The 144,179-nt window shown below is 44.8% G+C and overlaps 1 protein-coding gene across 3 annotated transcripts; it reads left to right on the top strand.

The window, feature by feature from the left end:
- The first annotated feature begins 73,522 nt into the window (after positions 1 to 73,522).
- Positions 73,523 to 133,722, top strand: LOC101743222 (fat-like cadherin-related tumor suppressor homolog). 3 transcript variants are annotated; one of them, XM_038015024.2, is made up of 35 exons: positions 73,523 to 74,157; positions 98,556 to 98,640; positions 99,574 to 102,591; positions 102,671 to 102,950; positions 103,058 to 103,164; positions 103,269 to 103,485; positions 103,572 to 103,777; positions 103,873 to 104,004; positions 104,592 to 104,753; positions 104,828 to 105,035; positions 105,115 to 105,254; positions 105,569 to 105,825; positions 106,026 to 106,457; positions 106,591 to 106,813; positions 106,884 to 107,201; positions 107,628 to 108,152; positions 108,660 to 108,947; positions 109,378 to 109,510; positions 109,979 to 110,203; positions 110,281 to 110,304; positions 110,559 to 110,795; positions 110,875 to 111,078; positions 114,198 to 114,592; positions 114,686 to 115,142; positions 115,245 to 115,565; positions 117,090 to 117,248; positions 117,407 to 117,684; positions 117,770 to 118,198; positions 118,324 to 118,545; positions 123,426 to 125,882; positions 126,416 to 127,019; positions 127,095 to 127,589; positions 128,931 to 129,167; positions 129,237 to 129,353; positions 129,431 to 133,722. In XM_038015024.2, exons 3-35 carry the CDS (start codon positions 99,580 to 99,582, stop codon positions 129,595 to 129,597), a joined length of 13,668 nt encoding a protein of 4,555 aa, XP_037870952.1. In that variant the 5' UTR covers positions 73,523 to 74,157; positions 98,556 to 98,640; positions 99,574 to 99,579; the 3' UTR covers positions 129,598 to 133,722. The 3 variants fall into 3 exon arrangements, with proteins under 3 accessions (XP_037870952.1, XP_037870950.1, XP_037870954.1); XM_038015022.2 differs by having other exon boundaries at positions 99,571 to 102,591; XM_038015026.2 differs by lacking the exon at positions 110,281 to 110,304 and having other exon boundaries at positions 99,571 to 102,591.
- The last annotated feature ends 10,457 nt before the right edge of the window (positions 133,723 to 144,179 follow it).

Here is a 144,179-nt window from a genome sequence, read left to right as displayed (position 1 = left end):
AGATACATTTGATCGTGTATTCATAACGTGGTTTATAGACGAGAGCAGGACAGACAGCGGTTACATTTACATATCAAAGAGCGACGTGCCGACGGTCTACCCGCACTATTAACTATTGCAACCCTCCAATAAACCTTGCTTACACAGATCGGTTACTATAGATCTGCCTAAAATAATTCTTCGAATGCTATGAGGGAGACTGAAGGAGCTCTCGTGGTCACCTAACAGACGAGGCGGCCGCTGTACTCGTCTCGAGCGATGCGACTATGTCGAATTTCAAATGCAACAAATTTTTAAGCAGACACACACCTCACATATGTACGAATCAATATGTACACGATGAGTTTTATAATGGAGAATCAACATCATGTTTAAAAAAAATCAAAACGCACAAAAGATATAAATCCACAGATTCGGTACGTAAGAGGTAATTAATGTGCGTCTGCGCAGTTAGCTACCAGCATCCTACATGTTGCTCAAGCGAAGTTCAAAACAGTATTTTCCATCCTTGATGCGACCTGTAATAGTTCTGGACGTTCCCTGTACCCACTGTACTGTAAGGCGATTTGCCACCAGAGTGGCAATAAAATTATATTTCCGCATTACTAAAATGAAATTTAGATTTGAAAGTGTTCAAAGACAAAAACAGCAAGGCCACTGGATTTTATACTAAAGTATGAACCTGGCTCCAGTGGCGTGGAGAATGCGGTATATGTTTACCTTAAATTCCTACGGTGCTGGTACTTATCCGCACGGGTAAGTACACATAATTTCTGAACACAAACAGCATCTTGTGAATTGTGTATTTTCGGTGGCAACGGAATGGAGTCCATATTGATGTCCATGGGCTCCGGCGGCTACTCAACACCCTTCTACCCAGTAAATAAATAACAAATTATAACATTAATGAAATTTTGAAGACGTCCGGTGCATTCCTAACTAGCGGTGCACCAGTGTTCGACTCCCGCAGGCGGGTACCAATTTTTCTAATGAAATACGTACTTACCAAACGTTCACGATTTACCTCCACGGTGAAGGAGTGACATCGTGTAATAAAAATCAAACCCGCGAAATTATAATTTGCGTAATTACTGGTGGTAGAACGTCTTGTGAATCCGCACGGGTAGGAACCAGAACCCTGCCTATTTCTGCCGTGAAGCAATAATGCGTTTCGTTTTGAAGGGTGGGGCAGCCGTTGTAAGTATACTGGATCCTTAGAACTCATATATATATCTCAAGGTGGGCGGCGGCATTGACGTTGTAGATGTCTATGGGCTCCGGCAATCACTTAACACCAGGTGGGTTGTGAGCTAGTCACAAAATTATGTAACAAACAAAAAAAAAGAAAATTAATTGAATATAATATGATGATATCTACAAATTACTAGTGTAATACTACTAACTAGTAGAGTTACGCCAGTAAGAGTAACGCCATCTATCGCCGATTAGTCGAACGAATATCGAAGGACCTAGTAGCACCTAGAACGTTCGACCGCCATATATTGTCAGATAGCAGGGAACTTGAAGTCGTCGTGACCTAAACGATAAGACGTCCGGTGCATTCGTGTTGAAGTGATGCACCGGTGTTCGAATCCCGCGGGCGGGTACCAATTTTTCTAATGAAATACGTACTCAACAAATGTTCATGATTGACTTCCACGGTGAAGGAATAACATCGTGTAATAAAAGTAAAACCCGCAAAATTATAATTTGCGTAATTACTGGTGGTAGGACCTCTTGTGAGTCCGCGCAGGTAGGTACCACCGCCCGGCCTATTTCTGCCGCGAAGCAGTAATGCGTTTCGGTTTGAAGGGTGGGGCAGCCGTTGTAACTATACTGAGACCATAGAACTTATATCTCAAGGTGGGTGGCGCATTTACGTCGTGGATGTCTATGGGCTCCAGTAACCACTTAATACCAGGTGGGCTGTGAGCTCGTCCACACAATCTAAGCAGTAATAAAAAAATAAAAAAAACTAATACTGGAGATGTGTGGAATATTTACGATAATTCTAGGGATGAGGTATCAACTATAAAAGCGTTGTAGAGATGGCACGCAGTCAGTCAGTAATCGGAACTACTCGAAGCGAAACAGCGAACGAATCACCTGAAGCGAAGCGGAACAAGCGAATTGAGAGTTTTAAAATGTTTGTTGAGTGTTAAAGTGTTCTAAGTGTTGAATACAGTTTTTAGTTTGTACTTTAGTGGAATTTTTATTTAAACCGAACCCCGGCGCGTAACAGTATCAAATCTAGCCTCTTTAGTACTCTTTATTTATAATCTAAAGATTTTACGAACTTATTTAAAAATATTGTAACAAGAAAAATAACTGTCGATATTACATAATAATAACACATAAAATAAATTGAACCCCTCCCGCAGCTGTTCCTATTAATGAAACATTTATCTCGTCAGTGAGCAACTTAAAACACAAGCGACGTAACTATATAGTCCATTACAGTTTAGTGCAGTAAATGAGTTAAAGTTCCCTGAAACAACACCTGCTTCCTGACGACGCGGCGCCGCTCCTGCGATGCTACAGCTCACGACCTACTTTGTACTGCAAGTCATATTACATCCTTTAATATACAGATATGTACGTGAACAATACGCTGATATAGAAAAAAAATTTCGATAATGTCATTTGACTAAATCGGTTTGACTATGAATAAATGAAGTAGGTACTACAACAATGCAAGCGTATGTAAATGCGTTGTGATTTACCTGGGCAATGCAAAATCAGAGACTGACCAGCGTACACCTACTTATAGTTAATAAAATGTAATGTTACATTGTTAGAAGTAGCACCAACCTATCTACCAAACCTGTTATTTGAAAACTGTTCACACGTAAAACGCCTAAAATTAGTTTATGAAATAAACGCGTTTCTTAGAAAACACAATTAGTCACGTCACTGGCGCATCAGCGACAAATCACTACAATATTGATTAGAGTAACAGACATGACATCGGTCCTCTCTTTCTGTTAATTAATATAAATTAAAAACTAATAATATTAAAGTGGAATTCATTTCATATCAATCTATTCCAGACGTATTTAATAAAAGCTAAAATCTTATTCAAATTATATTGAATAAGTTGAATGCCGGCAGAAAATATAACACAGACTTGTGTATTTCATTCATATATTTGTTTTTAGTTTCAAGCCGCTAAAAACGTATAGAATTGGTTGTTTGAGTTATAACAAATGATATTAGCAATGCGTCATCTGTTCGTTCGTTCGTCATAGATTGTTGCTTTTAAAGTTATAGTATATAATATATATTCTAAAGCGGTACAGTGTGGAATTAAAACGACTTAACAGCTTAATATCGCGTTGAGTTCAATCTCTCGTAGCCTTCATAACGTAAAAATCGTCCGCGGCCACGAAAACTGTAAATAATTCGAGAAGCCGGAAATAATAAAATGAAAATAACATTTAATATAAACCATAACAATTTACATAAACGCAAAGTTAAGCCGTAAAAGTTGTGTTAATTATATTTCAGACTCAATACTGTACTGTAGGGTCGCACAACATTACAGCAATTGGTTAGCATTCAGTTTAGCAACTGTACCAAAAGTTGCAAAACAGAATGGAGTGCATTAATAAATCAATTCGTACAAGATGCGTTCTATGACATACTGTTCTCATATCATCGTGTGGTACAGAACTCTTTTATGGCCTAGTCCCGCGCTTACCTTTAAGCACTCTGAGCGACGATCGTGTGAAGACGCTAATTACTAAAGGCTCTACATTATTCAGGTCATTCGCCGAGGAAGCTCGTCCGTTCTACCGTGGCATTTATAACAGTATATAGAATAGTTTAGTTCGTATTTTAATAGCAAATCTGCAGCCACAAATAAATATGACGTGACTAAGCGTGAAGAAGCTTGAGAAATTACTTAGCTTAAATGACTTACTCGACGCAAAGTTGGGCATGACCACGTCTGTCCAATAAAATAGGTTAAATTAAAACCACAGATTATTAAAACATTAGAGAATTCAATCTTGAATTCTAAGTTTCAATTTGAAGAACACTACGAGCATCACATGAGTGGCTCTGAGATACTGAATGCGGTCCGCGCGAGCTCCTGCTGACCTCAGCTTCAAATAAAACGCGCACGTGAACTACTGCTCGCGAGACTCCAAATAATATAGCTAAATTATAATATTTTATTTACTCCATAAATATTACGCGTATAGTCGACATTATTTAAAATAAGATTTGATTTGTTCAGTTTATAATGAAATGAGAATGATGACTCTATTCGAGTCGTTGAGTTGCACATCTCCCGCCGCCGCTCGTCACTGCCACTCTTAACATGCAGGCAGGCACCGAAGGTGTGCTCGACCGTGTCCACAGTGGTGATGGCTCAGCTGCAATCCGGTGTAGGCACTTCCTGAAGCAGCAAGCCTCTGTCGGCTACTGCACCAGCCGGAAGGTAAGGCGTCCTCGGCCGTAATTCAGCTGGTTCCCGAGGACGAAACTGCACTACACGAATCTGCTCGCTCTTATTCACGACTAGCAAGCAAACCTGCAAGCGCAACACACAAATTTGTTTACATAAACAATGTGTGTGGTTACGCGCGGATTAGTAATAGGATGCTAGTGAATTATTGGAATGGCGCCACCTTTGGAGTTTGTTAGTTACTAATTACCGCGACTATCCAAAGCGTGGTTCTACCCGATCGATCACGCTTTACCGCTAGCTGCCTAGATGGCGGCACTTGTATATTGTGTGGTGCTTGAGCTTACGAAAAGCTACGTGAGCTTCGTCACCCCCTCCCGCCGCCCGCGTGCTTCCATCGCCGACGCCCGCACGAGAGTCACTGGCAAGATCTACAGGTGAGTGCAAGTTCTTTTAATTTATTGCCATTTTATTGCTGCTTCCGTGTAATCATTCGCCCGCCCGCTCGCTTATGTGTATTTAATTTATATCTTTAGTTTGATTACTAGCTTTTGTTTACCGCTATATAGTTTTACCGCTCCGCTAATTATAAGTGACAAACATTTGTCACATACCGCTTAGGACGGCTATTTACACGCCTTTCTACAACCCCGCTTTATATGCTCCCGCCGCAGGAGGGCTATTTACACGCCCCCTTGCTACCCCATAGTTTGGTCCTGCGAGCCTGGATTAGATCCAGCTTAAATTTTAATTAAAATTAGAATTAATTTATGATTACCCCCATTCGCCATTTTGTTACAGTATTGTATTGTATGTAAAAGTTAATTACATTCATCGCTATTAGTAATAATAACTCGTAACCGCATATTGAATTATATTTATTAACGTAGTTCATTTAGTGTTATTTTTTAGTCAGTTATTTCAAAACTTCATTATGGAAAATAGACAACTAAAGAAACTTATCGCGAAGAATAATTTAGTATTTGCACAAATTAATGATTTATATAATAAATCAAAAAATATTTCGGAGTTTGATTCGGAATTAATTGAAACTTTTCTTGCCGAATCAGAATCGATTGATGACATGCGTGTTAGATTTGAAAGCAATTTGGATGATATCAATGATTTAAATTTAAAGCAAAACCCCGAAGTTGAGCCTGAATACGCAGCTTTATCGTCTTTTGACACGTTATATAATTACGTAAGACGCGCTCGTAACAAAATTACAATTGGTAATTCGTCAAATGTAATGAGAACTACCGCCGCCATAAATGTAACATTGCCAACAATTTCACTTCCTTCCTTTGACGGACGCTCTCTTGAAGGATGGGAAACATTTTACCAGGCTTTTAAAGCTAACATCCACGATAACCCGCAACTGTCTGATGCGCAACGTGTGCAGTATTTAATGGGCAAATTAACACATAGTGCATTAAAGTTAACCGCTGGTATAATACCCACAGGTGAAACTTATAATATTATTTGGTCGAATCTAATTAGTAAATATCAGGATAAACGAGCTTTAGGATGTCATTATCTGAATAATATATTAGATTTAAAAAAATGTTCACCTACCGCAAATAGTTTAAATATGTATATTGAAAAAATTTCATCTTCGATTGCCGCTTTGAAACAATTAAATTTACTTGATTTGACTGATTTTATTTTATTACAATGCTCACTGAGAAGGTTGGATCCTCAAACTTTACATTCGTTTGAAGCATCGGTTCGTGGTATTGAAATACCCACAACTGAAATGTTTATTAAATTCATACAGGATCAGATAAAAATATTAGAACGCTCTGCACAAAAATGTAACATAGAGAAATCTAAAAATCACAAATCGTTTATTTCTAGTAGTTATAATGACCCAGTCCGCACTGAAAGGGTTAACAAACCGGTTTCGTTATCTACGTGCGATCTTTGCTCGAGCTCGCACCACACGCAGTTATATCGTTGTAATGAATTTAAAAATATTATTTCACCGCAAGCACGTTATGATTTTATTAAATCGCACAAGGGTTGCATCAATTGTTTAAGCTTATCGCATACATTAAAAGCATGTCAATCAAAGTTAACATGCAATAATTGTAAGAAATATCATCATACTTTGTTGTGTTTTGGTAATAAACGGGCGAATCGAAAAAGTAAAAGCGTACCCAGTCCATCGAATGACTACGCTGATATGGACAGGCAGGTCAGTCGGTCGCAGGTACATGGAATTCCGAGTGATGCCGCGCGGCCCGATTACGGTCGGTCCCAGGTTCAATCTCAACCTGTTGTTCAGAGTTACGATCATCATGATGCCGCTTCGAATACTTGTTTACACTCTAACAGAACGATACAACAACGAAATAATACGACCGCTACCACGTTGACTCACAGTTCGGAAATAAAATCGAGTAGTAATATTTTATTATCAACCGCTCAAATATACGCTCACTCGAATAAAGGGGAACGTAAAATAGTTAGATGTTTAATAGATAATGGTTCCCAAAATAATTTAATAACTGTCAATTGTTGTAAATTACTTAAATTACCGATTATACCTTTAAATAATTCTTATATTAGAGGTATTGGATTAACCGCTCGCCCGATTCACGGATATGTTTATTTAAATATTGAATCTAGATTTTCTCCTAATAAATATTATATTCACGCTTTAGTAGTAGACTGTATTACAGATAAATTACCCGCTTATTTTATAAATTCCTCAAATATGAATCATATACGTAATTTACCGCTTGCCGATTCAAACTGGAACGTTCCAGGTGTGATTGATATGGTGTTAGGTGCTCAGTTATTTCCATATATATACTTAGGTAATCGTATAGATACCGGCTCACTAGCGCCACCTGCCGTAGAAACAACCTTCGGTTATGTTCTTATGGGTGACGTACCTGAAGTGAGTTACACCGGCATTATGAAACCGCAACATGATAATTTTTCTGTTATAAATGATAATAATACCTCTTTGTGACTATCTAGTACAGTTTATATTGATAATCCACCCGCTTTCGAAAATACTAAAATTCATTCTGCATTCACTTTAAATAAAACTTTTTCATCTATAACGCATAAAGACCTTGAGTCATTTTTACATAAATTTTGGGAATTAGAGGAGATTCCTCATGAGCGTCATCTTAGCCCTGAGGAAGCCGAGTGTGAAAACAAATATATTTCTACAATTACCCGCGATAATGATGGCCGATATACGGTTGAGTTACCATTTAGTAGAAATCCCGCTGACCTTGGCAAGTCTTATACTGTTGCTCACCGCCGTTTTCTTTCGCTCGAACGTAAGTTTGTTCAATTACCCTCACTCCGCGATGATTACGATATCGTTATACAGGATTACATTAGTAAAGGTTATTTAACTGAAATTAACGACACCGCTAAGGAAACCGATAACGGTTATTATATACCGCACCATGCAGTTATCCGCCCAAGCAAGACTACCACTAAACTACGTGTAGTTCTTGATGCTAGTGCAAAAACATCTAGTGGACTGTCACTTAATGACGTCTTGCATACTGGTCCAAATTTACAGGCAGACTTATTTTTGCTTTTACTACGCTTTCGTTTGTTCCCTGTGGCACTGTGCGCTGATGTGGAACAAATATACTTACGCATTAGGGTGACCACAGACCACCATAAATATTTAAAAATATTGTACCGCTTTAAAAATGATAAACTTCGCATTTTCGCTTTTAACTGTCTGCCCTTTGGTTTAAAGTCATCACCTTATTTAGCAATGCGTACTATACGTCAATTAGCATCAGAAGAATGTTATCGTTATCCGGAAGCCGCTAGTGTAGCTGAGTCTCAATTATATATGGATGATCTCGTCACATCCCTACACGAAGATATTTCAGCTATCAAACTATCGAAACAACTAATTTCACTCTTTAAATCAGGAGGTTTTAATTTAACAAAATGGGCAAGTAACTCCACTGCCTTTCTTAATAGCCTTCCGGAAACGCACCGCTCTTCTGTAAGCTTCTCTGATGATGCTAATAATACCATGAAAGTTTTAGGCCTTGCATGGCTTCCCGCTAATGACTCATTTTTTATGACGAGCTCAAACACTAATGAAAAGTGCACTAAAAGAACAATATTATCTTTAGTCGCACGCTTGTTCGACGTGCTTGGTTTAGTTGCTCCAGTTATACTGTTCGCTAAATTGCTTATTAAGGAACTCTGGAATTCTAAAATAGACTGGGATGATACACCTCCAGATACAATTATTTACCGCTACTCTTCACTTGTGAAAGAGCTTCCATTGCTTTCAACTATAGCAATACCGCGCCATATTGGAGTTTTTAAAGACTGTGAAGTAAATATTGTTGCATTTTGTGATGCAAGCTTGAACGCTTACGGTTGCGTTGTTTATTTACACATTACAGATCCCACAGGAGATATTACTTTAAGATTATTGTGCTCAAAATCAAAGGTTTCTCCGGTTAAGATAACTACATTAGCTCGCCTTGAGCTTTGTGCCGCTCTTCTTTTGTCAAAATTAGTTAAACTTATTTATAACGCTTATAATTCTTTACATCCTATCACCGCTATATACGCTTTCTCAGATTCTACAATTGCTCTTTCTTGGATTAAATCTTCCCCGCATAGATGGTTAATATTTGTAGGAAACCGCATCGCTCAAATTCAGGAGAATTTATCACCTGACCGCTTTTTTCATATTAATGGTAAGGAAAATCCTAGCGATTGTGTGTCACGAGGTCTTTTACCGTCACAAATTATTAATAACTCGCTTTGGTGGCAGGGTCCTTCTTGGGCCTGCTATCCTATTTCACAATGGCCTATTGAACCTTTTGTACCTTGTAAATCTGGAAGTGACATACCTGAAATGAAAAAATCTGTAACACTTACCGCTTTAACTGTTGTCGAAGATTCCCCAATATATCAACTTGGGTTGAGAGTTTCGTCATGGTCAAAACTTCTTCGCTGTGTTGTTTATGTACTTCGATTTATAAGAAAACTACCGCGAAACAAGTTTGTAACCGCATTCGATTTAAATACTGCTGAGAAAGCTATTATTCGAGCTCTTCAAGCTAAATATTTTGGTCATGATATTGCCAGCATTAGAAAATTAGATTTACCTTCGAAAAATATTCGTAAACTTAGTCCATTTATTGACGAAGATGGAATTTTACGTATTCAGGGTAGACTTTCGAACTCTGATTTACCGTTTGAAACGCAACACCCCGCTTTATTGCCAAAACACGATCACATAATAAATATTATTGTTGATTATTTTCATAATACAAACTTGCACACTGGTCCGGACCTTTTGATGTCCATTATTCGTCAACGCTTTTGGATATTGTCCGCTAGAAACGTTATAAGAAAAAGAGTGCATATGTGTAAATCATGTTTTCGAGTATCACCTTCACACCCAACTCCCATGATGGCTGACCTTCCGTCAAGCCGTGTAATGGAGGCCAAAGCTTTCTGTCACACGGGAGTAGATTACGCGGGCCCATTTAAGATAACGCTTGTACGCAAACGTGGTCATCATTCACAAAAGGCTTACATTTGCCTGTTCGTATGCTTAACGACAAAGGCTATACATATTGAGTTAGCCTCGGATTTGTCAACGGACTCATTTCTTGCCGCTTTCAAACGTTTTATATCTCGTCGAGGTCCAGTTTCTTTCATGTATTCAGATAATGGCACTAATTTTGTTGGCGCAAAGGCTCAGTTAGATGAAATGTATAAACTTCTAGTTTCAAATAATTTTATATCCGCATGGAATGATGGATTAACTAAATACCGAATCATTTGGAAGATGATCCCGCCTCGGGCTCCACATTTTGGAGGTTTATGGGAATCAAACATTAAATCCGTTAAAACTCATTTAAATAGAGTAATAGGCGCACAAATTCTCACTTACGAAGAGATGTTAACTGTGTTGAATCAAATAGAATGTCTTATGAATTCCAGACCTTTATGTCTTTTATCCGCAGATCCCAACCCCGAAATTCTCACACCCGCACATTTTTTGATGTCCACTCCTTTGCAGTATTTACCCGCGTCTGAATTGTCCGCAAATCAGATGAGTCTAACTAATCGCAAAGCGTTGTTAGATAGTTTGGTTAATTCCTATTGGAGGAAATGGAGATTAGAGTACCTGCATACGTTGCAAGTCAGACAGAAGTGGTGTACATCAGATAACCCCGTGAAGGTTGGGACAGTAGTTCTTATTCATCAAGATGACATTCCACCGCTCCGCTGGCCACTTGGAGTTATACAAGAGGTGTATCCAGGTGCCGATAACATTATACGCGTTGCTTTGGTAAAAACGAAATCTGGATTTCTTAAACGTCCAGTTGTAAAATTATATCCGCTACCGCTAGAATAAATTAGAGTACCGCATGTCATCAACCGCTTCAACTCTACTCGTAAACATTCATGATGGCTTATTATTAATTAAAATTTGTTTCTTTTCAAATAACTTCCCGCTATTTAAGCTTAATGCTTCCTATCTTAGTATCTTTATATATTTGTTGAAAGTCCTGCGAACTTTCAAGGCGGGCAGGATGGTTACGCGCGGATTAGTAATAGGATGCTAGTGAATTATTGGAATGGCGCCACCTTTGGAGTTTGTTAGTTACTAATTACCGCGACTATCCAAAGCGTGGTTCTACCCGATCGATCACGCTTTACCGCTAGCTGCCTAGATGGCGGCACTTGTATATTGTGTGGTGCTTGAGCTTACGAAAAGCTACGTGAGCTTCGTCACCCCCTCCCGCCGCCCGCGTGCTTCCATCGCCGACGCCCGCACGAGAGTCACTGGCAAGATCTACAGGTGAGTGCAAGTTCTTTTAATTTATTGCCATTTTATTGCTGCTTCCGTGTAATCATTCGCCCGCCCGCTCGCTTATGTGTATTTAATTTATATCTTTAGTTTGATTACTAGCTTTTGTTTACCGCTATATAGTTTTACCGCTCCGCTAATTATAAGTGACAAACATTTGTCACATACCGCTTAGGACGGCTATTTACACGCCTTTCTACAACCCCGCTTTATATGCTCCCGCCGCAGGAGGGCTATTTACACGCCCCCTTGCTACCCCAGTGTGCTTTACACGATCGACCAGAACAAATGATTTAACTGACGATTAATTTTTCAACTATATAAATTACAATATGATATATAAATGGGGATCTAAACGAAGCAGGCTACTCGTAACACAAGCACGTCGTGGTCCAAGGGCACTAAGTATCGGAAATCCAAGGAAGCCAGCGCTCGAGGCCCCCAAACGATTTTAAAACTCCATAACATTTTCCATGATAAAGTTAAACTGTCGTACATTAAGCCGCAGAAGGTCTCGTTTCCAAAGTTTTTGGTCAAGTTTTGATTTCGTTATTAGAGCAGTAAAGAGCGGTCGGACGTTAAAGGGCGCGATAACTCGGCGAGCGCCCTTCGCCGGATTTATGAAGGGCTCGAAATTTATTGGCGAGGCTGTACTGTCTTCCGCCCTATTTCAGTTATAGAACTAATGAAAGAACGAGAAATACAGCATCAGGAGTTATAGCCGGCGCGCGCTCCTGCGACCTTATGTAATGAAAGCCTTTATCGAGGTACGTGACAATATTTGGACCGAAAGGAAAAGATAAGGTTTGCCAGTATTCTAAACTATTATTGACGGTGACTTCTTCTCATCATGACATAGAATACGCTCAGCGTGGTATAATGAGGGCACTTCAACCGGTGTCCTCGTTATAAAATAATAAAATGTGGAAATGTGGAAATGAAAAGTCATAAAAGAAGAGTTTGATGAGCATTCGATATCGTTCATCACATCCAAAGCCTAAATATATTTCATTTCATCCACAAGGCGCTCCCAGAGCCAATTCTTGCCGCGTGCCCGATACCACGGTCTACTATAAACGAAGCTTGCTAATCCGAAGCGGTCGGATGCAATTAATCTGTGTTCCTTGCATTACTGATGTCCATGAGCGAAGATGAATACTCACCATCAGGTAGACCGTATGCTCAGTTCACAGACAATAAAATAAAATCTGTTCCAGTTACATGTCTAATCGATATGATGACCGCTTACGTATATAAAAAAATCGGTTTCTGTAAAGTCGGTTTACTGACGATAGTTGAACGTGACAACGTCATAAGAAAATACTGATGGAATAGTTTCAATTATCGTTGCTATAGATAATTGACACTACATTCACTTTTCACTAAACTTCATACTTGACGAAAACATGTACGCCTCAGAGCGAGGTAACGCCGCATGAGTCATGTTTTTTCGTGCGTGCAGCCGGCTCCATCGAATTATAAGACGTTGTCACATCAAAAATCCATGTTTCTTCGCAAGTAACAATGAGGTTCAAAATGCGTTCGTGTCTGCGTCTGTTAAGCGACCCAAGGCATGCCTTTGACGATCGTTCAGTTCATGCGTCATGCACTAATTTAATTTTTTTACCTTATCGTCAATTTGACGCAAATGGGCCAATATTGTTTTGATGCTAATGTAGAAAGCTGCTGCTAGCTCAGCGTTAGGTTGAGTATAGTCAGCTTCCACTATCGTCTTTAATTCGTCGTTGTTGACTTTAGTTTGTGAGCGTCAGCGGGGTTCATTTTTAAATAAAAATTTCCATATCGGAAGCGTTCAAACCTATAAATGGTCGTGCGTTGGTTTACAGTATTCACTCCGTACACATACGTCATTAATGTTGTGAGCCGTTCGTGCAGTATTGTCACCGCGACAAAACTCCATACAACCTTCCAACTCCAAACAACCATACATTATTACTCCTTTTTTTATCGTACCCATATTGATACAAAATACACAAATGTATTGAAAACAAAACCCTAATTAACAAACAAATAAGAATCAGAAAATTTGCAAAAAGGGAATACAACATTTGTAAAATAAAATTAAATGTACTTCCAGCCTTACATTATAAGTTTCAAGTGGTCAGTATTGTAAATCGGAAACTTCATATGTTATACATATGTGGGTTATCTTTAATATTCCATACATGGATGAAGGAGTCAATTCTTAATTGTACATCAATTATCCCACTCTCGAAGCCGGAGCACAAAACAGCTTTGCGTCAATGTTAGGCAGCCCGGTGGTAGCTGCCCGCCCGGGTACCTGCCCTGCAGAGCCGACTGCAGACTAAATCTCATCGAGCTCCTCCACACCGGCTAGACAATACCAACGGTACCGTAAAGTGCGCGTTAATAGTCCGCCATCGCCGGTACCTGCCTTGATGATACGGATTTCATCCCCGAGAAGAACTCGAAGGATGCTGTCTTGCGAGACACACCATGGGCAGCACACAGGAGCCACCATGCGTCGCCTCACTAATGACCGACAGGCGAGCATCAGGCGCCCCCGCACCCCGCACTCCTCGCCCCCTACCGGTGCCGAGCGGGGACTTCGTGCCTCCTCCACCCCACCTCCTGCGCTGAGAAGCCGAAGAGGGATCACGGAGCGCCGTGACCAGGTCGCAAAACCCGGCCATGGCCTTCCCACCTACTGCGGTCCTCTGCCATACGCACGACGATAGCCCGCAAGGAGAGGTTCTCACAGATATCTAAGACTACAGAGAACCCATCATCTTTGTCATAAACTTGCAAGCAGAAAAGTTTACTATTAAATCTTTTTTAAATTGACCGATCAAAGGCACCTTGTAAGCTCGGCTCTGGAAATTCTTCAAGACTTTATGATAAATTGCACTAGAAAATCTAAGAAACTGTTGTTTTAATTTTAATTATTAAGTTTAAAAGTGGATTATGAGGTTCGTAGTAATAGTAGTTGTAAAAGTTAGGAGAAGGAGAATAAATACAAAAAATCCCTTTTACGTTGTTCAATTTTATTTGTCACCCGATAAATTGGTTTAGTTTTGTTGATTGTCAATTTGTTTTTATTAATGTCTATTCGCTATTTAGCGAAACGAAACGAATTAAAAAATCAACGTCGATAAACAAAAATATACAATTAAAAATTATATTATTTTCAAAGAGAAACACTAACAATGAAAATAAAATACAGAATACATTTCTGTGAAATAGAGTCGTAGTTTGTCTCCAAAGACGTGGAATATTCGTCTGCCTGTTTGATGAAGCCGACGAGCCGAGTGTCGGACGAGAGAGCTTTGAGAAGTGTCCGAATATAGAGACACAGAGACACTCTACTTATTTGTGTGACGAGATCCTTTGAAGATTCCGCGAATATTTGACCCGTGAAGTAGAGATGGAGGATTGAAATCATTTCGCTTCAGTTTTTCTAAGAGACGCTTGACAGTATAACCTAAATATTTCTGGACACCTACAGTACCTTATTCGTCTATGCAATATTTATGATTAATCTTATAGGATTAATCAAAGGTAGTTTGATAGGTAAAAATATAGGTAAAGATAAAAAAGGTAAAATTAGTAAAGATACTTGCCACCGTTGTAGCCGAATGTCAGCATACAGCTGGTGTTGTCATACGAACGGTGACTGTCAATGATTGAACAATACAAATCAATTGAGTGTTTTAAACTTAATCTCATGATTGGCAAGAAGTCTGTGACCTCACACAAGTTGCTGTTGTACTACCTGTGTCCGCCGCAAGAAGCGATATGTACAGTGGAAAAATTAAAGGGTAGAATCGTCGCAACGGGATTGAAAATTAAAGCTCGTGACACCAAGTAGGCAGGTAGGCAGCGTCTTGAATCTCCCCTGGCATTGCTGACTTCCATGAGCGACGATAACCACTCACCATCGGGTGGACCATATGCTCGTCTGCCTATACGGCAATAAAAAAAGTGTCCAGACGAGGGCTGTGGGATGAGGGTTGTTGTATACCTTTCCAGCTTCACCGGGACGGAAAGGCAGGCCAGCTCGAATGCTCAACCAGGAGGGAAGGGGCTAGTACCAGGCTCCTTCTAGTGAGTTTTAGTGCTCATGGTTGCGAACTAATCTCCAACTGGTTCGCAATTGCGACCGGGCACAAAACAAACAACCGAAACAAACGGTCGTTTTTTTTGGACTTTGCTTTGCGCTGGTTTTATAGAGGAGGAGTGCGCCACACCCCGGCTTGCGAGCCGGCCCTTTAACGTGATAAGTCTTTTAAATTATTTACGAATAAGTCTAAGCAATCAATGAGTAAAAGAATAAGAAGCCACTGTAAATTATTTAAAACTAAACTCTATTCTTGCGTCAGTAGCGTCCGAGACGCTAACAAGAACTAATCACTCGTAAAAATATAATCGATATATCATTGATAGCCGCTGTTTCAGTTGAAAGACAGAGGACGAAATCCTCAGGTGACAAAGAACCCCCCAGCCCGCCCGCTGGGATCCCTTCCTTACACACAACTGTACTCGTTCGCTTCTTACAGAGGGACGATCAACTGAATGTTTATTAACTTTACTATAAGTTGAGCTTTCCTAAGCGATAGATTGTAGATGATCATATGTCCTGTCTATGACTACAGACAATGACAGGGGCATAGACAGGCGCTCTGAGTCTACCGAATAGGCTTCAGGATGCATACTCTTGTCTCTCATACGGCAACATTTGAAGAGGTTCAGAATCTAATGGATGTATTATTTTTTCAATTAAATCTAGTGTTCATCTTAAATATGAGATCTAATGGTCTTATGAGGATTCAAAGAGCTTTCTGTTAACGACGAGTTTCTTGTTACAGAATTTATTTTAATGAATTCATTATGGATTCAATTTGTTCTAGAACATTAAGCTTGTACTTTGAAAGTCAGCAAACAAGATTCAATTCACTTAAATTTTCTTGTTTTAAATTTTAAGGGTGAATTTAAGTAAATTCCACAAATTTAAGTACTACCATTATTTTTTTTGCTGTAGTAGAGTAGCGGTGATAGTAATAGTAATAGTAGAGCTGACAGAGCCTTTTGAAATACTACATAGGAAGGTGACTTTATTCTGAAATTATGTTCTTGTTGTAAGTAGACAAGCATACATCGAATGATAATTACCTAGTCACTGTCGCTCACGGGCATCACTAATACTAAGGACACATCCAAGCCGCTGCCTACGTAATTAAAAATAACATGCTTATTCCCACAGACACACTTACCTGATAGAAGCGATTATCGCTTAAAGACCGCTTGTCTGATCTCCAGCTGTAATTTGGAACAAATATCCCGAAATACTGACACGTTCATCATTAATTATATTGCTCGCCATGTGAGGATAATTTCTTCAGGGATTTGGAATATCCTCTTGTATTGAATCTGATAAAATGTTTAGTTGCTCAAACGAGATGGAACCTAATTTATCTAGAAGAAAGCTCCATTAATCAAAGATCGATAAATTTGTATGACACGCGTTACAACAGGATGAGGTCAAGTTTTTGATTTGTTTTATTATTGACGTAGTCCGGGAGCGAGCTGCCGGCTGTCAAATGGACGCGCGGCTGTCAACCTGCCAACTGAAGCCCGTAAACAACTTCATTCTCAAGTAGTTTGCAATATGTAACTACTGTCGCTCCTTTCGCGATACAAATAGGAGAGATTGATGTTCGTATGCGCTATAGGATATGTAATTTAAGATTTTATTATAACTAGTCAAGTCATAAGTATTGTCACACAGTAAAAACTTTTCTTTTAGAATGCTGGCCACAAAAAAGTTTATTGAATTCGAATTTCGAATTGTTCATGAAAATAAAAATGTATAACTTTTAGAATTTTACTCATTTTTAAATATGGAGTGGACGCTTAAAGAAGACCGTGTTGCAGTTATTGCGTTGCATCGTTGCGGTTACGCGCCAATTCAAATTTTTAACATACTGAAAAATTTGAATATAACCAAAAGATTCGTTTATCGTACCATCAAACGATACAATGAAGACTCTAGTGTAGATGACAGGTCAAGAAGTGGTCGCCCTCGGTCTGTTAGGACTCCAGCAGTGATAAAAGCTGTGAAGGCGCGAATTCAAAGAAATCGCAAACGTAAGCAGAAACTGTTGGCCCTTCAGATGGGGTTAAGCAGAACCACGGTGAAAAGGGTGTCGAAGAAAAACAGGACATCATATCGAAGAAAAACAGGACATCGTTTGAATGCTGGTTTAATGGACCTGAGACTGAAGAGATGCCGCGCTTTGTTGAAGCGGTACGCGGGAAAAAAATATCGGGAAATTCTTTTTTCGGATGAAAAAATTTTTACCGTAGAAGAGAGCTACAACAAACAAAATGATAAGGTGTACGCACACAGTAGTGAAGAAGCGAGCAACCGTATGTGTCCAACGAGGTCATTTTCCATCCTCGCTCATGGTATGGTTGGGAGTTTCTTATTGGGGCTTAACAGAGGTACATTTTTGTGAGAAAGGTGTAAAAACGGATGCAGTTGTGTATCAAAATACAGTCCTGACGAACCTTGTGGAACCTGTTTCTCATACCATGTTCAATAACAGGCACTGGGTATTCCAACAAGATTCGGCGCCAGCTCATAGAGCGAAGAGCACACAAGACTGGCTGGCGGCGCGTGAAATCGACTTCATCCGGCACGAAGACTGGCCCTCCTCCAGTCCAGATTTGAATCCGTTAGATTACAAGATATGGCAACACTTGGAGGAAAAGGCGTGCTCAAAGCCTCATCCCAATTTGGAGTCACTCAAGACATCCTTGATGAAGGCAGCCGCCGATATTGACATGGACCTCGTTCGTGCTGCGATAGACGACTGGCTGCGCAGATTGAAGGCCTGTATTCAAAATCACGGAGGTCGTTTTGAATAAACTTTAGTGTCATAAGAATCTATGTTTTGTTAAGTTCATTTTGGTATATGAATGGTTACAAATTGAATAAACTTGTTTCAATTATTTTACATTAAACATGTGACAGAATTTATGACCTGACTAGGTACATAGTTGTAACACGCGGGCAGGGGGCCGAAGATCATACAAGCTATCCGCGCTTAGGGGAAACGCGGGATTTATGGGACTTGATGGCCTGCAGATACTAGGAGCAGACCGCGAGCCCTGTAGAGAAAGTTTTGTAGAACGAGAAGTTCTGTAGAACTGATTTCATGCAGCGCGTTAAATACGGAAATACAAACGGAAAGGAATAAGCTTACCCTCTCTCGTTCCGCCAATTTCTTCTAGGAGTCCACTATCTCGCCCATCTCGCATTACTCACCAAGTCGAGCATTACCTTCCAGTACTCGTGGCTGCTGAGTATCGTAGTCACGACCGCCGACAGCGACAAGTCCGGTCCTGTTTGCGAGACAAGGACACAGCGATGCCCCGGCAATGCGGAGATTGCTCGAGCGTGTACTCGGCCGTGTCCTCGTCGCACTGACACTCCACTGTTGGTTCCCTTCGGACGACGCGGTACAGGTACCGACCGAAAGCTGTAATCGCCGGACGCCCTCAGTCGCGGTTCCCCAGTTCTCGAGGACCGAGCAGACTGCCTCGACTGGCAGGAGACTGGGACGGGTTCGCCAAAAGACAAGACCACGCCTCCAGCACGGACCGCCGAGATTGGAGCCTGTGGATGATGCAGTATCCACCGATCGCACTGACTGCGACCGCACGCTGCGGATGTCGCAGCGCCACGGCATTAGGACGGGTCCGAGCGCGGCAACGTACGGGGGCCTCGTACGGTGCCGTGGACCGCATCACCCCCACATAAGGCAGGGCACCACCGTATTGAGCCCCCGATGCTTAGCAAAAGCTGGCTAAACGATCCAGCCGTTGTCATCAGCCGGGGCCCCAATTTCTCGAAGTGAGCGGGGATATTCCAACAAACAAATTGGTCGAGGCCGAGGTATCGCATCCCGGTCACCTCAACTCTGATGCGGACAACTCCGATCAACAGATGAGCCCCGGGCGGCGGCTTTCTCCCGGCCCTGCGAAAGAACAGGGCCTGGGATTTCTCGCATGCTTAAGGTGTTAAGGTTCAATCGGATCTTACCGACGACTCGTTGAGCAATTGAGCAAATATCAGTGATGATCATTAAAGGTCATTCAGATGTTTGAAGCCGTCATGGCCTAAAGGATAAGACGTCCGGTGCATTCGTATCTAGTGATGCACCCGCAGGCGGGTACCAATTTTTCTAATGAAATACGTACTTAGCAAATGTTCACGATTGTTTTCCACGATGAAGGAATAACATCGTGTAATAAAAATGAAACCCACAAAATTATAATTTGCGGAATTACTGGTGGTAGGACCTCTGAAGTCCGCACGGGTAGGTACCACCGCCCTGCTTATTTCTGCCGTGAAGCAGTAATGCGTTTCGGTTTGAAGGGTGGGGCAGTCGTTGTGACTATACTGAGACCTTTAGAACTTATATCTCAAAGTGGGTGGCGCATTTACGTTCTAGATGTCTATGAGCTCCAGTAACCACTTAACACTAGGTGGGCTGTGAGCTTGTCTATCCACCTAATCAATAAATAAAAAATTAAAAAATTAAAAAGGCGGCAAGCTTAAACTTTGAAGTACATAAAACTCCAACAGGGAACCGCGAACTGACTCCACCTAGTAAGAAGGACAGCTAGTACTTTAGTACCTAATAATGAGTGTTCCTGTGTTCTCTCTTTCATATCAGACAGCGACTGTAGCCAACCAATCGTAGAGATACTAAATTATGACCAGCTCAAACCCACAGCTTGCATATTTGTACCGATAAGTTACACGACTGAACCAATTTATGATAATTCTAATAAGCAGACTCATGGCCCTCACAAGCCGGTTGGGACCAGCCTCAAACTTCACCAATTATCTAAATTGATCGTTCTACTTGAAGCCGACCCGCATCTGTGACATCAGGCCAGATGACGTAAACTTCATTCCACACCTGATGCTATAATAGAGATCTTTCTATGAATAACGATGGCTACTTAATATATAAGGATGGATGCTCTTGCGGGCTCGAGTTCACAACAACACTTCACTGAGAAGTTCTGATTGATAGCAAATTCTGAGCATGAAAGCGCAGGTATGTGACTTTTTTTTATTACCTTTTTATGCAGAAGAGCACGTGATGTTAAGTGGTCACCGTCGCTCATGGACGTCAGCAATGCCAGGGGCAGAGCCAAGCCGCTGCCTAACAAACTAAGCATACTCAAACTCAAAGTGAGCATACATAACATGACTCAAACTAAGCATACTTCTCTACTTTTCTGAGTGGTTAAAATATCTCCGTAGGTCGGGAGCATGTCAGCAATGTATTGACATTTATGATTTTGAGCTGAAAGGAGTCGCATTCAAAAATTTCCAAACTCAAAATTACTTTTTGAAAGGGTAAATGACAAACAAACAATCCTCTTTTACGATCCACTCCTTAATCTGACCGCTCCCCCGAACATTGGCGTCTGACCTGGGCCGCGGCCTCCGGAAGATTAGCTAAGAAATTATCGCACATTTGTATCTGATCCGCTCTGACGCCAATCCTGTGGCTTACCAGATTAAGCTGCGTGTCTATCGATCGAAGGCGGTAGATAATTTCTTGTGACGTAAGCGGCCGCTAATTGACCGCTTATTGGACTTAGGGAGGCGGTTACCGAAATGAGAAGACTCTATCAAGATTGACGAAAAACTTATTTTCTCTGACTAATTACACATGTTAGTTGAAAACTTTAAATTGTAAAGTTAGCTTACAGTACCCTTCACTGTGCGCACCCGCTCGTTCGGTTTTTTTAGTTATAGACTAATAGCAGTTAAGACTGAGGCAGATTAATGTTTTATGCTTAAATTTAATTTACTAAATTGACAATACTTTTTTTAATATTTTATCAATAAAAAAGAAAAAAAATTATCTTCAGTTGAATATCGAAAAAATATGTACCTATAGTGTTTTTGCACATTTTCTGCTAACGAGATGAGATAGCATGCGTCACTTTCCTTTTTTATTGCTTACATAGGCGGACGAGCTCACAGTCCACCCGGTATTCAACGGTTAACAGAGCCCATAGACATCTACAAAGCAAATGCCGCCACCCATCTTGAGAGATGAGTTCTAAGGTCTCAGTTTTTACAGTACAACGGCTTCAAACCTAAACGCATTACTGCTTCAAACATAATTGTTGCTTCATAGTACTCCATTATTCTGTTACCACTTACTTAAAATTTATAAATATACATTCAATAAATGGATTTCTAAAATATCTTTACTTGTTAAACACTGTGTATAGTATGGTTAATATTCTCTTTAATCTTTTATAAATCTAAGAAAAATAAGTCATTTAATAGCAGAAACATTATGTACTTCAATAAACAAACTCTCGATAAACTACATATATATAAATAATGTAATGAACACGTTCCACATTTATTGTACGTATTTGTTGTTCCTATTCAGTCGACTGAGCGCACACCGCGCTGGAGACACGTCCACGTCGACAAGGAAACGCCCACGCAAAACTAGATGATCCCTACACATCAAACTTATTTACAAATAAATACTGTGAGAGAGTGGCTGGCGCAGACGTATCTGACATCCGCACTGTTTAATACGAGCACGATCCTACTGACGTGTTTAAGAGCTCACGAGCCATGTTGCGGCTTATTAAACTCCATGGATCCGATAAAAGGTAAGCCGCTGCCGACCTTCAGACGCGAGGCTGGTGCCGCAGAGCGTCGGAGGGAGCGTTGTCGGTCACTACTCGTATAAATATAATTACAGAGGAATCAACATCGTATGTACCTTCAACTACCAACAACTACCTACCTCTTTGTAAATGAGCACATGGCATTTATGGCATTAATCTTTAGATTAAATTTTGTTCTTCTGAATATAAACTTCGATCTTTGTTATTATTGATAGCCATGTACAAACATATGTTGAAACAAAGAAACTATAGACTAGATATCAAAATGTAATAAAAAAAAAAGTGTGTGTGTCCGCTCCGACGCACGACTGGAGTTTACTGGATATAAAAAATTAAACGAAACAATACGAGAAATATTTCTATATTACGACAACACGATACACTACAGATTATTAACAAATTAACGAGACACAAAACAAACGACTAACAAATATATGAAAATACAATAATGAGAGAAACGCGCGATCAGTACGAGGCTTTGTGGCGGACTGCCGGCGCAGCAGCCCGGCGTCACCTGCGATAACGCATTTCGTGTGACATGCGCAATCAGGCGCATAACGCATTTCGTGTGACATGCTAGTACGATTTTGGTCCCCATAATTTTCATACCCCGGGCCTATATATGTAAATCGATTCTAAAGGAGTAAACTCCAATATTGACATTTTTTTTGCATTCACTAAATCAATTTCCATCCAACTCTCCGAGTACTTTACTTCATTATTCACTTCAAATATTTCTAACACAATTTTCACTCCAAATTACTAAGCTTTCACCATCTCACACTAAAATATCAATAAATAATTTAAAGGAACTTCGAAATCCAATTCAGCTCAAGTTTTTCAACGAAAAGAACTCTTTGTGAGAAATTTAAATTCAATTTCATACTAACTAGAGGAGCTTTGAAAGTTTTTATTAAAGATTTACAGTTCATTCAAGGAAGTTCAACCCGACTAAGACATAAGAGAACACTCTCTCAGCGGCACTTCGCTCCAGCATTGATGTTCTTAACGATACTTGTTTTATATCTGTAGGCGAATTTTGAATAAATTGAATTAAAATACTCTTAACAAGTCGATGAAGTCCTTCGTTGAAAAATAATTGCAAATAGTCCCAAGCGGGAGGGATCGACAGGTCTCTGCTCTTAGCATTCCTGATGTCCATAAGTATCGATGTCACTCCACATCAGGTGAGTCATTTCTTCCATCTGCCTATGAAATCAATAAAAAAAAACTGAAACTGAAAATAATTCACTAGGGTAATACTTTTAGTTCCGACAAATACATTTAATTGAAATTCCTCTACCTCAAATGTCAATTCAATGGCCTATTGGGTAATTTCATCCGTTCAATCATTGACCCCGCAAACATCAAGCTTCGATCCTGGTAAATTTCTCTCGTTACTTTCCTTTCACTCACGTATCCTAAAAGACACTGATTAATTACCAATGTTCAACCATCCTTCCCCAACTACTGGATTTCGTAGTCAATTCGAAAATACTTGAAAACGCACGAATCGAATAACTGCAACAGGTTGCGACTCACAAATGACCCATTAATGTAGCCGGTGACAAGTTCACGACAGGCCAGTAGTTGGGGCCATCCCCATTGTGACAAACGATTTATTGCACGTGTCTGTCACTGATTTTATCACAATTATGTCCTACTTTTATTGGCTATTTTTGATATAAATAAGAACGACCGTGGTTCGTTCATTTTGTGTATGTTTCCTATCAACTTTGGAGCTACCTCAGACTACATAACAGAACGTGGATTAGCTTGAAATATCGGACATCTCCATAATCATCACATTGATACACATATTTAGTCGCGGTACCCACACTTGGTGGGCATTGCAGGAACTAACATTATTCCCTGTGTTTTCCACTAGAACTTTATTCCAATATTGCACAACTTTAATTTCGTGCAAGATGGGGAGAAAATCTTATAAACGATGAGTGTTTTGAGGCGGAAAGTAAGTTTTATAGGTCAGGTCAGTGTGCCGAAGCACTTCAAAACTGCATAGCACAATCACAATAAGTGAGTCTCGAGTTATTTTCGGTTTGCACTGCTTACAATTTCGGACTTTCTTATTTCTATTCGGCAAAATTAAGCGAATAAAAGGTACCCATATTTCTGTGATCGGGCTAGTAAAGTTTGTCCGCGCTGTGAGTGCTTCAAGATCCGCAAATTCTACGTACGACTTCCAGCGAACTCGACTGAGAGTTTCTGCTTCACGCTCGATTCGTGGAGCACAGACTTTACGAGTCCGTTCGTTTACGTCTGTATAAACGAGCGCACTCGACTTGAGTGCTGCCAATAATGCAGGAAGCCTGGAAATATTGCGCATTGAACCAACATTTTCCGAATTTACTAGTGGTCATTTCGTAAAAATCCAGGTGCGTGCTGGAAGTCGAGGCAGCAGCCGCGCGTGCATCATCAATCCTTCACCGCGGAGAGCGCTGGGAATTTATTAATACTCCGAGGCCGTGCTCTGAATAATTTACCTACTTCCTTATCTTCGCGGATAAAGGGAACGGGCGTTATCTTTACGCAACAACGTAATTGCTTTTTTGCGCTTTTCAAGATTATCTCATTCTATTTTGCATCACATTTGCTGCGAAATCTGTAAATGTAAATTTGTAATATTTTTTCAATATTTTAAAGCGTACGAGTCGACATATCCACCTGGTCGTAAGTGGTTATCAACGCCTATATAGAATATAGAAATCAACAATAGCAAGCAGCACAATCGAGCCTCTGTCCGCGGCGTTGGACTTCGTTCACAGCTCGTTTAAATAAGACAACGTCATATCGCTTACGACTATTGATTTGGCATTCTGAACTTTCTGACCGAATACGTATAGTCCAAAAAACATCAAAATTTTATCCTTAACATAAATATAAACGGAATTGTATTTATTTTATTTATTCTTCATATTACATGATAGGCAATTTATCTATAACTAGTATTTGACCTATCTACCTATCTTGTTTTTTTCGTGTATGGGGCCGAACCTCCTTCAAGATATCCGCGCCTAGGGAGCACGTGGGCTAAGTGGGACTTGACGGTCAGCAGGTGTTGAGAGCAGACCGCGGGCCCAAGGATATATTTAGGGCCCTACCACACCAAACGACTCCAACCTGCACTCTCTCACCCGACGTCCGATTTCCGCCCGGGATCAGAACCCGGTTTGAGTAGGGGATTCCCGCGGGCAACAACCACACTCCCGACGCCACCCCAAGGTCGCCCTACCAGGTTGCTCTTCCACAGTACGTCCGGCGACGATAGCGACGACGGCAACGCGGACCGCAGTCGCCGACGCGTCGTTCCATCCTCCTGGTGCCAGCGCGCTAGACTGACGGTAGCATGCGGCGCAGCCTCAACCCCCTTAGGTCGCCCCGTGACCATCACTGGTAGGAGACTGCTTTTTCACAGGGGCTGGAGCTAGAAGAACGCCCTCTTCCAACCCCATCCTACATAACCCGCTGTGTAACAAATATGAAACACGATAAGTGCAGCGCGTGTTTTCATCGCTAAAAAGTCCTTCTTTCGTTCAATGTAAGCATTAACTAGCAAAGCATAAAACTGCTACACGGCAATCAACCCATGTGACTCTCGCCCCAGTAAGTGTAGAGTGAACCGCGTTGAACGTGAATAAGTTTGACTTTCAATATATTTATATTAAAGTTTTAAGAGCATGATTATGAAACATTTACAAATACATCAAAATCTACTTATTTTAATTTATTTGGTGAAATAAACCTCCGTGTCTAAGTCAAAGACTAAAACATAACAGTACACAATAACCAGGAAATCAAACCTTCATTATTTTCAATCGAAACAACAACACAATGAGGTTAAACATAACGCAGAAAATCTCATTATTTATCAAATTATAAAAGTTTGGCGCCGAAATGGCTTGAGCATTTCTGAATTCTCAGAAAAGCCTCTAGGCTGAAGTATCTTCGATGCCCTCCCACGTGTCTCCCCATCACTCCACCACATAAAATATGAGGTAACAGAGAAAACAACCCTTCGCAAATTATCTCGAATTTCTGTGAACATGGTTCTGAAAGATGAAATTTGTTTAATGTTCATCTTGGCTCTGTTTTCTTACAAAACCATCTGCAGCGCCGACTGACAGTGAACCTACATTTTGTTAGTGTAGATATTTCTTCCCTTTATTTCTGTAGGAACAATCAAACGATATTTTAAAATCTTCTGAGGTTTCGAATAGTGCCGGTTCATTTCGTATTCCACCTTTATTCTGCGACAGTGTTACTTCGTATTGTGTTTTCGATCTCTTACTGTCATTATATTAAAGCTGAGCTGGTTGTGGCCGGTACACTGAACACAATCGTTTGGTTTAACAATTTTAAAGTCCGTTTCCTCCATGCACTCAAACACTTTTGGGATTCCAATAATTTTGAAATCCTGCCATCACTTAGATATTGGACCGCATGTTTTTTTTTTAATTGCCGTTGATATACCTCATTGGACAGGATCGCTACTTGGTACGTGAGTAATAAATAAGTCTACTGGTGGGTTTTAAGATTATGTATTAGTGTATGTAGACACCATAAAGGACCGTCCCTAGATTGATGCACAATAGCCTTGTTCATTATAAATTAGAGTATGGCTCCGTCGCTTGAAATAGCCACTATATTATTTATACAAAGCGACTGGAGAGAGTCTGAAGGAATTTTTAATCATATTTTATATCGCGGTCATCGCTTCAACTTACCGGATTCGTTAACACGTCAAAATGTCAACGTTGACTATTGACCGATCAGATGTCTTTAAATAATATATATTGAATCTCTTGTATGTCCTCACCGAGCTCTCGTATAAATGTAGTCGCATCACCGCGCAATCTAATCAAATCTTAAACTATCCACGGCTCGAACGAATTGTGATTACATCTGTTCAGAGGCTGTTTAAGGACCGTGGGCCTATACGAAGCCCTCCCATATACATAGTCAATTTTTATCACTTAAATAATATAGCAAAACGATTTATAGATTTTCTAAGAATATTTATATTGTGTGTTGTACCTGTAAGCATGGGCTTACTATAAATACTGCACAGAGACATTGTACTGTGTGTACCCAGATAAAATACTAATTAGCATAACTAGTTTTCATCCCCTTGGTAAACATGAAGAAAAAACACATTTCTAATGAATTTTCCAACACCTCAAACACTCTAATTTGAATATTGATAAAGTCGGTGGAATTGGTTATGTTTGTTTACTACACTGCATAAATCAAACCAATAACCCAATATCCACACATTTACGACAGAACCATTCAATAACAACACATCACGACGATTGTGTATTGTGTCAGCTAGTGTTTACGATTATATCAATAGTAGTCAATAGTAGTTACGAGATCGAAGCCGACTAATATTTGCACATAAAATTAATGTCCGCCCTACATCAGACAGTTATTGTGCGTGAAGTGAAGTTGGCCGCCATATGATTAGATTCGTAAAGTGACAATGATTTGAAGGTGAAGTGGACTACAACAAAATTGTTATTAGGTGGATTCCAAAGGCACACCACCATGATAAAAGCTGAATAACCAATATGCAGTGTGGACACTGAATATTGGATGGATAGGTGTTCAAGAGGAACCGATTTATCATGATTTATGCGAGATCACCGACGCGTACCTACCTACTACAAGGAGATAAATATTAAATTGTGCAGAGCTGCACTGGGGTGAGAGTGGGGTGCATTCGAAGAGACCTACATGCATCATTTGTGGACACCGGTTGAAGAAAAAGTCTTGGGGTGTGTTGGAAGACTTTGGCTCTAAGTACAACTACCCCGCCTGTTTGTGCCCCTAAATAGTTATATATACGGCGCTGACTTTCTAGCCACCGTCTCACGGTGGGGAGTGGCATCCCATAAAATTCGTGGGCCCATCATTACTAATAAATGAAAACAATAGTTAAACTATCAGAAGTGGCGCTTGGGACACTGGAGTAGTGGGATAGGTCAAAGCTAAAACTTCGAGTATTTACATTGAAGTTCAGGATTTGTGGTGACGCCGAATAGAGAATATCGCTGAAGCTATACTTTGAGTGGTTCTTGATGACTCATGGAACTAAGGTAATAAATACAAACTCGTAATCGTAGTCCTAGTGGAATAAATTTCACATTATTGTATTGTTTGTAGAATTAAAAATAATTACCTGTTGACAGTTTCGGTAGGAGGCGGCTTGGCTCTGCCCCTGGCATTACTAACATTCATGAGCGCCGGTAATCACTCACCATCAGATGGGCTGCTTACTCGTCTGCCTACAGGGAAAAAAAGACTAAACTTAACTGTAACTGTACTGAGACTTTAGAACTTATATCTCAAGGTGGGCGGTGCATTTACGTTGTAGATGTCTATGGGCTCCAGTAACCGCTTAACACCAGGTGGGCTGTGAGCTGGTCCACCCATCTAAGTAATAAAAAAAAACAATAAAAAAACCTAATTCAGCAGTTTAGCTGACCTCGCCGATGGTGGTGCTTGCTGATTGTTTAGGTTCGATGATATTGATTATTTTCGATAAAATTGTGCATAGATTTGTTCTAAAATATATATCTTACATGTTTACAAGGTCACAGAGTATTTGTTCACTCTGAAAACGGCAGAAACTATATAATAAGATACAATAAAGAATGGGACTTCATCACTGGTCAAGTCACATTGAGTGAATGCCACCTTATTCACTATGTGTTATCGCTAAATGAGCCCCGACTACCACCTAATATCGTATGAGCAGAGGATTCGTTTGCTCATCTACAGCAACAAAAACTCTTCTTGGGAATACACTATAGATTGGTTAATTTGAATCTGGATTGTTAAATGTAAAAACTTAAAAATAACCAGGCATCAATTTCCATATAAAATAGACATAGATTAAAGCTCTCGCAGTAAGAGAAGTCCGTGGTACCAGCCAAAGTGACCGCCCCCCCCTACTTGGCTCTAAGTAGATCAAACTAAAAATAATTTTAAACTTAAATACAAATCAGATTGGAGAACAACTGCGATCGTTAATGAATTCACAACTCTAATAGCGACGTACAAAGTTCTTAATTCAATAAAATTAAATACAGCAGAGTGTCGTTAGGGACACAGATGTCCGAAACTCAAAATGTTTCCTTTGACGAAAATTTCCCTCTGTGTCGCTCCGGCGCGGCGCGGCGCGGGAGGTTGGCATTTAAAGTAATTTTAAGTTGAGAACGATCAAACATTGTTGTTCGCTGATCGGAAACGAAGGGGCCGCGAAACGACTTACTTGTGAAAGCTCAACACAATCATATCGCGTGCCCTCGTCCCACTTCATTTATACGTTTGAGCAGTTGACATCGCGATCTTTTTAGATTTTCACATTATGTATTTAAATATAAGTATTATGCAGCTTTTGAAGTCGACTATTTGTAATCATCCCTTAGTACCGATATCCTCACCTACTTTCGTACCTGAACGCCGAATCAGCGTGGCTTCAAGTACGTCAGAGCTACGTTGATATATGTGGTCCCTGATCATTGCTTAACTTTCGTGGCGTGTGAATAAATCAGTCAATCTTAGTAAAATGAATATTTTTCTTGATCTCTTTTGTAGTTAACATCTGAAATCTTCACTTGTACAGGCAGGAGTAGACGTTTTTTAATGGGCAGGGGGCCGAACCGCATACGCGGTGTCCGCATCAAGGGGGCGTGTGGGTTTTGACGGTCTGCAGATTAACGCGGGCGCATAGATATTTTAAGGCTCTAGTCACCAAACGACTCCCCTTGCATTCTCTTACCTGACGTCCAATCCCCTTTCGGCGTCAGAACTAAGGCAGAGTAGGGGGATTCCCATAAACAACACTACAACCATGCTCGTAGTGCCACCGCTAGGATCCCGACTATTGGGTCGTCGAGGCGATAGTCGTCCACTCTACGTCGGTCGTCTCAGTACGGCAGCCGGTGAGGCCGCCCAGGCGGTGCCTCTGATATCCCGAAATACTCCGCTGGAATATGACCAGCCTGCCGAGTAGAACTGCTGTCATGCAGCTCGCCAAAGTAGGCAGGAGGAGACCTGCGCTTTGTATGCTTTTGTGCATGTGTGTCGTGTCAGTCGTGTCCCTTCCCAGCGAGATCGGTGGGACACAAACAGCAGGAATATTCTGTAATATACGACTCTATCGCCTTAATTACATTTTAAGTACACGCTTCGGTATTCGCTAAGCCGTCCACACAATGCTTAGGGAGCGCGTCTCCGGGCTCGTGACGCAGACATTAGATGTGTAGACCGCACTGTGAGCATTGACGCAGCTCAGGGATTCATTTAAATTCATGAAGACTTTACCAAAGCAATTAGTACGTAGACAATGGTCGGATGAGGGGAAAGCGTTGTTGTGCTTCGCCGGAAAAATATATGTAAGTCAAAATATGTAAGTTAAGTAGAACAACAGTTAAGAGGCAGATAGAAATGGGATGATTTTTAGCAAAAGAAAATCATTTTCAACATTTGCACTCTCCAATGAGACACTCGTGTCGGGGGTCAGCGCTGGAGGAATAACACGACCCGGGCCACTACCTCACGCTTCATTCACTGTGCTCTGAGGACGCCCGCCGCGGACCTGCACACTACTGTACAGTGCTATAGAGCTCACGTGCTTACCACCACGTCCTTACGGATCCATCAGATCCAATAACCTTTGCATTAGACGCCTTCAGCTCTAACACTAGGAGCAGGCTTAGGGACCTCGGTAACCGTACTCGTCGAACTCGACAAAGAGTTCGCTGTGCAACCTAACCCATGAATCAGCTCGCTGAGTTTCTCGCCGGATCTTCTCAGCGGGTCGCGATTCCGATCCGATAGTAGATTCATTCGCGAAGCAGCTACTCTTGAGCTGTTAGGTCTCCTTCGGAGGCGCTCGGGTAGCTGTTAGCAAATCCCACCCCTCCTGGCTGAACTTTTGCTCGCCCACCTGTCCTGGTGAAACTGGAAAGGCCTCCGGGCCACCAGCAATCATTCAATCATAAAAATAAAAAAAAGCTCACGTGCTACTACGCACATTTGATTTCAAAACGTGACATTATGTAACAGGAATACAATCCACGATATACTGGTGGTAGGACCTCTTGTGAGTCCGCACGGGTAGGTACCACCACCCCGCCTATTTCTACCGTGAAGCAGTAATGCGTTTCGGTTTGAAAGGTGGGGCAGCCGTTGTAACTAATATATATTGAGATCTTAGAACTTATATCCAAGGTGGGTGGCGCATATGGGCTCCAGTAACCACTTAGCACCAGGTGGGCTGTCAGCTCGTCCACCCAATGTTGATTAAATGTAGAACTCATGAGAAGGTACAAAATAAGGAGGACATAGCAAACCAAGGTACGTACGTAATTATAATTTCCCGTTGTTGTCGGATGTTGTCGGATCATTGACTCGCTCGCAGCAGAGCAAGCATCAGATGGGATGCGCGCCGGCCGCACCTGTGTTACGTCATCGTAAGCTCAGATCAAAGTGATTGCATAAATCATTAAAGCGCTGCCGCCTGTTCGATTCTCGAAATAATCTCGTGAGTTCCGTTTCTTTACGATTTGTAAACTGTGAGTCTGCTTTGATAATTTTGTGAATCTGTACGCAATCATTACCATAATATATGAACAGTTATCTTTTAACAATATTAGTCACTGGCTTAGAAAATTGAATCGCTACCAAATTCTCTTAGGTTGAGCCCGCGAGCTCATCTACCCTCTTACCAGTGAATAGGGAGCGACAAAAAATGAATTTATTATAGTCTCTGTAGTAAGTCTTATTTTCTGGAGTATTTGATATCATTATATACATACTTAACACCTAATCACGAGCAACTTCCACGTTAAAGAAGAGCATCGTGTAATGAAAATCAATCTCGCGCAATTTATAAATGTTCACTATTACATGTAAATAGTGCATTAAGAGCACGCAGTGGTAGATACCACAATTCTACTAATTTCTGCTGCGAAGCAATAATACGTTCCAATTAGAAAGGTCCCTACACACAGCACAGTTCGCAGCTACAAGCAGACAGCTGAACTAAAATATTTTGCGACAAATTAATTCCTCGCAAAACAATAAAATGTAATTTAATCTGAATGCATTAATATTGATTGGGGAAAAATGAATTTTGAATAGATTTTCATAGTAATTTATTAGCTCTGGCGCTCGTCGACAAAATGCAAATGATCAATGGAGGTGCTCTATCGTTTGGTGTAGTACCGGAGTCAGGAGCCGCCCTCGGCCTTGCGACACATGTCCACTCGATGTCCACATCAGCTCCCAGTTAATAACGGTGAAACTATGCATGAGCTGCCTGTCGTGTTGTAAAAAGCAGCGCGCCCGAGAGTTCCGCGGTCGACTTCATTGTCTGCTGTTTCCGCTTCATTCGCTTTTATTTTGTTCTTCATTGAACGGAAAAAGAAGATCGCTGAACAGTCAATTTCATCTTGAATCAAAGTATTTAGTTTAATTCATCAGATTTCAATTTCAGATTTCTTCCTTGATGACGTCACAACTCGACAATTTAGGCACTTTTATGAATATTAAGTTTCAGGCAAGAATTGAAATCTACATATTATTTGAATGTAAAATCAATCCTAATTTGAATACTGAACTTGTTCACGGAACGTTACAAGCGGATACCGTTCAATTTGTATAATGTTCTGATTGAAATAACAGTTTGGGTGAAGTTTCCTTAACGGTGTTCTTATCAACAGAAGATTTATTAAATTACGCTGTTTTCACTGCGCTCATGAGCAAGCAGCATATATATACTGCCGCCTCAGCCTCGCTGTAAGCGGCTCGTCCCACATCACCGAATGCTTCAAGTGAGCTAGACGCGATGTTACGCTCCGTCATTATCGGAAACCCGCAGGATTACTGTTGTTTGCTTTAGACAGGCAGACGAGTCCACGACCTACCTGATGTGAAATAATGAACGAAGCCCACATTGAACACTACGATCTGACTGACGCTCGTGGTCAACTCGTACTCTTCACGCATCATGTGGCTATGAAGTGTTCTAGCTACATACATGTATCAGCCCTTGTTTAATTTCGAAAGTACATGTAGTAGGAATACTTCAATCATAAAAAAAGTAATTACGTATCTTCTTGCTTCTTTTTACCAATCTATTTCGTAAGTTGTCTCCGGGCGTTTTTACTCGTACGCTTTAGCCACGACTCGCTTACTCTTACTGTGCAGGATTCACGATTCAGTGAACGTATCCAATTTTGAGCAATTTTGATTAAATTGAGACAAATAACGAAAAAAGTTCCACTAAATGAACATGTAATTGTGAGGTCACGCTCGCCCGGCCCGAGCAATGTGAGTCGTTGACAAATTCGACTTGGATTGTTACGAAATTAGATCAACCCCTCCCCGCGCCCCGCAGAACCGGGTAGTCACCCTCGCCGCTTCCCCGGACAGTTGCAGCGTGTGCATTGACGGTAACAATAAAATGAGAGTTGCATGTAATTAATTTGTATGGAATGTGATACATTATAGATACTAAGCCAGTACTTAGTGACTTAGGGCATACACTCAGTCTTAACATAAATCAGTATCCGTTGAGAAATCTAATGAGCTATGTACAACTATTATGTTGTCCCTATAGGCATATTAGCTCACGACCCTCCTGATGGTGAGTGGTTACCGTCGTCCGTGGACGCCAGCAATGCCAGCGGTAGAGGAAAGCCGCTGCCTACCGTTAAGTACTCTGCAGTAAGCGAGGCGATAAAAACGCGTTAGTGCAGGTGTCAGCTCAGGGGTGCACTTTTTCAGGCGAAGAGTTTAACCAGAAGGTCAGTCTTCTCTTTCGCACTAAGGACCAAACTATCATCGGACTTGCGCAGTGGTGGGAAGCTAAACGTGCAAAAATTTCTCACACGGTCGCTGCAGCTCCAACTTACTCGTACGTCCCCTCTTGTACCAAAAACATCTCACGACTAATTGCGACGCCACCTTTTCTATTATGAACATTTTAAGACCAAATCGGTCTACCCGCTCTTAGTGATTAAACAAATAGCATTTGATGTTATACTTATATATCACAATAATATAATAGAGGTGATATAACAAGCCTCCGGAATGAAATTCCCTCAGCGAACATTCCCGGTACTCGAACGGGCGTTCATCAATTACCCTCCTTCTTCAAGCGACGAAGCCCTCGAGAGTGGGCAGGGCTTGGCTGTGCCCTTTACGTGGCTGAAGTCCATGAGACGGTGACCACTAACCATCATGTGGGCCGTATGTTCACTTGCATTCTAAAGCAATAAATAAAAGCTTTGTACAAAGAGCCCCTAGGATAAAAAGAAAAAAAATATGTAAAATATTTTATTACTTTTAGCCTTATCTTTCACTTCACGAGTCATGGGCATAATTAAAACTATTTTTACGTTTAATCGACCGTCTAATATTTTCAATTTATTATTCCTTCACTTTACCTGAACCGTCCGTGACCATGACAACTGTAAAGATTTTGATAAGTAACTGATAATAATTAAAATGAAAAACAAAAAACGCGAAACTAAACCCCGTAAATTGTTGCAATTGCGTTATTTTATTAAGGAAATTCTAAGATGTGTAATCTTATCCCATACATAACAAATTCCAAATATAGGACTAACTTATCTAGTTCATATTACATTGCAAAACTTTTTGTGACCCAAACTATAGAACGCTTTTACGTATGTTTTCCTCGTTATTGTTGTGCTTGTTATTCAATAAAGCAAATAATCAAATCCTCAACACGACATAATGTTCGAAGGCGCGGGACGCTGTCGCAGCCGCTCGCGCGGGCCGACAGTCGCCGTAAGCTCGTTTCGTTTCAGCGCTTACACTCTCATAAAACAATAAACGTTAGCGAGCGCGATAGAGCCCGCAATGGATCATTTGCATTTAATGGCGGGCTCAATACGCCGGGAATCCAACCATTTAAGTGCGTATTAACTTTCCCCTTAAAAAGAGGTATTTGTCATATCTAGAGACGCCGACACAGAGCGGACTCGCAGCAAACTCCCCGCCGACTTTCGACGGACCCTTGGCGGACTCGCGTTTCAGATGACGAATTTTATAACGAAATAAACATAATAAGCTACAGTTGATTGTTACACTAACGAGCTTTTTTCGATTTCATTTTCAGAGAGTCGTGCCCATGTCATGTTTTAAAGAATTAAACCAATATTATATTAACTTTACCAGAGATCAGTTAAAGTTGAGAGGAAGCCTGGTACCAATACGGATTGGTCATGAAGTCTAAACAGTAGTATTGTCGTTTTTATCAATGTCTTATGTGACATTCTCGGACCTCGGGGCATACGTGTCCCACAGTCTGTACTCTCTTGATGTGGCAATGACATGGGCGCGCTCACTGCAGCAGCTCGCTCCTCCGGTACCGAGTGTACGGAGAGTACAGCGAAGTACGCGAGTCTCCAGCACAATGGAGCAGGCGCGGTGCGTCATCGTGGCAGTAATATAACGCGTCGCCTGGCACCGCGTCACGCAGGTGAGCCACGTCTCTCGCGCGCTCTCGATTAGCAACTGCCCTAAAACTGTATGTTTACATTTCACACTGGGCACGTTTTTTTATGTTTGAGATATTAATGATGGCCCGTTCCAGTTTCACGAGGACAGGTGGGCGAGCAAGGACTCAGCCAGGATGGGTGGGGTTTGCTAACAGCTACCCGAGCGCCTCCAAAGGAGACCCATCAACTCAAGAGTAGCTGTTTCGCAAATGAATGTACTGACAGATCGGAATCGCGACCCGCTGAGAAGATCCGGCGAGAACTCTGCGGGCTGATGTTTAGATTAGGTTGCATGTCGAACACGAGTTCGACGACTACGGCTACCGGAGTCCTACTACCTACTACTACTACCTACGGGTTAGAGCTAAAGGCGTCTACTGCAAGGGGAACTGGGCACGTCTAAAGTGTGCTTATGCACCTAGCTGAGCTGTGGACGCGGCTCGTGCTCGTCGTCGGCCGCACGCTCTTGACGACCTCTTTCTTGCGTGTTTAGCGACCTGTTTTCTTACAGTACAATATATGCCACTAGCAACATCAGACGAACATACAGATAAAAAAAATTACAGTACGAGGGAGAAAGTGATTTAATATTATTCTTCATTACTTCTTACACAAAATATTATATTTAAAACTTTTTTAACGTAAACGTATAAGAACACATACCTGGTCGCGGAAAGATCAAAAAACCATGCGACATTTAGTTAGTGTCAGTAAATGTGTCAGCGAGTGATGTGAGTGCAGTATCCGCGACGCAGGCCGGTGAATTGATTTAGCTCGGTGCACTCCGTCTTGTGCCAACTGTTTCCGAGAATATCCAAAAATTCATTCCCTTTCACAACCGACTATTAAATTATTTTTGGGTTTCCGTTTTTTTTGTCGTCCATAAAATTGTAATTACGCTTGTATTCCAGATTTAAGTAAATACATTTGAATAAGCCAGCCATGTCGTTGGGGGGGTCTCTATTGCCTCTACGTCAGCTCAGACGTGTGTCGCGTGCAGGTCGCTACCGCCAATGTAATTCTAATCATACCATCGATTATGAACAGATCAGTTTTGACCTCTAGGACCTTAGATATTAAGATAAATAAAACGAATGCACATACGAGTGTGTGAAATATCATAGAAACAATACCAAACTTATATTAACTATAGCTTGGAAATCTGATCTGATCTTATGACTCTGAGGTAGGAGAATTATATAATTAAGTATACATTCACCATCTGAGCGTTAGCAGGGTGTCATCACCTTCTACGGAACGATGCTCTGAAGGCCGTATCGTTGAATGGTACCGTTCTAGGCCACGCGTGTGCAAGTCACCTAATTAAAAGCAGTTACCATTGTAAACCAGGACGCTGCCAATACCAGCAGCAGAGCTGCCCTTCTTCAATGTCATTTGAATAAATAAACAAAGAGCAGTAAAGATTATAGCTCGTTTGAAGATTTTGAAATGAGAGGCAGCACAGATCTCCAGGAGCGGCTCAGTGGCTAGCACTCCTCGGCTTGAATGGATCCAGTAGAACAGATATTTTTTTCATAAACGAATTAACTCCTTCCATAGCGTCTACCAATATTCAACATTGCGCAGCTTTGTTCACTTAAACGGTGTCGAAGCTTCTAAGGGCTTGCACAAAAGATGGATTCAAGTATTGTGTAAATATTTCGACTTGTATGTAACAAGGACACGTATCAAGAATGTGGAACAAAGCACGTCGTGTGTTAGAGATTTATTATGACCTTGGTTCCGCGGAGTCATCGTCTGTGAGCCGAATAATGTATGAACCTATCCTGTCTGCTTCGTGCTCTGATCCGGGGCTTGTGTCGCGGTTACACGGAAGCCCAACTGCGATGCGCGCTTGTTCTAGGATAGATTTCCATAAATTACTAAAATTATTTCAACCGTGAGCACTTAAAACATATTTGCCTCACAAACATACCTATATTACAACTAATAGTGTTTCCCCGCGTGGCTGCGGTTTGAAAATGAAAAGTCACTTAAGTTTTATTGTGACTCAATAACAAAAACATTACGAGTCGTAGTATTGAACCAATTAAATATTCGTGAAACTACATCATTAATTTTACATAATTTATCAAAAATACAATCTTGTAATGAGTTCCAATAAAGCTTGATCATAGGTACTACCTATATCCAAAAAATAAAAAGGAACATTCGTGCTTAGTGTAACACCTAACATCTCATACTTTTGATATCTAATTGTTGACCTCTTTCTGATGACTAAGATCTTATGACTTTTGGACGAGCTCACAGCCCACCTGATGTTAAGTGGTTACTGGAGCCCATAGACATCTACAACGTCAATGCGCCACCCACTTTGAGATATAAGTTCTAAGGTCTCAGTATAGTTCCAACGGCTACCCCACCCTTCGAACCGAAACGCATTACTGCTTCACGGCGGAAATAGATGGGGTGGTGGTACCTACCCGTGCGGACTCTCAAGAGGTCCTACCACCAGTGATTTTAATTTTGTTTCATTCATTTCATTAAGTTTATTTCTATTAATCAAAATATGTACCCATGGTATCGATGCATCTCTGCCAGCGTGGGTAATCATTCAACACCCTTCTTGAAGAGGTCAGGTGTGCGGAAGCCAACAAACGCTCCAAAGGTATTTTGTACTGCCTGTCGGGTATTGAATTTTTTCCCTTCCAAGAAATTGTTCAAACTTTGCAAAGAGTCGATGTTTATCAAGGCAAGGTCTGGTAGCTGACGCAAAACTTCCACTCCTAGCTCTTGTACCTTAAAGGGCATCTGAAGTGACGCGTGAGGTCGAGCGTTGTCATGTAGGAGCAGCGGGGACGAGCGTTGAACTAAGGCTGACCGGAGATCCGCGAGCTTCTTCATCACTGTGTCCAGTTGTTCACAGTACACCTTTACAGTAATGTTACTGCCATTTGGTAAGAAGCTGTGATAAATTATATCGGCGCTATTTTTGTTTGGGTCATTGCCTAGGTGCTGAGCCAGGGTCGAACCAACACGATGACTGCTTACGATTATCAAATATAATCAATTTCTTATCGAAAATGACAATGCGGTTTAAAATCTCTTCGATTCTGTATCTGTTAAGCATCGCAAGGCATACCTCACCGCGTTCTTCGCGCGACGATCATTCAGTTGGTGCGGCGCCCACTTATCCAGCCCTTTAACCTTTTCAATTTGACGCAAATGGACAAATCTTGTTTTGATGCTACTTCGGTTCGTATCGTCAGCTTCCACTATTGCCTTTGTAGCGTCGATGTCGACTTTAGTTGTCGGGCGACCACGGGGTTCATTTTTAGATGAAAATATCCATATCGGGAGCGTTCAAACCAATAACAATTCGTGCGTTAGTTTACAGTGTTCACTCCGCACACACTACACGTCATTATTGTAATGAGCCGTTTGTGCGAAATTTCTACCGCGACCGAACTATTATTCTATAACTACTCGTATTTTCATCGTATCCATATTGATAAAAAACGCTGAAATTTGAAACAGAATATTTAAAATAAAAATAAAATTCACTTGAATTATTGGTATTGATATCGTATCGGTAACCGGTAACCGTATATACATGACGTTTCAAATGGCATTTTATTGTAAAACGGCACCTTTTTTTTTTTTTTTTTTTTTTTTATTGCTTAGGTGAGTGGACGAGCTCACAGCCCACCTGGTGTTAAGTGGTTACTGGAGCCCATAGACATCTACAACGTAAATGCGCCACCCATCTTGAGATATAAGTTCTAAGGGTCTCAATTATAGTTACAACGGCTGCCCCACCCTTCAAACCGAAACGCATTACTGCTTCACGGCAGAAATAGGCAGGGTGGTGGTACCTACCCGTGCGGACTCACAAGAGGTCCTACCACCAGTAATTACGCAAATTATAATTTTGCGGGTTTCATTTTTATTACACGATGTTATTCCTTCACCGTGGAAATCAATCGTGAACATTTGTTGAGTACGTATTTCATTAGAAAAATTGGTACCCGCCTGCAGGATTCGAACACCGGTGCATCGCTCAATACGAATGCACCGGACGTCTTATCCGTTAGGCCACGACGACTTCTCAAGCACCTTCATAGATGAAGACGTATTATTTGCAGAATACATTTATTCCACAACTAGTCAGGAGCCCCAGCTTCGCGCGGCTCTGTGTGTGAATAGTAACCGTTTTACAGCTTGCACCGGATGTACACGTCATATTATTATATAGGTAGGTATATTTACTCCTTACGCTATCTACGTTAAACGTATACCGACCACAACAAACGTGAATGTATCTTCTAGTTTGATACTCAAGTGATACACACACCAATACGTATCGCGACTTTCAAATTACTTAGAAGAGATATTTCTTTTATATTATTGTAAGATTATTGTACACTCTTACTAATGTAACGGACGGAACTTTCGTAACATTTCGTTTGCTAGATATCACGAATATGTTTAGATGTCATTTAGATTTAGAGGAACATATCGTGTATTTTAGTAATTAAATTTTGGCTAATCTTAGAAAGTAATTGAAGTTTCGTTGGTGTGCGCGTTATCGTGCGAGGCGGCGCGGCGGCGCGGCGCGTATTGTGATGTGTAACGTTTGCTTACTTCGGTTTGTTATCCGCGGCTCCGACATCGCAATACTCACAGAGGAACATGCCGCATGCCGCCGCTAGCTCTTCAATAAACTTAGTGAACTAAATATAATAATATTGTTGCTTTGAGTTTTAATCAAAAACCATTCAACATATTTTGTGATCTTTTAGAGAATTTCGAAACAGGATTCATTTGAAAACTCCGGTCACCGGTCTCACCGAACCCGTCGCTTGCGAACAAGTGTTTGGAGAGTAAATTAACCCACAAACACAGTACACTGAGTTTCTCGCCGGATCTTCTCAGCTGGTCGCGATCCGGTGTTAGATTATGCGAAGCACGGCTCCTACTAGGGGCAGTGTCAGCAACACTCCCAGTTAGAGCCCCGTGAGCTCACCTACTCACTCGGTAACTGCTGCTGGCATAGCCCTCTAAGGCTACCAACATAGGTAGGAAAAAAAGGCTGAAAACATTTTGACCGCTCATCAACACATGCTCATATGTCTTCAGTCATAACACAAAGTAAACTATTACTGTGGCTGTCTCCACCCACACGACGACACGACGGCGCACGAAGTCGTTGCTATTTCGACGAACAAACCGAAACCAAATTACTTCTACAATCGAATGTGACTTTTCAATTGGCGGAGTTAAACGGTAAACATCAGAACAAACACGCCACATCGTGTACAGTGTACGTGGTTCTATTGTACCTAGACGCTTCATTGTGAGAGGATTTCATTTGTATAGATGAGTTAATGAGACCCAACTGATGTTAAGTGGCTATCGGATCTCATAGACATCACAATGTCAATGCTGCCACCCACTTTGAAAGTCGGGATTTCGCGTTTGGTCTCTGGGACTCTACACTGTACTCCAATAAGTTGAAAGCACCCTTAATCACAAAGAATGCGTCCATTACATCACGACGACATACAATTTGCATGATCTCATACCAACCGAAGCACGCGACGCATGTCAAATAAACGACTAACGAACTACATGCTGTGTGTGCGTGTGTGTGTGTGCGTGTGTGTGTGTGTGTGTGTGTGTGCGTGCGGCGCCTGACACGGTGAGGGAGGGGATAATGTAACAAGTGACAAAATGTAACCAGCATTGCATACACCCGTATCTTTAGTCGTTTACACGAGCTTCACTCGACTCGACTCAACCTCCAACGCGCGTTTTTGTATGATTAGTCGTAAAAATAAACTCCACTCAAACGTCCTTGGAAAATTTTCCTAACCGGAGTGAAGTAAGCGAACTGTCAAGTCAAGGTACGTCGCGACGTACCTTGAACGTTCCTCAAGGCTGGTTTTCTATCAATGTCCAAATAGTCTGTGGACCGCAAATGGATATATATGATATTGTTGTGCAATGGCCTGGATCTGTGCATGATTCCCGCATATTTTGATAATTTAATTTTGATAATATGTATTAATAAAGTAAATAGTTCGAAGTTAGACATTTGAAACTCTTTATTGGAGTTTACTCCTTTAGAATCGATTTACATATATAGGCCCGGGGTATGAAAATTATGGGGACCAAAATCGTACTAGCATGTCACACGAAATGCGTTATGCGCCTGATTGCGCATGTCACACGAAATGCGTTATCGCAGGTGACGCCGGGCTGCTGCGCCGGCAGTCCGCCACAAAGCCTCGTACTGATCGCGCGTTTCTCTCATTATTGTATTTTCATATATTTGTTAGTCGTTTGTTTTGTGTCTCGTTAATTTGTTAATAATCTGTAGTGTATCGTGTTGTCGTAATATAGAACTATTTCTCGTATTGTTTCGTTTAATTTTTTATATCCAGTAAACTCCAGTCGTGCGTCGGAGCGGACACACACACTTTTTTTTATTTACCTACATAAGAGTCATATTTTGCTTACTACCTGATAAATAAAGTCAATGCGATTATAAGTTTTATTTATATAATAATAAACTGGTGGTTGTGGAAAAGCACTTCAACAACACGATGCAACCAAAATCACACAAAAGCGGCGAATAAAAATACAAAGCCGGATCCGAAATCTAAAATAATAATAGGTTAAAAAATAAATAATACACTTTCAGATTTACCGCACGCACACATATTTACGATTAACTCAGCAACCAAAACATCAAACAAGTTCATCTAGTGTCAAACAGACAGCGGCAGCTTGACTTTGACATTAAACAATGACCATAGACTACAGAACTCTATGGGTTTGATGCTAGCTTGATCAAATTTTCATCATTATTACCTCACTCGAGGACAGTTGAGGAATATTGTAATGGTCGACTAAAAATACCAAACTCGAGTAAGTTTGGAGGGAATGCTCGAGCATCATCGGATGAGTTAAGAGTGGAGGACTATTTTACGAAACGTCTAAAGATACGGGCAATAGTCACTGACAGTAACACGCGGAGGGGATTTAACCTTATCTCACACTAAACGGTAACTGAACGAAAAGTTCTAGTATGTGGTGTAGCCAATGAGGTGTATAGAGTGTTGCGGGTATCACCAGTAATCTCAACATACTGATAGCTTCAGCTCAGAGGGTCTTAGACGCATCACAGGGCTCAAATGAGCGTTCTCAACCGCCCAGTTGTCCCACCAACAACCAGTCAGTTGAAGTCGTCCTGGCCTAAAGGATAAGATGTCTGGTGCATTCGTATCTAGTGATGCATCAGTGTTCGAGTCCCGCAGGCGGGTGCCAATTTTTCTAATGAAATACGTACGTAACAAATGTTCACGATTGACTTCCACGGTGAAAGAATAACGTCGTGTAATAAAAATCAAAACCGCAAAATTATAATTTGCATAATTACTGGTGGTAGGACCTCTTGTGAGTCCGCACGGGTAGGTGCCACCACCCCGCCTTTTTCTGCAGTGAAGCAGTAATGCGTTCCGATTTGAAGGGTGGGTAGTCGTTGTAACTATACCTCTGAGACCTTAGAACGTATATCTCAAGGTGGGTGGCGCATTTACGTTGTAGACGTCTATGGGCTCCCGTAATTCACTGAGTGACCTGCAAGCCAACTGACTCCGCAGGCACAAAATTATAACAATATACTGTTAAATTCGTATAAACGATTGAAGAACAATCATCAACTGTCTACATCGTGCCTTACAATATATTGGTTACAACGTAGCGCGAAATTTGATAACCTAGAAAGACCCATACTGGCAAATTTCAAAAAAAATTACCTAAAATATTGTTCAGAAGATAGTCTATGGAGGAGATATAGTCTATTATCCTGGGCAAAATAGTTCACTAAATGAAAAAAGCTTCAAAATGAATCGTACCTCTCTGCTCCGAGCATAGCGTGACGATATAACGAACACGTTGTCAGGCGAAGGCGAGGTGCGCTGGTTCCGTCACGCGACGTGTCGAACCCGCGCTTCTCAAAACTCTCCTCCAACTTTTAATTGCGAAATTGATTCCAAATTTCCTTCTGAGAAGTTGTGCCGCGTGATTGACGCGTTTGAAACTACCCCGACTTCCATGAAGAGAACCTTTATTCATTCATTGTTCTGGTCTCGGTGGAACCCACTCGTATACTTTTTATTTTTATTTATTATTAACATAGAAGTAGAAACACAATCATAATTTGCGTCTGTGCTTGAACTAGCTGATAAAGCTTGTATCTCAAGCAACAGTGCTCCTCATACAAAGAATATAACAGCTTTACTTCAAATTCACAAAAATAGAAAATTATTAGACAAAAAATAAATATTGAAATGAGTGTATTATTAATGTACACTCTTGCCCGTATCTTTAGAGGTTTCGTCAAATAGTCCTCCACTCTTAACTCATCCGATGATGCTCGAACATTCCTCCCAAACTTACTCGAGTTTGGTATTTTTAGTCGACCATTACAATATTCCTTAACTGTCCTCGAGTGAGGTAATAATGATGAAAATTTGATCAAGCTTGACTTTATTTATTAGGTAGTAAGCAAAATATGACTCTTATGTAGGTAAATAAAATAAGGAGTTTCAAATGTTCTCTCACTGTCTCACTGTTCATAGGGTAGAACGGACCAAATATTAGGTAAGTATAGTTAGTTAGAAACCACAGTCTGATCATCAATATAATTTTAATCATGACAACCAATTATATTACAATGTAATTATATTACAATATTATTTTGAGCCTCTCATTATCGTAGGAAAATTCTTGGTACCTATTTACTTTTTTTCACGCCAATTTTTACTAAAAATATTTTTTTAATATAATATGCATACAGCGAGTATGGTAATGCCGAAAACCGAATAAAAAAGATGAATAGTATTACGCAAAGTACATACATACAATGTACGTATTACATATACACATTGTATGTATGGGGAATGATATTGCAAATGCAATATTTCAAACCTCAAATCCAATTTTGATTTGATCAGAATCCTAGCTTTTCCTCTACTGATTTTAACCCACTTGTGATATATTTTAGAGAGTATTTGAACGTGATAATTTGGAGTAGGATTAAAATCAATACTAATGACAACTGCCAAATTCATGAAGCATCCTCTCAGCGCTCGGCCCCAATACATATTATTATTAATTATTATTTTGTGAATACTAAGCAACTACATATTATTATATTCATTATTAGTAAAATGCACATTTCAGAATTGCGAAATAGCATGCACATTCACTGGCATGTCGAATTCCATCAAGTCATGTTCTTCAAAGGTGTCTACATATTACGGTAACGATCAAGCTCTACGATGAATGAATGACGTCACGTATTTATTTTTATTGTCTGTTCAGGCAGACATCATGATTAGATCATACATAATATTTAATAATACTATTTGTGAGTTAACACCGTTGCTCATGGAAGTCAGCGATGCAAAGGGCACAGCGAAGTCACTGTCTACTATAATAAAAATAAATTATTGGAAACAAATACTTAATAATAACGGACTGGTGATAGTTCCAACGCATTTGCATGCATTGCATTTTAGTTTGAAGGGGTCCCATTAAACGACGTCGATTTGCATTAAGAATACTCGTAATAACTGATGTCTTAAACTGTAGATGTGCTGCAACCCGCCCGGCGACTCAACGCTCAAGAACATGATCATGTAATGTCCGTCCACCGACTCGTAGCATGTGGCGGGACAGTCACGTCACGACTGGACCCGAGAGATATACTTACTAGTCGAATCTTCGGAAAGCTGCTTCTTGTCCTGACATACTTCATAGCGTATACTCTATCCGTCTCTATCGCAGACTGATAAGCCTCTGATAAGTGCTCATGAACCCTGAAAATATTGAATTTGCCTAACAAAAATTTAGGAAATAATATTCCCTAATTTAATGAAGCATTCCGAATCTCTTATTACATACCGTTAAGAATTATTGTCCCACGCTATCGTCAAAGTTTTGGTTCATTGTTAACTTCACATTGTGGATATTCAAATTTTCTAAAATACCTGAAACTTCACAATGATCGAGCACGCCATACAACTAATAAAGTTACGTTTTCCTACCGCATGTCTTACATAAAATAAAATAATAAAATAGAATACTCTACAGCTGGAGTGATGAAAGTGACTCGCCGTTGTGATGTTGTAATGTGAGAGCACAGCGGTCGACCAGCTCGGCGACGCCGTGCGGCGGGAAGCCCTTCAAGGGAACGAGGGTCCTCGGTGAACGTTTGCAAAGATCATGTACACACAGACGGTGCAGCTACTTCGCTTTATTCATTTATTCAGCTAAGCCCACAAACATCAACACACCCGCGCCGCGCTCGAAGCCTCCTACCGAGATTACCTTGTCCTTCTCCTGAGGTAGCATCATTCCTGAAGATCGCGTCTAGTTTGGCGACTGTTCTTTTATCACTTTTAACATTCTACCATCATTCTTTACCTAAAAAAATGAAGAAGAGATATCGCTGACAGTTCTTCGTTAGTGAAGCATTCGGTTCGTTGTAAATAAATAAAGCTTGTGGGAACGTTTGGTAGGCACGGGTGACGAAGAAACAGGTTCGTACATTCGTTCAGATATAAAACTAAATAATTTAAGCAATATTCATAAATTTAATTCTTCATGATCATTGCTGTTCTTTTTTAAATAATTTCAAAGGTTTCAAGCGCTCTGCATGTGCACCCTCTGCGCACGTGCTCGTCCACAGATTGAAGCCGTGCGCTATCATGTTACTATTTACTCGGACACGACGCGCGACACGACGCGCGACGCCGCGACGTACTATTAATTCAGCCGGCTTATCCTCGACTGAGCTCGAGGCGCGACCTTTCGCACGCGCCCATTAATCATCTCTCGCCCTCTCATGCTTGTCTCAATCTCTGATCAACCTCATATTTTCCGGCTTCGAGATACATTTTATCGTGAGACGGAAATGCTTGTTTACGTTCATGTTTATAAAATAATTTCGTGAGTTGAAAATGTTCTCAGTAATATTTAAATTCCCCTAACGGATATAATGTCGTTTGTTAAAGGTGACACGTCGAACGAGCTCATTCTAAAGCCGCCGACAACTGACGTACTCTATACTCTCTATACTCTCTATATTCTCTATATTCTCTATATTCTCTATATTCTCTATATTCGTATACGAAGGCGTTTGAGGTGCGAGTCCTTTTGTATAAACAGTGACGTCACACGAGTTACTCGGGCGACGAAATCATGCTCGAACATTGTACTAATTGTGATCTATTATACATCGCGAGTACTTGTCTCAGGGTTGTATTAGTTTGGCGTCAGCTCACGGACATGAACGTACTAATATATATATACATATGTGTATGTAGTTGCTTCCAATCAACCGTATGTTTGTGATGACATCGCGCACGCACCGTCCGCACCTCTCGACATCGTCCGCGCTTGCCTTACCCTTGTTGTTCTTTTCGTCAATTTAACATTAGCCACGTTTGTCGACCATTTTTTCACTTTCGAACTCTACTTTTACAGTTATAATTGATAATATTTAATTTCTTCCAATATCAATTTCTCATATTCCTATATTACTAATAGCTTCCTATAACTATCGACAATGAAAAAGAGTAAATATGAGAAGTAACTACTTGCGTTACTATAAATGTAAATGTTCTACTGTCGTTATATAACTTTTAAGTTTAATCGCGATACTGATAGCGATGGCAGGGCCGGCCGTCACCGGACCTCATGAACACCACCGGCCGCCGATCTCGTTCAATTGTAATCATTCCATTCCATCAAACAAATAAGAACCTATTTAAAACGCAATACACTGATTTCTTTCCGCATCCAACAACGGAGGCTATGGCAACGACTCCTACCGGGAGTCGAACCCGTATCCCGTAATACAATACTCAAGGTAACTCGACCAACGAGATGAGGCGAGAGAGATGTTTTCAATTGTTTTTATTTATTTGGCAGTATCCAAACAAAACAAGGCATTGATTTATGTAAAACCAACACTAAAATAAAGTAAAAGCACCGGGATATAGCGGCAAGTCCCATCAGTGTTCTAAACTGACGACCGACACTAGTTAGGTGGCATTTCTGATTCATATTAAACTATATCCCAATAGCATAGGAACTGTAATAGCTTACCACTAAAGTTGCCTAAAGTGGGTCAGGTGTCGGAGTCGGACTGCAGGCTGCATCAGGATAGATGGATGACCTTAAATGGCTTTTTAATCTGCGGAGCCGACGCCGCGCCGGTCCAGCGATGCAGCGGTGCAGCGGTGCAGCGATCTTTCTTCAACTAGTTAAATAAATAGTTACGAGTATTAATTGATAGAATAGAGTTTTAATTGATATGAAACTGTGTACTCGTCTCTATAAATGTTTAGTAGCACTTGTTAAGGATCGATTCCATAGAGACTTCATAATTGAGAAGAATTAGTAATTTATATTTATATTGTTTTAATATTTCATTATTATATTTATTTACATTTATTTATTTATATTTATTATAACAAAACAGAAATTTTACTTTTATTCATTATAATATTTGAGTTGATTGTTAATATCCGTAATTTTTATCTATAACAATCTTGAATCTGTGAGATTTTGAACAGTGTTCATATTTCTCGGGCGACGTAAATGGTAACCACTCGTATACCGACCCGCGCCCTCAACAAAATATATTATTATCTTTATTCTTAAAGGTTCTTTATTCACTTACAGTTCGCAAATTGTGTTCAGTTCGTTTAGATGTATTTTCATTATCTTCAGAACATTGAGTTACATTCATAATTAGTTTCATTAAAAGTTTAAGTACATTACAACATTAAGTTGAGTTAAAATGCCTTTGTAATCATTAAGTTACAGCTCGGCGCGTGCGGGGTAGAGGTTCGTAGTTTCTGCTGCGGTCACTGGGCTCTCAGTTTTATCAAAGTGATTTTAGAAGTTTTAGATGCAACAATTAAAAAAGCCGAAACAATAAAAATGTATCAATTTGAACCGAAACGCTTAGCGTGCGCCCGACACACACCGCCTGCACTTTTATATTGCCTTTTACGAGTACAGCGCAATGAAATCAGTGAAACTTGCCACGTTTCCAACAATAATAAAACTGGAGTACAAACATTGTATGCGTCCGTACTCACGAGATCATTAATATATTTTTCGTTTATTATTAATTAAAGACTTCATTAATTACAATTCGTCAAAATTAGTGGCTTATTTCTACCAAATACAGAGTCTTTATGATTCGTTTACAATATTGATACAATGAAACCGAATTAGCGAATAAACTGCCGCGTCAACAATTGCTTACCAAAGCCGTGCGCTACATGTGGAAAAATTGCCTATAATAGTGACATTTAGCGGTACAATATGCAGTACATTTGAAATCCTCCTTATTGACTTTAATCTAAAATACATTTATCGGTACTAGTTTGAAATGAGTTCACTGGTGCCCTCGTTAAATCACGATAGCTCAACAACAACAACAGATGAGGCGGCCTCATATCTATAATAGGTTCGTCTGTGTTTTTGACGTTCCCATCATACTAGAAGCTCTTCATTTCTTGTTGGGACGTTTTGTTAGGCTATTTTATTACTACTCATTTCGAATAGTCTGGATATGTTGTATCTGGTATATTGATCTGTTGTACATGTAAGTACAATAAGCTTTCGTCAAGAGACAGCCAGGAGGGTTATCACAAGTAGTGTGTCAGGCTACAGATCAGAAGAGATGGTATGACAGTGCGCACCTCGCGACTCCAAGACGAGTCCGTGGGGTGACAATTGCACGTAGGTACGTGGGTTGAATTTAGTAAGATTGCACTGTTCGAACGAGTGAGCTTGTTTGCAAACGTCACTTTCTATCGGAACTTACATAGCGCTTGGCGACATTCAGCACAAACCCAAATGAATACTGGGCGGCGTGAGTACAATGTGTAGAATCTGTCGAGGATAAGTATCCTCTGCAAAAGCCCACGTCTAGGTCACCACTATGCAAAAATAGTTTCTCTGTGCTGTTTCTCACAAAATAAGACTATGTAATATGAGTTACATTTGTTTGCTGCTTGTGTTATGATTATTGTGAATAGCTCGCTTTGAATATTATGCTTTTTACACAGTGTACCCCAATGCCTCCAGACAGACCAATTTTATAAAAAAGGGATTTGAATGTTTGCTCAGGAACAAATCAAAGCGTGTGTTCGGTGTACCGTGGAATGCGAATCAAACAACATTTTAAATTGCTATTCTGAAGACGAGGAAGTGCAGTGTTTTTTGAGCTGTTTGATATTGAACGTTCACAGCTCGATCCCTCTGAGTGGCACGAACAAAGAATGTTCTTCTCTTATTAATTATAGAGAACATCACTGTTTACCTATAATTATCAATTTAATTCATTAACGATTACTATGTGTTAAATAACATTAGGAGAAAGTAGAAAATTCGTAAAAACTAACATTCTCTTTGAATTTTTGAATTGAGTACAGAATTGTCTTCCTTTAACAGACACTCGTAACTGGGGCGCATCAGCCGCGACTCGTGGCGGCTCCATCAATTGAATGTATCCGTAAATAATTTACACCAGAAAGGTATAGCTTACATTAGGACACCCAATTAATGATATTATGTTTATTCTTAGATATTGATCAAACCAATCAATATTTTATTAATTGACATCACCGTCTACGTAAATCTTGAAGGCCTTCAATCTTGTCTACGGCTCACGAAAACGTTGAAAAATACAAAATAGCCCACCACAATGATTCAATTCCAGTGAACAAACGCAGAGCGGGGGCGCGGTCGTTTCCTCCGAGACCGACCACTGGGGGGCTCTCTCGTCTGTTTCCTGTATGTACATAAGTGTCGATGGCTGGCTCAAAATCCTGTTACTCCACTAATGTAACTGTTATTTTCAAAGAGCTATTCTAGTAGAAATCCTAGCACACTTTTCAAGTACTGTAATTCCACTTTGGAATGTTAGCGGATCAAAATCCAAATTTAAACATGTGTTCACTCAAATAAGTCATTTCAAACTTTATCGCGGATCCGGTATACAGTTGCATCACTGAGAAGCATCACCAAAAAGCTATGGACTTGCTCTTTCCGAAATATTGATGTGCTCATCGCAACAGAGAAAGTACATAATATCGGTAATTACCTAACTACCGCCCACTCCTCACTAGAGATTGTATCGCACGATGTGGATGAACACGACAAAACTGAACAGAACGAAAAAGCGCAAAGTGATAAAAACTATAGTCGTCGTGGCCTAAAGGATAAGACGTCCGATGTATTCATATCAAGCGATGCGATTGCGCCAGTGTTCAAAACCAGAATAGGCAGGTGCCAATTTTTCTCCGCGCCCTGACCCTCGAAATCGTGGCGCGCTATGATGTCCGTAGCCCGTGATCGCCTTCAGGGCTATCCGTGGATAACGCACCATCTGCTTGGAGGCGCGTTCGTGCTCACCGGGAACGCGTGGCGCAGTGATCTCCGTTCTAGGAGGGAACGACACCTTGCGTCTTTACAAATCTTTAATTACCTGCGTTTCAATAGTAGCACAGGATGTTTGCAAGCACATGCTATATTGAGTACGGACTACGATGTCTATGTTTATAAGCGGCGGTAGCGAATCACTATGCTTGTTTCATTTTAGGAATAATGGATTACTGGTAGCTCGGGTCCCTTTCCAGTTTCACCAGGATAGGTGGGCGAGCAAAGACACAGGAATTGTGACCCGCTCAGAAGATCCAGCGAGAAACTCAGCGGACTGATATTAGAATAGCCTTATCAAAGAACGAATCACTATACATTTACTTTACAGCGCTCACTATGCATTGAATAGTACTCAGTTAGTAAACCAGAGCACTAGGAACAGCTGCTGCTATTTATACATATTACGTCGTAAAATCCCAGTATGAACACGTACCCAGTAATGGCAATAACTGAATGAGCCACATAACAGTCAGCAGCTGTTTGCCGCGAGCGGTGTGGACACAGATGTCGCCGAAGCTGGATAATCGCCCGCAAACACGGCTCCACTGCACGAACTAACCAGACCAGCCTTTAGAGACCGAGTCCAGGGGCTCAAGGCACGCTATCTACAATTTTATATAATTTAAAACACATGCTCCGGATTCTCATTCATCTGAGGGAAGGGTGGGCTCAATATCGTAGTGTGCCGTGAGGTTTGTGGGATGCCTACAGATTAAACGACTTCCGTCATGATCGAACATTCAATTGAAATCACCGCAATAGTATTTCATCTGCATGCTGGTGATTTCAATGTCAAGAATGTATTTATGAATAGTTCAATTACTCGTTCTATGGCTCGTCTGAATTAAGACAATTGCTTCGTCGGGGCGACGCGCGCTCGCTCGATCCTTCGCTCGTTTCCAATAACTCCGAGTCTCAAACGAGTACCAATTTATTACAAGTACAATGCACTTCACATTTCAATGTTCAACTTTGTTTGAGTAATGTTTTCAGATAAATATCTAACATATCCCATGAAGCGAAGTGCTGAATAATACTGAATGATTCAAACATCGGATCACCGGCTCACGCGTATTAATGTGTGTGCATAAATCAAACACGACTTTAGTGATCAACTTACAGGTTAAATTTAGAATTGGTTTATGTCCTCATCGCGCTCGTTCAGATTTTCGAATGCGCGAATAGGATAGAAATGTAAGTTTGGTGGAGTCTCAGTCTATGGATGTGGTCCCTGAGCTGGGTGCATCAGCCGAATTATAAATACAATCTGTTGATCTATTGAGAACGTTCACCTCACCGTTTTACTACGGTGTTTCTTGTTGTACGAACATCTTGTAGAATTACATTATATTTGTTTTACGATTATTTTACAGTCTAGACGTGAATAAAATCGATTAAAAGCGCGCCTTGGCCCCGAGCCAGCAGCTGTACCTGCCACTAGGTGTGCCACTTTTTTCATTCTGCAAATGGATTTTGGATATAACTTTGATGACAACACCTTTATTGGATAAGAAAGTCTTATTACTCACAGTAGTATCTGGCAAATGACAGTAAGATGGAAATCGATTTAAAAATATATATATTTTACATAGGTTTCTCTTCGCAATATCGCAACCGCACCGAAAGGACACATCGTGGTCGTGATAGGTGTACATTATAAGCACATTAATACAGTAGGTCGTGCGCAGTCTCGAACCTGCGACCTCATAGGGGGCGGACGTCATAGCGCTCGAGTGCCCAGTGCGAAAGTTTAGTGATCATTAGCTTCAACTCAGATCTACGCGTGCTCTGTAATCCTTAACGATCAGTAAGCACCCCTCGATAGTGTATATAAGGTATTCGATGATATCTTACATTAACAGAACAATAGAAGATCCTGATAGATAGATAGATCCTGTAAACGTCTAAATCGCGCTTAAGACAACTTCAAGATAAATTTCGGTGTAAGCTCCAAACACCAATATTGGTGATTCACTACATAGGCACATTCATTCTTGCGAGAATCTACGGATCTCGAATACGGTACGCACGCGACTCCGGTGCCAACCGAGTTGTCCTGTGATCTTTTTTGGGTTCCGTAGCCAAACGACATCCCTCAAACTTCCCTCGTATCCAACTAACCGACTCTCAACTATTTTTCTCGGAAACTTATTGGCACTATATAAATAAAACTTTTGAGTTACTATTTTTAATTTTTTTATTGCTAAGATCGGTGGACGCGCTCACGTCCCTCTTGAGGTTAAGTGATACCCGGAGCCTATAGAGATCAACCAAGTCAATGGCACCAAGTATCTTGAGAGATGAATTTAAAAACTCAATTTTTACACTACAACGGATGCCCCATCCTTTAAACCGAAATTCCTCACTGCTTCACGGCTTGAAATAGGCAGAATGGTGGTACCTGCCCGTGCCAATGTTTTTAAATCATCATAAAAGTTTTGTAAGAATCGGCCCGCAAGTTGATGCCACTGCTCTGACTGTTTATGCCGCGAGACATGGGACTCAGCGATGGTCACGCTTACTTGTCTACCTATAGATTCCAGCTGCTACTGAGCGTCAGGCGTGAGGTGTAGTGCGCGCTTGTCAGCCCCTCCGCGCTAATCAACGCCTACAGGTTATTTTTTATATTTGCCCGTTTCAAGTCACAGTGAAAGTTTCAATGATCAATACACAAAAGTTTGTTTTTCGTTATCTGCGGCCGCGGTGTTTTTGAACCATTGATTTTAGTCGCGGAGTCCTTGGGCCGACCTTGTGGCGTTCTAAATTATTGATGAATGAAGATAGTCGCCCGCTGCTGAATCTCACACGGCCTCTCTCTAATATACCGCGCCTACTTACAATTTATCTAATAACTAACTGATCCGGCAAACCTTGTTTTGCCATATAAATTACTTCTAGGAAAGATAAATAACCTATATACCGACTGCAGCGCCATCTGCCGGGCTGATTTGTGAATCTAAGCCATCCAGGGTTCCAGCCAAATGCATACTAAAAAAATCATTCAAATCGGTCCAGCCGTTTAGGAGGAGTTCAGTGACAAACACATGCACACAGAAAAAATATATTATTAGGAATCAGAAGAAAAACCATTTATAAAAAATAACAATTTGCACACGTTTACAGAGATTTAAAACAATGACTCACGCACACCATGTCCACGACTACCTTCTCTCACGAACGCCGCCGATCGAATGAATGTTTCGTTTTTTTTTTTTTGTTATTCCTACCTAAGCTGAGAGCCTTGAGAGGCTATGTCAGCGTAACCCTAACTTTTGTAGGTGAGCTCACGGGGCTCAAACCTGATGACGTTGCTAACACGAACCCTAGCAAGAGCCGTGCTTCGCAGAATCTACCACCGGATCGGAAACGCGACCCACTGAGAAGATCCGGCGAGAAACTCAGTGGGCTGTGTCTGGGAGTTAATTTACTCGTCGAGCCCTTCGTCGCAAGCGACGGGTTCGACGAGAACGGTGACCGGTGCTTGAAGTACCTAGAAGCGCCGTTAGTGGATCGGGAGGATCCGAGATGACGTGTTTTGGGCGACGTCGACTGCTTTCCATTCTGTCCGCAGGATCGGGAATGTAGTTACCGGCGGCCACGATGAGAGGGTTCTCGTGTCGTGCCGCTTTATCGAAGTGGCGCATTGACGCCGACTGCATATACTTACTGGTGGACTCTAAGTCCAGGTCGTCATGGAGGTCGACGTTCCTGACGAACCACGGGGCTCCGACGGCTATCCTGCAAAAACGGGATTGAATGATTTGGAAGGATTTTAAGTGTATGCGGGCCGCGTGAGCGAACACTACACTTGCATAGGTCATGACGGGGCGTATGCAAGTTTTGTAGAGTGTCACCTTATTTCTAAGGGACATTTTACTTCGCCTACATATCATCGGGTAGAGACGTCCTAGAATGAAGGCGGCACGGTCGCGTACCGTCTTAATGTGGGGGCGGAATGTCATCCTACTGTCGAGGGTGACGCCTAAGTATTTGACCTTCGGGGCCCACGGTATGGGCTGGTCGAACATCGTGATTGGGCGAACGGCGGGGGCGGGGGTGTTGACGCGCCTAGTCGGGAGAGGGATGCTCAGCGTGGTGTTCGGAGGGGAATGTTTCGAGCAAAGGCGTTGCTATTTATAGGCACTGTACCCTCAACATTATTATAAAATTCGTGTTTCCTAAATTAACACTTAAAGTCTTTGAAAGATGTTCTCTCGACGAATGTCAACCGACAAATGCGCGGGTGACGGAGCTGCGCGCCGGTTTTATACCCTTTTTGTAGGGTATTCCTTACTCGGCCTCTCCTGACTGTGGTTCGTCCTCGACCATATAACTGGGGTCCACTCGTAACAATGATGCGGAAGCGTGCGAAAGATCTTGTTAGGTCTGCGCCTCCCGAAAGTTCGGTAGGGCAGCCGTCCCAGCTCCAGTCTGCAATCACGATGTGAGGCTGCACCACGTGTGGCGGGCGTCCCGCTCAACCGTCCTGATAGATAATCCTGAAAATGCAGGCAGAGCGCATAAGTAGCTCAGCAGGACTGCAAACGAACTACTCCTTACTCATGACTCCCTGCGTCCGGCTTAGTGGACCAAAGGCATCATAGTCCCCGACGAGTGAAGCAGCAGGCCACAGATCGAGCGACATCGCCCTCTGCGTCACTGCCAGTCGTACGGCACCGTGAAGTCGGCGGCTCGCGAGCATCACGTGCAGTGTGCACACGAGCAGCACGTGCGGTCAGTACGCCAGAAACAGGCGAGCGCGCGCAGGCAGCGGCACGCGAGCAACACGTGCAGTATGCACGCCAGAAGTATGCAGTGGCACGCCAGCAGTGCGCGCAGTCTGCACGTCTGAAGCAGGCGAGCGCGCGCAGGCAGCGGCACGCGAGCAACACGTGCAGTTTGCACGCCAGGAGTAGATGAGCGCGCGCAGCCAGCGGCACGCGAGCAGTGCGCGCAGTATGCACGTCTGAAGCAGGCGAACGCGCGCAGGTAGCGGCACGCGAGCAGTACGTGCAGTATGCACGCCAGAAGTAGTTGAGCGCGCGCAGGTAGCGGCACGCGAGCAGTACGCGCAGTATGCACGTCTGAAGCAGGCGAGCACGCGCAGGTAGCGGCACGCGAGCAGTGCGCGCATTAGCACAATCATCCTTAATGCGCATATTCCTGTTATTATCCAAGGGACAGTGTGCGTCGTCCTTCGTTAAGTGTTTTCTGCATTTGGTTGCCAGTGATCCCTGTAAAATGGTCCCAGACCCACTCGTACGAAGATCGTATTAAAAACGTACGAGTGCATTCCACACGCAGAGCGTATTCAAACGTGTGAAGCTTCCCGACACGCCGACCATACTCAAACGTGCCGAGGCTTCTCAATACGCCAGCTTAGGCCGATTGTATTGAGGCATCTCACCGTGTAGAATTAATCACACGAGTGAGGGATACGTAAAATGGTCCCAGACCCACTCGTACGAAGATCGTATTAAAAACGTACGAGTGCATTCCACACGCAGAGCGTATTCAAACGTGTGAAGCTTCCCGACACGCCGACCATACTCAAACGTGCCGAGGCTTCTCAATACGCCAGCTTAGGCCGATTGTATTGAGGCATCTCACCGTGTAGAATTAATCACACGAGTGAGGGATACGTAAAATGGTCCCAGACCCACTCGTACGAAGATCGTATTAAAAACGTACGAGTGCATTCCACACGCAGAGTGTATTCAAACGTGTGAAGCTTCCCGACACGCCGACCATACTCAAACGTGCCGAGGCTTCTCAATACGCCAGCTTAGGCCGATTGTATTGAGGCATCTCACCGTGTAGAATTAATCACACGAGTGAGGGATACGTAAAATGGTCCCAGACCCACTCGTACGAAGATCGTATTAACAACGTACGAGTGCATTCCACACGCAGAACGTATTCAAACGTGTGAAGCTTCCCGACACGCCGACCATACTCAAACGTGCCGAGGCTTCTCAATACGCCAGCCTAGACCAATCGTATTGAGGCATCTCACCGTGACTCCGAGTGAGGGATACGTAACTAGAGAGCAATCATCTATAGCTCACCCTTCAGGTTCACCATAGGAATACGTATATTGGTGAACAATGATCATTATTAACTTTACTTGCTCTCAAAGAAGGCAGCACATGTCTCAGGGGTCCACTCGCCCCGCCACGACACCATATATTGTGCAGCTGCTGGCGTAGTTTTGCCATAACTGCCGTTGTGCAGCCGTAGGGTATAGCGTCCACTAGGTAGAATTTCGACAACCTTATACGGGCCACGCATGCCGGAATCAAGTTTAACTGCCGACCGATATCACGCATCTACCGGCACGTCGCTTGCATGCTACTGCCACAGGAACCATCGAGGGGCCCGAGCTGGCGGCAATGCCCGTGAGGCACCAACCATCTTCACCATTCGGTAAGATCCACGGATTGCTGGATCTAGATTTCCTGTAGACTGTGAGTTATTACCAAAACAAGATTATCGACATTAAAAACGGCTACTGCTCGTCGGTGCCCGTCCACGCGAGCATCATGTCGCTTTTCACTCCGTGGTACCAATTGATGAGCTCTACCTCGACCTAGTTCTCGACGAACTTAACGGCTCCGAGACATCTCAGTCACGATATTACTAATTAGCATCTTCACCAGAGGTGTGATGGCGTCTGTTCCCACCAGAAGCTGCAGGGCAGATATCTGTTGTCTTGCGTTTTGTGATGTTCAGAATGAGCTGTAATCTCAAAAGTTCAATTGACCATTTTTCCAACACAGTCTCGTCTACTTGTTTGATATTACGCGTCACTGGTGACAACTAGTGCCTGAACCCTACAAGGACTCTGCCTAACCTGACCTCCACCAAAAATGAAATCAAATCGTGAGTAGATTAGCATTCGCGGATCTAACCTGAGGGCCCATTATGCCCCGTATCACTATTAAACCATTCACCCAGCCACACCTTTGCGTCTCCCTTTAAGCAACTTGCCAAACGCGACAGAGTCTCATGGTCGGTCTACCCGTTTAAATCCTTTACACGGTCCACCTCGTACCACGTCTCGATATTGTTAATAGTAGGGCCGAAGTTTGATACAAAATAATTCTGCGATCTTATAGGCTGGACTGCCTTTACGGCATCGATAAACGCTTGAGCAAGCGAGGGGGTCTCTGAATCGCACAGGGCTGAGTCCGACACACGTCCCCGGTCCGCGAGGCCAGCTTTATCAAGTGTAGCGTGTGTGGCAAGGGGAATGGTCTCCAACACACCTGGTGTCGGGGTTTGCAATCGCAGCGGAGGGGTGTGCGTATTTAAGTCACGATCATGATTGCTATGAACACCACGACGCGACGCCCTTCGTGAGTGATCGCGGGCTCCAGATACATAACGAGATCGACGCGAGCGTCGCGAGCTACGGTGACTTCGTTTCAAACGATATAACGCGCTGCGTGATCGACTAGATCGATATGAAATGCTGCGTGAATCGCGCGACCTATCGTGCAACACACGATCGTTGCTACTCGAGCGAGTATCACGCGAATAAGAATGCAATCTATGGCGGTAGCGGTCCCGTAAACGATTGTCACGAGAACGGGACACTTCTCGATTACGCGAGCCATTTTGACGATGCCGAGAACGTCCGCGTGACGTACTTCGCGGCATTATTTAGACACACACGCACACAAAAACACGATAATGAAAGTAACAAAATATAGTGCGGGTAGTTGTGAATCACCTGTTGTCTGTGGGCTTTGAGTTATTTATCCCACTTCTGATATTAGGAATCAGAAGAAAAACCATTTATAAAAAATAACAATTTGCACACGTTTACAGAGATTTAAAACAATGACTCACGCACACCATGTCCACGACTACCTTCTCTCACGAACGCCGCCGATCGAATGAATGTTTCGAGCAAAGGCGTTGCTATTTATAGGCACTGTACCCTCAACATTATTATAAAATTCGTGTTTCCTAAATTAACACTTAAAGTCTTTGAAAGATGTTCTCTCGACGAATGTCAACCGACAAATGCGCGGGTGACGGAGCTGCGCGCCGCTTTTATACCCTTTTTGTAGGGTATTCCTTACTATATAATATATATATATACTTAGTCTGGCCATAAATACTGTTACAATAAAAAATATAAAAAATGCTATTGCAAATAACATTTATTACTTTTACAGTGTGTTAGTTTAATACATAAATATAAAACAATTGAATGTATAAAAGCTTATTCGAAGTGGTCTCCATTGGCTGCAATACAGTCGTTGAGGCTAGTTATCAATTAAAAATAAAAATTATTTAAAAAAATTCACTGCCAATCGTATGGATTGTTTTAGGGACTCCAAATTATCATGGCGTTTAGATTAAGCCGTACCGTAAAACTGACCATAAATCATAATGCAGCAGATTAAGATCGGGACTAGACGACGGCCAGTCTTCAGCTCTAATGAAGTCCGAAACGTTCGTTTCCAACCAATACTGCGTAGACCGAGCTTTATGACCTGGCGCCGAGTCTTGCTGGAAGGACCATTCTTGATTATAGAACATGGTGTTGTTAAAGGGCTTCACTGCCTTCTTAAGAATGATATCTTGATACACTTGTGCCGATGTTTTGATACCTTTTTCACAAATGTATGGCTCAGTCACTGCTTCATAGCTAATACCCCATCAAACCATCACTGAAGTCGGATAGTGTCCACGTTGCACTCTGTCGACTAATTGGGAAGCTTCCTTAGAGCTCTGAGCATAAATACGGTCATTTTGTTTGTTAAAATGTTGCTCAATTGTAAAATAATTCTCATCCGTAAACAAAATTTTTCTATGACCTCCCTTTGCGTACCGCTTCAGTAGTTGTTTCGATTTTACTACCCTATTCTCTTTTAAATTATCAGTTATAAAATGACCAGTACGTCTCTTATAGGCTGCAAGTCCTAAGTCATCTTTTAAAAAACGCGACATGGCTCTAGGTCTTCATTCATCTTCATCTCCCGAGATAAAATCTTTTGCTTTCGGACAGGATTTCTTCGAATTCTTTCCGTTCCTGCTTTGACCGCCTTTTTCGTACGAACACTACGTGGACGGCCAGATCTTTTTCTGTCACAAACAGAGGAGGTCTCATTGCACCTATTAATAGCCCGGTACACAAACATTTTACTAATACCTAGCGTATGTAGAGTTTTAAAAATTGCATTTGGCTCCATACCTACTTTGTGTAATGCAATCACAGCGATTCTGTTCTCTATCACCCCACTCCATTTTAATATCGCAAAATATTGTACAATGTATTGGCGCCAAAATGAGAAAACTCAATGAGCAATCATATTAAAATGACAGATTCCAAATTCAAATGTAATATTTTGTTTATTTTTAATTGTAACAGGTTTTATGGCCAGATTAAGTACATAAAGATAGTCGCATTTTTTCAAGGTATTATATTCCTAGACTCACGACACATCTGGTGTTAAGTGTGTGAGAGGCTTAATGGTGGAGGGAAGATCTTCCCCCGAGCGGGTAATATTGCTCGGTAGACCGATGGTCCGAATGTTGTTGTTCGGAATTTGTATATATGCTAGCTTATCTTGAAAATATCGTAAGAGGGATTCAGGTATCTATCAAATATCTTGGGTTCTGTGACGGCTACCCACCACAAGTGATTACCGAGGTCAACACCTCCCGTCTTCAGACATGAGGCCGAAATCTTTATAGTTCTGTATCATGGCTATTTCTCTCTTCATATTAGAAATGACTTAAATAGTAGAACCTTAAGTAAGAAGTGGCGGCCGCGACGCAGAACGGCCCGCGAGACTAGCGCCCAGCGCGACATCCTACCTTAATTGTTACGTGTAATGCAATCCTACCTCCACTTATTCTCCGGCTACGTCACAAGCGGCACACGGCAAAACAACAGTTCACGAGCCCTGACGAATCAAAATGTAAGACAATCTAGTCGCTGGAGTCGACCACCGCCCCCAGCGCTCGGTTCTCAACAACACAATCAGTCTTACTTCAAAAGGAACTCGTTGCTTTTAGTAATAATGTGAACGCAAAGACACGATTCTGGTCATCGAAAAGTTTTTTTTTTTTTTTTTTTTTTTTATTGCCTTTGTAGGCAGACGGGCATACGGCCCACCTGATGGTGAGTGGTTACCGTCGCCCATGGACTTCAGCAATGCCAGGGGCAGAGCCAAGCCGCTGCCTACCGCTTAATACTCTCCATAAGCCTCGTTTGAAGAAGGACATGTCATAGCGCTCGGGAAACACCGTGGAGGGGAGCTCATTCCATAGCCGGATGGTACGTGGCAAAAAAGATCTCTGGAAACGCACTGTGGATGACCGCAGTGGCTCCAGGTAGTATGGATGAACTCTACTCCGGTGGCGGGCGGTGCGATGGTAAAAACGAGATGCTGGTATCATCTCGAACAATTCCTCAGAGCACTCCCCATGGAACATACGGTACAAAATACAGAGGGAACCGAAGTCCCTCCGCAGACCCAGAGGCTCCAAACGATCCGAGAGAATGGGATTATCGACAATCCGAACGGCCCTCCTCTGTATGGAGTCAAATGGAAGAAGCTGGTATTTGGGAGCCCCGGCCCAGAGATGGGAGCAGTACTCCACGCGAGGCCGGACTTGTGCTTTATAAAGCAAAAGTCTTTGTCCAGGCGTGAAGTACCGCTTCGCTCTGTTGAGGACTCCCAGCATTTTGGACGCCAACTTGGCTTTGCCTTCCAGATGACTCCGAAACTGGACATCGCTCGAAATGTCGACCCCAAGTATCCCGATACTCTCGGAAGGTTGCAGGGATACTCCTTGGAATTGCGGCGCCATGACAAAGGGGTCCTTCTTCGCAGTACTACAATTTGTGAATTATTTCCGGTGTTTACTCCCGGTGGCTTTGTCCTGAGCAACGCGTCTCTGAGCAGGACTCCGCTCGTCCGTTACATCACATTACATTACATTACATACAGACACAAACCGCGCAGTCATCAAATGAACTTTCACGTTTCATAAAGTTGATTCAACCGAGCGTTTGGGAATCGAAATGTGATATAAATACCCCTATTGGATTCACTGCTATGGCAGGTGGGTGTGGTATGGTTACTGACAAAGTCGTTTACTAGATGTCACTTCTGTATTTAAGGTCCTTCGTACAGAACAGAAGGTTTTAGTGCTCAGTCACCTTTAAATATTTCGATTCTATTATTACACGGCATCTAAAGCCCCTAAAAAATATAATTTGATTAATTACTACACAATTGAGACAGACTTAAGTCTCAAGGTGGGTGGTGGCATTCACGTTGTGAAGTCATGTTGTCTGTGGATTTCGATCACCACTTAAAACCAAGTGGGCCGTGAGCTCATTCAGTTCGACCGTGGACACAGCTAGTGCCATACACAAAACAACACATGAACACCGTCACTCGTCGCGACTCGCGGGAGGCGAACACGTCCACGCATGTTGCGGTGTCGACGGCGCGCGTCACCCTAACCGTGCCTGCATCGACCCAGATTCTTATCTACTGCCGATACTACCATTGCTATTTACCAATCAACTCTCTATCTTAATATAATAAGTTGAAACTTGTTTTTGTTTGTATTAATGGATGATTAATACTAACTTACATTACAGAGTTCCTGGTATTTACTAGACAACATTCACTATGATGTTTGAAAGACTTCTCCGTTTCAAATGATGCGTGTGGTAGTGCATTGCAAAAATTTAGCTTAAAGACAGGAGAGACTTTGATCCAATAGTATTATACAATTAACGCCGTGGTGAATACGAAACAAAATGAATGCCGTCAAATTAATTAAGGTGAATTTACATTACTAAATTAGTGGCATGAAATTAATTTCGTGACATTAGTTTTACCAACAGTTTCACGTGTAATTTAATACTTTCGTAATGCATGAATTAATTTCATGCATGCAAATTAGTTTCGTGCCCTGCGCGATTTTTTGGTGAAATTAGTGTCATGCAACTAATTTCATAGTGTAGACGCGACGTGAAACTAATGTCGCGAAAGGGCCTGCGCTGTGCGGACGTGTGTATTGTTAGTTCGGACGCGCTTCAAGCCTTGAAAATGTCAAACCAACGATGGAGTACAGAAAAAAAATACAATTCATTAATAAATATCAGCGACAAGAGTGTCTCTGGGACCCGAAACACCTACAATATAAAAATAGGGATGCCCGAGATGCGGCCTACAATATAATTATGGAAGCCATGGAGATGCAATATGTAAAAGAAGCATATATATAAGCATTTCTTTAGCTACATTGAATATAGCAATATATAGCTTTGATGCTGATGGCGCCATGGTTACTGCGATACTGTGGATTTCGCGACACTAATTTTTTAACGAAATTACTTTCGCATATATCGAAACTACTTTTGTGCAACTGAGTTCAACATGCATGACACTAATTTCGTAATGTAAACTCCGCATTAATCTGAGTGTAAGTTGTAGACATTATTTTGAGTTCGCACATGTGAATATTATTTTACTGTTTTTAAGACAAACATGAATCCATTAACAACGTCTAGACAACACATTACTAAACATGCAATGCAGGAACCGCCACGTCAGCCGGCCGTCATGACAGATTGAGGGAATCTGTCCATCAACTGCATACTCGTACCCACTTACATATTTCATTTTGTAATAGGATTACGTACAATGGAAGCGTGTCGCCGGTTTTCTTTTTTCTTTTTTTTTCTACCTAAGCTGATGGCCTTAAGAGGCCATTCCAGCGTAACCCTAACAAATAGGTGAGCTCACGGGGCTTAAACCTGATGTCGTTGCTAACACTAGCCCTAGCAAGAACAGTGTTTCGCAGAATCTACCACCGGATCGGTACTAAGAAGATCCGGCGAGAAACTCAGTGGGCTGTGTCTGTGGGTTAATTTACCCACCGAGCCCTTCGTCGCAAGCGACGGGTTCGAGAGGAACGGTGACTGGTGTTTGAGGTACCTAAAAGCACCGCTAGTAGATCGGGAGGATCCGCAATGACGTGTTGTCGCCCGCAGTTGTCGAGCTGCAGAGCGCAGACTTGTTGGTGGTTGTCCCCCGGCCGTCGGCAGTCGTTCCACACGATTTACTCATTTATTCGATACATCGCTTAAAGAGCTTGTATCACTAACAGCTAGGAAACAAACAGCCATAGGATAAATGGTTATACCATAGTCTATTTCTTGATTTTCTTGTCGGATAAATCTAGATTTACAAAAATTTGGTGCGGATGAAAAAAAAACCACTGTAAAATCTCAACTGCACTCAAATTTAGGTGTGATACGCTGATATTGATCCTCCTGCGATATCGTGTCTTGGCAAAAGTGGTCTGTTGACGGGGCAACTTGTTGTAGCTATACCATCACCGTGCTCATGTTCCCAAATATTCCTTATATTTACTATAGCAGTAGAATAGATGTCATTCGCAACAAGCCATCTCATCACCTCTAATTCACTAAATATCAATTACGTAATCGTTGAAAGTATAAACGCGTACATATGGTTATGTGTTAATAACAGTAATCCAAATATTTTTTTACATTACTGTAAATTACAACCACTATCTGTATGTACATAAATACAGGTAGGAAACCCGCACATGCGCTTAGAAAAGAACATGTCGTTTAGTATAACATAAAATATATGTTACCTATGAAAAGATTTTTATCGCAAGCACTATGTCGGTCCCTTAACAGTTTCGTTTAGAGCAGATAAACGCACGCGATGAGCTTGTGTTCGTCGTCGAGCTAATCGCGCCCAAACAACTTGTGCAACCTCGCACTTAGGTACATAATACATACGTACATAATATGTAACAAATTAATTGACCTGGAAAATATAATAATTGTAGAGTACGTTAGATGCAAAAGGAGCTGTGAACCGTTGCTTGCGTTATTTTACTAGTGTCATTTCAAATAAAAGTTGAAAGGAAATTAATTATTAATTCTTCGTGCACCATTGCTCGTCTCTTCTTCCTCAACATACCGTGCTAAAGGAGGGTTACCTTTACTGACAAATATAATGCGAATACAATGTATCACCTTCAATCCGCAACGATTCTGATTAGAACCAAGTTTCGGTGAACTTTCTCACTACTACCTTGACTTTTGTTTTAAGATTCTCATCCCAGTGTTAGCGAGAAGTTAGCGAGACTGTTTACATTCTTAGAAACGTATAATGTACGGTTCAGTGGAATAACAAACGTTCATACCTGTTACCTCGATCACCCAAACCGAAGCACTCGGACACAGCGAGGTTCGCGCTCCGTTAGCTCGGTACCTCTGTCTGCCTCGCCTTATCGTCGAGTGTTCCCGGTGAGGGACCTCCGACCGACGCTAATGAGACGCGCAATGCAACGCCCGCATCTCGCTAATCATATTTCCGCTCACCATACACGTGTTCGGTCCAAGCCACGAGGTACCTACCGCCTGGCGCCTACCTAACTACACTTCCAGACTCGTTTTTGTCGTACATACTCAAGTGCGTTTATGACTTTGGAAGATACAGGCGCAGTTTGTCTGTGGGCCTGGCGGTGACAATGTTCACGTGACGCTGACTATGTCTCGGTGCCTTTAGGCCCCTCAAGAACCAGTCACCGTCCTAACCCACAGACACAGCCCATTGAGTTTCTCGCCTGGTCCGAGCCCCGTCCTTCCTCGGGGGAAGCGCCGTGATACCACAACGTTGGGAGCCGAAACTTATAAGAAATGCAGCACAGTACTACGAAAGATCTAAAACTTGTTCAGTGCAACGGCTAGCATTACCGCGGGGAGGGCGAGAGTCGAAGCGGGCCAGCCCTGCAGACGGTGAGCTCAGGTTAGAGCTTTTGAGTTATTTTCGTCATTGAGATTGCACTCCTTAAATATAACTTCGAGCGCCCCCCTTCCTCGTTCCCGCCCCCGCGCCACGCCCTGGTGCCCTTCGCCTGTCTTGTATTAAGGGTACCAGTAGAAGATACAGAACGATCGTTTATAAAAAATGTACAATCATTGTTATAGCTTAATTTAGTTTTGAGGAAATGATTTTGACCTCTATACTCGTAGCATACATTATTAATACAGGGGAGTGGACGAGCTCTATATCGAGCTGTACTGGTCGTGTGTTTAGTTTGCAGACTGCTTGTCGACGTCGGCGTCGCGACGTCATGACGTACTCGTGGAGCAGACGCTGCACACTACACTCGTTACAACGAGCTGCAACTAGCTCGTGAACCCACTATTGTATTAATTTTTTTATTGCCCTTTTAGGCACATACGGCCCACCTGATGGTAAGTGGTTACCGTCGCCCATGGACGTCAGCAATGCCAGGAACAGAGCCAAGCCGTTGCCTACTGCTTAATACTCTCCACAAGTCTCGTGTGAAGAAGGACATGTCCGTGGTGGGGAGCTCATTAAAAACTCGGATGGTACGTGACAAAAAAGATCTTTGGAAATGCGCTGTGGATGAACGCATACGCTCTGGGTAATAAGCATGATGTCTACTTCGATGGCAAGTGGTGCGATGGTAAAAACGAGATGATGAATCATCTCACAAAATTCCTCAGAGCACTGCCCAGGGAACATGCGCTACAAACGGTACAAACCTACGATTCCCACATACCTACTGTAAATAAATGAGTAAAATATATGACGGAGGAGAAACGCTGAAGGAATGTTTTTAAAAAGTGTGACGTCAGCATCGTTGACGTCACGGTCTTTAAGTTCTCGATGATGACTCATGTTTGGGCTTCCAAAACAAAACTTCACGAGAACTGCGTATATTGCACGAGAAGCATAACAACGTTACAGCGAGATCCGTACTGTACTACGGCTCGGACACGAATGAATAAACGCTAGACAGCACGGCCGTATTTATAGGACTTCGTACACGTCAGCGTGTTTACAAGTATTAAACACGTGAGCGTGTTTACAAGATTTTAAAGTATTGAAATTACAATAAAAGGGACTGTTTAACATCAATTTCTTATCACAGAGTAATTAGTTGATGATCAGTAGGTAAATAGTCATATTTGCGCCGACACGGCCATACTGACAGGCGGTGCGTGCTCTGCACCGGCCTCGTTGATTCTCGTAGGTTTTTCTTTGATTCTCATTGACCTGCAGGAATAAAAAGTTTCTCTGAGTAGCGCATCTGTTATACTTGCGTTACTTGTAACTATGTAGGTTTGAGACTTATTAATGCGATTTGATTGTAGGGTTCTCGGAGGGTATCGTAGGGTTCTCGGAGGGTATCGTAGGGTTCTCGGAGGGTATAGTAGGGTTCTCGGCGGTTCTCGTAGAGTTCTCGGAGGGTATAGTAGGGTTCTCGGCGGTTCTCGTAGAGTTCTCGGCGGTTCTCGTAGAGTTCTCGGCGGTTCTCGTAGAGTTCTCGGCGGTTCTCGTAGAGTTCTCGGCGGTTCTCGTAGAGTTCTCGGCGGTTCTCGTAGAGTTCTCGGCGGTTCTCGTAGAGTTCTCGGCGGTTCTCGTAGAGTTCTCGGCGGTTCTCGTAGAGTTCTCGGCGGTTCTCGTAGAGTTCTCGGCGGTTCTCGTAGAGTTCTCGGCGGTTCTCGTAGAGTTCTCGGCGGTTCTCGTAGAGTTCTCGGCGGTTCTCGTAGAGTTCTCGGCGGTTCTCGTAGAGTTCTCGGCGGTTCTCGTAGAGTTCTCGGCGGTTCTCGTAGAGTTCTCGGCGGTTCTCGTAGAGTTCTCGGCGGTTCTCGTAGAGTTCTCGGCGGTTCTCGTAGAGTTCTCGGCGGTTCTCGTAGAGTTCTCGGCGGTTCTCGTAGATTTATTTAAGGTGTTCGGATAAGGATGTTGTGTAGTGTGATGTTGTGGCGTACACTGTGGTACTTATGTAGTGGGCGTACGCTGTGGTACTTATGTAGTGGGCGTACACTGTGGTACTTATGTAGTGGGCGTACACTGTGGTACTTATGTAGTGGGCGTACACTGTGGTACTTGTGTAGCGGGCGTACACTGTGGTACTTGTGTAGCGGGCGTACACTGTGGTACTTATGTAGTGGGCGTACACTGTGGTACTTATGTAGTGGAATTTTAGTAATCAAAAATAAAAACTTATCTTTGAGTGTTGATTTTGTTGCTCGACCATGCTGATTTGTGAAGTAGATGTATAGGCTCATCGGCTGTTGCTGGGGGGTAGTCTTCTTCCGCCGATATGGTTAAATGGTCTCCAGGTTGTTGCTGAGCGGAGGCGGCATGTGATCCCACTTCTGATGACGGAGGAGAAACGCTGAAGGAATGTTTTTAAAAAGTGTGACGTCAGCATCGTTGACGTCACGGTCTTTAAGTTCTCGATGATGACTCATGTTTGGGCTTCCAAAACAAAACTTCACGAGAACTGCGTATATTTCACGAGAAGCATAACAACGTTACAGCGAGATCCGTACTGTACTACGGCTCGGACACGAATGAATAAACGCTAGACAGCACGGCCGTATTTATAGGACTTCGTACACGTCAGCGTGTTTACAAGTATTAAACACGTGAGCGTGTTTACAAGATTTTAAAGTATTGAAATTACAATAAAAGGGACTGTTTAACATCAATTTCTTATCACAGAGTAATTAGTTGATGATCAGTAGGTAAATAGTCATATTTGCGCCGACATATATAATAATAGATGTCTGTTCAGGGGTGCACCTTTTCAGAACCACTACAGGGATGCGATCTGGCCCACTCGCCTTATGGACGTCCAGGAACTGGAGCTCCCGCCTAACTGCACACAAGGTGAAGCAGATTTTCGGCAGAGAGCTATCACACAGGGGCATGTTCAGTGATGTGACACGTCATCCATAGTCGAGTTCGAGGCGGAGAGTTTGACCAGAAGGACAGCCTTATCCTCGCCTTAAGATCAGCTTCCGGATGGATGGCTCTTCAGTTCCTCGCAAATTCTGGCAACGTGCTCCAGTTTTGCCTTGGCAATAGCCAAGCAACATTTTTAGCCTTTGGACCTGAAAGCGGCATTATATTTCCACCTTTCATCTGAGACGTAAGGATCCCGATGTCTCCTGGCATTATTCCATGCCGCGTATACGGATAAAGTAATGATCAGACGATCCAAGTGAAGCGTCGACAACCACACCGTATCCGGTTAGATCGGTAGTCAGACAGCAGACTTCGGTCCGGATGAATATGCACACCCCGGTTTTACGGAGGAAGTTGTGTTCCAAGACGTCACTGAGTTATTCGGGTACAAGCTCATCAGCCGGACCAAATATCTGCATTTCCGTCAAAAAAAGTAGAGCAGACTGTGCTGTCTCAAGGTGGTGGTATACGGCGTCAAGGTTGTTATGTAGGCTGCTAATACGGCTTAAATCCACGTTAAATGTGGATGGAATAGGGAACCGCCGATAAGTCCTTTTTCTTTTTTCTGACTTTCATATTTGCTGTTTTTTTTTTTGGAGAGAGAGATTGGGAGCGGTAGGATGTTCGAAGTGAGATTAAGGCAATACCTGAATAAAATGCGGAATACCCGGGTTCAGGTCCCCTACTAACCGAAGGGCGGTGGCGGATACCGTTTCAATGGGTTTCCCTACATCCCCGTCAAATAATCACGTTCAGCAAGCTCGCACATATGTCTGCCCCGCATTTTCAAAGTATCACCAATATTCACTCCAAAGGAAGGGAAACATGGATTCACCAATTCACCCCAAACAAATAATTAATTTTTGAAACAATTAACCCCAAACAAGGAAGAGGAAAGGGAAATGATAGAACTGGCTCTCCAATCGATACGCCGGAACACAGCTAAGCTATTAGGTGGCGGACTCTAGCTGGAGGGTAGTCGCCAGCCAGTCGGACAGGTCCTACCACCGGTTACGTTTTCGCCTGCCGTTTAGCACCACTCAGGATTCACATATGTATATTGTATCGCGGGTTAAACTTACAGAAGCGGGAGGCACCAACCCCCAAACCTAGGTAAGTAGGTAAAGATCTAATATGTACTGACAGGAGTGGTCTATCTATATATTTATGAACTAAATATAGATGCTTACGTCGCCTTAAGAATTTTCTTCCCTTACAGACCCAGACGGTACTTATGCAGGCATCAAGATCCTCACGAGCATTAACGCATTAAGCTCCTAGCATTAACTGTGATGATGTGTGCTATTCTGTTCTAAATACAGATCACATATACGAATGCCCTCTACCTAATTATACATACATACATTATATAGCTATCTTCAAAGATTTCGATTTGGTAGAACCCGCTCACGGCTTCTGATTACTACTTTCAAAATTAGACAAGCATCTTCCCGGGACAAATCCATTTTTAAATTATTTAAGCTACCTCCCTCCCCGAGCCCCCGTCCGTCGCGCTTCTCACCCGCTCTCGCCTTGACTTGCTCTACACTTTTCGGGTTCCAAATATTTTCTGTAATCACGATTAATCATTTTGAATGAAAAGCATAGAGAAAAATTAATTCTATATTTATTTATATGAAGATCTAGACAAAAATTACCTGTCCTCAAAAGCGGTAATTTTTAATAATAATAAATCAGATAGAGCTCAAAAGCGTAAAAAAGTTGATTCTTGAAAGATATGACGAGTAAAGACAGAATAATGACGACTGCACAGGTTCCATTATTTTTAATATTCATCTCCTAAATGAGTGACTGCCGGCCTGACCTGGAGCGATGTTAAGGAGCAAGCGCAAAGCAGGATGGAGTGGAAACAAGTTGTGAGGCCCCTATGTACCTACCAGCGGGGTACCCTAGGACTACAACAACAACAACAATAGAGGTGAGCGAAGATACAAAGTCTAGTAAGACGTCCGGTGCATTCGTGTCGAGCGATGCAACGGTGTTCGAATCCCGCAGGCGGGTACCAATTTTTCTAATGAAATGTTTACTTCACAAATGTTAACGATTGACTTCCACGGTGAAGGAATAACATAGTGTAATAAAAAACAAACCCGCAAAATTATAATTTGCGTAATTACTGGTGGTAGGACCTCTTGTGAGTTCCATGGATAAGGTACCATCACCCTGCCTATTTCTGTCGTGAAGCAGTAATGCGTTTCGGTTTGAAGGGTGGGGCAGCCGTTGTAACTATACTGAGACATTAGAACTTATCTCTCAAGGTGGATGACGGCATTTACGTTGTAGATGTCTATGGGCTCCGGTAACCACTTAACACTAGGTGGGCTGTGAGCTCGACCATCCAAAGATGTAAAGAAAAATTACGTTTATTGTTGAAAATAATTGCTTGCAGGACCTTCAATGAACGTCAAAAAATTTTTTGTGGCGGTGCCGCAGCCCTTATCTTGCGTACAATCAAATTTAGCTATTGGCTGCGTAATGTTCCGAATTCAGAATTGAGGAAGTTTACATTTCACTTGAAAATCTTTATCTAATCTTTTTACCGGTAATCGTAATCGTGGCGTCGCCGCCCTGCGCTACGTGCTCTAATTGCACCTCGTCATTGCGTATCAACACCAGCTGACATCGAGATCACGCCGTCACATATACACATTCTGGTTACAATCAAAATGTGTTATTATTACCTGTTCCGAAACCCGTGAGCATTGCCGTTTGTACGCCTGTGATCTTTTTTTTTTTTATTGCTTGGATGGGTGGACGAGCTTACAGCCCACCTCGTGTTAAGTGGTTACTGGAGCCCATAGACATCTACAACGTAAATGCGCCACCCGCCTTGAGACATAAGTTCTAAAGTCTCAGGTATAGTTACAACGGCTGCCCCACCCTTCAAACCGAAACGCATTACTGCTTCACGGGATATAAGCAGGGTGGTGGTACCTACCCGCGCGGACTCTCAAGAGGTCCTACCATCCTGTGATCAGTGTGAATGATTGCTGGTGGCAAATTCCATTGTATAGGTATACTTATAATAGTTATGTAGAGCATCCCGTCGATTCAAAATGTCTAGAAGACTCAAAAGTCCAGAGCCGATGACTCGCTATGGCATTTCCCGATGGTAGGCAGCGACCCGTGAAGCGGTGATGGAAATAATGAACGCCGCGTTTCTCGCGCTGTATCTGGCTGTTCGGTTAGGACGTTCACCTTTAGATCCTTTAAGTGGACTCAACTTTAATCTGCACCAAGTAACCTTCTCCGAGCAGCACACGTGATGTGAAAGCCCGCTCCCGACCCGACACAGACTTCTGCCTTTTCGAAACCTAAAAGGACAACATCTGTGCGATCTTGCTGCCCGGATTTACTTTTTACAGATAAGTGTTTACAAAAACCGGTCGGCACTCTCACCCCCGACCCGTGCGCGGCTCGCCCTTGAGTGAGCGTGGATCTAATCCGTCGCTGATACTGAGCACTGAGCGATCGATCTCATCGAATGAAGACATCCGTCCGATTTTGATTTGTGAGTGAGTCGGTACCGACACTCTGATCCGGCCTCCGGTTCTTTTAATAACGCGTTATGAGCTCTCCAAGAATTTAAATTTCACGAAGCGTAGACAGGCGGCCGCCGACTCTTATTAACAGCACGGGAATGTCGACCAACTGTCGCCGGCGTCACTACCTTCTTTACTCATTGTTATACTGATACCAGACCCGTGCTTGTAGGAGTGTTGTCAAACGAGTGTTGTATCATAATAGGAGATCTTTTAGACTGGAGGTTGTACAGTACAGCACGAATGCTTACCCTATATTGTATGAAGACTGGTTTAACCTAAACAAATTACGAAATGATTATATTCACCTCCGCTAGGTACAGAATCGCTGATCTCGGAGACAAATCTCCCCGTCCACCTGTCCACCAAAAGCTAACTTGAAACATGAGGTCATAACCTCAATTTATAGATTTGAAGACGTGTGGAGAGTCCACAATGGTAGGTGGCACCACCCTGCCTATTTTTTCCGCGAAGCAATAATGTGTTTCAGTTTGTAGCCGCATTCAAGTGTCATGTTTATGGGCCTTCTGTTATCATTTAAAACCAGATAGGCCCTAGCTAAATCACCCATCTTAGCAATAAATAAAAAAAACACGTATGGCCTTCATTCGAGACTCCCTCATATGTAATTAATCTGGATCTAGGAGGAATCATGACGGATTGCTTTTGTTTTCGTTTTTTTGGAGTAAATCACGCACCTTCATCTCGCTCTAACCTATTATTCTAATTAGCTTTGACTTAGTGTTGCTATTGTGAAAGGCACTTGTTCACGTGTCGATTGGATAACATTACAATGTACTAATATTGCACTGCAATGTGTCGTGTCTTACTGAGAAAGTAGACAAGGCCACAGTCCAGAATTCAGTAACATAAGTCAATTCCCGAGTCGTGATGTTAATATTTTCTGATTATATTATCTTTGTTAAATACAATCGACTGTTTCGCTTAAAATTTTATATCATTCAACATGCAATTAAAAACGAATACGAGGCCGTTAGTCACAACACGTGTTTCGGCCGCGTGGCATACATTCATACTTCTGATCTTTGATTAATCAAAGCTTCTGATGCCATTTAAAGTAAAATGCCATGTCGATGATCGAATATTATTTGAAACGTGGATCAAGCTTTACATTGCGTTTCAGAATAGCACTGTCACATACCGGTTACCGAATATCGAATGCAGCCTCAGTGATGCGAATAATTTGCCTTTCTCGTCTCACTGAGGAGCCCTTCAGCCTGCAGCTACATCTCCGCGCGCCGCGGTACGGCGACACACCAGGTTTATAGGGCGCGAGTGAAGAGCGAGAGCCGCGCGGCCCTCGCCTCGCGTGCACCCGCTCCCCTCCCGCGCTCACTGCCGCGCCGAACTCGCCAGTCAGCCGCCGGCAGCGCTACGAGAAGTCTGTTAGAGTAGTGCAGTGCCGATCTTTTTCTTAAACATTCGCGCAATACCGGTCGTGTCGTGAGTGATCACAAAACTTCCTGAGTGAAACTAAGTGCAAATAAAAATAAAGTGCTTATGTTTTTGTTTCTGAGCTGTAAAATATACATCATAAACTTATAATATTAAGTGCATTGTTAAAAGCCGGTTCACCTCGTGGCGGCCGGTTCCAAGTGTGACGGTGTTCGTGTGCCTTCGACTCAGTGCTTTCTAAACGAACGACCAGCGCAGCGGCACACAGGGATAACGGTGCATCAGTACGATCCCTAATTTATCTTTTGCAGATTCAGCCGCACAGGTGAGGAGGAAGTGCCTAACACAAATAAATTAGTGACTAACTCTGAACGTACTTACTTAATTCCTGCTCTTGATCCTAAAACTACGTATATTTAAACAAACTTCATGGCAAAGAACATAGTTAGAACAAGTGATCGACGGGTACAACATACTAGAGCTACTTTAAACAGTGTTTGCGAATTCATACATGTAGGATACCGTTTTATTTATGAAGAAAGCGGCCGCCAGTCGGAATTAAACATTCTCGTGAAAAGGTCAAAGGCAAAATACAACAAATTATGAATAGAAGGCCTCAGTTTAGGGCCCAAGCAAATGGAATATGTAGTTGATTATAAAACTGCGTCGTAATGACGATCCACATATCCGCCCATACAAATTTGAACTTACAAAATATCTCTCACCATAACAAAAAAAGAGATTAAAATTGTTTCAATTATCCTGGGCAGCAGGAAAAGCGTTTTGTAAAGAATTAAAACTTAGCTTAAAATCGTTTTACTCATGAAAGTTCCTAAAAAGTAAAAGTCCATAATATTAATTATAACGAATTCTATCGTCATACACGATATCAAGAACAGAACGATAAAGGTAATAGCTGAGATTTTTTTGAAGTTTTATGTATGCAGCTACAATCAGAATTGAGTGCTTTGGCGAAGTGGCAGCACTCCAGGAGGCCGCACTGAATCGATACCAAACTCACTGCCATACAAATCAATACACACTAAATATAAAAAAGGACCGCTAACTTGGTCACAAAACTTTATACCTAAGCAACAGAATACTATACAGCATCACTTGAACGGTATACGAAATTAACTTTCTTTCTATGGCAAGTGTACAAAACAAACAATAAGTAAGTACAAAAGTTACAAACTCGGACTACCTACCTATAAGGTAAAAAACGCGCGGTTGTAGAAAATATTCTTCTGATAACTTCGCCTACCATTTTGTAATGTTTCTAAACTTGAACACTGAATATTCCGTGAACGAAACATGAGACTGCTTTGCAAATTGCATCCACGACTAAAAATAATCCACACCTTTCCTTATAAATAAATAGCTGTCTTCAAATCAAAGATATCGTTTTAATGAGTAGTGTTTGTGTAGTTTAATAAGTGTAGGTAGTGTTCGCGAAAGTTCTGTTCACTTTTAAGAGCACACTGACCCAAGAAAATAATAAGCACTCTTATCTACCGTATTTTACGAATATAACTAAAACTAACAGAATTAATTTTTACTCCCAATTGAAGCAGTCATACCTAAATACATATAAACAATTTCTCTTCAAACTTGGCAATAAATGTATCTTAGTCAGTCACTAGTGCCTCAACTACTAAGTTAGACCTGGGACATGAAGTTTCAGTTCATTGAAGTGAACGTGCTTGTATAATTAATTTTTACAAAGTACAAACAACTTTGTGCTTGGAGACAAGATGGCATTTATTAGAAAAAATCTCAGATAAATTCTGAAGCAGTGTAGTGTAGCGCTGCGACTGCCTTATCAATAACAAACACGAGCGTCTCGTGTTTCTGTACATTCAAGTAAATAAATAAAAATGGAAAGGCACTTACTTCTATTACTGTTAAAGAGTCCTAGAAACTGAATATGCACATCTCCGAAACCACTGAATCCATTTTCAGGTAGTTTTCACACGCACGCACACACAAACAAAAAACACACCCACACACACACACACACACACACACACACACACACACACACACACACACACACACACACACACACACACACACACACACACACACACAGAGAGAGAGAGACAGACAGACAGACACATACCTACACACAGGGATTCATTTCGAGCAGAATGGCTTTCATTAACTCGAATATTGCAAATAAAATTGTCGTTGATTAATGGGTTTTGAAATTCACTTCTAAACTCTTGTTTCCGAATGACTACAGTGAGGGAAAAAGATCGTGTCATAAAATCAAACAAGAAAAAATATAATTTTAAAATGATGTTTTGTCTAACTGCTATACAGTTGAGACACAGCCCTCAAGAATCAAGTAAGGAGGTGGTATTCCTATCATGGCATAGGGATAATGTCTATGAGATCCTGTAATGGCTGAACACAACATACGCCGCGAACGAACTACACATCAATGCAATAAAAAAGCTAAAAACCAGAATCAATTTTGATAAAATTAGGTATAGAAATACCTTGAACCCTAGGAAAGAATGTAGGCTACCTGTTTCACTGCTGTGCTCGAGTTTTCGTCCTTAATAAACGCGACAAAGTGACGTGTGTCCAGGCGGACGCATACACGGGCGAGAAGCTATTGAAGCACAATGTGCGCGAAATATCTCTAAGTTGCTGTGTACAAGCTGTGGACAAACGAACAGTAAGCGATTGACGGCGTATCGGTTGAATGGCGCTTATCACGTTTACGTTATCAATCCATAAAGCAATTCCTCAGAACTGTTAATACAATTTTATTATCTCACAAACCTCGACCCAGATTGTTTCGATCACAAACGCCATCTGCCCCAAGCTACAAATGTTCTAAGATTACTTTTTAATACAATCAACTATTCGTATCGCTGTCAAGCTGCCATATGTTCGAACGTGAGCTCTTCTCGACTATGCGACACGCGTTTGTAAGTTTGTCAGCCTTGTTACAAGGTGGTGAAGGTTGAAAATCTACGCATAAAATATGTACCAACCCTCGACCAAATCATGATGCATCGAAATGGTCACAATAAATAACCTTCGTCTAGATAAGGCGGAGTGGCTCCGTCGATGACACCACTTGACCTCCTCTTGCAGTTCGCTGGAACGTCGCCTTATTCAATTAACTTCACGTTTGTAACAACCGGACTCATCTCACCGATGCTTCTCAAAAAATTAAACACGTTTCAGGCCTCTATCCTAAAATGGCACTTTTTACCATTATAAAGCTAGTAGAGGTTGATCTTGCCTCTATGTGACCACCACTAGTTGCATAAATAATATCGATTTATTGAAACTACTCACGGCTCCTGTCGTGCTGCTATATAACTTGTCATACCGACAAGCACCTTCCCCGGAGTGGTAATAACAACCTTAGCGAGTTTGGTCACGATCGGACGAACGGTTTGAGTCTGTATACAGCCATATACTTGTATTTTTGTACAAACACTCATTTTTGTTCGAAATGATTACACACTGATCGGCCCCTTGGGTTGGCATAGACTTTTAGTTTAAAATTTAAAGTAAAGACAAACTGACTGTCGTTTAAACCTAGGCACGATGTAAAAGAAAAAATCCCTTATTGCCTAAAGCACTGAACACATCTTATTTTCTCGTATTAACAAGTAGTCTATGTCAGTTATAAGCAGTAATGCGTTTCGGCTTGTATGGTGGGGCAGCCGTTGTAACTATACTGAGACCTTAGAACTTATATCTCAAGGTAGGATGCGGCATTTACGTTGTAGATGTCTATGGGCTTTGGTAACCACTTAACACCAGGTGGGCTGTGAGCTTGTCCAACCATCTATGCAATAAAAAAATAAAAAAGCGCACCTAAATTTAAATTTCTTCTGAAGTTTGGGCGTGCGTTCATCACATACATCATTGATTTACATATATACATGTTGTAAATATCTCAGATAGTTTGCATAATATGTCGAAAACGACTCAACGTTACACTATATCTCAGCCTACCCATTTTCGTAGTAAATTTTCAAGAACTTTCGTCCTGATTTTTAAGAAGAAATGTTTACAATTTTAAAAGCCAGTATTTCTAAAATTGTTGACCACGTTATATTATTGAAAGTTTAGTATATATTAAAAAGTTATTAAACAAATTGAGATGGCGATGCTATGAGGGCCATTTTTTTGTCATATTGCTACGAGACATTAAAATAAAATACGTTTATTTCATTTGATATGTTCCTGATCTATCTAAACATTCGCACAGATATCAGTATACTTACCTCAACACACGACAGGTAGCACGCCAACCAATCTCCAGCTTCAAAACAGAAGCTATATAGTCTACACATTTCTTAAGCACCGCGAACTATCGTTGATATTTGTGACAAATTGGCCTCCATACTTCGACTCATGTAGCTGAGCTCACGGGCTAAAACTGAGAGAATTTAATAACACAGCCCTAGCAAGAGTAGTGCCTTGTAGAATCTACCACCGAATCGGAATCGCGACCCACTGAGAAGATCCGGCGAGAAACTCCGCCCGAGTTTTGTCGAGGGAGCGAGCGAGATCCTTCGACTCGATACCGAAACGAACGGTTCAATAAGAAGTCTCGTATGATGAGCACGAGAGTGTCTGACACTCCCTTCATGTAGTTTACAAATTAAATCGTTGCGTCAGACATTGTTGAACGCCTTCGCGATATCCAAGAAGAGGGCTCCCGTGGAGACAGGTTTAGGTCTGTTTAGCCCTACTAAAGTGTGCTCCGTGAGGCGGTGCACTTGCTGAATACACAAGTATTTCGCGTGAATCTGAACTGTTCGCTGGTCGCTATACCTTTTGAGGTGATGAATTCCCAGTGGCGCCTACTTAAGAGCCTTTCGTATAATTTGCCAAACAAAGGGAGGAAGCTGATCGGACAGTAGCTCACGAGTTCGCTTTTATGTTTTCCAGGTTTGTGTATGTCGATAACGTCCGCTTCTTTCCACTCCGCGAGAAAGATGCAGTTCGTGATAGCGGCATTTAAACTGGAGACCAACATGGTTATTATTTGGGCGGTACAACTTTTAAAATGCGGTTATGGATGCCGTCGCTAAGGGCTTTCTGTAGTTGTAAGCTCGCGATTTCTTCCTTGACTTCGCTTACGGTAAAGGGGGTACCGCGTCCGAGGGTGGCAGGGAAGCTCCGCGCTCAACCTCCCTGTCGACTAACTCTGCTCGCGCAGTGCGTCAGCCAGTAACTCAGCCTTGTCACCGTCATCGTAAGCCGGGGATGGGTCTGAAGGGCGTACGAAGGGGAGCATAGTGCCGTTGGTTTCCGATTTCAGTGTCCTAGCTAGACTCTTGGTGAGAGGGTGAGAGTCCTTCTAGGTAATTATCCCAACATTGTGTTGCGGGCTTCATCTTGACGAGATATTAACTTCCGCTGTAGACGGCACATCTGAATCCGGTTTGATTCGATGTGCTATCGATCGTTAGTCCGGATTCACACGTTCCTAACTGTTACGAGATTTCTTAGCTCGAAAAGCACTCTGATACGATGGAGGCTGTTCTCTACATTGACTTTGTGAGGGTTCCGGGCTGTAGGGGAGGATTAGTGAGAGAAGATGCCGATGATCGTCATCGTTTGTTGATATACTATGCTTCAAGTGGAAACAACAATTACAGTAGTTTCCCTGTAATGACTGGTCAAAGCAATTGAACGCAAACCTACGTACCAGTGCTGAACCTACAATGTTTCTATATATGTAATAAATTAATGAAATGAAAAAGTTTTAACAAAATACGCTAAAATACAGTGTGTTCAAAAGCACTATTCTCATTGGATGTCAACAAGTCGAGTGGGCCCCGATGGAATATCTCCTATTGTGCTGAAGGTGTGTGCTCCAGAGCTGGCACCAGTTTGAACGCGCTTATTCAGACACTCTTATGTCCTCGGCGTTGTCCCACATTCATGGAAGACGGCTCTAGTACACCCGATCCCTAAAAAAGGCGACCGCTCAGATCCGTCCAACTACAGGCCTATCGCTATCACCTCCTTACTCTCCAAAATTATGGAATCCATAATCAACCGCCAGCTCATGGGCTACCTGGAAGAGCACCAGCTGATCAGCGACCGCCAATATGGCTTCCGCAAAGGCCGATCAGCTGGTGATCTGCTGGCTTTACGAACTCACCGTTGGGCGCAGGCGGTTGAGAGTAGGGGTGAGGCACTAGGCGTTAGTTTGGACATTGCGAAAGCCTTCGATCGGGTTTGGCATAAAGCCTTTCTATCAAAGCTTCCTTCCTATGGGCTTCCTGAGAGACTTTGTAGGTGGATCGGCAGTTTCCTTGCGGAACGGAGAGTTAAAGTAGTCATAGACGGCTCATGCTCGGACCCCCGGACCGTAAATGCTGGTGTTCCCCAAGGCTGCGTGTTATCCCCGACATTGTTCATTCTGCATATCAATGATTTGTTGCATACCAGTGGCATTCATTGCTATGCGGATGACAGTACCGTGGATGCACTGTATTTCGGCCGCAGCAATATCTCTCGGGATCACGTCGATGAGTATCGGAACAAACTTGTGTCTGAATTCGAATCATCCCTTGTGAAGATTTCCGATTGGGTTTGGGGATAAATTTAGACTTCTAAGACTCAAGTTTGCGCGTTCACCGCTAAAAAAGCCCCCTTTGTCGCATCGCCACTCTTCGGAAACACTCACCTTTGTGCCAAGCCGAACATTGGCATTCTGGGCGTCGACATTTCGAGTGTTGTCCAGTTTGGCGGTCATTTGGAGAGCAAGGCTAAAATGGCCTCCAAAAAACTCGGAGTACTCAACAGGGCCAAACAGTACTTCAAGCCGGCTCACCGCCTTAAACTGTGTATAAGGCGCAGGTGCAGCCTCACATGGAGTATTGTTGCCACCTTTGGGCCGGGGCTCCGGGTTATCAGCTATCTCCATTTGACCGAATCCAACGTAGGGCATCTCGGATTGTCGACGATCCTGAACTTGCCGATCGGCTAGATCCTTTGGCACTGCGTAGGGATCTATCTTCCCTATGCATACTTTACAGAATTTACAACGGGGAGTGTTCCGAGGAGTTGTTCAATTTAATAGAAGCCGCTGATTTTCGCAACCGATCGTCCGCACCATCTGGATGGTTGGCGTTCCACTACAATGCGTTTTAAAAACAGTTTTCTGCCACGCACAGTAAATCTCTGGAATTTGTTGCCATCAGCGGTCTTCCCCAACAACTGCGACATTGGGTTATTCAAGAAAAGAGCATATTCTTACCTGAAGGGTAGGCAACGCACTGGCGTCGCTGGTGACCGTGGGCGGCGGTGAATCACTTACCATCAGGTGAGCCGTCTTGCTCGTTTGCCTTTTTTTTTTTTTTTATTGCTTAGATGGGTGGACGAGCTCACAGCCCACCTGGTGTTAAGTGGTTACTGGAGCCCATAGACATCTACAACGTAAATGCGCCACCCACCTCGAAATATAAGTTCTAAGATCTCAGTATAGTTACAACGGCTACCCCACCCTTCGAACCGAAACGCATTACTGCTTCACGGCAGAAATAGGCGGGGCGGTGGTACCTACCCGTGCGGACTCACAAGAGGTCCTACCACCAGTAAATCATAAGAGGTCCTACCACCAGTAAAAAGTTGTCTCTTAGCTGTTATAAAAAAAAACCAAGTACGATTGTTGTGTGTTGCGGCCTGCGATTCATACCTGTTCATTCTCTCGTTCTCTTTCACTCAGCGCGTACATACACACTACATACTCGTATGTGCGTACGTTGAAGCGACAAGCGATCGGCTCGAGCACCGGTACACTGCCTCGTTGCTTCACCAAAACGTTCAGCTGTGGCCGCTGCGGGCGCTGCGGGCGCTGTGGGCGCTAATCAAACATGCCCTCAAATGTATTTCCTTAGAAAAGAATCAGTCCGGTACACGGACCAAATGTTGTGCAGCAGCGGCAGTGTAATTGCGTCATTCCATTATTTTTCTCTGCGTGTTGTGATTTACTCCAATCAATACTATTATATATATTATTATGTATGTGTGTGTTGATTAATGTGAAATACAGCACATGTCAGACTAAAGTATTGTTCAAAAATATCTTCAAATTTAGTTACAACCTTGGTTGAACGTAGCTCAGTGATATGTCCATATTTAGTGATTAACAGCGACATAAACTATCATCACATCAGGTCCTGCGACCTGTAGTGCTAAGTCATAGTTAAAACACTTTTTATTTACCTAGATTAATTTACGAGAGGCAGAGTGGCAAAAGTAAACGATAAAGGCTTTTGCTTTATAAAGCACAAGTCCGGCCTCGCGTGGAGTACTGCTCCCATCTCTGGGCCGGGGCTCCCAAATACCAGCTTCTTCCATTTGACTCCATACAGAGGAGGGCCGTTCGGATTGTCGATAATCCCATTCTCACGGATCGTTTGGAACCTCTGGGTCTGCGGAGGGACTTCGGTTCCCTCTGTATTTTGTACCGTATGTTCCATGTGCTCTGAGGAATTGTTCGAGATGATACCGGCATCTCGTTTTTACCATCGCGCCGCCCGCCACCGGAGTAGAGTTCATCCATACTACCTGGAGCCACTGCGGTCATCCACAGTGCGTTTCCAGAGGTCTTTTTTGCCACGTACCATCCGGCTATGGAATGAGCTCCCCTCCACGGTGTTTCCCGAGCGCTATGACATGTCCTTCTTCAAACGAGGCTTGTGGAGAGTATTAAGCGGTAGGCAGCGGCTTGGCTCTGCCCCTGGCATTACTGAAGTTCATGGGCGACGGTAACCACTCACCATCAGGTGGGCCGTTTGCTAGTCTGCCTACAAGGGCAATAAAAAAAAGTAAACGATAAACCTCGGCAATGTGTGCTTTTTTATTTTTCCTGCTGATAGGGTTGAGAAACTATTTCAGCTTCTCCTTAACGTGTAGGTGAGCTCACGGGGCTCAAGCCGGGAGTGTGGCTAACACTGCCCCTAGCAAGAGCAGTGCTTCGCAGAATCTACCACCGGATCGGAAACGCGACCCACTGAGAAGATCCGGCGAGAAACTCAGTGGGCTATGTCTATGGGTTAATTCTAAAACTGTTAATGGATCGGGAGGATCCGTAATGACGTGCTTAGGGCAATGTGTGTTGAGAATTTATTACAACTTCACTGCCGTAGAGCCAACGGTGGCTTTTTGAGGAATATTTTATGCGATGTTTTAGATTTTTAGATTACAAATTGCTTAAAGTTAAATTTAGAAGAAAAAATGTGTTTTTTATTCTTAGGCTTTTAAGTATCTATGTATGTTAGACTTCCTATATATATATATATTGTAAACACGCTTCAATATTTGCCATGTAAGTGTACTCGTGATGTTGAAAGCGAACAAGTCTAGTCGGTCGACCGCGCACACCGGCGCCCACATGGGCCTGTTTGTAAACACAGCGGAGCGTGTGTGCGTGCGCGCAGCTGCCGTCCCCCCTCGCCCCGCCGCACCCCACCCATCGCATTCAAGCTGCTTCAGGAATGTTTGCACCGATACCTGAACTCACCTCACGACACAAGCTTCGGCCACGCACATCTACGTATGGTTTGTTACCTCCGGTTTACGTTTCACATACCGATTACTGCGTGTTATGAAGACTGCCCGAAGATCGATGACCCTAATAGTTGAAAGTGAAAATAAAAAAAAAAATAAAAAAACGTAATATTCCAAAACATCTTGTACAACAATAATAAAATCTTCAAAACTTAGAATACGGACAATTTTTTTAAGCCAATAGAAGCAAGCACCTTTCCCAGTGTTCTATCTGCTAAGCGCCTATTATCAGCGGCGCGAGAACAAAGCTGAGAGACGCTGTGAGTCACGGGATGACGTCACGGAGGCGCACTCTTCCGAAACGTGTTTATACTCGCTTCGCTCTAGCCGCCGCACACTGTATTATTATCGAGATCTAGCAGAACTTAATTCAATCTTGCGTGAATTTATCTTTTTTTAATTTTACGTGTCATAAAATGTTAATATTAGATGTTATTTCGTATTTCTAAATAAATAAATAACATTAATTATTAATAAAAATCATTTAATCTTTATTTTCTTTAAAAATATTATTTTTAATACTGCAACTTTGTTCTAAATACACAAGAAATATATTTTACACCCCTAAATATATTCAAAAGACTAAAAAAAATTCGCATAACCTTCTACCCATCTTCCTCCGTCGAGTAAGTTTCTTCTCCCATGTTCTATTTTGCACTGTTGATTTGGAAGATAGAGATCTGAACCTATCAGAAATCAGTTAAGTACGTCTCGATTGGTGTTAATTCTGCTTGTTTTCCTGCTGAAATATTCGCGATTCCTCCTATATTCCTTATTGTTCGCTTCTTGAGCTTCTTCTGCTAATTGGTCCAAAGGTAAAACGCATGTTTCAATTACTTCTATTGAGTGTGAGAGGATTTTGTGTATACCTACTAGAAGGTATGTAGTACCAGGAACAATGTACTAAATAAAGTTTTCTTGTCTCTTCGGCATATGTCTTGTGCCTCCAAGATAACAGAAATGTTTGACTAAATCCAGATTGATCCCTGTTATTTTCGCTTACATTTCTCCCATTAGATTATATTTTTGCTGTAAGACTACTTATTAACATTTGAAGTGATCGTGGAGGGTTTCTACAGTCCTCTATGTCATAATATTGTAGTATTTTTTCAATTATAAGGTTATTTTGACCTTTTTTTTATTACTTGGAAACCATATATTAAAAATATCACGCCTTTTCATCGCGCTGAAAACAAAAAAAAAATGTATGAGCGGGGCAAATAGGAGCAAGGGATTCCAACTAAATTTCAAAGAACATTAACCGTAGAATGCTATAACAGTGATTTCCCGGTGTATACACTTGCATACATTTTTAAAAGTCAACACTAATACAAAAAGAATATTTTTTTCTAGGACTACAGCAAAAACGTTATTAATTAATAACATTTCAATATTATAAGGTTCAAACTTACCTTAACGTATCCTCGATGATATAACAAACGATAAAAATGACCAATTATAGCACTTTAAACGACAAGAACAGACCTGTTCGCATTCTGCAATAAAGCAAAACTAAACAATTCACTCGTGCTAGTACGCATAACCTATGTTTCGAGACTTCCCTTGTGTTGTATGGTGTTACACACTTATTTTTTTTTTTCAATATTGGTTATTTAGTTATACACCTTTGTAATAAAGGGAGTTTTAAGAATATTTAGAAGAGTATTATTTTTAATTAAGTTCTGCTAGATCTCGATAATAATACAGTGTGCGCCGCCGCCGCCCCGCGCTGCGCCGCGCCGTGCTGTGGGGACCCGCCGCGCCGCACCGCACGCCACAGTTGGTTCTGCTCGGAACGACATTTAACCTCGGATGGTGTCGGTCAACCTCTACTAGTTACTGCCACTCACTGCACAAACAAACATCGAATATGGTGGATTTAGATTTCGTCAACAAACATCTTTGACTCTCAGGGAAATCGTTTTTAAATTTAAAATAATTAATGAATTCTTTTTTTTTCCTACCTAAGCTGAGAGCCTTAAGAGGCTAAATCAGCGTAGCCTTAACTAGTAGGTGAGCTCACGGAGCTCAAACCTGATGACGTTACTAACACGAACCCTAGCAGGAGTAGTGCTTCGCAGAATCTACCACCGGATCGGAAACACGACCCACTGAGAAGATCCGGCGAGAAACTCAGTGGGCTGTGTCTGAGGGAAAAATAAATTATATGTACGTACGTACAGTATAGACGTTTACGAATCATTGTACCTAGTACCCGAAATTATTTAAAACACTTTATTTGATAATGGTCGACGGCCACTGATTTTTTAATATTAGTGTAGCTTTGAATGATTCCGGTTTTTAGATAGTAGATTAGCTTTGGAATATTCGTGTGCATAAAATAATAAGGATGCTTGTCAAAAAACTAAGAGAGGCGTCCGCGTCGAGCCGCGCGCCACTTGCTGCATTGGAAATGACCTGTAGCTAAATGGCCATTTGATCCCGGTGACTCTGTTGAAAACAAATGACTCTAGCAATAACTATAACTGAAGCATGTTCCTTCGCAGGACGGATTCATTATGAGCTTTAATAACTTCCAAAAGCCTTTGCAGAGTGTTAGTTTAAGGTTGTTAAGTATCTGATTAAAACGATTCGTGTATCAAAGGAAATCACAACAGTAAAACATGAAATTGATAACAAGAGCTTCCACCTTCACAGTTCAAAACAGGCTAAATTATAAAGCGATCCATAAATCACTCGACATAAACAGCATTAAGCCACTCTGCATAGAAGCTTTCAAAACATCGACTCACCGTCGCGGCGTCGCTGCGCCGACTAATGTTTCTGCTTACTCGACAACAATTTGTGTTCGATAGCAAGCTACTTTCACTTTGTTATCGGCCGACCCCTCGCAGCCCTTCTGCCATCCAAAACACACATACATACACACGTCACTAATAAAATCGAACCCTACGCTATATTCGAATGTTGACATCTTGACATGTTGCAGTCTGCATCTATGTATCTTGTAATTCATAAGATAAATACTTAGTCGTTTCATTTTCTATTAATAAGATTGGGATCACTACATATGCAAGTTGTGGCATGAATACACATGAACAATAAACATAAAACATGAAACATAAAACATAAAACAATAGAATAATTATCGTCACGTACATATACTTAATTGGACTATATTGGATGTATATATTGGAGTTGTTATGAGAATGACAGAGATATTATATTATTTTCTTGAAAGACGAGATGCGTGATATACCTAAATACGATCGTCCTAAAGTGGAGCTTCTGCTAAAATTATAAAACCAAAGCGGACGTCAAAGGATTGAATAAATTGCGGGGTTTTGTTATGAGGCAATTTCCCGATTAGCGGCGAGTGTCGTGGGCCCTCGTGCAAGGATCTCACGCATATGATCGTAATGCACGTATCTAATCTAAATACAGAGACGATTAGAAAAAAGTGCTCAATCAATTATTTAATTTAAAACGGTTTACTTGAATGTTGATACAAACCAGACAAGTGCGAGCAATAGTCGCGCTGCGAGGATTGCGAATCCAAGTTAAGGCCTGTTAAAGTAATTTTTTTAAATACATTTTTAGATTAAGCAATCTAAGGGTGTTTATGTTTTAGAAGTCGTTGTGGCCTGAAGATAAGGTACCCAATATGTCGCTGCTCAAGTCTCGCAGACCGGTGCCTAAGTATTAGCTACTTCCATTTGACTCCATGCAGAAGAGGGGCTAGAAACACTCCGCCCATTTCCAGCTCGTTATCATAAATTTGTTTGCATGACTGGTTCATCTTCGAACGAGGTTTGAACGATAAGACGCCCAGTGCATTCGAACAATTCGACTCTGCTGGTACTCTGGTCCAGCAGGTAGGTACGTGATTTTCTAATGAAATATGTTCTTAACGTAATCTTTTACTCGTGGGAGGGCGTCTTGTGAGTCCGCACGACTAGGTACGTTCGTTTTGCAATGAAAAATTAATAACTAATATCTGACTCGCGTGTTATGTTAATTCGGTGACCCAAATTATTGTTTGTAAGTATTCAGCAATAAATTGTACAATTCTTAATTGTTCTTTTTTGGGATAAAAATTCTCAAATGCTATGTTTTATTACTTAAAGGCTTCATCTGTATATTTGAAGGTTTCTAGTAGAAAGCTAAAAAGTACCGACTAAGTCTTGAAGAGGTACACTTCACATACAAAATACAAAGAGTGGGATTTGAACATTATTATTTTATGATTGACTAGCGACCCGCTCCGGCTCCGCTCGGGTCTTTAAAAACTTCAACGATATTTGACGTTGTTTTATTTTTTTAAATAAAATAACACTTACTCCGTCGTTACTGTAATAGTTAGACATATACTATCACGACGCTTTTTGTAAATAATAATGTGTTCTACAAAGTCGTAGTACATTATTTTATTCTATCATCAATAGTTTTCGCAGGGCACGCGATGTAAAGAATATTTTAGGTAATTTTACACCGTGGGTTGCATTATTGGAGTTTTAGTAAAGAATTGCCTGTCACTCGGGAATAGTGTAAGCTACATAGTGTAGTAGCCAAACAGTGAAAGAATTTTTCAAATCAGTTCAGGATGTTCGACCAGCCCATACCGTGGGCCCCGAAGGTCAAATATTTAGGCGTCACCCTCGACCGAAGGATGACATTCCGCCCTCATATTAAGACGGTACGCGACCGTGCCGCCTTCATTCTAGGACGTCTCTACCCGATGATATGTAGGCGAAGTAAAATGTCCCTTAGAAATAAGGTGACACTCTATAAAACTTGCATACGCCCCGTCATGACCTATACAAGTGTAGTGTTCGATCACGCGGCCCGCACTCACTTAAAATCCTTCCAAATTATTCAATCCCGTTTTTGCAGGATAGCCGACGGAGCCCCGTGGTTCGTCAGGAACGTCGACCTCCATGACGACCTGGACTTAGAGTCCACCAGTAAGTATATGCAGTCGGCGTCAATGCGCCACTTCGATAAAGCGGCACGACACGAGAACCCTCTCATCGTGGCCGCCGGTAACTACATTCCCGATCCTGCGGACAGAATGGAAAGCAGTCGACGTCGCCCAAAACACGTCATCTCGGATCCTCCCGATCCACTAACGGCGCTTCTAGGTACTTCAAGCACCGGTCACCGTTCTCGTCGAACCCGTCGCTTGCGACGAAGGGCTCGACGAGTAAATTAACTCCCAGACACAGCCCACTGAGTTTCTCGCCGGATCTTCTCAGTGGGTCGCGTTTCCGATCCGGTGGTAGATTCTGCGAAGCACGGCTCTTGCTAGGGTTCGTGTTAGCATCGTCGTCAGGTTTGAGCCCCGTGAGCTCACCTACTAGTTAAGGTTCCGCTGGAATAGCCTGTGTAGGCTACCAGCTTAGGTAGAAAAAAAAAAAAAAAAAAAACAGTTCAGTAGTTTCGGAGCCTATTCAATACAAACAAACAAACAAATATTTCCTCTTTCTTTATAATATTAGTATAGATTCCATTTTTATAATACTCGTAAATCTATAAATATCGATACAATATTTTTTTAGCATTCGTTGCTACCAACGACAGAGAGTGCTGAAGTGAGAGCCGCGAGCCGACGGGCCTGTGAATAGTGAATGACGACGCCTGCGCCCCGCCTCGCCGCCTAGCCGCACCGCCGCACCGCCATAACATACCCACTTCTACGATCATTTTATTTATACCTACCTGTATGTACCTGATATAGACTAACTTCAATGTAATGAGCTTTTTAAGATATTCTATACAGAATCATGAGTACTTACTGTAAACTACAATTAATATTCACTTCAGGCTCTGAGGGCATCGAGCCGTTGCCTGCTCTGCTCGCATAGCATGACACTAATTTATGTTATATACTTTCGTTTTTATAACATTCTGCTTCTGCATGGAGTTGAGATATTGTAGAGCTTATAATAGCTGCCATATTTAGCCAAGGTCGGTTAATCAGAGATCTGAAGTAGGTTACGGGGTACGCCTCCGCAACTCCAGCGAACTACTTTATAAACCACAGCGTGTGGATACAAAATTACTCAGTTATACACAGCCCTGTGCCCTGTCTTTCAGGTCTACCTGATAACGTTTTGATGTAACGTCTGACCTACGCTGAAATCGTCTGAAATACTAATCTTAACGCTAAATGAAAGTAATAAAATCGATATAATATTATACTACTTCCCATGATGGGAGGTAGAACTAATTAATTTGATGTGCATCCGATGCAGGCGACGGAGCAAAGTAAAGTCGCCGTCACCTAAAACATGTCGTTTCGGATCCCCCGGTTCCACTCTCGGTGTTTTTAGCACCTCAAGCGCCGGCCACCGTCCTCGTCGAACTCGTTGACTCCGACGAAGAGTTCGATGTGCAAACTAGCCCATAGACACAACCTACTGAGTTTCTCGCCGGATCTTCTTAGTGGATCGCGATTCCGATCTGGTAGTAGATTCGGCGAAGCACTGCTCTTGCTAGGGCTAGTGTTAGCAATTCTCTCAGATCGAACCCGTGAGTACACCTACCAGTCCGCACGAAGTCGGAATAGCCTCTTAGGCAACCAACGACTAGATAAAAAAATAAAAAAGACGTGTGGCACTCGGAGACTGCCGCGGTAAAGCTATTGCATAGCAATTTTTATCAACTTATGCAATTATAAATCGACAATAATAATTTAATATTAAAACAACAATAAAATAAGATCCGAGAAACTCAGTGGGCTAACTTTCAATGAATCTGCTACGTTGTGAGTATTCCATTTTGACCGCGCACTCACTAGAGGGCGCTACATGGGATAGAGACACGCCTTTGGATGCTAGTTCTAACTCTCATTCGCACAGAATCAACGGTTTAGCTAGTTTATTTTTAATGCCACTCCAATCACTGTATGACTAGTAGGAGTAGTAATAAAATTCTTCGACTAAGCGATAGAAAATGGCACGCCCAACGCATTGTAATGTGGTATAATTTTCTATTTTACAATTCCGTTTGTCGCCGATAGATGGCGCTTGACGCAAAAGCTGAATCGCGCTATCGTTATGTTACCCACGAAATTATATCACATATTTTGATAGTACATAAATTGGTGTTTAGACTTCTCACTTTAAACACTACATAAGCGCAACTTGTGAATGTGTTGAACGCGAGCCACATAGTAGGCGTAGGGTTTTTTTCGTTACGGAATTTCATGATTCCGCTCTCAAGCTGCGGTCAAGGCCCGCGATAAAATCTATGCAATATAGACGTGCGCTAATCATGTTCGGAACTGGATTGAACATGACATCGTTCTTTTGAGTGTCGGAACTAGTTCCAGTAAACATGTTCGCGGAACTGTTTAGTTTCACGAACATGTTAAGTCTAGTAGCTGTTTGTAGTTTAGTTTGTAGCTGTTTAGTTCCGCGGACATATTAAGTCTAGTAGCTGTTTGAAGCTGTTTAGTTCCGCGGACATGTTAAGTCTAGTAGCTGTTTGTAGTGTAGCGAATCACGTATTAAGTTATTATTAATTACACAATATTTTTCAAAAAAGGTATTAAAAATACAATTTTTTAAAAGCACTATATAAAAATAGATTGCCGCTTATGGCAATTATTATTGTAATTATTATTTTGTAAGGTTTTTAGTTTTAGGTTCATTGTTACAGCTGGTTGCATAATTTATTAATGTACTGTAATTACTTTGTCATAATTTCAACTACTCTACTACTTTCATTATTTTTCAATGTAGGTATTGTACGATGCACCGGAAACTATAACCTATCAGTTGTTAATTAAAGTACCACGTTATTCTGATATACAACGTAAATTAAGCTCGTTGTAGCCTTACAACCTTTTTCCCATAACCGAGATACCGAATAGCGAAAGTGGTGAATGTTTTAAAATTCTCGAATTTTGAATTATGATTTTCTAAGAAATGGTCCACAAACACTTAAGGTTAAGTGCTCGTAGGAATGATGCATGGTCAAGGTCAAAATCCATAGCAAAACATTTTAATTTATTCAACTATCGACTGTAACACGTAGGTCGTAGAGCATAACTTCAATATTAATAAAAATGTAATATGAAAGAGCTCCACACGCAGTTTCATGCACTCGCTCCATCTCACTCTCTCGTATTCGTGCCATATGTCGCCTTATCTCTTTACGTGGACTCGTGTCGGTTCGAGACTCGTTCGGGTGGACTCGCCGCGCCACGCCTCCGCGCCGCGCGGTACCTATGCTCTAATCATGTCCGCATGTCCGTCATGTTCAACGCGTTCGTAGTTCCTGCATAACATTACACTTGGAATAGAAATGGAACTGTCTGAACATGTTAATTTTGACAACTCGGATTGAATGATATAGTTCCATATGAGGACATAGTTCCAGGAACTATTTAGGTCCGGAACTACGCATGTCTAATGCAATAGCTTTAATAGATGTGCATAGGCCTCGGGGCTGGTGGTCGTGGCGCCGACGACCGCCATTCCGGCGTCCCGAGGGGGAGGGTGATGGGAGAGATGTGCTCTGCACTAAACGCTTCACTTTCCCCCCTTTGCCTTGTCATGAGTTCTGTCTCATGCGAGGTTTGGACGTTAGTTGTTGAGCGACAGGAGGTTTTAGTCAGTTCGACTCTGACATACCCCGCCCAGTATCCCCAGAAAAGGGCGGAAGTCCGGCGATTTGAGCTCGGCTGGCAGAAACAAAATGGAAACCTGTTGTTTTATTAGAAACGTCATCTATTTTCACAGCATGATAGCAACTCAAATTCAGAATCATTTATTTCAACTTAGATGTCAGTATGACACACTTGTTGAATGTCAAAATATAAATAACAATGTTAATTCTACCACCGGTTCCAAAAAAATCCACAGTCCTGAGAAGAATCGGCGAAACAAACTCAGCGGGCTTTTTTTTGTTTTTTCTCAAATATTTACTTTTTTTTAAAATAAATAAAAATATTTAAAAATACAATTAAAAATAATAATAATAATAATAATGAAAAATCAAAAGGCCAGGAGCGAACGCCTCATTCCCACGTAGTGCCATCTAGTAAATAATCCTTAACTTTATAATATGCCTTGTTGCACAAACGTTCCTTGACAGTTTTCTTAAATCTATGAACAGGTAGTAATTGAACGTTTAGTGGGATCTTGTTGAAAAGTTGTACACCCAGCCCCCTAAAAGAGTTGCTTATTTTCTTAATTGGAGCCGCCGGCAACGCAAGCCTATGTATGTTCCTAGTGTTCACATTGTGCAAATCGCAGACTGGGGAATTCTTCAATGTTTTTACGCACGTACAATAAATTTTTAAAAATGTATTGGGACGCTAAAGTTAGAATTTTGATTTCCTTAAACTTGTCCCTCAAGGATTCCCTCGGGTGCATATTATAAATAGCACGAATAGCCATTTCCATCCTGCAGAAGAGCTGCAGGATGAAAATCGTTTCGACATCGGCAGCATTGCCCCATAGCAAAATGCCATAGGACATAACACTATGAAAATAACTAAAACCAGACGTGCCGTATCTTCATTAGTATTCGTTCGTATTTTTTTTACCGCAAACGCTCTAGAACTAAGTCTACTCGCTAACTTGCATATGTGAGGATCCCTCTGCAGCTTGGAATCAACTGTTATACCAAGAAAAACTGTCGAATCCACAAGCTCCAGTGTCTCTCCACTTACAGTAATATTAGTGTCTACTTGTCTAACATTAGGTGTGGTAAATTTTATACATTTTGTTTTTTTGTTATTTAATAACAGATTATTAACACTAAACCAATGTACCACGCGCGAGATAGCATCATTCACATCGTCATAATCTTCCAAATATCGTTTAATTTTAAACAATAAGAATGTATCATCAGCGAATAATACGACCTCGTGACGGGTTTCAATAAACTTTGGTAAATCATTGATATATACAAGAAATAGGAAGGGACCCAATATGGAACCCTGAGAAACACCCATATTAAGTAAGACACCGGAAGATCTCTTTCCTTTAACGTCTACCTTTTGGATTCTTCCGGATAAATAAGATTTAATAAGTTCTAATGAAACGCCCCTAATACCATAATGGTGTAATTTCCTCAACAATGTATTATGCTCAACACAATCAAAAGCTTTAGATAAGTCGCAGAATACCCCAAGGGCATTATGCGACTCCTCCCAAGCCTGAAAAATATGTTTAATGAGATCTACACCTGCATCAGTTGAACGACCTCTAGTGAATCCATATCGTTTGTTATGAAGCAGGTTATTGGAATTGAAATGGTTCAAAAGTTGTTCCAAAATAATTTTTTCAAAAATTTTACTCAATGTAGGTAGTACTGAAATGGGCCTAAAGTTAGAGGGGTCAAAAGTACTACCAGATTTAAACAAAGGTATTATTTTACTATATTTCATTAGATCAGGAAACACCACAATCAATACAGTCATGAAATATTGTAGCAAGGTAAGGTGCGATTATATCAATAATGGATTTTATATAACCTTAATTGAAATTCCCCATAAATCACCAGTTTTCTTAATATTAATGAGCTTGAAATTATAAATTATGTCCTTTATATCAATATTTGTGAACTTAAAGTTAACACTGCATTTATCAACATAATCTTGCAGTAATTCGGCGACGGTAGGAGATGAAATTAAAGATTTTGTAGTAGAAGAGGCTCGGTCCAAGGCCCGAGAAAAAAAAACCTACCTAACTGGAAGGTTTGTCCCAATTAATATATACTCGTCAACAACTCCGAGCGTAGAACTTCTGATCGTTACTGGAGTGGGCGTATAGCGTAATAACAAGCATAATACTAATACCTTTCTAAATCAAACTATTTTAAAACACTATGAAGCTCCGAGCTACTCTTGCTACATCGCTGATGTGTCAACAATATTCGAGCCTCTTAGTCACACAGTTGCAACGAAACATTATTCACGAAGTAGATATACCTACAGTAATCAGAATCTGTGACGAAACATTTTTAACACGATTTTATTAGCTTAGTATGTATGTACCGGAATCATTGAACATGAGTTTCATGCGTTCATACCATCGGATTGATTGATCTGAAACTTGGCACACTTATCAAAGAACGATGACAATACAATAATTTAATAAAATAAATTATACGATTATCCTGATCAGGATTCTCAGGATTAACGTTACAAGCACATTAATGTCTTGTGTGCACGTGCTTAGATATGTACGCGCCCGCTGCCTTCCTTGATATAGGATATGATATCCGTTTCTCAGGCTCCTTCTCCGGAATCGAACTCCAATTCCCTATAAAATCGCCGTAGACATAGAACCTGTAATCTGATAGAAGACCTTGATTGCTCGAATTGACCGGGAGAGTCCCATGCGATAGTGATGCATTGGATAATAGTGATTTCGAAATAAAAGAATGACCTAACAACCTGTTCTCACATACTACTCTGTCAAGAAAATACCGAGAAAAGATCAGAAATACACAAAGTGTTAGTCATTTATCGCGTGCCCTGCAAAAACTATTGATTATAGAATAAACTACATACAGTGTACCTACTACGACTTTGTAGAACACATTATTATTTACAAAAAGTGTTGCGACAGCGTATCTAACTATTATAGTTCTGCCGCAATAGGTGTTCTTTTAGGTAAAAAAATAAAACAACGTCAAATATCGTTGAAATTTTTGTTAAAAACCCGAACGGAGCCGGAGCGCGCCGCTAGTATTGAATAAAGAGACACAAATGTAGTGAAAACAAAACATTAAACAATAAAGAAATTATTGAATATGAAAATAAAATGCACTGTTTTGTAAATAAAATGATTATGAATTCAGAATGTATTGCCGGCCATACGTAAAGTACGTTGCAACTGGCCAGTAGCGTTAAACGGCAACTTCATAGATGCTTATTATTTTATTGGCAGATATTGACCGTATTGCTAATCATAGATAATATATCTTTTTTTTGTTTTTTTTTTTACTCTTATTTATTGCTACTAATGTTATATATGAAAAAGTTTATATATAAACAATGCGATAGGTAGAACTCTAAAATGATTGACGAACTTTTCGTTGGTCTAGTGCTATGCAGGAGCCCATAGACATCATCACAACCCAACATGAGACATGAGATTGACGGTTGTCCTGATCAGTATGTATGTATGTCTTCTTCCCGGCAGAAATAGTCAGGAAGACGGTAAGCACGGGTGCGGTCCTCAGATCAGTGCTTTAAACTTTATTTGGTACGAGACTATGAGTACAGAGAGGCGATGCGAGCGCGACACGAAGCTGTCAGAGCTCCGGAATTGCAACACGTAGACACGCCGTATTGTAGTCGTATTGTAGTTCGTTTAATTGATGTAATTGATGTAATGGGAGTACGCTAATTACGGGTGCTAGTCGGTGCTAGTCGGTGCTAGTCGATGCGTCTAGAGACACACGCCTGCTACAGACTGCACGCCTTGGCTAAGGCTGTGGTGTCGTCTACGGGCCGTGGGAGGCCGCGCCGGCGACACCGCAGCCTTAGCAATTCCAGTGACAACTGCGAACAGCTACTCGTGGATAAACTTTCTTACTAACACTTGTCCTGCGGTGTCGTCTACCTTTTGGACCACAGTCGTTTGAGACCCATTTGTTTTCAAATAGGAAAGCGGATAGCGGTCTACAGTGATCACTCAATATCAGAGGTGTTGTGAGCTTGCTGCCCGTGTCATAATATTGGTAAAATGAAACCAGTTCAATGATTGTTTGTAAATGTTTTAGACAATAGGCACAAAACGCGAGTACTTCCGTCCTCTATACAAATGGAAGAGCCCTCGTCGGCTGGTGACGTCCTCTGCTCACCACTACGAGCTGACTCAGTTTAATATCGTAAAATCCGACTTAAGTCATGGACACCTTCAGCGCCAAAAGTACAGCTGTGCCGTTTATTCCGTAAATCTCGTTTGAAGAATATTTCCCAGTACTAAGAACACTCCGTGGTGTTGAGTACTGAACTATGAAGGTACATAAGTGAAATATCTTCTGAGAACAAAGAATACGTGAAGATGTAAGAGATCAAAGTAGTAGATATGAATCTTGGTTCACAGACAAGTGATATTTCGGATGTTTTGATGTCCTTATAAAATGACAAAAGCTTCTTAATCACTTCATAAATATTACATTAAATATCTAAATCTCTAGTCATTTTAATAATCATATCACTCAAACATACGAAGCTCTGAGAAACGTTTCTTCAGTCCTCAGTAGAATTATATGAACATTGTTGTGACGTCACAGAAGGCCTCGTCGTCCTTCAGTCCTAAGGTTTGTCGACACTGAAGTTGTGTGATGCGATTGATGCGAATTGCAAGTTCGTTCTCTTCGATAGCGTTGTTAAACTTGAATGCGGAGTGAAACCACCCGTGCACCCGTGTCAACCCCACAACGTGTAAACATAACTGGACTGCAAACACCTACAGCAGTTCTAGTTGCGAAACTAAATTCAAATTTGTAAACAGTAAGCATACGCACTGTAGCGCCATCTACCCGTCACGGAAACAAATTTACAAATCGCCAGAATTTTTCAGTAAATTTCTGCACGCTCTAATCTTTCCTCTACTCTTTACACAATTTCAAGTAAAAAGAAGAGGAGTTTCTAAATTTATAGGGTTTATATTTTAAAATGTAGTCTTAACGTTAATAAGAATAATAATAATAATAATATAACACTTTATTTAACACAATATGTACAGAGTAAGCATATAAAACAAATAATAGTCAGTGACATAAATTGGCGGCCTTATTGCTGAAAACGATCTCTTCCAGGCAACCTTGCAGGGAGAGGAATAAGCGAACTGGACGATGCTATATCTTAAAAACTTACATAAAAATATATACTTATATACACATGTGAAAAATAAATATAATATGAGATACTCTTACATACGATTAAATATAAATAAATACTAAAAATATGCAAGTAAATACAAAATAAGTAGCAACTTGTACAGTTATATTGTAGCAGCCATATTATTGTGCAAGGTAGTGCGATTTTAATCTGAACTTGAAAATTTCCGGCGAGGGCGATTGTTTGATGCTTAAGGGTAGTGCATTCCATAAACGGACTGCTTCAACCGCAAAAGAATGGTCATAAAATGACGTCTCGTGAGCCGGAAACTTCAGACTTTATTTACCCATATGTCCGTTTTCATGATTGAATTAGGTCAATGTCATAATTAATTTATTTCATTTGATCCACATCATTGCGACATTGAGATTCTCCATCAAGGCCGCGGATGCTATTTAAATTAAATGTTGTCGCGGCCTAAAGGATAAGTCGTCCGATGCAGTCGTATCTAGCGGTGCGTCGGTGTTCGAATCCCGCAGGCGGGTACCAATTTTTTAATAACATTCGTACTTAATAAATGTTCACGATTGACTTCCACGGTGAAGGAATAATATCATGTAATAAAAATCAAACCCGCAAAATTATAATTTGCGTAATTACTGGTGGTAAGACATCTTGTAAGTCCGCGCGTGTAAGTACCACCACCTTGCCTATTTCTGCCGTGAAGCAGTAATGCGTTTCGGTTTGGTAAAAACCTTACAACTCATATCTCAAGGTAGGTGGCGGAATTTACGTTGTAGATGTTTATGAGATCCGGTAACCATTTAACATCAGGTGGTCCGAGAGCACGTCCACCCATTTAAGCAAAAAATATAATTAATTTACATACAATACTTAATGAAATATATTAAGTAACCCGTGACACTATGATTGTTCGAAAAAAAATGAATGGAGGCTACACTCCACACATGTAAATAAAGGACGAAAACCAATCAAATGGTTATCGAATCCCAATGATCCCAAGGACATCTCGATGCGCATGTCCCCGAGCGCCATCATGTTTCATACATGAGGTCGATTTCATAATTGTACTTAGCTATTGTTTAACGGCTCTCCTCCCTCTCAAACTTGAATACATGACTGCTTGCCGCATATGCCCGCCTTGAAGCCTGTTGAATCTACATGACCGATTTTCCATTTTTTATTACTAAATTATCAATAATCGCCTCTCTAAAGTAGAGCCTGTCATGTAGGAAGTGTATTTTGATTGTTTAGGTACTACACACAAATAACCTTGGTTCTTTCTTTCTTCTACAACGCAGAAGAAGGGGTGCTAGGTAATAAAGTGATCGTTATGAAATGAGGTCTATTATGGTTTGCAGAGAGGCGATGATCGACCCAGAGCTGAGTGGACGCAGGTGACGGTGGTCTTCGCGCCCTCCGAGACAAACTCGCTCTTTACATGAGGTACTTAACATATCGTTCATTATCTTAGTGGATTTGTTTATCTGATTTAACTAGTAGGAAACGAAATAAACTGTTTACTGTTGGCTTGTCACAATTAGATGTCGGATTGGTACTCCCCGCATAGACCTATATAGTAACACCCCGACACGTCGTCGAGGGGCGGAGAGGGCGCGCGTGGGCCGCGCTGAGTCCTGCGATACATTTCGTTTGGTTTTTTCGAATCGCAGATTTAATTCAAACTATGTGTACCGCTAAACTCGCCTCTATTAGTTGCAAAGTTTCGAATACTGTACATGCTCTGTGGTCTCGAGCGACTAAGGTGTTGTTTGTCAACATTTGCACATTGTGCCATCACTCAATTTTCTCAAAATATGGTTTTATTGACGTACATAATAATATGTATATGTTTCTTTGCCCACAAAAAGAAATAACAGTTGCTAGAGATAATTCAGTTTATTTGAGACTTTCATGTTCGACTTCACAATGAGAGAATTCCAAGTGTTAAATAATAAACGCGAGATTATTCCGTTAAAATACATAGTTTTTGATAACGTTCATTAAATATCCATCAGTAGGTGCGTCGAGCGCCGTAAATAATCTTTGACGTCGCGCCGTAGATATAAATATTATCGGAATAATTATATTTACATTTGTATGATAAATGTCGTTGACACCGATGCGGTGTGTGGAGGTGCGAGCCGGGCGCAACTCAAGTACCAGATAATCTATCGAGACCAATAACCACTGAACTGGGTTAGGTATATTTGCTGTAGCGGCTCCCGCGCCCGCCGCTCGACTCCTAGTCAAAACATTCTAACGTTATTAACCCTAATTAAAAATGATTCACTAACTCTGTGCGTCCTGTCCTAAAGCGAACAGTTCACCGTGCGCTGTAGTGTAGCTGTGTGATTGATCTGATTGTCCTTTCAGAAGACTGCAATGTCAGATGTGGCGCTCGCATGGCTGGTGGTGGCGGCGGCAGTCTCATGGTGCGCGGGCGCCGGCCCCCCCGCCTTCCGCTTCCACCATGCGCTCTACAACCTGACCGTGCCCGAAAACAGTCCGCCTCGCACGTACGCCGCGCCGCCGCCCGCCGCCGCGCCGCTCGGGGTGCGTCTGCCCGACCCGCACGCGCGCGTCCGGTTTCGCATCAGACACGGAGATCGAGACAAATTCTTCAAGGCCGAAGAGCGCACCGTCGGTGACTTCTGCTTCCTGTCGATTAGGACGCGCACCGGACAAACCGACGTGCTCAACCGCGAGCGCCGCGACTCTTATCAGCTGGACGTGCGCGCCACCGCGCTGCTCCCCGGCGGCCGCCAACTCGAGGCAGACACCATCGTCTTGATCCAGATATCGGATGAAAACGACCTTAGTCCGCTGTTCTACCCGACGGAATACGAAGCATCAGTGCCCGAGGACGCTCCGCCTCATTCTAGTGTAATCCGAGTGTCTGCGGAGGATGCCGACCTCGGCCTCAATGGAGAAATCTACTACAGCCTGGCCGACTCGATCGAACGATTCGCAATACACCTCACCACCGGCGTGATAACTATAACAAGACCTTTATCTGCAGCTGAAAAATCTAAGTACGAGTTGACGGTTCTGGCGAGGGACCGCGCGTCTTTGCTCGCGCACGGAGAGGAAGCACCCGCGGCCCGAGCCTCGGTAACGGTGCGCGTCAGACGCGTCAACCTGCACGCTCCAGAGCTTCGGGTTCGGAGACTGCCAGAGATAGTGGAAAATTCGACAACAGAAATATATGCTATAGTGGAAGTGAGCGATCGCGACGTAGGCGTGAACGGCCGCATCGCCGGTCTGGACATAGTGGACGGCGACCCAGACGGACACTTCCGAGTGCGTCCGTCCAGCCAGCCAGGCGAGTTCGACGTCGTAGTGCATTCATTACTCGATCGCGAAACTGCACCCCTCGGATATAACTTAACCTTGCGAGCGATGGATGCGGGCGTGCCGCCGAGAGCCTCGTACGTGACCGTGCCCGTGACGCTCATAGACGCTAACGACAACGCGCCGGTGTTCAGCCGAGAAGTGTACGAGGCGACCGTGTCTGAGACGGCACCACCCAACACGCCCGTCATCCGCCTCAAGGTCACCGACAGGGACGAGGGCCGGAACGCCCGCGTCTACATCGAGGTGGTCGGAGGGAACGAGGGCGGAGAATTCCGCGTCAACCCGGAGACTGGCGTGCTCTACACTGCGGTGCCTCTCGACGCCGAGGAGAAAGCCTTCTATACCCTCACCGTCTCGGCAATCGATCAGGGAAACGCGGGCACGAGAAAACAATCATCCGCTAAAATCAAAATATCCGTTGCCGACGCTAACGACAACGATCCAGTCTTTGAACAAAAGGAGATGTCTGTGAAAGTCCCGGAGAACGGACAAAGCGGCGGCGTGGTGGCGCGCGTCGCGGCGCGGGACGCGGACTCGGGGGATAACGCCTACGTCTCGTACAGCATCGCCAACATACAACCCGTCCCGTTCGACGTGGACCACTTCTCCGGTGCGGTGCGGACCACGCGACTGCTGGACTACGAGAGCATGCGACGCGAGTACGTGCTGCGAATACGAGCCAGTGACTGGGGCCTCCCGTACCGACGCCAGGCCGAAATGAGACTCGTCGTGCAACTCAACGACGTCAACGACAACAGACCGCAGTTTGAGAGGGTGGACTGCGTGGGCTACGTCCCGCGCCGCGTCGCCATCGGCTCGGAAATAGTGACGCTCTCGGCTATTGACTTTGATGATGGCGACGTGGTTTCTTATCGAATCGTCGGCGGCAATGATGATAATTGCTTCTCGTTGGATTCGAGCACGGGCGTCGTGAGTCTCGCCTGCGATCTGAACGACATCCGAGCCGACTCCCGCGTGCTGAACGTGAGCGCGACAGACGGGACACACTTCGCCGATGCAACGTCGTTGGTTTTACACCTAGTGTCGGGAGGCGGCGAGAGCGGGGCCCTCGAGTGTCGCGACACCGGCGTAGCGCGTCGCCTCACCGAACTGCTGGCGGCCGCTGAACGCAGTAATGCACCGCTGGATTTTGCAGATGAATTTCCCTTAGCACCGTCTCGTTATGGTGAAAATTTACATTCCCCCGAATTCGTCAATTTCCCCATTCAAGTCAAAGTAAACGAATCTGTTGCATTAGGAACATCGTTAGTGCGGCTGCAAGCTCGCGACCACGACCTCGGCTACAATGGACTCATCACGTACGGTATATCCGGCGGAGACGCCGATTCGGCGTTCAGAATCGACCCTGAAAACGGTGATCTGCAAGTGATCGGTTACCTGGACCGGGAACGCGAAAGCGAGTATTATTTGAATGTGACAGCATACGATCTCGGGCGACCGCAGCGCTCCACGTCACGCATGCTGCCCGTCATCGTCCTCGATGTGAACGACAATCGCCCGCGGCTCCAGAAAACTTTGGCGAGCTTCCGAGTGACGGAGAACGCTTTGAACGGAACCGAAGTCTTCCGAGCGAACGCCACCGACCGCGACGCCGGCGAGTTCGGGAGAGTGACGTACAGCCTGAGCGGCGCCACCGAGGGGGAGTTCTGCATCGAGCGCGAGAGCGGCGCGCTGACAGTGTGCGCGCCGCTGGACCGCGAGCGCCGCGCGCTGTACGAGCTCACGGTGCGCGCGGCCGACGGCGGCGGGCTGCACGCGGAGGCGCTCGTGCGGGTCGCGGTGGACGACGTCAACGACAACGCGCCGCGCTTCGGGCTCGGCTCGTACGCAGCCAGGGTGCGGGAGGACGTGCCCGCGGGGACGCTGGTGGCCGTGCTCGATGCCTTCGACCCGGACACCGCCGCGGGCGGACAGATCACTTACTCCCTCTCTGACCAAGAAGAAGAAGCCGTGTTCACGATCGATCCCGTCTCGGGAACGTTGCGCACCGCGCGCTCGCTCGACTTCGAACAACGACAGGTACAGAACTCGTCGTGTAGCTTGCACACATTTAAAGTAGATCAGTAAAGTATTTCAGTCGCCGAGTGTAATGCTGCAGGTGTACGGCGTGACGGTGCGGGCCACGGACGGCGGGCGGCCGGCGCTGTGGAGCGAGGCCACGGTCATCGTCGAGGTGATCGACGTGGACGAAAACACGCATGCGCCGGCGTGGGACGCGCACGACGTGCTGGCGGGCTCCGTGCGCGAGGACGCGCCGCGGGGGACGCGCGTGCTGGCGGCGCCGGCCGCGGACGCCGACCCGCCAGGGAGGGACTCCCGGCTCGCCTACTACATAGTGGCCGGCTCCGGGATGGCGCACTTCTCCGTCGATGACGCTGGTACGTCGACCCGAAATCATAGCAATGGTCTTGTCTGTCACCGCTGGACCGGCTTAATATAAGCCGATATAAGTTAATAATAATAGCTTTATTTTTTGTTCTTTTAGGTATCATCAGAACGTTGACGCCCCTTGATAGAGAATCCGTGCCTCACTATTGGCTGACGTTGTGCGCACAAGATCACGGACTCATACCTAAACATTCGTGCATTCAGGTTAGATTGTTAAATTGTCAAATTGTAAAATCGTAAATATGAAATGAAAAAATGTAGACTTTGTGATTAAATATAATGAAAACGTAAACATGGCGCTGGTACAGGTGTACATAGAAGTGGAAGACGTGAACGACATGGTCCCGTGGCCGGCGCGCGCGCGGTACGAGGCCGCGGTCCCCGAGCACTGCGCCGCGGGGACCAGCGTCACGCGCGTCACGGCGCTCGACGCGGACGACGCGCCGCACTCCAACCGCACGGCCGTCACGTACTCCATCGTCGCAGGAAACCCCGACGGACTGTTCTCGATCGACGAGCGAACAGGTCAGCTTCAGAATCTTACCTGTACCCGATAGACGCTAGGCGTGCCCCGCGTCGTGCCTCACGCGTTTGTCCACGTTCTGATGTAGGTGAGATCGTGACGACGGGACGAAGCCTGGACCGAGAGTCGGCAGCAACCCACGCGCTAGAGGTGCAGTGCTCGGACGGAGAGCTCAGCAGCACCACGCGGGTGCACGTGCGCCTCCTCGACCTCAACGACCACAGCCCCGTCTTCACTCAGCGCCTGTACGACGTGCATGTGCCGGTGCCGCCCCGACCTGACCTCCTCGCGCAGGTAGGTGCGCACTGTCCGGCGCCGGACGGCGAGCATGCCATCGGGTCGTGTGCCGAGTGAGTGGTAGCTTAGAAGTGTGTCGTGTGTGTGGACAGAGTGACGCTGCCGAAGGGACGACCGACGAGAGCGCCGAGTGGGACACCGACGAAGACGAGGAAGCCGAGGGCGCGCGGTCCAACTGGGAGCAGTGGCCGGACCCGCCCGCCGACGGCGTGCACGTGGCCACGGTGCGTGACACTTTGAACTGAGATCGAGCTGTATAATTTATCTTGATGATTGAAACATGTTACTAAACCATCTTCAAGTGTTCATACTTTACTTTTACTACTACTAGTCCCGGGGGTCACGAACGATGACCAAGGCTTTATTTAACGAGTTCAAGCTGTACAGCTAATTCTTCTTTGTGTGGACAAACCTAATAATTAGCTTAATATGTTCTTCGGTTTTCACGAGTTCTAGCATTTTAGTTTGAAGGGGGCGGGGCGACCGATATATAGATCAATTACGACTCAGACACCACCGCTCAACACAGGAGGCGGTCTTCTCGTTGTGTTGCCCGTGGGCTCCTGTGACTGTTAGTTAGTCCCTGAACTCGTTCACTTTTTTAAGTAATATCAAAAAGATGTACATCTTACAATTAATTTAACTTGATAAGCAAATTATATTTATCTCGTAATTTTTCTGTGCTCACAAAAATTAAGGCACTCAAGTCATAGAAAAGTGTAATAGTATGTAATAGTGTTTTTAAAATCAATTACGACTGGCGAAAGCCTGAGACAACAACAAAATTGTAACTGAGTCCCGACTCGAACAGGTGATGGCGTTCGATCCGGACGAGGGCGCGAACGGCACGGTGCGGTACTGGAGCCGGGCCCGCGGCGCCGCGCGCGGCCTGCTGCGCGTCTGCGCACGCACCGGCCGCCTGCTCGCCGCGCCGCGCCTGCCGCTCGCGCCCGCACACGCGCACGACGTCACGGTGAGCGACGCGCGGACCACGCCGACTCGCCCGCGCGGCGACGGGCGCTGAGAGCGACGCGACGCTTGTTGCAGGTGCGCGCTTGCGACGGGGGCGCGCGGCCGCGATGTGCAGTGGCCCGGGTGAGCGTGCGCGGTGTTGCGGCACGGGAAGGGGGCGACCCCCCGCGTCTGTCCCCCACCCCTCCTCTGCAAGTGGCCGAGCTCGACGCGCCCGGCTTCCTGCTCGCCGTCCTTCAGGCGACCGATCCGGACTCCGATCCTCTGTACTATGCTATCGTAGGTCCGTATTCTGCGGAGAAGGCCGAGCGTCCGTCTCTCGAGCTCGCTACGAGTCTCAGAATCCTTGTTCTGACCCACAGAAGGCGACCCCCGCAACGAATTCTTCATCGGGCGCGAGGACGGCACGCTGGTGCTGGCGCGCCGGCTGCTCTGGGAGCGACAGGCGTTTTATTCCCTGAACGTGTCCGTCACCGACGGAACCCACGTCGTGTACTCTTTGGTAAGTTCCTGTCTTATTCGTATGGTATATGTTCACCGCGTGGTTCGAGGGGTGGACGTCAGCAACGCCAGCGGATCAATGGACTCTTCAATTTCTCAATGGGCTCAATGTTTGAGGGTTTGATTTTTATTATACGATGGTATTCCTTCAACGTGGAAGTAATTCATCCATCACATGAGTTAGGTACACATTTCATTAGAAAATATGGTACTTGCTTGCGGGACTCGACCACCGGCACAGTCGCGTCGCCCGACACGAATTCTCCGGGCGTTTTATCCTTTAGACTGCGATGTTCAAATCTCTATTTGTGTCAGGTCAACATAACCGTCATCAACGATGCGAACGAAGACGGCGTGTCGTTCTCGCGTGAAGAGTACGTGGTGGAGACGTCGGAGGGCGCGCGCGTGGGCGAGGCGCTGGTGGTGGTGGGCGCGGCGGTGGGGCGCGGGGCGGCGGGGGGCGCGGCGCGGCTGCTGTACGGGCTGCACGCCGCGCGCGCCCCCGCCTCGCTGCTGCTGTTCCGCCTCAACGAGCTCACCGGCGTGCTCGAACTCGCTCAGCCGCTCGACAGGTGATATTCCTTTAATTCGCTAATATTGTAGTGGGATACTTCACTAATTCAACGTGGAGTAGTGGCCAGCGGACTCAATTTTGAGAACGATTCAATTGCGACTTGAAGGATATGTGCTCTTGTCATTTTTAATGCACACATCAAATGAGTTAGTTTAAACAATCGTAACATAAATTAGTAAACGTAAGTTGGGGGCGCAGGGAGAGCGCAAGCGTCCACGAGCTCACCGTGTGGGCCCGCGACCAGGCGCCGCGCGCGTCTGTCGCCTTCGCGCGCGTGCGCATCCACGTGCACGACGCGGACGAGCACGCGCCCGTGTGGGGCCGGCGGCTGGCGGAGGCGCGGGTGGCGCGCACCACGGCGCCCGGCACGCTGGTGGCGGCGCTGCGGGCCGCCGACGCCGACGCGGGTGACGCGGCGCGCATCGTCTACTCGCTCGTGGGCGGAGACGCCGCCGGACTGTTCGAGGTGGACGCGACGCTGGGCGACGTGACGCTGAGTCGCGCGCTGCCCGCCCGCGGCCCGCGCGACTACACGCTCAACGTGCGCGCGTCCAACCCGCCGCCCTCCACGCGCTTCTCGACGCTACCGCTCCACGTCACCGTGGTGGACCCGGACGACGCCCCGCCGCGGTGAGTTTCCTCCACGCTCCACGTCGGGGTGCCAGTTTCGATCTGTAATATATATCTACATAATTATCAATTGTCAAGTTAAAAATCAAAACATTTATGATCAATAAACCCGTTATTAACGTAACGTTATTAGGTTCGTTTTGGAAGAAATATCTTGTGAAGTATACGAGAACGAGCCGGCGGGCGGCACGCTGGTGGCCGCGGAGGCTCGCAGCGGCACGGCGCTCTGGTACACGCTGGAGGGCGGCGCCGGCCTGTTCCGCATCAACCCCGCCGCCGGCCTCATCGCCGCCGTGGCACCCCTGGACTACGAGGCCGCCGCGCTGTACAACCTGACCGTGACCGCGCTCAGCATGGTGAGTGGCCGCCCAGCGCCGGACACGCAGCGAGCGGGCGGGAGGCGAGCTGCACTGTCTGCTGTTGCAGGGCGGGGGCTCGGCGAGCGCGCGCGTGACGGTGCACGTGCTGGACCGCAACGAGTTCCCGCCGCGGCTGCTGCGGCGCGAGTACCGCGGGCGCGCGTCGGAGGCGGCGGCGGCGGGCGCGCTGGTGGCGGACGGCGAGGGCGCGCCGCTGGTGCTGCTCACGGAGGACGCGGACTCCGCCGCCAACCGACAGCGCTCCTTCGAGATCGTGGAGCCGGCGGCCGCCGCGCTGTTCCGCGTGGACCCCACCACGGGCGCGCTGCGCCTGGCCGCCGCGCTCGACTACGAGACGGCAGCCGTCCACACCTTCACCGTCAAGGTCTGCGCTTCTAAATATATTATTCATTCAAGTGAAGAGATTTCATGGTATACGGCAACAAATTAAAGCAAATAAAATAATAATACTAGTTACAACTTATATTGAGGCAAAGGCATGTGACAAATGTAGTGACCGCCAGAAAGCGCCGCGCTTGCCGCAGTGTAGTCCAGCGGCGGCCGGCGCCGGGCGGCACTGTGTGCTCAACGTTTCTTTGTATAAGTTGTTCGGCAGAGTGTTCTCTGAATACTATTTCGTGTGTTACAAGGAGATCTTAACGTATCTTAACCTTGTGAAACTTAAAGTGAGAAAATGGCGTACTATTCACCGCGTAACTAGTCTCAATGGTTCCGGCACTTACGTGTACAAATTGTACAATGCGACTCATACCACCGCCGCGACTAGCCCCGGTCCCGTGTGTATCGGCAGGTGCTGGACGCGGGCGAGCCCCGGCTGCCGTCCGACAGCACGGCGACGGTCACCGTCGACGTGATCGACGTCAACGACTGCCCACCCGAGTTCACCGAGTCCACGTACTCGACGACGGTCCTCCTGCCCACCTCGAGCGGCGTCACGGTGCTGGCGCTGCAGGCGCACGACCGCGACCTGCCGCCCGGCGCCGCGCTGCACTACGACATCATCGAGGGCGACGCGGCCGGCGCCTTCGCGCTGTCCGAGTCGGGCGTGCTGTCCGTGTCCCGGCCGGACGCGCTGTCCGACTCGCACCGGCTGCGCGTGCGCGTGTCGGACGGCCGGTACGCGGCCACGGCGCGCGTAGACGTACAGATCCGAGAGGCCGACAACTCCGGTCTCGCCTTTCAAAAATCCGATTACTACGGCACAGTCGTCGAGAACTCGACGAAGCCGGCGAACGTCGCCGTGCTCAACGTGCTCGGCGCGGCGCTCAACGAACACGTGCAGTTCGTCATCCTCAACCCCGTCGACGGCTTCGAAGTGAGTTTTTATTCCTTAGATGGCTGAACAAGCTCACGGCCCACTTGGTGTTAAGTGGTTACCGGAGCCCATAGACATCTACGTCATGCCGCCTGAGATATTAGTTCTAAAATCTTAGTTTTTATAGTACAACGGCTGCCCCACACTCTCAACCGAAACGCATTACTGCTTTACGGCAGAAATAGGCAGGGTAGTGGTCCTACCCGTGCGGATTCACAAGACGTCCTACCACCAGTAATTACGCAAATTATAATTTTGCGGGTTTGATTTTTATTACACTATGTTATTCCTACACCGTGGAACTCAATTGTGAAAATTCGCTTAGTACCTACGTATTTCACTTAAAAAATTGTACCTACCTGCGGGATCAAACACTAATGTATCGGTTTACACGACTGCACCGAACGTCTTATCTTTTAAGCCGCGACGACTTAGAAGATAACGACTTATTCTGGTTTCGAGGCTGTGAACTGAGTGCAAGTGTAAGTAGATGTCGACGGTTGGCAGGTGGGCCGCACGTCGGGCGCCGTGCGCAGCGGCGGCGTGGCGCTGGACCGCGAGCTGCGCGACGCCTACACGCTGCTGGTGGAGGCGCGCAGCGGGGGCGCGGGGGGCGCGGGGGGAGAGCGCCGCGTGGCCCGCGCGCGGCTCCACGTCACCGTCACCGACGTCAACGACAACTGCCCGGTGTTCGTGGAGCGGCCGTACTTCGCGGCGGTGGCGGCGGGCGCGGCGGCGGGCGAGCCCGTGCTGCGCGTGCGCGCGCTCGACCTGGACGCCAACGACAACGGCGAGGTGAGCGCGCCGCCGCGGACCGTACTCTTAGATCTAGTGTTCGCCAAAATCAATTTGGATAAAGATTTGTATGTAGTTGATGTATTTTCCTGAAAATTGAATACAGAGTACGATATAAATAGACGTGGAATCTTACTTAAGACAAAACATCTTTTGTCTCAAACATGGTCATATAGATGTCTCGAACTTATTTCAATGTTGGAGATCAGAAAGAATTAAAATTTGCATTGAGGTGTAATATTCGACTATGTTTTTTCAGTAACACAAGTAAAGTTATGTCTCTCTCAAATAATCTGTCAAATAAATTAAAATAAATAGGCAAATAGTAAGGGCTCAGGTGAGGTGAGCATTGTCCACACTCGTATTGTAATGAAGTGACCGCGTGAGAATGCAACAGATCAGTTTGAAGACGAGTGTTGGGTGGGCGCAGGTCCGCTACGAGATGAAGCGCGGGCACGGCGAGCTGTTCCGCGTGGACCGGCGCTCCGGACAGATCTCGCTGAAGCAGACCGTGGACGCGCACAGCCACCTCTACACGCTCGTCATCGCGGCCTTCGACGGCGGTCAGCCTCCTACTCCGTTTCTTTTTTTATTAATTTACTGCCTGCCTTACCTACCTACCTGTGAAATACATTTAACTACTACATTAAGTGTCGTTCGGTTGGAAGAGCAGCTCACCGAATGTTCGGCGCGGGCTCTCCAGGCACCAGTGAGACTTGCCTGTCCCAGCCGGTGCCGGCGTGGTAACGGCAGTCATGTGCTGAGCTGCAGAATTACTTAGACATTAAGTTCAGTTTTCGTGTACTGAAACTAGATTTTCTTTCGTTTAACGGTGCCAAGAATCTCCTTTAGGACTTGTTTTTGGTCTTTGAAAACAATTTCCTAATATTTGGTATTTAAAACGCCTAGGTTAATAAAACAACCTTCAATAGCGTACTCGACGTTTCATTCAAATAATGAATGATTTCTACCTTCACCGAGCCGTATTGCAAGCCCATCCGGCCCGCTACAGTACAGTGGTCCCGTGACAGGCGTGCCGGCGTGCGGCGCGGAGGCGGAGGTGCGCGTGCGCGTGTGGGCCGGCGGCGCCGCCCCCGCGTGGGACCGCGCCCACTACACCGTGACGTCACGCGAGGACGCGCCGCCCGCCACCCCCCTCGCCCCCGCGCTGCGAGCCCGCTCCCCGCTGCACCGACAGCTCATCTACACGCTGCGAGACGACGACCGCGGGCTCTTCGAGATCCACTTCGACACCGGTGAGTGCCGCGCCCTCCCGTGCCGCGACTCGTTCGCGTCTCCGAAGCGATATTAAAATTTCCGTTTTATCCCGCAGCCACCGACGGAGGCAATAACCCATGTGAGTATGACGTTTTGGTCTTCGGAACCGACGTCCGTCAGGGCGACCGTTGATTTTTTTTCTCAAATCATGTCGCTCATCACCGACTTAACGCTAGACGTTCTGCTTGCGCGTATCGTTGACACCCATTTTGTTATGCTCCGAGTCTGTCGCCGGTCCAGAATCATTTCGAGCTTTCGGCTGTTTGGCTACGGTTCGCGCTCATGCCGCACGCAGCAGGCGGCCCCGGCGTGACCACATCGTGCGCTCGGCAGGTGCGGTGTCGAGCCGCGCGGCGCTGGACTACGAGGCGGCGACGTCGCACGCGCTGGTGGTGCGCGCCACGGACGGCGTGACGGGCGCGTACGCGGACGCCGCGCTCACCGTGCTGGTGCTGGACGTCAACGACTGCGCGCCGCAGTTCGCGAGCGACGTGTACCGCGCCGCCGTGTCGGAGGCCGCGGCGCCGGGCGACCCGGTGCTGACCGTGCGCGCCGCCGACAACGATACAGGTGGGCCGACTTGCGCCGTCACGATTTATGTTTCAGTGATTAATAGAACTCACTCAGAGGGTTTCCGTAATGTTTTCAGGAGTGAATGGCGAAATCTGGTACTCTTTGAGCGAAGCGGACGACGGTTCGAGTTCGGGCTCGTTCACGGTGGAGGCGGCGAGCGGGGAGGTGCGCGTGTCGGCGGCGCTGGACCGCGAGGCGCGCGCGGCGCACCACCTGCTGGTCACCGCCAGCGACCGCGGCCGCCCCGCGCTGCTCACCACGGCGCATCTCTTCATCACGGGTGAGCACTGTTCGCTCCGCCGGACTCTCTATAAACAGATATGTTACGATGTACGTGATGGCTTCAGGAAGCTCCAGGAGATTCAAATATATATTGCTCGCAATACTGTCTTGTTAATAATAAAATGGTCCATTACCAAGATTTCTTTTTTCATTAATTGAATTTACTCATATCTGTGGGCGGTATTCACGATAATTACATGGCTGAGTTGGCTCCTCCTCCTGGCTGAGCCCTCGCTCGCCTACATGTCCTGGTGAAACTGGAAAGGCCTCCGCGCCACCAGTAACACCTCAGACATAAAGAAAAAGATAATTACACATTGAGTGGAATTTGCTCCGTCAAAAAAAGGACTTGCTGACTGACGAGAAATTTGGTCACCACCCGAACGCCGCGCGGACGGAACCACGAACCGTTCGCACGCGCGAGCTGTAAATTTACAACATAAAAATAAACAATAATCTGATATTGTTCTAAGTTTAGTAAACGATAAGTTTTGCTAGTTTAACAAATATCCCAACGGAGAGGGCTATGCTCGGTATTTCTCTACGAGACCGAAATCCGTAGAAGAACCCAAGCTACTGACTAACCTGTAGGATTAGCAAGCTGAAGTGGCAGTGGGCAGGTCACATAGGGCCAAGATCAGACGGCCCGTGGGGCAGAAAGATTCTTGAGTGGAGACCACTTACTGGCAATGTTGGCCAGCAAGTTGGCTCTGCTCCTGGCATTGACGACGTCCATGAGCGACGGTGACCACTCACCATCAGGTGGCTCGTATGCTCATCTTCATACAAGGGCAATAAAAAAAAGCGCAGTGCATCTACTACATGTGAAAATCTGAAATGAAATGACCCAGTGAAAATCGCTGGGTTACGATGGATGCGGGTGAAAATAGACCGGCCGCATTGGAGATCAATTGGAGAAGCCTATGCTCTGCAGTGGTCAGGTATGGGCTGAGATGATGATGCCGATAAATGCTCCTGTGCTGTGAGCCGCGATACAGCTGCACCACTCGGTACGAGTACCCCGCCCATTTTACCTATCACGTTAATGACGCCTTAGATATTAATATATCTAAGGTATAATATCGATATTATATTAATACTAGCTGACCCGGCAAACGTTGTGTTGCCTTAAATAAGATTTGCAGGGAAATTCTAGTGTAGAAAAAAAAACTCATTCAACCACATAATACCATATTGTAACAACAAAAAAAATATCCCAAAAAAAAATTTATTTTTGGGGTGGACAACCCTTATCACTTAGGGGTATGAAAAATAGATAGTAGCCGATTCTCAGACCTACTGAACATACTATTGATACACAAATAAAACCAAAAAAACATGGCTGGCAAGCTACGATTGATACACAAAGACCGGCTTCGTCCTCATCTCTACTACGTGATGTTTGCTGGATGAGTGGTGTCCCTTGGCGGGGATAACTGATCGATTGATAGTTGATCAGTAGGCGACCGGCGAGGGCGGGAGATCAAATTGAATTTAAAAAAAAACATAATTAAAGGAACTTGAAATTATAAACTCTGAATAAGAATTTATCGTACAACAATTATAATATTTCATTGCCATCTTGCAACCTTATTGCGGATCTGTGCAAAGAACAAAAAAAAAAATGTGTGCGTGTACTAGTGTACACACGTAAGAAGTGAAACTTGTTTATGGCCTTATTTTTCGAAAAATGATCTACATGCAACTTTCTAGAAATTGGTTAAATAAAGTTAAATTAGATAAAGTTTAAACAAAAGGATTTTATTATCATAGACATGAATACAAATAATACAATTATTTCACTTTACCTTTTTGCTACTAAGATTATTACAGCATTTTAATAATACATCTCTTTGATATCATAATACCCTGGTACTTTTCTTCCTATAAATTAATAATAATAGCACGGTCCACGTGGTGTTAAATGGGGTTCCTGAGGTTCGTGAAGTTTGACCCACCTTGAGACATGAGGTCGATTTCTCAAATCCGAAACCATGCTTCAGAACATACCGCCGTTAATTATTAATAAATCTCTTTGCTATCATAATACCCTGGTACTTTTCTTCCTATTATTTTACGTAATAACAGTAATAAATAGCACGGTCCACGTGATATTATTAAGTGGGCTCCCTGAGATTATTGGAATTACAAAATGATTTCCGTAATCCACCTGGAGACATGAGGTCAATTTCTCAAATCGGAATCCATACTTCAGAACATACAGCCGTTAATTAATAAAGAAGGCTGTACGTCAGAGTAAAGTTATAATAATACATCTCTTTGATATCATAATACCCTGGTACTTTTCTTCCTATTATTTTACGTAATAACAATAATAGCACGGTCCACGTGATATTAAGTGGGTTACCTGGGATTATTGCAATTACAAAATGTATTCCGTGACCCACCTTGAGACATGAGGTCGGTTTCTCAAATGCGCATCCATACTTCAGAACATACAGCCGTTAATTAAAAGATGGCGCGTAACGGAAAAATGTGACGCGTAACCGAAAAATGTGACGGTAAATTTTTTTCCAACGCCGATAAGGAAGTTTCACTTCAAAAATTGGGGTTGATCGTAGAGGGGTGAAAATTTCAGAGTAATATGAAATTTTTTATTCTAAGTCATGACAAAAAAAAAACAAAATTCTTGCAAAAAAAATTTAAGTTTTTAATTAGCAAATAAAAAATAAGGGTTGGTAGTAGAGGTGTGAAAATTTAGGGTTGTATGTATTTTTGTATGCTGAATCATAAAGAAATAAAAACAAAAAATGAAAAACAAAATTTAGGGATTAGGGACCACCCTTAACATTTAGGGAAATGAAAAATAGATGTTGTTTAATTCTCAACCCTTGCACGCTAAGATTCATGAAAATCGGTCGAGCCGTCTCGGAGGAGTTCAATCACGCACCCCGTGACACGAGAATTTTATATATTATTATTAGATATTATATCATTATTTTCTTTTTTTCTGCTTTGATAAAAAATAATTTATTTTATTCTATTCTATGTAATATCGGGATGGACAAAATGAAACAAAAGAATTCTATAATTATACAAACGTGCTCTTCTATTATATTATCACGTATAACAATATCTCGAACACTTGTCGTCCAGTGGAGGACGTGAACGACAACCCGCCCCGGACGGAGCGCGGCGTGGTGGCGGCCGCCGTGTCGGTGGAGGCGGCCCGGGGCACGGCGCTGGCGCGGGTGGCCGCCTGGGACGCCGACGCGCGCGACGCCGGCCGCCTGCGGTACGCGCTCGAGGGCGGCTCGCAGCGCGCCTTCTCCCTGCACGAGCGCACCGGCGTGCTGCGCGTGGCGGCGCCGGCCGCGCTGTCCGCCGCGCCGCGCTCGCTCAACGTGTCCGTGTCGGACGGCGCGCACGCCACCTTCGCGCGCATCAAGCTGTCCCTGGCGCCCGCCAACCGCGCCGCGCCGCGCTTCCCGCACCTCGTGCACGAGGCCAGGGCGCTCGAGAACCAGCCGCCGCCCCTCCTCATTACGACGGTGAGACCGCGTTCGAACTGAGCATCTTGTAAACGCATCCAAAATCAAAATCATTTATGTAAAATATTTATTAATTCGTCCCCTCCTCGTCAGGTTAAAGCGTACGACGACGACGACGGCGAGTACGGCACGGTAACATACTCAATACCTTCAGCGAAACTGCGCGAAACGTTCGCCATAGACGGCGCGAGCGGCGCCCTGACGACTCGCGTGACGCTGGACCGCGAGCGCCGCGCCGAGTGGGAGGTGCCCGTGACGGCGCGCGACGGCGGCGGCCTGCTGCAGCACACCGTGGTGCGCGTGCGCGTCGCCGACCTTAACGACAACGCGCCGGTGTTCCCGCTGCGCGAGTACCGCGCGGCGGCTCGACACGACGCGCCGCCCGGCGCCCCGCTGCTCACGTTGTCGGCGACCGACGCTGACGCGGCCGACAACGCGCGCATCACGTACTCGCTCTACGAAGGGGACGCGCGATCCGACGCGGCAGGATTGTTCGCTGTCGATCCTCTCACTGGCACTCTCTCGTTCGCTAGTGATGCGACAGCTTTCGGTACGAACAAATGTTTGAATTCCACAACGTGGTCTTGTGCCGCAGCGTATGTTCTGTTAATTAAATACCAGTACGAATGACGACAACGTGCGTCGCCGGCAGGGTCGCGCGCAATACAAGTGTGGGTGCGGGCGCGGGACGGCGGCGGGCTGGCGGCCGAGGCGCCCGTGTCCGTGTTCGTGCTGGGCGCCGGGGAGGCTGCCCCCCGCCTCGCGCCGCCTCCTGCCGACCTCTTCTTGCGGGAGGACGCTGCGGCCGGCACGCTGGTGGCCGAGCTGCGCGTGCTGGAGGGGGGCGCGGGCCCGGCCCCCCGCCTGCGCCTGGCCGCGGGGCCGGCGCGGGACCTGTTCGCCGTGGACTCTAGCGGCCGACTCGTGCTCGCCGGCTCGCTCGACCGCGAGACCGCCGCCGACCATGTCATAGGTACGTGTTCTGTCTAAATCTCTCCAGTTGTTAGTACTTACAGTTGGTGACAAAGTTCCTTAGAGCGACTTGTCGTCGGGATGAATGAGAGACATCGTCCCGTGACGATGTTACAGATGATTTTTAAAATTGAATGGAATTCAGTACCTTCAAAACTCACAAACTATGTTTCTTTTAAATATACTCTTAAATCCCTAAAACGTGCTTGAAGATTGTTTGTAGTTTACAAAAGCAGTGTTTTATTATTTCGTTTCAATCTACGAATAAATAATGTTTCAAAGCATATAGTACAGGAATATGAAAACATATTTTGACACGTACGAACGCAGGGAATTCTAAATTCTACTGGTGAGTTTAATCTAGTGCCGCAGTTCACAATCAAATATATTCATAAAATAGTCATTCGGGCCAGTTCCACCATTCAGTGAATCTCCCTGGGCGCTCCGACGGGACGCTGTGCCCCGCGGCACCAGGAGGTGGGACTATCACAACTATCCTCTCCGCAAAACAAGGGAGACTGAAGCTTAGAAAGGCACTTAGCCAGAATCGAACCTCCCGGCGCCGCGGACTGCTCGCGACGGTGGGGCTCCGGTGTGGGCTACCATGACTGTTTATGGTGCCAATTATAATTATAACGAAAATGTCAGAATGCACAAATGTACTTACGATTTGACCTAACATCTTTTCAAAACCAAATATATAATTTTAATGGGTTTGATGTTAGACCTACTAATTCATACATTTATACTCTTTTACTATTCTAATTCTAATACTTAATTAATACGTGAAGCAAAAACTTTGTATCCCTTTTTACGAAAATTGCGCGGACGGAGGACTATGAAATTTTCCACACTTATAGAGAATATAGAGAAGTGCACAATGCTAATATTTTTTTAAAATAATGCATAAAATATACATTGCATCAATAAAGAAAACCACACACTACATACCATGTCTTTGACGCACACACGCATGCATACTATTTATTGTCAAGCTTTTGTTCTTGATGTCTGTTGTCAAAATGAGAATAGATTAAATATTGTTTGTCTTTATTAATATTTTTTATAGTGTAGTCTTGGCGAAATTTGTTATTATAGAAGTATAAAATACAATAATACATACAAATACAATCATAATAGTGTACAAACTTACAATTCCAATTAATTATAGTCGAATTTCGACTACTGCGGGACCTAGTTCTAATTAATACTCTTAATTTTTTTAAATTTCGATCGCCTGTCGTCTTTTGGTTGTACACTTGAAACTTTTATGATTGAAAGATTACTTACTGGTGGCCCGGAAACCTTTCCAGTTTCACCAGGACAGGTGGGTGAGCAAAGGCTCAGCCAGGAGGGGGGTCTGAAACTCTGGAGTCTCTTATTTATGCTAAAGATTGACCGTGATTATGTTGTGTTTATTTCCGGCACCCACAACCCTGCCTCAGATCCCAGCTCGGACAGTCAAACGTGAACCGTTCACATATTGTCATTACTGTCGTGTACTTTAGTATAATTATGCTCGCAGGAGTAATAGCGGAGGGCGCGGGCAGCCCTGCGCCGGCCACCATGGTGCTGACGCGCCTCCACGTGCTCGACGTCAACGAGCACGCGCCCGCCTTCCACTCGCAGCCCTACGTCGTGCACGTCGCAGAGAACGCGCCGCCACACACCAGCCTCGTGCAGCGTGAGTGCAGCCGCGTCCCGACCGCCCGCGTCCTCACCGCCCGCGTCCTCACCGCCCGCGTCCTCACCGCCCGCGTCCTCACCGCCCGCGTCCTCACCGCCCGCGTCCTCACCGCCCGCGTCCTCACCGCACGCGTTCTCACCGCCCGCCTGTTGCAGTGATGGCGGACGACGAGGACGCCGGCTCCAACGGCGAGGTGCGGTTCTCGTTGGCGGAGGACGGCACGGGAAGCTCGCTGTTTGCGGTGGAGCAGCACAGCGGGTGGGTGACCACGCTGGCGCCGCTGGACCGCGAGGACCGCGCCGAGCACCGCGTGCCACTGCTCGCCACCGACGGCGCCACGCCGCCGCGCGTGTCTCGTTCCACACTCATCGTGAGGCTCGTCGACTACAACGACTGTCCGCCCGTCTTCAAACAGGAGATATATCACGCGCAGGTACGTTCGTTCGGGAGACGCGGGAGCGGCCGGAGAGCGGTCAGTGAGCGGGCACTGAGCGCGCGGGTGCGGGTTGCGTGTGCAGGTGCGCGAGGACGCGGCGGCGGGCACGGTGGCGGCGCGTCTGGAGGTGCGGGACGAGGACGCGGCGGGCGCTCCGCTCGCGTACTTCGTGTCGGAGGGCGACGAGCACGCACGGTTCCAGCTGCGAGCCTCCGGAGAACTGTTCGTAGCTCGGCCCTTGGACCGGGAGCTGCAGGCGCTGTACCGACTCACGGTGGCCGCTACGGACGGCAAGTTTACGGCCTACACGGAAGTGCACGTGACGGTGGTCGACGTGAACGACAACCCGCCGTACTGCGTCCGCCACCGGTACTACGCGCACCTGTCGGAGGACGCGCCGCTCGGCACGCGCGTCATGACGCTGGAGACGCGAGACGCGGACGAGCCGGACAACGCGCGCTTGCGGTACTACCTCACCGGCGACCACGCGCATCACTTCACAATCGACAAGGTACGACACTGTACACTGGCGACAAAACAATTCACTAACATTGTCCGGCACTTGCATTGGGTGAACCTATAGAGAGTAAGAATAGTGATATTGGCGACTCTAGTTGTGTGTGCTTGGCGGCGCAGGAGGCGGGCGAGGTGTCGGTGGCGGCGGCGCTGGACCGCGAGGCCGTGGCGGAGTACCGGCTGCGTGCGCATGCGCAGGACCGCGCGCGCCCGCAGTGGGAGTGCAGCTCCGAGCTGCTGGTGGCGCTGCGCGACGTCAACGACAACCCGCCGCGCTTCTCCGCGGCCCTCTACAGCGTCACGCTGCCCGAGGACGCCGACCTCGGCACTCTCGTGGCGAAGGTACCGCAATCAAGCCTTCGCAATTACTTACAAATATATTCGATAATTTTATTGTAATATAATAATAGATGTTACCGTAGCCAGGAATATCTGAGCTGCGGGGGACTGGGGTTCGGTTTTATTTGTCAGCCATATTGGGAGGGCGACGGGCGGTTGCCATAATCGCCACGCTTGGTGTGCGAGTTGGCGATCGCAGCGTACTGTTATGATACTCGAAGAACGCTGCTGCACATTTATTGGATAATCGCCTTTTACGACACCCACGAGAAGAGAAGAGGAGATATTATTTTTTGAGACCAACACTACGCGACCTCCCAAGGTGGACCGACGACGTATGGTTCGCGAGGAACCACTAGTTGCAGCAGCGCCGGACCGGTCGTTGTGGCGACGCTTGGGGAAGGCCTATGTCCAGCAGTGGAAGTCTGTAGGCTGAAAGATAGATTGGGAAAAGTAAAATAATAGTGTACACGACCCGGTCTGTATGGCTGTTTCCGAGTCGTGTGATAATATTTTCTGCTGTCTGTTTGTGCGCTGGTAGAAGACGGCTGTTTCTTTCGATGGGTTTCGGCTTCTGTAGCGAGGTTTCACAGGTAACTGTCTGGTTCACTGGTAGCTGATTCACTGGTGGTTTTCTGATAACTGTACTATTGGAGAACTGCTGGTAACTGTTTCTGTCTTGCTGATGGTTCTTTGTCGAAGATTCACTGGGAAGTGTTTCTGTCTTGATGATCTGCTGAGAACTGTTTCTATCTTGCTGATGTTTCTTTGTCGGAGAGCTTCTGAGAACTGTTTCTGTCTAGACATGTGTAAGTAATGCGAGTGATATTACTCGGGTAATATTACTCTACGATGTAATGCAACATCACACATTACGCGAAGGAAACAAACATCACACTATCACCCAACATGTTTCTTTCTTTGTCGTGTAATGTTGCTTAATACACGAACGGAACCGAGCGAGCGAGACAGACCGATCGACGCAAAATAAATGAGCAAGCGACACGGAATTATTCCTAGTGATTTTGAACCGTATGTCCTGGCCGCTAGGTACATTTTTATACCTATGGTACGTCTGAATTTTAATATAGGTATTTGTGTTTATATTTTTCATACGGCCAGCCGGTAGCTCCCCGCAAGTACTTACTTAATTTTTTATTCGCAACTTTTGTAAAATCGCTAGTCGCTCGTAATTGTTTAGTAATATTTCATATTAATTTTTGTGTTTGATTTGAATTACTTAAGCACTTGTTTGAAGATAGTTTTATTATTTGTTTTAATGCGTGTTTAATAAGTGAAAGAAATAACGGCGTCTAAATGAAAGTACAGTCCTCCTTGGATGCACTTTGAGGATATCGCGCCGAAACAATGCATCTACTGCTCTCGTATATTAACATTATTGTCGAGCTCAATTTGCAGTCTAAGTCGCCATATGAAATCCGTTCATCCCACAATAAATTATATTAAGTAAAAAATAAAATTATTATATTATTAAGTAAGTCAATCTGTCAAGTAATATAACAGTGTATTACAATACAAAGTTCATACTTTGTATTGTAATACACTACTGTAATGACACACCCGAATCATTACCTAAGTGATGTGTTTATACACATCACTTAGGTAATGATTGATGAAAACATTACACATCACTCTTAACATTACTCGGTGCGTTCAATAGATACTGTGACGACGAATACATTGTATCTATACACCCGAATCATTACCTAAGTGATGTGTTTATACACATCACTTTGAACGCACCGAGTAATGTTAAGAGTGATGTGTAATGTTTTCGAGTAATATCACCTATCTGTAAAAGTGATGTCATATCACATTACATTGGGAAGTGATGTTTTGCGCAAGTCTATTTCTGTCTTGATGATCTGCTGAGAACTGTTTCTATCTTGCTGATGTTTCTTTGTCGGAGAGCTTCTGAGAACTGTTTCTGTCTTGATGATCTGCTGAGAACTGTTTCTATCTTGCTGATGTTTCTTTGTCGGAGAGCTTCTGAGAACTGTTTTTGCCTATAAATGGCCATCCTTTTATATTTATTTCAGTACCCCATCTCGCGACGCGCTATCGACGCGTCACTTTCGGAGGGTCCCTTGATCTGTATGTTACCGTAGTGAAAGCGCTCCACAAATCGTTCCTATTGGTCTATTTACATTCTCTGATCTGACACACTAACATATTGACTATAAAATAACTTAAGATTATACATTTTTGTTACGTAATTACTTATTAACTATATTATTTCTTTTTGTTTGATAAAACTATTAAAACCCTATTTCGTCCTGCACAAATAGATGTACAAATAGTTTTTTTTTTTCCTTTCTATGCTGAGCCTTGAGAGGCTATTTCAGTTTCGCCCTAACGTTTGTAGGTGAGCTCGCGGGACTCAAACCGGAGAGTTGCTAACACTGCCCCTAGCAAGAGCAGTGCTTCGCAGAATCTACCACCGGATCGGAAACGCGACCCACTGAGAAGATCCGGTGAGAAACTCAGTGGGCTGTGTCTGTGGGTTTATTCGCTCGTCAAGCCCTTCGTCGCAAGCGACGGGTTCGCGGTAACAAAGTCCCAGAGGCGTTTCCTAAGGAGCCGTTCGTAAATTTTTCCTATTGTTGGGAGGAGACTAATCGGACGGTAACTAGAAGTTTCGTTTTTCGGTTTGCCCGGCTTATGTATACCGATAATGTCCGCTTCTTTCTACACCGCGGGAAAGATGCAGTGCGTCATAGCGGCATTTAAAATGGTAGCCAACATTGCTATCAGTTGGACTGGCAAAAGTTTTAGCGCGCGGTTGCGGATGCCGTCGGAGCCGGGTGCCTTCCTAGGTTGGAGGTTGTGGATCGCGTCTCTGACTTCGTCAGTGGTAATGGGGGTAACGCGTCCGAGGGCGGCAGGGAAGCTCTGCGCTCGAGCTCCCTGTCGACTAACTCGGTGTGTTCGGGGTCCGCGTATTGAGTGCTGGTGGTGCACTGCTCTTGCAGTGCATCGGCCAGCAGCTCAGCCTTGTCATCATCATCGAATGCCGGTGGTTGGCCTGAAGGGCGTACGAGGGGAGGCATAGTAGCGGTAGTTTCGGATTTGAGAGTCCTAGCTAGTCGCCAGTATGCTTGGTGGGAGGGCGCGAGTTGTTCTAAATAACTATGCCAATTTTCGTTACGGGCGTCGCTTTCGTTACGGGCGGTCCTTCTTCGCAGTGAACGCGCAAACTTGTGTCTTTATCGGGTTGAATTGAACCAAGTTCAATTCACCCCATTCGGAGACTCGCCCCAGAATCCCATGCGCGACGTTACGCGCATGGGTGTAGTTGATTTTATTGGCCTGAAGGGCCTGGGAAACGCGGTTCCACGCGGTTTTTTCCTGGAGAATCAGCGGGGGCGGGGCAGCTATTTTAGAAGCGGGCGCGGGTTTGGGACGCGGCGGTGGAGTTACGCGGCGAGCGGAGTCCGACTCCGGTGTCACGACTACCTGCGGGCGGGAGGCGGTCGCCGATTTGGTCTGCTTCGTCGTGGAGCTCCGGGACTCCACGGCGCGAGTACGCTTCTTACCGCGCGTTACGGTTTGGAATCCATCCGAAGTTCCAGGCTGAGGGCTTGACGCGGATTCGAAATCCATCTCCGATTCGGTATCGAAGCCTGGACTCGAGACAATCGAGGTCGCGACGGACGAAGCGCGTGATGACGTAACCGACGCGGGCGCGGGAGTGGGGGTAGTGCGAGAGGCCCTATAGGCTAGATATTCGGCCCTAATTGTCGGGTACCTTTCCCGGAGGAACCCGACAAAATCACTATCACTTCCACTTTCTTCCATTTCTTGGTCTTCTTGCCCGGGGGGGGCGGCCCTGGGACCTTTGTTGAACTCGCCGAAAGGCGAGGCCCCGGATAGGATTTAAAACTCCCCTGTGCTGCAGGACAGCAAGGAGCAGGAGGGGGATGCCTATGCCGTGAAAACGGCAATCGGCGGGGAAAAGGAAAGGAACCCGCTCGGGCTGTATAATGCTACAGCTGGCGGAACACCGAGCGGAGGTCTAGTCTTGAAAAAGACTGTTGTTTTGGGAAGGGTTAGGAAATCGCTAGCCTGTGATAGTGCCACAGCAAGCCTGATCGTAGCGATTGGTTGGTATGGGGTGAGTATTCGCGGTTACAACACTATCGCGTACAAATGTGTGTTCCGATGCGTAGATCGCAAGCGACTAACGGATTGGAAGGCACGTCCGCACACAACCGAGTCGTAAACGAGAATGTATTCACGGCCACTACGCTGTCGCGCACAACTGTGAGTTCAGAGACGTAGCTCGCAAGCGAGCAACGGATCGGAAAGCACGTCCGCGCACGACCGAGTCGTGAGCGAGAATGTGACTGCAAATACGTAACGACCATAAATTAAACGTAAAGTCTTAGATATTGTTACGCGTTGGGATTCGGGATGAATAAAACTTCCACCGAAGTACAAAATGAAACTCAATTTAACACTGAAAATACTTTACGACTCGTAGTTCACTTCTTCCGCTCCGTTCGCTGTTTCGCTTCGAGTAGATCCGATTACTAACTGACCGCGTTGCCATCTCTGAAGCGCTTTTAAAGTCGATACGACATTCCTAGAGTTATCGAGAATATTTCTGACACGTCGAGTAGTTTCGATATGAGTTTCCGCTATTTGATAATAGATGGCGATGTAATTCCCGAGCGTTATCGATTTTATTAGTTCTTTTGATGTTCGTTTTTGCTACACGACGATAGAGGGCGTTGCTCTTAGCGGCGTAACAATATTAAGTGTATCGTTGTACTCTTGTGCATAAACTTAAACAAAATCATTATTTAGAACCAAAAGAATATATCTTTCACCGAATATAAATTCATAAATCTTATTCACAGGTCCACGCTACTGATGCAGATCTCGGCGAAAACCGACTCATTCGATATTCGTTCGCGAACGAAGGAAACGAAGGCTTCGAGCTCGACGGAGACAACGGCATCATCACCCTGCGCGGGCCCCTGGACCGCGAGACGCGCGCCGAGCACCGCCTGCTGCTGGTGGCGCGCGACGGCGGCCGGCCCCCGCTGTCCGCCACCGCCACGCTGCGCCTCACCGTCGCCGACGTCAACGACAACCCGCCCGAGTTCGAGTTCCACCAGTACCGCGCCACCGCGCCCGAGATCGACGCGCCGGGCACCGAGCTGCTGCGCGTGCGAGCCACCTCCCGCGACGCCGGGGTCAACGCCGACGTGTACTACTCGCTGGTCGCCGGGGACGACCGGGAAGACTTCGCCGTCGACCGCGCTTCCGGCGTGCTCACCATCGCTCGCCCCCTCGACTACGAACGGAGGAAGGAGTACCTGCTGACGGTGCAGGCCATCGACGGAGGGTCCCCGCCTCTCAGTGACCTGACGACGGTCAACATCACCGTGACGGACAGCAACGACAACTCGCCGATGTTCGCCCAGAGCTCGTACGCGGCGCGCGTCCGCGAGGACTCCGCCCCGGGCGCTCGAGTCGTGCAAGTGATCGCCGACGACGCCGACTCGGGCAGCAACGGGCGCGTCACGTACTCCATAGCGCGCGGGGACCGGGACGGACGGTTCTCCATAGACGCGGACACCGGGTACGTGTCGGTGGCGGCGTCGCTGGACCGAGAACTCACCCCGGCCTACGCGCTGGAGGTGCGAGCCAAAGATCGCGGGGTGCCGGTCCTCGAGGCGAGCGCGACCGTCAACATCGAGGTGATCGACGCCAACGACAACCCGCCTCTGTTCGCGCAGTCCAACTACACGGCGGTCGTGCAGGAGGACCGCCCGCTCGGACACACCATCCTCAAGTTCACAGTGGAAGACGCGGACGCAGCGCCGAATGCGGCTCCTTTCACCTTCGATTTTCAGTCGGGCAACGAAATGGGCGCGTTTCGGCTCGAACAAGACGGATACCTTCGGTCGGCGACCCGTTTCAACCATCGCATCAAAGACCATTACGCCCTGCAAGTGCGAGTGTTCGACAACGGCACTCCGCCGCTGTACTCCGACGCCTGGGTTTACATTAAAGTGATAGAAGAGTCGCAGTATCCGCCGGTCGTGACACCGTTAGAGATCTTCATAAACTCGTACCTAGATGAGTTTCCCGGCGGAGTGATCGGGCGCGTGTTCGCCTCGGACCGCGACGCTTACGACACGCTGACGTACAGCATGGCGGCGGCGGACGGCGCGCCCTACCCGCCCGCGGACCTGTTCGAGCTCGGCGCCGCGGACGGCACGCTGCGGGCGGCGCCCCGGCTCGACGTCGGCGAGTACCGACTCAACGTCACCGTCGGCGACGGCAAGTTCATCAGCTACGCGATGGTGCGAGTCACAGTCATTCTTATTTCCGACGAGATGCTCTCGCGTTCCGTGGTCGTCCGCTTCCGCGAAGTGACCGACCGCGACTTCGTCCTGAGTCATCGGAAAGGATTCGTTCGAGCCGTCGCCGAGGCGACCGACCGCGGACCGCTCGACGTCATCATAGTGAGCGTGCAGCCTTCGGGCGGCGACGACGAGGACGTCTTCGGGAAAAGGACCAAACGTCAGGTCGCTCAGGACCTCGACGTGGCCTTCGCGGTCCGGTCTGGAGGATCTTACATGGCGGCGGACGCGCTGCGACGCCGACTGCACGCGCACCTGGAGCGCATCGAGGAGTGCGCGCGACTCGTCGTGGAGGAGCTGGTGCGGGTGTCGTGCGCCGGCGGCTGCGCCCACGGGACCTGCGCGGAGCGAGTGAAGCTGCGCGACGATGAGGCCAGGGTCGTCGCCACGGACGTCGTCGCGATGGTGGTGTTCCCTCACCAGCTTCGAGGTGAATGCGCCTGCGAGATCGGGTACGGCGGGGAGCGGTGCGACGCGGCGGCCGGGGAGTGCGGCGAGTGCCGGGCGCCCAGCGTGGCGCAGTTCTCGGGCGACGGGTACCTCGCCTACCGCGTGGAGCGCGGCGCCGTGGAGGGCGCGCGGCTGCCGGACGACGAGCTGGCCGTGTCGCTGCGGTTCCGCACGCGGCGCGAGCGCGGCACGCTGCTGGCGGCGGCGGGGCGCGTGGACGCGGCCGCGCTGGAGGTGGCGGAGGGCTACCTGCAGTTCCGCATGGAGCTGGGCTCGGGGCCGGCCATGGTGCGCGCGGCGGTGCCGGTGGCGGACGGCGCGTGGCACGAGGCGCGGCTGGAGCGGCGCGGCGCCAGCATGCGGCTCACGGTGGACCGGCGCAGCGCGCACGCGCAGACGCCGCCGCCCGCCGCCGTGCTGGACGTGCGCGCCGACCGCGTGCTGGTGGGCGCCGCGCTGCTGCGGCACGCGCACGCCTTCGCGCAGGAGCAGGTGACCGCCGCCTCCCGTTACTTAGATTTGTAGTCTTTACACTGAGAAAAACAGATTGTATCTACATGTATATTGATAATATAATTCAGCTACTCAACGAGCGCTGGCCCCTGCTTGGCTGCTGCTGCCGTTAGAACTAGTAGACCGAACAACACTGAGAGTCGGCCGAGTAAATAATTCAGGAATGAGGACGCATAAGCTTACTACAGTCAGTAAATTCATTCCCACACTCAGTAATTAAAAGCAATACAATATCAAGAGGACGCCCAACTTACAAATCCAACAAACAATAGGAGTTACGGGTTTTCTCCATATGTATTTAAATGTAGTTGGTTTCACTCATAGACTTTGGGTGCACCAATGTTACAACTTGCTTCATCATGCCGCACTTCCTGGGTGATGGTGGTCTGCGAGCGTAGTTCTCGATGTTACATTCTTTATCAAATTCACTAAAATAAGTATTGTATCAAACAAAGTTTATTTTTGTATTGATAATAGATTAATTCCTTTCGTTTTTTTTTTTAATGAAACAGGTGACGTACGGATTCGAAGGCTGCATCGCAGATTTGAAACTGGGCAACGCCATTCTGCCACTAGAGGAGGGCGGCACGTCCAACGACGGAAGGGCACAGCTCGCCAGGAGAGTAAGGGTCCGCATCGGCAGCGAGTGCGGCCCCCTGGCGCCCCCCACGCCCTGCTCCTCCTACCCGTGCCTCAACGGGGGCTCGTGTCGGGACGCCGCGGCACTGCTCGAGGGCGAGGGCGAGGGCTACACGTGCACCTGCCACGCGCGGTTCTCGGGGCCGCGCTGCGAGGTGGACCTGGACCCGTGCGCGTCGCAGCCGTGTCTGCACGGCGGCTCGTGCGCGGCGGCCGGCAGCGCCTTCCGCTGCTCGTGCGCGGCGGGGCTGGCGGGCGAGCGCTGCGAGCGCGGCCGCTGGTGCGCGCCCGGCGTGTGCGCGCACGGGGGGGCCTGCGAGGAGGGCGACTGGGGGCCGTCGTGCCGGTGCCGCGGCTACTACGGGCTGCGCTGCGAGTACGACGTGGACGAGTGCGACGGAGAGCCCTGCCTCAACGGCGCGACCTGCCTCAACGAGCCGGGCTCCTTCCGCTGCCTGTGCCCGCCCGACAAGACTGGTTTGTGGCTCTCGCTCCGATGTTTTTTTATATCTTACCACATTATGTTACGTTCTACGAGCGTCGATATTTCAGGCATGAATTGCGGAAACCCGCTGTACTCGGACGCGGTGGTGGCGGGAGGGGCGGGCGCGGGCGGCACTCGCGCGCTGGGGGACGCGTGGCGCTGGGCGTGCGACGCGCGCTGGCCGCTGGCGGCGGGGGGCGCGGCGCTGCTGGTGCTGCTGCTGCTGGCGGCGGGCGTGCCGCTGGCGCTGCGGCGGCGCGCGCGGGGTCGGCGCAGGCCCGCCGAGAGCGAGCCGCTGAACAGCCACATCGCGGACAAGCTGCCCGGGCGCGCGGAGAAGCTGTCCAACCTGGAGGCGGTGCGGCGCGAGCGGCCCGCGTCGTGCGCCGAGCCGCCGCCGCTCAACAACGTGGACACGCTGCGCAGCTACGGGTCGGCGGGCGACGAGCTGGAGGGCATCCCGCCGGACTACCGCCGCAACCTCAACATCGACGCGGCCGACCGCAAGCCGTGGTCCGAGCAGATGCACCTGCACACGTTCGTCGACAACAAGATATACAACGGTGAGGCGCTTCACTTAACGCACAGCTGAGCGCGCAGGCGGCGCCCCCTCGATACTACACTAAAACACAAATTGCTGTTATCTTCCTTTGGGATTGAGAATTTGGAGACCATATGTGAGTTTCAGACTACGTTTTGGTTCGTAAAGCTGTGTGGTCACCGCGAGTCGTAGAGTTCAGATTGTTTCCGACGTGTCGAACACTCCACTGCGGCAGTGCTGCCAACGCTTAAACATTATTATTAGCTACCGGTCGGAATATCTCAGTGGGTCGCGATTCCGATCCGGTGGTAGATACTGTGAAGCACTGCTCTTGCTAATTAGAATATGTAAAAAAAAAAATTAGTATTATGAAAAAGTAAAGATTTTTATAAAAACGACACTTGTAACAATGGCATCGCAAAAAGTCAATTTCCATACTTAAAAAAAAAGTTCCTGAAGCGCCAACCCCTGGAAGGCGATGCTCGACTTCTGCGAGTGCACCATCTCCCAGAAGGAGGCGGCGCAGGCCCGCCACCGTCGAGCGCGGGCCAGGGGGAGGCGGATTTCGCCCAAGCCCTAGCCCTCTAAGTGTTTCGGGTCTCCCTCACATGTCGGCCTGGAGACCGGTGAAGGGGACCTAAAAAGACGACGTGCAAGCTGCGCTGCACGCGTTTTATGCAAGAGCATCTGGGTGATGGAAGGCCGGCTATCCTCAACCCAAGCTGGTTCTGACCCAGCGGGGTATTCCGTAGGATAGACCATTCTAACCGGTGCCATCTAGGCGGGCGTCGGATAGCGCGCTGACCGAGAGGGCTGGTGGTCGTGGCGCCGACGACAGCCAGTCCGGCGTCCCGAGGGGGAGGGTGATGGGAGAGATGTGCTCCGCACTAAACGATGCACTTTCCCCCCTTTGCCTTTTCATGAGTTCTGTCTCATGCGAGGTTTGGATGCTGGTTGTTGAGCGACAGAAGGTTTTAGTCGGTTCAACTCCGACATGCCCCGCCCTCCATCCCCAGTGGAGGGCGGAAGTCCGGTGATTTCCTCCTGACAAAAAAAAAAGCGCCATCCCTCTCCTCTGCTTATACAAACGCACGTCGCTCACGGCCGACGCTACAATATTACGTTACTTTATTATAATATGCATTGTTTTGTTTTTATTTCTTTTTCTCCTAAAATTAGTTGTTGAAATTAGTCAATTCTTTTTTTAATAAGTATGTACAATAATGTGTCATCTGAGTTAAGGATAGTAGTAAATTTAATGGAAGTTTTTGTTAATAATTGACAAATAATCACAATTTTTAAAACATCCATTGGGACAGCTGCCTTCTTATCTTTGCTTATTTATAACACAACATCTTTATAGACTTGAAAGGGTCTCGGGTTCGGAGCCGTCCCCGCGCGATGGAGCCGCACCTGGTGGGCGGCTACCACTGGGACTGCTCGGACTGGTGCGGCGGCGCGCTGCCCGGCATCAGCGAGGTGGTCGCCGGCTCCGAGCGCCCCGACTCCTCCTCGCCGCCCTCGCTGCCCCCCTCGCTGCCTCCCTCGCTGCCCGCCTCGCCCCCCCACACCGACTCCGCGCCCGACGACCCGCTGGACGGTAGGTGTGTCGCCGGACTCCGCGCCTCGTCCCTCCAACCGTTCGTTAATGAAGCCAATGTCGTTCCAGTGAGCGCGTACCTGGTGCACCCGGACGCGTACCTGCCGCGCGCCTCGTCCGACTCGGAGCCGCTCCGGGCGCGGTCCGTCCGCGAACCGGACGCCTCCAGCCTCATCACGATGCTGGGTGGGCGCTCTCACCTCGTTCGTCTGAATCTACACCTCAAAACTTAACCTTTACCTTTTAAATTATCTTTTTTGCAGAAGAACGCAACTCGTTGCTCGGCGGCGACGATGCCGATTCTGACAGCGGGCTCTCGGCGCACCTGTGCGAGATCGAGGAGTCGGACGCCGAGCCCGAGCCGCCGTGCGCGGGGCGGGGGGCGGGGCGGGGGGCGGCGCGAGGGGGGCCGCGGCACACGGACGTGTGACGGCGGAGAGCGCCGCGCCCCGCCCGCGGCCTCTAGCACGCCCCCGCCACGAGCCCCCGGACCCGCCCCCCGACGCGGTACCTCTGCAGCCCGGGGAACTGATCTCAACGTTTTACGGACTGATTCAAAGGATTTGAATGGAAAACGTCGTCAACAGGCAGCGAAGTCGCAGAACCTCTTCCTTCTTCATTGAAAAGATAAAAATATCACATGAACTCTTTTTCTATTGAACGTATTCCCGTTACAGTGACTATGTAATGTGCAAAAATAGGACAAGTGCTGCGGACCGGCGGCACAGTGCGGCGACGTGCCCGCTGTGCCCCTCGACCCACGGACGGATTGTAAATAGAGATAATATCTACATTAAATATTAACGAAATATGTATATAAAGTTTGAAAAACTGTTGTAAATACAAATTGTATCGTGCTCGTGATGAGGAGTTGGTCTGCGGGCGGGGCGGGGGGAGGGGGGGTGCTCTGTACACTGCGAGTACATGCATATGTATGTACTCGCAGTCCCCCGGTACACATCAAACAATACTCAGTGTGTCATCCATCCATGTTGTTGTTTGTTTGTTATCCACCGAGTCGGCACACGGGACCACTGCGCGGCAACAATAGGCCGGATGCTGGACAAGTTATCACATTGATTTGATATAATAGATAGAAATCATGTTACATAACCAATACGTGTGCTGCCATGCCATATTGTAAGGTAAATTATTATATTATGAAAAGCCATTTCATTTTGAAATGTTCAGCTTAGATAGAGCTTCGTAACAGAATAGTAGAATTACTTTCACGTATAATTTGCTAAGTTTTTTTTTAATTAAAATAATTACAGATATAAAAGAAGACTCTTCAACATGACCGCACTCTGAAATCGGTAGCAAAACAATTATAGGTTTTAATAAATATTGAGATGAATTAGTATCACAGCGCGGTCTCTATCTGCCAAATTTCAATAATTGCGTGGTATTAAGAGACCGTTCCAATTTCAATACCTTTTCATTGACGAGTAAAACGAATACACTTTAATGGTGGTAGGACCTCTTATGAGTCCGCGCGGGTAGGTACCACCACCCTGCCTATTTCTGCCGTGAAGCAGTTATGCGTTTCAGTTTGAAGTGTGGGGCAGCCGTTTTAACTATACTTGAGACTTTAGAACTTATAGGTGGGTGGCGCATTTACGTTGTAGATATCTATGGGCTCCAGTAACCACTTAACACCAGGTAGGTTGTGAACTTGGCCACCCATCTAAGCAATAAAAATAAAAACATGCTTCGTGAGCCCAGTCCACACATATCCAATCCTCATCGAATGTTTCACTGCAAATATTGCATTCCGTCTCCTGACTCTCCGTCGTTGCGAATCTGGCTGAGATGCAACCTTTTTAACTTTTACTCCCGTTTTCATGTTTCTCTTGACCTTTACCGCAGCCTTGGTGTCTTTGGCCTTCTCCATTAATTCCTTTTTATAGCGAAGACGTCAATTTCAATTTTTTGTTCTTTGTTGTTCTTCTTCTCTGAACTGTCAATCGTTTTTTGAGGCATTCGGAAGAGGTGACAAGTCCTTAAGTACATCGTTAATATTCTCAACATCAACACTTGCACTTGGTACTGCTTCTTGTAAGTTGGAAACGCTAGTCGTTGGTTGGTTGGTTTATGGTTGGTATTGCTTGCTGAAGCTCGATGGTAGCTGACGATACAGTTAATGCACTATTTGACGGTGCTGGTCCAATTTCAGGTGCTGCAGAACTAGGAGTAGGGATTATTAATTCACTAGATCTAGCTTCAATTGGTATCTCAGTTAACGCAGAACCTCAAAAGTCAAGATCTGAAAACACGTATCGATTACAGGGCTGGATACCTGTGCAACGGAAACCACTTTGGGCTATCTCTAATCTAGCAGCTTTGATAAACGCTATAACAATTGTCATTCCAGCAACGTCATAATCTGTTAGTCGAGCACCCGGGTACTGACGCATCCATGATGCACTTGTTGATCCATAAGCCTGTTTAAAAGGTTTGAAAAACACACGGTCTAATGGCTGAATCTTGTGTCGTACCTATGGGGTGGTGTGCTCAGAATGTAAATGTGATTGTCTTTAGCATATTTAATAACATCTACAATAAGATCTTTGTGGCTATTTTGTCCATCTAATATTAGTAGAATAGGGCGAGCTTCTGTCAGGTGACCATGTTTCTTAAAATGTTGAAACCACTGCAAAAATATATCCGCATTCATCCATCTGCTTTCGGAGGCAATACCAAGACTTTCAGGTGGTGCGCAAATTATAAGCCGGCCATTCTCATCCATTTTCTTTCTAGGAAAAATGAACGTAGGGGTACAAAGTGATCACGCATAATCCGCAGAAGCACGCATAGAAATCAGGACATGTACATGTATGTAATGTTACGTCCTCTTTCAGCTGAAGCGAGTTTTCTCCAACCTGTTGTTTACCTTTCACTGACCAAACTTTATCATTTTTATGGACAATCGAGACTCCAGTCTCGTCAGCATTGTAAATTTGGGAAGCTTGAAAATTAAATTGCTCATGAGGAGGTCATAAAATCGTTTAACTTGAGGTTTATTGAAACTTGTAGAACGCACCAAGCTTGTTGCCTCAGGAGTTGTTAGTACCACATCTGGATTTCTTTTCTTAAACTCGAAAAAAAAAAGCTTTTCTTGCCACTCATTTGTCTTTGTTAAACCTGTGCGGAATTTGAAATGTTTCTGCTAAATCAAAGGCAAGGCGCAAAAACTCATTTCCTGCAAAGGACGGTTATCTAGATTTATAACATGCTCTCAGAGTTGTCTTTCAAACTCAAGTTTGAATGTTTGTTCTAAACGTCCTAATTTTTGTTTAAGAGTGACCTTTACCCATCGAATTGTCCCGCTTTGAACGAAATTTATTATTTAGAAAAAAAACTCCAATAAATTCCTAAAACGAATGTTCAGTCGAGTTTATTTGTTACTTAACGCGTTGTTCCCGGCACGTCCGCGGCGCGATGAGGCACCACCGCCCTCCTGTCCATTGTACTGCGCAGTCCGCCGCGCAGTTACCGCATTCCAGTTTGAAGATTAGACTAGATACAAGTGCAATTTAGACTTTAGTCGCACTTGTGTATGTTTCAAAATAGCGCGACATCCTCCGTGTACTATCTATAGACTACGGTAGCCCCTCCATAATACTAATAAGGTCAAAAACTAGACTACCCAACTTAGAAAATTATAAGTAACATAAACCATAAACTGAATTTCTTACATATACCCAGACGCAACGCACAAAATTACATATGTTAAGATTACACCACTTAATGAAATATTCCTGCGGAGCGCTTAAAAATGAGAGACAAAGTATTTAGTGTACGACATGATATCCTCCGCCCTCTCAACACCTCCTCCACGCACGCACGCACGCACGCAGCAGTGCACGCGCCGTGTGTGACGTCACCGTTCAGATATAACAGGGTTTATGTATACGGCACGGCGGTGTACAGTTCTCGGCGTGTGTGGGCGTGTGCGCATACACGTACAGTAAAAGCTCTTTATTCACGGGGTATATGTTCCGTAATTGTGTCGCGAATACAGAAACCGTGAATGTGGAATGGTCATTTACATATATGGGATTATAGGAGATACATACAGTACGCATACAGTAATAAGGTTGATTTCATTCTGTTTATTTACATTCTCAAAATCGCCGACCGCGACGAAGGCGGCTTGTGACCAAGGCGGAACCAATGTAGTGGCGATACTATTTTATTTAATTTTTAATCCGCGATAAGTGAAAACGCGAGTGCGGGAAGCGCAAATAAGGAGCTTTTACTGTACGAGTATAACACATTGTAAATATTAGTTGTAACCTAGCTCTAAGTTATTTTAAACAAATAACGTGCCTACTATCTTTACTGTATAATAATAATGATCTGTGTAGTGTGCGAGCGAAAGATGAGACGTGTCGGTGAGTGAGTGCGAGCGAGAGAGCGCGAGTGCATATCCCGGCGCGTGCCGGATCTATTTTTGTACGTAAGGAGTCCCGGGACTCGCGCCGGGTCATTCCTTGTTATTGAGTGATCATTGTTGTATAAGTTTTACCAGACTAATAAACTATAAACTTTACCTTTTGTGTCATTTAATCAAAATTCACAATTCACTACACGTTGATCTAGATTTATAAATGATGGTTGCATATTTCTGTCCGCCCGGCTCTGTCGGGCGTGGCTCACGACAACCGCACCTCTGCGAACTCAACTGAACCTGTGAACAGCCCTTTTGGATTGTATGGTTTTGCTCTGTGTTCTTCTTTGAGACTTCCTGAGAGTGATTACATGAGGCCTTTTCCACTGCACCGGAAATTATCACAACCACCAACTCTCGTTTTGCTGGTGGTAGGGCGTGTTGTGAACCCGCACAGGTGGATACCACTACCTTGCTTATTTCTGCCCTGAAGTAGTAATGCGGCTCGGTTAGAAGGGTGCACTATGCAGAACTGAGACTTACGACTCATGTCTCGAGGTGGGTAGTGGGCTACATGGTGTGTGTAATTTAATTTTAATAGGTGGTAGTTACGTTGTTGATGTCAAGATAACAGGTGAGCCGTGAGTACGTCCACCTGTATAAGCATTAAAAAAAAGGAACATATCAATTAAGATTTATTTTCTTATGTTAATTATTGACCAGTGACCAGACCCGTAACGACAACAACTTAAAAGTAACCTACATCATTCTTCTCAGTGCACTCACTTTTTTTTAATAATATTTTTCTTCTTATTGATCTCGATCTTATCCCACTAGATGGGGTCGGCACAGCGAATTTTTCTCTTCTATCAGCTGTCATCTCAACACTCACTTCTCTCTCTCTCTCATATCATCATTCACACACTCCATCCATGTCTTCTTCGGTCGACCTCTTCCCCCTCTACTTTGCACTACCATTTACATACATCTCCTAGCCACATGCATCTTCTCTCTACGCATCAGATGTTCATATCACGCTAACCGTCCGCTCTTTAATTATTGTTATAATATTATTAATTAATAAATATTATTAATTATACAATATTTTTTTTAAAAAGAATAAAAAAAACAATATAAAAAATATTACCGCTGAAGGTGGTATCTACGACACAAGCCACCAGTGGCTAGGATTCCAGAGTGAGAAACCTCACAATGTGCGCAGTATCGAGGATAACTGAGGTATCACTGATTGATTTGAGGACTTTACTGTAGTTAAGTTGTAAGCAATCTGAGTTTACAACTTTACCTCTCTGTACATCTACGAACACATTTATCAACAACCAATTCCATGCCAATGGTTTTACCTAAATTGTCGGCTATTTTAAGTAAACTCGTTAGGTCCAGTTTTTTTTAGAAGCAAATAATTTGAGATCATCCATGGACAAGAAATATGCGTAAGCTCCTCTACGAAGTCGGTAACCAGGCGTTGAAACTTTAAGTAATGAACTTAAAGGATTGAGCACCAAACAAAACCCCAAAGGACTCAGACTGTTGCCCTGAAGAAAACCCACTTAATCCTTATTAAATTCGGGGCAGCAGAAGAAGTCATCTGACCTGGTTGACTAAGAAACGTAGACTATTGACCCATGCATGAGCTAAGAAAGGAGCCAAGTATGGGATTTATTTTATGTAGCTCTAAAACTCTCATTAGCCATTTAAATGGTTTATTAAAGAGACACTTTGCTTGTTTGCCTAGAATATTACAAAACAGTAGGTACACCAAATATATGCAATAGGTACATATTACCTATATAGTCTCTTGTGCTTGCCCTACACCACATTTGCTTAATGAGTAATGGACCTTAACTGAACCCTGAAATTGAGATAGAAAATGTCCCAGTACTCTCCCAGTCCCAGGACTCTGCCAGAGGGAATATTATACGATCGGCTTTTATTTCTAGGCATTTTAGTTAAACATTCTCATATGGGTATACAACTTAGTATCTAATCAAATTGTTGGAACCGAACAGTGAGCACCATTATTGTAATGCAGAAAGTATTATTTATTTTGAAGATGAATGGTTAAATTTCATTTTGATTTTGATAATTTTACTAATAAAGTAAATAAGAAGCATAAAAATTTGTATTGGCGCTTCTTTGGTTATGATCTCTTTTAAAATTTAAATTTTTTGCGGATCATCCCATGGTCGTAGCGGGCGTTGCCGAAGGTCGGACAGTGTTGCATGGGGTGCATAGTGTCTGTCTTGTATATTAACTTAGTGGCATACATCCTTGGATACAGCCTTTCGATGTGCTTTTGGTCGTAGTGGCGTCCCTATAGATGAGGCTGGAAACCCTGTCTTCCAAGTAACTTTTGGTCAAATTATATAGATTCTTAGAGCAGTTCAGTGCGCGAAGGCGGTGCAGGAGATGCGGCCACCAGGCGTTGTAAAAAGCCGCCTTGATGTCAACTGACTGCGCGATTACTTGTTTCCCCGCAGGTTTTGTGTCACATACATTATACGTAATCGTAAACTGTAAAGTTTCTCGCTGTGGTTATTTAAAGCAAAGCAGAGATACATATCGCCAGCGGAGACGGGTGGGCTTTTTGGTGGGTGGAACGGGTAGGTTTAGGTTAGGTTTAGGTTTTTTTTTTTTTTTTTTATTCGTACCTCTAGCAAACAACAAAGCCAGAGATTAATATTAACAATTTTTGTTTTAATTTTAATTATAGTTGATACTCCTGCCCATAAGGGGCTTAAAACCTAGGTCACGCATTCATTCCGAGCCTCTTTATCATACCAGTTCTCGCATTTATTCCTCTCGTACTTTCATTCATTCCATTCATACTTTGCATTCCTAGCTGCGGCTAATAAAAGGAGGGGAGGGGGAGTAGGGCTGTTGGGACTCTTTATTTCTATAATTATTTACATTTCCTTATTCTACCTTAAACCTAGTACATTTACACTTAATCCTATTTACTTAAACCTGGTTTTTTACAACAGTAATAATATGTTAAAATATTATATGTTATAAAATTTTCTTATGTTCTATTTCTTTTATTAACCTCCTTTATAATTTTTATAGCATATTTTAGGAACAAGTTCCTCGCGCAGGTTTTTTGCATTAAATTGGGGAGTTCCCGCGCATCGAGTCTTTGGCCCAGTTCGATCTCCAAGTCGAATCGTGCTGAGCCAAAGACTGGACACTCCAGAAGCACGTGGGCCACTGACTCGTCGACGTAAGGGTCACAGATGCATGCTGGGCTCTCCTTGCACTTGAACCTGGCCAAGTACTCGGAGAACCCACCATGCCCCGTGAAGGCCTGTGCTACCTCCTTGGTCATTTCGATCTTTCTGATTATCCTGTATGCCTCGGACGCGATTGGGAAGTACAGCTTGGTGACTGAGGCCGTTTGTTCGGCGCTGTACCTCCGATCCCATTCGCCCAGCGTGTCCATGCGGATTACATGCTTCGCGAATGAGACCGGACACCGGTCATAGTTGGGTTTCTTCTTCAACCTCAGGGCGGCCGCTTTAGCCAGGGCATCGGCCCTCTGATTCCCCTCAAGTCCCGCGTGAGCCTTAATCCAAAACAAGGAGACGCTCTTTCCCTGCGTTTTGCAGTGACTAAGAGCGCCCCTCATCCGGACCGCAAGGACGTGAAGCGAATCCGGGTCAGCCACTGTCTGAAGGGCCGCCATGGAGTCGCTGAAGATGGCGAAAACGTTCTCTTTTCGCCGGCTGATCTCATTTGCAGCTTCACAAAGGGCCAAGAGCTCTGCCTGGTAGACGGTACAGTGGGGCGAGAGAGCAAGTTTGAGGGTTTTGGCTTCGGCCTCGCCAATCCAGATGGATAGCGCGGCCCCGACCTTGCCCTCAATCCTACTCCCGTCCGTAAATATACGCACCTCATATCCTCGATGTTCGAGATATTGCTCCTCGTCTACCAGGCTTCGTAGCTCTATCCCAACTTGTTCCGCTGGATGAGGCCTCTCCAGTGCCGATGCCACCCGCTCGATATCCCTGTCTCCCAGCACCGGCAGATGCGCCCCCCTCTTGGCCACGTATAGCGAGGCCATCTCGCGTACGCGTAGGTCAAGGGGGAGCACCCCTGCCAGCACCAGTGCTGAGTTCAGAGATACCGTTCGGTAGGCTCGACAGAGCTTCTGTGCGAAGCTACGCTGGACCGCGCTGAGGCGCTTCCGCACTCCCAGTTTGTTTGCGGCTGGCGCCCACGCGCTCGAGGCATACAGGATCACGGGTTCAACCACTGCGATGTATATTTATTTATTTGGGAAACAAACAGTACAATACAAAACATAAATATTTAAAAAAAAATATAGCTAAAACAATAACCAAATATGTTTCCACAATCAAAATCACATATAAGTAGACAGTGAACAAGAAGAGAAATTTAGAAATTTAAATTACAAAAAAACAAAAGCAACAATACGCACATATCATTTTATACATTAACTCACACTATAAAACTACAATACTTATCGGGCCAAATCACCCTATAAACACTCCAAAACAGCTTTTCTATATGCTACAAGTGACAAGCAAAAGATATCAGCATTAGAGAACTTAGCATCATACAACCTACAAGATCTACGGACAAAAGAGTTAGAAGCATATTTCGTTCGAGCCGTGGACATGTGGAAGGTCTGTTTAGAACGCGCGGAAATACGACTACATTTAAATGAAATTTTGGAAAGAAGATAGCTAGAATCAATCTCGTTATTTATTATTTTATATAAAAACATTTGATCCCTCAGTAGCCTGCGATCGACTAGAGAGACAAATTCTGTCGGTTCTGGAGAGTTAAAGCGACGACAATGGTATAAAAGATGCTTAAAAAACTTTTTTTGGACTCTTTCTAGTCGCTGAATATAAATATTATATTGGGGGTTCCATGTGACGGAGCCATATTCCAATATAGACCTTACAAAACTGTTGTACAACAGAATCAAAGTAGATGGTCTTTTAAAGTCTTTACCAACTCTAAGTATGAAGCCTAACATTCGAAAAGCCTTATTTACTATTTCATTAACATGAAAATCAAAAATCAAACTGGAATCCAAATAAATACCCAAATCACGAACAACTGTGGTGCGTACCAAAGTTTGACCATTAATAGAATAGTCATACAAGATATTCGATCTTCCACGTGAGAATGTTATAATAGTACACTTATTAGTATTCACTGTGAGTAAGTTATTTTGACAGTAAACAAATAAGTTGTTCAAATCATCCTGTAATTCCAAACAGTCGTTTAAGGACTTTATAACTTTATATACTTTTTTGTCATCAGCGTACATAATGAATTTGGATTTCTTGAAAACATTCGAAACGTCATTGACATATATATTAAATAACATAGGACCGAGATGAGAGCCCTGAGGAACTCCCGAGGGAACAGGTGCAAATGATGAACAGAAACCATTGAAAGTCACAGCCTGACTGCGATCTCTAACATAAGACTCGAGCCATCGCAGCAAATCACCGTGGACCCCAAGTCCATGCAATTTCTCAATCAAAATGTCAAAATTTATTCGATCGAACGCTTTGGAATAATCCGTGTACACCACATCAACCTGATGACCATCCTCCATGGAGCTCAATACATAATCCAAAAACTCACAGAGGTTTGTCTCAGTAGATCTATGGCTTATAAAACCATGTTGTTGCTCTATAATATGAGGCCTAATCAATGGAAATAAAAAATCATAAACTATACGTTCAAACATCTTAGGGATGGCACAAATTTTAGAAATTGGTCTGTAGTTAGCTATGTTATGTTTATCACCGCTCTTAAAGACTGGCACCACGAACGACCGCTTCCAAATACGGGGCATAACACCAGTTGATAATGAGAGATTAAAAAGAAGATGCAAAGGGTAACACAGCTGAGCGTAACATTGTCGCAAAAAAACAGGCGGAATACCATCCGGACCAGCACCCTTGGAAATATCAAGATTTTTCAAATATTGCTTGACTTTACCCACCGAAATAAAAAATGAAGAAATATCTACACAGTTAAGGTCGTAAGAAGCAGGGGTATAACTTAACGATGATGCTGACTGTGTATTGTTAGTTAAAAAGGCAGAACCAAAATGAACATTAAATAAATTACATATTTAAGAACCATCAGATGAGCACCTATCATTTAAGAACAATTCGTTAGGAAAATCCCCAGCACTCCTCTTGGATTTAACAAATCTCCAAAATTGCTTACTGCACTTCAAGATATCATCCTCACACTTTGTTATGTGTGCATTATAACAGCAAATTTTTAAGGCTTTTTGTCTTTCACGAAGAACAGAAAAACTTGAACAGTCGGCCAATCGACCATAACATTTCCATTTCCTGTGAAATTTTCTTTTTTCTTTAATCAACTTGATTAAAGCAGAGGAGTACCAGTAAGGGAAATTGGAGTTACCTCTTACGACCTTCACAGGCACATTATCAGAAATAATCTTGTCTAAGATTTCATGAAACTTGCCCACGGCCATGTCGACATCTAAATTCATAAAAGATTGTTTCCAATCAATTTTCGAAAGTTCCTCGTTAATAATAGAGTAGTCACTTTTATGGAAAAGCAATATGGACCGGCCAGGAGAACGTAGGGGTCTCACGTCTAACCCCTGAATCTGAATATCCAAGGCTGGATGATGAACATCCTCAGATACAAGAGGAAGGGACGAACGAACAACCTTACAAGCACAATTACTTATCACTAAATCTAAGCATCTGTTATTTATATTAGAAATCGAATTAAATTGTTTAAAACTATTAAAAGCTAAAAAATTAGAAAGACCAAAGACAAGTGAGTCCCACCGATCACCATTCAAGAGTCTAGCAGGTCCATCAACACCGATCAGCTCCCAAGAAGCATTCCTTATATTGAAATTGCCGACGCACAAAAATTCGTCACCGGGATTAGTAATAATTGTGTCAGAAATATCTTCAAAAAAACCAATTTCATCTTCAAACTGAGAGGAACATTGAGGAAAATAGCAACAGTAAAGATGGAGTAGTTTACTAACGTTATTGTGCTTAATATTTATTTTTATCGAAATAATATCAGCTGATCGGTTTCTGTTGGAAGGGAGACAGGTTAAATTAAAAACTGTAATTCCTCTACGCACAGCAATAAGTACCCCGCCACCCAAAGAATCATTTCGAGAGTTATAGTTCCGATCGCAACGGTAAACAACAAAACGCTCATTAAACAACTCCGAGTCATAAATACCCGGCATTAACCATGTCTCACTAAGACATATAATATCATTATCACATAAAATAATGTTTCTATAAAACAAATTAGTTTTACTACGTAAACCACGAACGTTCTGGTAAAAAATCTTTAAATTAGCCATTAGAGAGAGAGAGAAAAAATAGATCATATAAATAATTAACCAACAGTGGTCTTGATAACTTCGGGGTGCAGACCCCAGCCAACTTTGGCTGCCCTGGTTAGCCTTTTGTATAGGTTTGCGGCTTTAGCGCAAACATTGGCAACATGGGTGTTAAATGTAAGTTTATGGTCGATGGTGAGCCCTAATAACAGTACCTCCTTAGACATGCCAATGTCTACCCCGCCCATGCTCAGGCGCGGAGTGTCATGCTTCAGCTTCCGCGTGATTACCATCGCACAGGTTTTGTGCGGAGCGAATTTCAGCTTGTTCATGACACCCCACGCCCGAACATACTCGAGGGCGGCATTGGCACGTCTCTGAACGTCTATCGCTGTATCCCCGTCGAAGAGGAGGACAACGTCGTCAGCAAACGCCTGGACGTAGTCCCCTCTGGTACTGAGTCCCTTAAGCAGAGGATCGAGCAAGAGGTTCCATAGGATAGGGCCTCCTATGGAGCCCTGGACGCATCCTTTCCCCGTGGCTCTCAGATGCTCGGCGCCCATGTAGCGGACTCCAACCGTCCTGTCGCTCATATAGCTATTCATTACTCCCCGTATACCAACCGGGCACGACTCCTCGACGAGCCTCACCTTTATGGCCGGCCACCAGGCGCTGTCGAAGGCCCCCTCTATATCCAGCGAGACCATTAGGATCAGTTTCTTGTCAAGAAGCTTTTCTCTAATGCGTTCCAACAGGGTATATAGGGCGTCTTCGGTGCTCCTCTGTGGCATAAAGCCATATTGGTGAGCGCTCATGCTCGGCAAAATATGGTACTTTAGACGTGCCACTATCATCTTCTCATATACCTTCCCCAGCACAGGCAAAAGGCCAATCGGTCTGTGCGCTTTGGGGGTGGCGTAGTTGTTCTTGCCAGGTTTTCTGAGTATGATGACCGTAGCCGCCTTCCACACCTTCGGGAAGCAACGGAGCTCGAGGCACTTGTTTACGAGCGCCAGGAACAGCTCGGGATCACTGTTGACCGCTTCCATACAAATGTCGGCGGTCAACCCATCGGCGTCTGGAGCCTTCTTGGGGTTGAAAGACCTCACCGATCTGTCGAGCTCGTGCATGGTGAACGGGGGGTCTCGGGCGCCGCCACTGTCGCTATCTAGTTCAGCGGCTCGCCTCCTCGTCTCGCCATGCCCGGGATCGTCCAAATCGGTAAGATCCTCCGGGTAAAACGTTTCAGCCAAGTACTTGGCTGAACTATCCGCGTCCAGCACTATCCCTTCCCGCTCCATGGGTACGTCTTCCTCCCGTCTCGAAACCCTGCCTATCACCCGATAAATCCCCTCCCACATGCCTTCGCGGTCCTGCCTCTCGCAGAACCCCTTCCAGCTTGCGATCTGGGCCTCTTTTATCGCAGCCCGGTATTTTGCCCGTTCCTCCAGGTACTCTTGCACCACCCTCGGCCTCCGGACCAGTGCGGCACATCGGATCCTCCTCTTTCTGGTGACAACACGCCGTTTCAACCCGGCGAGCTCCTCCGACCACCATGGCACAGAAAATTTCTCCAAATTTTTCTTTTGTGGTATTGTGTGTGTACAGGCGTTTGTAATAGTGTTAGTGTATGTTACTGTGATTTGTTCAATTTCCTGTATAGTGTTAATATTATTTATTGCGTCCCTGTTCAGTGTAGTGCTCAGCAGTAATTCGCCCAGTTTCACACGAAACTGGGCCCAATTTGCCTTTTTCGTGTTGTATATGCGTGTGGTTCTGTGTACTGTATATCCTTTGGACTTGTGTAAATTAATTTTGAACTCTATACCATTGTGGTCGGAACTCGTCAGGTTTTCCAGCACTCGCCAATCGTCCACCAGGCCGAGTACATCCGGTGAGCATGCCGTAATATCGACATAGCTCGTCAGGTGTCGCTCCCCTCGGATTACGTCGAATGTGGGAATTTCGCCTTGGTTGAGGACATGCAGACCGAGCTCGTCGAGGGCCCCCAGCAACGCTTCTCCCCTGCTGTTGGTCGATGGTCCTCCCCACCAGACACTCCTGGCATTGACATCGCCACCGATGATGATGTTGGTGGCTTTTCCTACCTTCCGCAGGTGGTCGAGAAAGGGTTCTATAGGCTTGTCCGGCTCGAAGTAGAGCGATGCCAGCGTGATTTCCCAGGAACCAGTACGAATCCTCACCACCACGATGTTATTGGTGGCGAGTTCTGGGTACTGTATAACGCTAAGATTAGCGTCAAAGACGGCTATTGCCGCTTTTACAGTGCCCTCCTCGATCCTGGTATTCTGGAAGACCCTTACGCCCCGGACACCACTCATACTTTTATTGCCACCCACATACGGCTCTTGCAGAAGAGCAGCGACTGCTTGCCGTTTAGTAGCCTCCAACATCAGCTCGGCAGTTGCCAATTTCTGCCTTTGCAGATTTGCCTGGAGTATCCTGTGGGGAGTCCTTTCCGTTGGCATGACCTTAGCAATACGCTACCGAGGCTCTCGCTATATCGTCCATGCGTTTTCTAATCGGGCAATCACCGCTGAAGGCGCTGTGTACGCAGTTTGCCATCTTGGCCAGCACGCAGTTCCTGCACTGCGATTCTTCCGCCGCCAGCCAGTGCGGACACTCTGCCCTGAGATGCGGGCCGCCACAGTGGCAGCAGATATCAACCGCTTCCTTACAGAAGCGCCTGCCGTGCCCGTATCCCAGGCAGCGAGTGCATTGCACTAGCGGTGACTGGTCCTCCACTGGCACCGCCTGCATGTCGACCCAGAGGCGAGACTTCTCCAGCGCTCTCCTCCAAACTGCCGGAGACGCCGTCAAGACGATGTGATTTGTGTGCGGGTTTCGGGCACGACGCCTAAACTTTACCCCAACCCTAGCCTCCCCGTCGCTGAGGCCGCGAAAAACATTCCCATTTTGGTTCCTCAGGGCCTCCAAAATGTCCTCGTCCGTGTGGACGCTTAGGACTCCCCTCAGAACCAGCATGGGGTCCTTATTTTTCACTTCCTCAACGACGAGGTGCTTTCCTGCTTTATTTATTTTATCTTTAATTTTTTCCCGTTGCTCCACCGTTCTACACCCCATAATTATCTTTCTGTCTCTCCCCTTCCTAACCCTCTCTATTTCTATTCCCCCCCCCTTTGCGTCGATTGCCCTGCGCACCTTGTCCATGACCTCGTCCCCGGTGTCCGAGGCCTCCTTCGAGGTAATGACGACGGAGTGCAGTGCTGCCCTC

This window comes from Bombyx mori, chromosome 13 (assembly GCF_030269925.1).
Source record: "Bombyx mori chromosome 13, ASM3026992v2".
NCBI lineage: Eukaryota > Metazoa > Arthropoda > Insecta > Lepidoptera > Bombycidae > Bombyx > Bombyx mori.
Note: the sequence above shows the minus strand (reverse complement) of the source record. Positions and strands in the feature narration are given on the sequence as shown.

Excerpts from the sequence above, each read along its gene's own strand:
- LOC101743222 (XM_038015024.2), top strand. The coding sequence starts at position 99,580 with ATGTCAGATGTGGCGCTCGCATGGCTGGTGGTGGCGGCGGCAGTCTCA. Across the intron at positions 109,511-109,978 it reads CATCGCGGCCTTCGACGGCG|GCGTGCCGGCGTGCGGCGCG; the intron begins GTCAGCCTCCTA and ends GTCCCGTGACAG. Across the intron at positions 117,685-117,769 it reads AGGAGATATATCACGCGCAG|GTGCGCGAGGACGCGGCGGC; the intron begins GTACGTTCGTTC and ends TTGCGTGTGCAG.